The sequence below is a fragment of the Bos mutus genome, chromosome 9 (assembly GCF_027580195.1).
Source record: "Bos mutus isolate GX-2022 chromosome 9, NWIPB_WYAK_1.1, whole genome shotgun sequence".
In the NCBI taxonomy this organism is placed as follows: Eukaryota; Metazoa; Chordata; class Mammalia; order Artiodactyla; family Bovidae; genus Bos; species Bos mutus.
In genome coordinates this window covers 34,090,027-34,234,205 of record NC_091625.1, presented here as the reverse complement: position 1 = coordinate 34,234,205, position 144,179 = coordinate 34,090,027, and the positions used below count along the sequence as shown (strand labels likewise).

At 38.3% G+C, this 144,179-nt stretch overlaps 2 protein-coding genes and 1 pseudogene across 2 annotated transcripts; all 3 read left to right on the top strand.

Annotated features, from left to right (window-relative positions):
* Positions 1 to 20,641: 20,641 nt before the first annotated feature.
* On the top strand, positions 20,642 to 58,086 carry LOC102279569 (amine sulfotransferase). Its single transcript, XM_005896868.2, has 5 exons — positions 20,642 to 20,707; positions 24,062 to 24,212; positions 26,422 to 26,630; positions 41,445 to 41,642; positions 58,006 to 58,086. Exons 1-5 carry the CDS (start codon positions 20,642 to 20,644, stop codon positions 58,084 to 58,086), a joined length of 705 nt encoding a protein of 234 aa, XP_005896930.2.
* A 24,796-nt stretch (positions 58,087 to 82,882) lies between these two features.
* On the top strand, positions 82,883 to 119,714 carry LOC102279276 (amine sulfotransferase-like; annotated as a pseudogene).
* Positions 119,715 to 134,363: 14,649 nt separating this feature from the next.
* On the top strand, positions 134,364 to 135,709 carry LOC102278990 (transmembrane protein 230). Its single transcript, XM_070376443.1, has 3 exons — positions 134,364 to 134,368; positions 135,196 to 135,391; positions 135,452 to 135,709. Exons 1-3 carry the CDS (start codon positions 134,364 to 134,366, stop codon positions 135,707 to 135,709), a joined length of 459 nt encoding a protein of 152 aa, XP_070232544.1.
* Positions 135,710 to 144,179: the final 8,470 nt, after the last annotated feature.

Genomic DNA, 144,179 nt, shown 5'->3' with positions numbered 1-144,179 from the left:
TCAACAAACTCTTTGCTTCCCACTACTGCTCATCTCACTGCAAATCACAATGATGTCTTCATAATTTGGCTACTGTTAATAATGCCATGATTAGCATGGAGTGCACATATTTTCTTGAGTTATTTCTTGTATCCTTTGGATAAATACCCAGAAGTGGGATGGCTAGATCATATGGTGGTTCTATTCTTAAATTTTGAGCCGTGTCTATACTGTTCTCCAATAGGGCATGCATGCTCGGTCATTCTGTCGTTTCCTGCTCTTTGAGACCCCATGGAATGTTGCCCGTCAGGCTCCTTTGTCCATAGAATTTCCCAGGCAAGAATACTGGAGTGGGTTGCCATTTCCTACTGCAGGGGATCTTCCCAATCCAGGGTTCAAACCCACATCTCTTGCTTCTCCTGCATTGGCAAGTGGACTCTTTACCACTGAGCCACCTGGGAAGCTTGTTTTCCATAGTAACTACACCAATTTACGTTCCCTTCAACAGTGGGTCAGAGGTTAAAGTGTCTGCCTGCAAGGCGGAAGACCTGGGTTCAATCCCTGGGTCGGGAAGATCCCCCGGAGAAGGAAATGGCAACCCATTCCAGTATTCTTCCTGTAGAATCCCATGGATGGAGGAGCCTGGTAGGTTACAGTCCACGGGGTCACAAAGAGTCAGACACGACTGAGCGACTTCACTTCACTTTACTTCAACAGTGTATGAGGGTTCCCTTTTCTCCACATCCCTGCCAACGCTCCTTTTTTCTTGCCTTATTTGGTAAAGTCATTCTAACAGATGTGAGGTGATATCTCACTGGGGCTTTTATTTGTATTACCCTGATAATAGTTTTGTTGAACATCTTTTCACGTGCTTGCTTGTTGGCCATCTGTCTGTCTTCTATTCCACTCCTCTGCCCATCCTTTAATTAGGTTGTTTTTGTTGTTGTTGAGTCATATGCGTTGTTTGTGTTCATTATGGCATCATTTACAATAGCCAAAGTGAGGAAACAAACTTGGTATTCAACAACTGATGAATGAATAGAGATGTTTTACATGTATATGAAATGGAATATTTCTCAGCCATAAAAACATCTTGCCATTTATGACAACATGGATGGAACTTGAAAATACTATGTTAAGTGAAGTAAATCAGACAAAGAAAAACAAATACTGTATTATTTCACTCATAAGAGGAATATAATAAATAAACAAACAAAAAATCCAAAATAAATGAACAAACAAAACCAAGCACATAGGAACAGGGAACAGAATAGTGATTATCAGAGGGTAAGGGGCTGGGGTGGGTTGGGTGGCGGTGCGGTAGGAAATATGTAAAGGGGGAAGAACTGTATGGGAATAGATGGAATGAAAACTAAATTTTTCGAGTGAGCAGGCTGTAAGTTCTTCAGAAACAGAAATACAGTGTTGTTCATTTGAAACTTACATAATCTTATCAGATCAGATCAGATCAGTCGCTCAGTCGTGTCCGACTCTTTGCGACCCCATGAATCACAGCACGCCAGGCTTCCCTGTCCATCACCAACTCCTGGAGTTCACTCAGACTCACATCCATCAAGTCGGTGACGCCATCCAGCCATCTCATCCTCTGTCGTCCCCTTCTCCTCTTGCCCCCAATCCCTCCCAGCATCAGAGTCTTTTCCAATGAGTCAACTCTTCACATGAGGTGGCCAAAGTACTGGAGTTTCAGCTTTAGCATCATTCCTTCCAAAGAAATCCCAGGGCTGATCTCCTTCAGAATGGACTGGTTGGATCTCCTTGCAGTCCAAGGGACTCTCAAGAGTCTTCTCCAACACCACAGTTCAAAAGCATCAATTCTTCGGCGCTCAGCCTTCTTCACAGTCCAACTCTCACATCCATACGTGACCACAGGAAAAACCATAGCCTTGACTAGACGAACCTTTGTTGGCAAAGTAATGTCTCTGCTTTTGAACACACTATCTAGGTTGGTCATAACTTTTCTTCCAAGGAGTAAGCGTCTTTTAATTTCATGGCTGCAGCCACCATCTGCAGTGATTTTGGAGGCCAGAAAAATAAAGTCTGATACTGTTTCCACTGTTTCCCCATCTATTTCCCATGAAGTGGTGGGACCAGATGCCATGATCTTCGTTTTCTGAATGTTGAGCTTTAAGCCAACTTTTTCACTCTCCACTTATAAACTGCCTTAATAAAAAATTAAGAAAAATCACAGTGATGTCATTATTAGTAAATGGCACTTTGTGTGCCATTGTATGGCCATACTCTGATACTGTATTATTTTATTACCAATACATACTCATCAAGTAAAAGCAAGAAAAGTAGATTCAAGTGTATCGTTTTTAAAGTACAATGACGTATGGATTACTTTGATTTAAAAGTTGGTAAACAATAACACTTAAAGTTATGCTGAAAGAATACAGTATGCCTCAACATAACCAGACTAAGCAGTGATCACAACATTCCCAAATGACCGGAAAGAAATGAACAGAAAAATATAAAATTTTAAACAGAATACCTCATCACAGCAGAATTGTTTCAGAAAAATAAAAATAAAAGTGAAGCTACAATCAAATTTGAAGTGGCTCATTTGTTAGTCAAGGCAAGATAAGCTATTTATTAGTGCGGAGTTATCTAAAGTGAATTTGAGTAAAGCATCTCAACAAATGTGTGCAAAGAATCTAAACAAACTTGCCAAAGACTCTCAACTTCTCCCCCGGGTCCTCTTACTCTGGCCTCTGTGAGACAACACTTAGAAAACGAAGACTTCACTAAGCTTTGGAAAATCCCAAGAAACAAAAAGGTTGGTGTCATTTCTTAGTTGCTAGGTGTACCATATCACTTTTTTTGGCATGGATATGAGGAAACTAAAAGAATGCCTTTGGTCACAGACATGATACCTATTGTCTTTTTCACTCTGATATTATTACAGAGTTATCTAGAAAGAAAGAAGGGGGAGGAGATCATAAGTGTCTCAAAAAGTTCCTAAATGATTCAGATACATGAGAATTCATGATAGGAAATCAGAGATTCTTTGCTGAGCAGCTCATTTTAATACATGTTCTAATATCATTGATTCCTAATTTTCAAGTTATGCCACACTCACAAAATGAACTATTATCTTAATTAACAAATCATCAATTCTTCGGCACTCAGCTTTCTTCACAGTCCAACTCTCACTTCCATACATGACCACAGGAAAAACCATAGCCTTGACTAGATGGACCTTTGTTGGCAAAGTAATGTCTCTGCTTTTGAATATGCTATCTAGGTTGGTCATAACTTTCCTTCCAAGGAGTAAGTGGCTTTTAATCTCATGGCTGCAGTCACCATATGCAGTGATTTTGGAGCCCCAAAAAATAAAGTCTGCCACTGTTTCCACTGTTTCCCCATCTATTTCCCATGAAGTGATGGGATTGGATGCCATGATCTTTGTTTTCTTAATGTTGAGCTTTAAGCCAACATTTTCACTGTCCTCTTTCACTTTCATCAAGAGGCTTTTTAGTTCCTCTTCACTTTCTGCCATAAAGGTGGTGTCATCTGCATATCTGAGGTTATTGATATTTCTCCCGGCAATCTTGATTCCAGCTTGTGCTTCTTCCAGTCCAGCATTTCTCATGATGTACTCTGCATAGAAGTTAAATAAGCAGGGTGACAATATACAGCCTTGATGTACTCCTTTTCCTGTTTGGAACCAGTCTGTTGTTAAGCACTTACATTTTTCATCCCCATCATGATATTTAGCTGTGACATTTGTATAAGTCTCCTTTCTTATAATTTGCATAATTTTCATACCCTTAGGATCTCAGAAGTTCTGTGTTAAAATTCTGTGAATTTCTGGGGAAAGAACTGAATCAGGAACCTGTGGATGGTCATTTCCTTTGAAAAGGCGAAGTTTAGCCGTGAATGGCTGTCTTGGACTGTGGCACGAGTGAACCGCAGTGTAGTGTGTGGGCTTCCTTCCAGAGTTTCCAAAAATGGCGTCCCTTTGGCCTTCTTCTCTTACCTAGTTAGTTGCGTTTCCATGGCTTCTGCTTCTTGTCTTACAAGAAACTACATTATGTTTTCCTAGAAGGTATCTGATAAATATCCTAAAATTGTAAGTTCTTCCTACCTGACACTTGAGCATCCACCAACGCCTAGCACAGTGCCTGGCACAAAGCGGTTGTTCATTTAGTGTTCATTTAATGTTAAACTCTTTCGCCTCATTAACAAGACCACAGAACTGATGATGTATGATGACTGCACTGTTGTCCATCACAGGCTGCTTTTACATCTCCATAATGTATCCTGAACCTCCCCCTAGGGAGATGTAATAACACAAATGACTTTCTTTCACTATTGAGAGGGGCTATTAGATACCTTTTATTATACCAAAATCTCATATCATAAAATTGATAAAAACATCTCATTTATCTGACCTTTGGTGATTAGAGTTTGCAGAATAAATGAATTCGTCATATGACAAATAAATTGGAACACATGAAAGGTCATATGCGTCTACGTCCAGCAGCAATAAACATTGGCTTTGTATTTCTCTAAGTTAGTATTTCTTTCACTTAATCTGAGGTATAATTTTCCCCTTTCTCTTGAAAAAAAAAGAACTGGTAACTAAAGACTTTACCAGTCTTCACTAAGTTTTTGTTTGTGTTTTCAGTTTATTTGGAGTTTCATTTGTTTATATTTCCATGTATTTTAAAAATCATTTTCTTTTATTGCTACTCCTCCTATCAGCTGCTGTTTGTCATCAGAAATCAGTATCTCTGTAAGTTTAGTTTAAGGCTATCTCACATCTAAACTGGGTAAAGGTGTAATAATTTTAGCTTTGACATTATAAATGTATAACCTTGGACTACTTATGAAAATCTCTGTGTGAAAATTCATGTCCTCATTGCTAAATATTAGCTGACTGATCTTATGGAATTTTTAAGTACTTCTGTAATGTACAATAACCAGTGTTAGCCTGGAACAAAACAGTCATCAATTTATAGTAATTTTCTTTTTTTCCCAGGTAGTTGAAGGCACACTGTCTGTATGTAATTATAATATAAATACAATGGTAAGTGTGTTCACATGCTTCCGTACAGTGGGTGAGTCATGGCTTTGTGGAGGCATAACTGGGAACTTGGCAAAGAAAAAAGTAAAAGAGGAAAAATAATGTTTTTCCAACACTAGGTTAGCACGTTTCCCCAACACTAGGTTATCATGTTTCCCCATCCTTAAAATGTCACCAAAGCAATTTCTTTGCTGTCCATCCCAGGTACTGTTAGTGGCTGGAAAAATCATGTTGTCTATGGCTCAGACTGAAAGGTTTCACAAGATTTTCCAAAAGAAGATGAAAGATTTCCCCTTGAGGTTCATCTGGGATATAAATGAAGAATAAAATTCTCAGCCAAATACATATAATCCTAAAAGATCAAATTCCAAAGACAATTTTTTTAAATGTTGCAATCCTTGACTGCCTTTGGCTCATTATTGAAAAACCTCAGGGATTAATAAATATTAATGTAGTAGCTTTATATCATGTGCATTTGTGACCTGTTTTTTATTTCCAGGGATTCCTCAGTTTCTGATCAAAAAAAGATTCCCTTAATATTGTGGCAAACAATTACGGGGTATCTCTAAATTTTTCATTCAGTAATTCCTGAAGTTCTTGAGCAAAAGGGGTGGTCATAACATGTGATCAATCTGTGATCTTCAGGCACCGTCAATTTAAAATAAACTGCTTGTGGGCTATTTTCACTTTTAAGATTTTAATTTTTAAGTAATCAAATGACTCAACCGTGTTTTATGACTTATACATCCTGTGTTTTACTTATGAGCATTTGTATCTCACAGAGGCCCCTGGTGGGCTATAGTCCATGGGGTCGCAAAAGAGTGGGACGTAACTTAGAAACTAAACAACAATTACAACATCTGTATCTCAAGTATTACCATATATTCATAAATTATATCTTATTTCATCTGGATATTATTTTTATGTTTAAGAATACTCTGTAATGAGTATTCCCATAATCTAAAATATATATAATCTATGTATATGAATAACTGATTGACTGTGCTATACAGCAGAAACTAACACAACTTTGTAAATCAACTATTGTTGTTGTTGTTGTTGTTGCTTAGCTCCCAGTTGTATCTGACTCTTTGCGACCCCATGGACTGCAGCACGCTAGGCCTCCCTGTCCCTCACCATCTCCTGAAGTTTGCCCAAGCTCATGTCCGTGGCATTGGTGATGCCATCCAGCCACCTCATCCTCTGTTCCCTCTGCCCTCAATCTTTCCCAGCATCAGGGACTTTCCATTGAGTCGTCTGTTCACATCAAATGACCAAAATACTGGAGCTTCAGCTTCAGCATCAGTCCTTTCAATGAGTATTCAGGGTTGATTTCTCTTAAAATTAACTATATTCCATATAAATTTATTTTAAAAAATTTAAAAAAAGAAAATGTATTTTTCAAATAAAGCAAATTTACCCAGCATTATTTATTGAATATTGTATCATTTTCTTACAAACTATAATAGACTTCATTATCTTGTAAATAATTTTATGTATATGATTTGATTCTTGTATAATGACACATTGGCTGATAAACTTTTTACAGAAAATTGACATTTTAACTTATAAATTTATTGCTCTTATAAAGAATCCTATTGGAATTTTGTTATTGGTTTAAATTATAATCTAATAAGTGACACCTTTACAAATTGAGTATTTCCATTCAGAAATACTGTACTTACCATTTATTTCTGTTTTCTCTCAGGTAACTTGGTAAAGAACACTGCTCTTATAAAAGCCTTGCTCCTTTCTTGTTAAATTTATTCCTAAACCTATATTGATACTTTTTGTAGCTTCTGTGAGGAGAATACTGTTTTAGCTACATTCTCTAACTGCTTTCTGTTGCTCCTGATTTTTGCTGGCTCCTTGAGAATCTGGGTTCCTGGAAGTTAATCAGGCTGAGGGGGAAGCGACGCAGTTTGTGTGAGGTCCACAGTAGAGCAGGTGCTGCTCCACCCTCAGATTCTGCATCCACTGATGCCAGGCTGAGTCACTCAGTCATGTCCGACTCTTTGCGACTCCTTGGATTGTAGCCCACCAGACTCCTCTGTCCCTGGGGATTCTCCAGGCAAGAATACCGTGCCCTCCTCCAGGGGATCTTCCCAACTCAGGGATTGAACCCAGATCTCCTGCATTGCAGGTGGGTTCTTTACCATCTGAGCCACTAGGGAAGCCCGCTTCTACTGGTACTTCTCTGCTAATTTGTGCTCAACTTAGGGTTCCTGGCTGCTTCACTTGCTTTGATTTCAATTTGCTTATAACTCTGTGTATCTTTCCCAAGAAACATATATGATTTTCTTTCCTACGTTCTTACTTTGAACAAGGATGGAAGGAGTCCTGATTCTTGCATCAGAAGGTTTCTCATTTTCCAGGTCTCCTCCTGGTTTTACCTCCTGCCTTTCTGAACTTCTCTGTTGGAGGGACTCAGAGCTACCACACATGGACTGAGGAAGGGACATATGTCTCCAGAGAAACGTTGTATTTTTTCTCCTTTATTCTTTCCCAACAAAGGTTTGGGTTAGTAGTTACAAAGTTTATATAAAACAACCCATGTTACCTCAAAAAATGATCACAATAATGTCATAAATTAACTACCTTTCAGAGTACATATGACCATAACTTTAATAGTTTACTTGTTATTACCAGTACATTCTTACCATGGAAAAATAAGAAAAATAGATTCAATGTCATGCTTTGAAGGCAAAGTGGAGAATGGATTACTTTTATTGATGAACAGATAAAGCAGTGTTTTTATTACATGATGATGCTATATTGTTGTTTTAGCTGCTCAGTCATGCCCGACTCCTTTGCGACCCAATGGACTATAGCCCACCAGGCTCCTCTGTCCATGGGATTTTTCAGACAAGAATACTGGAGTGGGCAGCCATTTTCTTTGGGGCATCTTCCTGACCCAGAGATCAAACCCACGTCTCTCGCACTAGCAGGCAGATTTTTTACCATTGAGCCATCAGGGAAACCCTAATAATACTATAGCTAAGCTAAAAGGATACAACATGCATTCATCTAAGCAGACTAAGTAGTTGTCACAATATTCCTAAGTTACATGAAAGAAATGGACAGGAAAAATACAAAATTTTAAACAGAATTTCTCATCTCAACAAAATGGCTTCACAAAAATAAAAAATGATTCTGCAGTCAAAATAAATTTGCAGTTTCATTCGTTAACCAAGCAAGATAAGCTATTTATCTATTTTGGGTCTAAAACTTTGAGTAAAGTATCTATCACAGGGTCAGGAAGACTCCCTGGAAAAGGAAATGGCAACCCACTCCAGTATTCTTGCCTGGGAAATTCTGTGGACACAGGAGACTGACGGGCTACAGTCCATGGTGTTGAAAAGAGTTGGACACAGTTTAGTGACTAAACAATAAAAGTATCTAAAGAAACATATCCATAGAAAATATACAACTGTAAACTATCTCCTAACATCTGTGACTCTGGCTTTGTCTTTAGTAGATGTGTATTACAAAGAATTAAAGTATAAGCTTGAATGAATTCTTACAGAAAAATCTGTGGATTTTTGTTTCTTGTTATATAAATACTTACATAATAGTTGTGCTGTAAAACTAAAACCTTTACTGGCCTATTACCAAAAAGTTTGCCAATACTTCTCATTAGGCTCATATCTTCTTTCTTATTTAAAGAATATAATATTGTCATTATTTATTTTGGTGTTTCAGATGTCCCAGAACTTCTCAGATGCCTTGAGTCCAAGTTGGCTCATGTGCTTTTGAGGTCTCCAGTGTTCTTTGTGTTCTCTCTGGTGTAGGAGATGTTCTAGCCTCATTTGAACTTTCCTTGCACCACCACTGTAATCAGTCACTTACTATGAGTCCTCTAAATAGAGAACGGTATTTAGAAATCAGGAGCTAGGCTTTAGGTATGTTCATTGCTCTGACTTCTCATCGCTTCCAGGTCCCCCAGCAGACGGAACTAGGTAATATAAAATGGTATAATTTTATGTGATGATATGATGGGCTCCCAATTACTTCTACTTTTTGGGCTCCAAAATGACAACATGAAATGATTACTTGATTACTTAGAGTGAAGAAGAGAACAAACTGCAGCAGAACCTCAAAATTATATAGGCCTTTCAAAAACATTTTCTCCATTTCACCTTTAGTTAATATTTTGGGCAGACCTTTATTGGAATAGGGCATCCCCTCCAACATTTCAGAAAACTAAGACTTCAGTAATCATTAAAAAGTGCTGAGGAACCAAAAAGTTACTAACATTCCTAGTTGCAAGCTGTACTGTACCTTTTTTTGTTGTTGTTATGGAAATGACAAAATTACACCAATTTTTAAAATTGTAGATGTGGTACCGTCATTTTCACTCTTATGTTATTAATGACTTGTCTAAAGAGAGATGCCAAGCACCTGTAAAGGCCCCTAGAGAATTCAGTTCAATGAAAATTCCTGCCATAAAATCAGAAATTATTGGGGGAGCTATTCACCTTTGTAAGTGTTCTAATCTCTTTGATTCCTACTTTTCAGGTTCTCAAAATGTATTAGTGTCTTAATTCGTGAACATTAGGTGAAACAAGAGAGAAGATGAACATTTCCAAACATAAATTACCCTCAGATTAAACCCTATTTCCTTATCAGTGCCGATTTGGACATTGAAGGGATTAAAAATCTCCCCTGGAATCAAATTCTGTGTTTAGTGGAAAGCTGAGAATCACTATCAAAGAGAAGCTCATGCAAGCATGATGACTGCTGCCGCTGCTAAGTCGCTTCAGTCCTGTCTAACTCTGTGCAACCCCATAGACGGCAGTCTACCAGGCCCCTCTGTCCATGGGATTTTCCAGGCAAGAGTACTGGAGTGGGGTGCCATTGCCTTCTCCAATGCATGAAAGTGAAAAGTGAAAGTGAAGTCGCTCAGTTGTGTCCGACTCTAGTGACCCCATGGACTGCAGCCTACCAGGCTCCTCTGTCTATGGGATTTTCCAGGCAAGAGTACTGGAGTGGGGTGCCATTGCCTTCTCCCATGAGGAAATGTCCAAAAGATAAGTTAGGATAGATCTGAGACAAATTTCAATCATTGTTGAGTTCAGGAAAGGTAAGCTGGGATGTGATAATTCCTGGTGCTATTCCTGCTATTATGTTATAATTCTCAATATTGCTTTAGCTATTTGAGGACTTTTGCTGTTGCATGCAAATCTTAAGATTATCTGTTCTAGTTTTATGAAAAGTGCCATTGATTATTTGACAAGCATTGCATTGCATTTGTAGATTGCTTTATGTAGTATGGACATTTAAAAACTACTGATTCTTGTAATCCATGAGCATGGTATATTGCTCCCTTTTTTCAGTTGTCTTCAGTGTCTTCCTGAATGTCATGTAGTTTTCAGAGTACAGTTTTTTTACCTTATTGGTTAAATTTGTTCCTAGGTATTTTATTATTTTTGATGAAATTGCAAACAAGATTGCTTTTCTTCACTTCTCTCTTGGTTAGTCAATATTAGTATATAAAAATGCAATAGGTTTCTGTATTTTAATTTTGTATTATGCAGCATTACTGAATTTATTAGTCTAATAATTTTATATTCTCTGCAGCCAAAGATGGAGAAGCTCTATACAGTCAGCAAAACCAAGACTGGGAGCTGACTGTGGCTCAGATCACAAACTCTGTATTGCAAAATTCAGACTAAAATTGAAGAAAGTAGGGAAAACCACTAGACCATTCAGGTATGACCTAAATCAAGTCCCTTATGATTATACAGTGGAAGTGAGAAATAGATTCAAGGGATTAGATTTGATAGACAGAGTGCCTGAAGAACTATGGATGGAGGTTTGTGACACTGTATAGGAGGCAGTGATCAAGACCATTCCCAAGAAAAAGAAATGCAAAAAGGCAAAATGGTTGTCTGAGGAGGTCTTACAAATAGCTGAGAAAAGAAGAGAAGCAAAAGGCAAAGGAGAAAAGGAAAGATATACCCATCTGAATGCAGAGTTCCAAAGAATAGCAAGGGGAGATAAGAAAGCCTTCCTCAGTGATCAGTGCAAAGAAATAGAGTAAAGCAAAAGAATGGGAAAGACTAGAGATCTCTTCAAGAAAATTACAGATACCAAGGGAACATTTCATATAAAGATGGGCACAATAAAGGACAGAAATGATATGGACCTAACAGAAGCAGAAGATATTAAGAAGAGGTGGCAAGAATACACAGAAGAACTATACAAAAAAGATCTTCATGACCCAGATAACCACTCTCACTTAACTCTATTGAAATGATAATTTATGGCTTATCAGCCAGTCTATTCTAACTCAGTTCTCATGAGTAGAGATTCCCTGGATTTCAGCTTCAGTGAGGAAACCTCTAGCAGGTTCAGTTCAGTCAGTTCACTCACTCAGTCGTGTCCGACTCTTTGCGACCCCATGAACTGCAGCACGCCAGGCCTCCCTGTCCATTACCAACTCCTGGAGTTCACCCAAACTCATGTGCATCGGGTCGGTGATGCCATCCAGCCATCTCATCCTCTGTCGTCTCCTTCTCCTCCTGCCCCTAATCCCTCCCAGCATCAGGGTCTTTTCCAATGAGCCAACTCTTTGCATGAGTCCTAGCAGGTTAGTAAGTTCTTATCTTGAACTTTTAATTGGGTGTCAAATAACACCTCATATAGGCTTCTCTGGAGGTCAAGAGAAAACATTCATCAAAACCAAGGGAATGCTTTATCACTTATTATTTTGATTCTGAATTTTTAATGTGACCGTTTGGATTGCTAAAATGCAGATTTTTGATAACAATCTGCCGAAATTCTGATTCTTCCAGTCTGGTGTAGGACCTATAACCAGGACCATTTGTGCAGAAACCCAGGGACTCTCATGAAACTGGTTTTCTACTCTTATACTCTGTAAACTTCTAAACTTTGACTCTCTTTATTAATCAAGTGAGTTAGTGAGTTACATTGGATTTTTAAAAAATTACAGTTTTTTTTTCCTATGTAATTTAGACAAATCCATATTTGCAACTTTCTAACAAATTAATTTTCTTGGTGTGCATGTGAGTAATGAGTGAAGTCCCTCAGTCATGTCTGACTCTTTCCGACCCCATGGACTGTAGCCTGCCAGGCTCCTCCATCCCTGGAATTTCCTGACAAGGATACAGGAGTGGATTGCCATTTCCTTCTCCAGGGAATCTTTCCGATCAAGGAATTGAACCTGAATCTCCCGCATAGAAGGCAGACTCTACCATCTGAGCTACCAGGGAAACCTTGGTGTGCGCAGAAATTTCAACAATACAGAATGGAATTATGGGGCTTCCCAGGTGGCACAGTGGTAAAGAATATGCCTGCAAATGCAGGAGACACAAGAGACATGGGTTCGATGCCTGGATCAGGAAGATCCCCTGGAGGAGGAAATGGCACCCCACTCCAGTATTCTTGCCTGGGGAATCCCATGGACAGAGGAACCTGGAGGGCTATAGTCCATGGGGTCACAAAGAGTCAGACATGACTGAGTGACTGAGCACATACACACACAGTGGAACTATATGTTGGTTCTAACAATGTTATTACAACTTCTGGGATTTCCTCATCTGTTTAACACTCAAAAATAGATATTTTAGGTAGAGCTAATAAAGAAAAACTTGTCTAGTTTGTGTTTTGGACATATATATCAAAATGCTTGCTTTTCATTTTTATTTAGACTTTCTTATTTTGATTTCTTTAAGATTCCTGATTAAAAAAAAAAAAACAACTTATTTTCAAAAACACAATAATTACCATACTGTGTCTTGAAATTTCCTCAGTGGCTCAGCAGGTAAAGAACCTGTCTGCCAAGACAGGAGAAGTAAGAGATGGGGTTTGATCCCTGATTTGGAAGATCCCTGGAGGAGGAAAAGGCAACCTACTCCAGTATTCTTGGCAGGAGAATCCCATGGACAGAGGAGTTTGGTGAGCTATAGTCCATAGGGTCACAAAGAGTTGGACGCGACTGTGCATCTGAGCACACATGCACATCTTGAAACTGTATGAGGGCAACATTTCTATTTAGGTTTTGCTCTTATAAAGGAAAAGGCCATGAGTCTTTTCTCTAGTACATTTCACTGTATGAGTGGTTAGCGTGCCTCAAAGATACACTGGAATCTAAGTCAATAGGAAAAAAATATTCCTGAGTTTCATGAAAATATCCTAGTGTCTCTCTTTTGCTGCCAAATTTGAAATTTAATACTTTGTTTAATTTTAAAAAGGACCTTATTTGTACTACAGGGAATGGAGAAGGAGCTGAAGGATAAATCTGAATCACTGCTATCATGGAATCAAAACAATCATAGTGCTTCAGAGTGACGAAAGAACTAAGATTACAATATGCTTACTAATTTTATTGTAAAATACAACTAAACAGAAACATTTTGGACAAGTTCATGGAGGTCAATAGAAGGATTAAAAGAAAAAACTCCAAATAATTTTGAGACAGACAGATGGGATTCCTATTGAACTGTTATTAAAAATTAAGTCAGAATTAAAAAGAGGATTATTTATTTTTACAGGTACCATCTAGACCCAGCAGGTGCTAAGCTACATTTATTTTGAGGGGCATCGTAACAGAACTGAACATGTGTGAACACTTGGCAGTGTCCTTCCTGGAATACAATCTACACCAACTGGACCCTGCCAAGAGGCCACCATGCCAAGGAACCATCCTCCTGCCTCTTTGCTTCCTGCATGCTATATTATTTAGCACCAAAAGACCTCAAGAACAAAAAAACTAAAATACATCATATAAATAGCTAATAGTCCTTTTTATAAATAAAAATACTTCTTTCAAATATTGCTCCCTAGCACCAATCATCTGCATTTCTTCAGGATTATTATAGCTTTTATTATTCTATATATTTAAAATATATATGGAATTATAAACATACAAATAAATTAGGTTGCAATATACATTGTTTGCTGAATGGTTATACAAAATATTTGAAAAATTCTTTTATTTTAGGCCATAAAATTCTATCCTTTTTAATAGTTTAATAGAATTATATTGTATAGCCATGCAATATTGAATGTATATTGATGGATCAGTTCAGTTCAGTTCAGTCGCTCAGCCGTGTCCGACTCTTTGCGACCCCATGAATCGCAGCACGCCAGGTCTCCCTGTCCATCACCAACTCCCGGAGTTCACTCAGACTCACGTCCATCGAGTCAGTGATGCCATCCAGCCATCTCATCCTCTGTCATCCCCTTCTCCTCCTGCCCCCAATCCCTCCCAGCATCAGAGTCTTTTCCAATGACTCAACTGTTTGCATGAGGTGGCCAAAGTACTGGAGTTTCACATTAGCATCATTCCTTCCAAGGAAATCCCAGTGCTGATCTCCTTCAGAATGGACTGGTTGGATCTTCTTGCAGTCCAAGGGACTCTCAAGAGTCTTCTCCAACACCACAGTTCAAAAGCATCAATTCTTCAGTGCTCAGCCTTCTTCACAGTCCAACTCTCGCATCCATACATGACCACAGGAAAAACCATAGCCTTGACTAGACGGACCTTTTTTGGCAAAGTAATGTCTCTGCTTTTGAATATGCTATCTAGGTTGGTCATAACTTTTCTTCCAAAGAGTAAGCTGCAATCACCATCCGCAGTGACTTTAGAGCCCAGAAAAATAAAGTCAGCCACTGTTTCCACTGTTTCACCATCTATTTCCCATGAAGTGATAGGAACAGATGCCATGATATTCATTTTCTGAATGTTGAGCTTTAAGCCAACTTTTTCACTCTCCTCTTTCACTTTCATCAAGAGGCTTTTTAGTTCCTCTTCACTTTCTGCCATAAGAATGGTGTCATCTGCATATCTGAGGTTATTGATATTTCTCCCGGCAATCTTGATTCCAGCTTGTGCTTCTTCCAGCCCAGCGTTTCTCATGATGTACTCTGCATATAAGTTAAATAAGCAGGGTGACAATATACAGACTTGATGTACTCCTTTCCTGATTTGGAACCAGTCTGTTGTTCCATGTCTAGTTCTAACTGTTGCTTCTTGACCTGCATACAGATTTCTCAGGAGGCAGGTAAGGTGGTCTGGTTTTCCTATCTCTTTAAGAATAACGTTCATACTGGTCAACAATACAGAACATGCCAGCAAGAGAGAAGAATAATATGTGGTGAATTACATTAGCTTAATCATTTTCAGGAAAAGCACAGTGATGTACATATAGCACAGGGAACTCTACTCAATATTCTGTAATAACCTACATGGGAAAAGAATCCTACAAAAAATAGTGGATACATATATATGTATAACTGATTTCGCTTTGCTGTACGTGTGAAACTAACACAACATTGTAAATCAACTATATGCTAATAAAAAATTTTTTTAAAGGGCAGTGATATAGAATCTTTGTGGGTTTTATACATTTGCAATCCTGTGATCTTATTAGGAGGATATGATAAAGACAATCGAATTATTTATTTTCATTGAATAAGTATTTACTGGCTGCTCACTCTGTTCTAGACCCTGAGGTCACATGGGAACAAAAAACTGGCCCCTGTCTTCAAGGAAATTGAAACTTACACCTAAATTTATTATGCAGTCATTGAAATGACTATAGATAAATGAGAGAATATGAACAAGTTGATAAATAAGTGATAAATAAGGTATCAAATTATGACACCCCAAATTTTTTTGGTAATAAAACTTGGACACACAATTTTGCAGTTGTGCTTAGAACTGATTCCCAAGTATTCTTGCTTTAGAAAAGTGTGAAAGTGAAAGTCCTTCAATCATATCCGACTCTTTGCAACCCCATGAGCTGTAGCCTGCCAGGCTCCTCTGTCCATGGGATTTCCCAGACAAATTTACTGGAGTGAGTTGCCATTTCCTCCTCCAGGGGATCTTCCCAATCCAGCGATCGAACCCAGGTCTCCCACACTGCAGGAGGATGCTTTACCACCTGAGCCACCAGGGAAATCCTAGAATGCTGTACCTGGCCTTACAGTATATTTTAATTCCCAATGTTTTACAACTGTGGAAACTGAAACTTAGATAGATTAAATAACCTGCCATACAAGTAGTAATTCATAGAACTGCAATTAGACACCAGGGCTCCTCTTCACATGAACCGTAAGTAGTTCTTATTTATTAATTCTACATAATCCCAGGTCCTGAACATTCATAGCTCAGCCTTGTATCAGTTGTCTGACTGAGAGCTAGTCTCTGGACACTGCACTTTTAATGGTGACATTGACAATAACTAAATCACTGAAGTGTGTTGAACAGTAAATATAATGGGCTTTAGTTTTGTATTACTACATAACACATTATCACAAGCCTATGGTTTAAAATATCACCCATTTATTATCTCAGAGTTCTGTAGACAAAAGGTCCAGCATCATGGCTGGGTTCTTTGTTTAAAATCACCAAGGCTAAAATCAAAGAGTTGGCCAAATTTTATTTCTTTTTGAATACTCTGGGTGGTGGGGGGTACCCACTACCAAGTGCATTCAGGTTGTTAGAAGAATTTAGTTAGTTGTAGTTGCAAAACTGAGGACCCTGTTTACTTGACAGGTGGCCCCTTCATCTTCTAGCAAGCCATGGCCTCTTGAATCCCTCCTGTGCTTCAAATCTTGCTGACTTTCACCTTCCTCTTCTGCTCCACAGGTTCACTGGATCACATTGAGTCCAAACGGATAAGCCAGGATAGTCTCCCAATTTTAATCAATGTCAGCTAATTAGTAACCTTAATTATATCTGCAAAATCCTTTTTTGCCTTGGAAGGCAAACACATGCATAGTTGTGTAGAATGGGGGAACTTCTTGGGAGAAGATTCCTAACTCTGCCTACCCCAGAATGTTAATTTGATTTAAGCCCCATAGCAAGAGCTCATCAGTTTCTATGAGGATGATAGAAATGCTAAGCTACCCCTTTGTTCTCTTGTCCTCTGCCTTTTAATGGGATGGTTAGAGAAGGAAATGGGGGCAATCCCCTTCTTAAGCAAACTGTCTTTCTCTCCATTTAAAAACTTTGAACCTTGGAGTAATGGCATTTATGAAGGCAGTATATGCTGTGTGGAAAAAGTAGGGCCACCATAAGGACCACTTCCAGAAAGGGGGAACCTTGCAACTGAGAATGGCAGGTCCTCCTTTAAGATGGACCTTTAAGGTGGCATCATGCTGAATCTTAGTTCCCCAACCCGGGATCAAATCTGTGCCCCCTGAAGCAGAAGCACAGTCTTAACCACTGGATGGCCAGAGAAGTCCCCCTTAGGGATTCTTTACCATGGACTTCAGTGAAGGATTTCTTTGCAATAAAGAACACACAAAAAAGAAGAACTTAAATGAAAAGTGGGAAACTAGTCAGATATGTGCAGTCTGACCAATGGAAAACAACGGGCTTGTGTGCTCAGAGGACCAGTAACATTATCAATAATCAGGACTATCGCCCAAGTATTACACCTCATACATTACAGTCCACAGTCCCAAGTGAGAAACCAGACCTCTCACCTGCACCCTGAATTCGTATCAATGGGAAAGAACCCAGGAGTCTGGGGGCATGCCACGAAGTTGGGATAAAAATGGTAATATAGAACATTAGGTTGTCTTTTATTATTTTAGTATAAAATACAAAAAAATTGGTAATTCTATAATTATAAATAAGTCTATAAACATTTCCAGTTTTAGAAATAAGGTATTATCTTACCACTGTGACGTATGTGTCTGTTCAAAATGTTAACTAAAGGCAAAATGAAAGAAAGGGTTTAAGATTCAAATTGTTCCAGAATTGGTCAGATGCAATATTTCAAGGCTGGTTCTGGTGTCCTTTTGACATGTCTCCAAGATTGTTTGTATACCTCTTTTCTTTCTGGTATAGTAAGATGATCCAAACTCATTTGCATTTTCTTTGCCCCATCTCTGTAATCAGTCATTTCTCCTGATTTCTGTAACTAGAGATTGGTATTGAGAAACCAAGATCTTGGTTTTATTTGTGCTCACTGCTCTGACTTTTCATAGCTTTTATGTCCCCTAACAGACAGACATAGGAAATATAAAATGGTACAGTCTGAGATGATATGAAATAATGTGCTCCCACTTACCTCAAAGGACATAGAAAAAAAAGATGAAGTGATTATTTGAAGTGAGGAAGAGAAACCAGTTACTACGTCACAACTATATAGGACTTTCTAAATTCTTTATTCCATTTTACCTTTAGTTAATATTTTGAACAGACAATTATTGTACCATCCAAAACCTTAGAAAGCTAAGATTTCAGTAAGCCTTGGAAAGTTCCATGGGAAAAAAGATGACTAATATTCTTACTTGCTACATGAACCGTATCCTTGTTTGGTATAGAGACAAGACAACTAAAACAACGTTTTTGATCACTGACACAGCACTATTTTTTTTAAACTTGTGTTACTGCAGACTAACCAAAAATAATGGGCGAAAGATCTCAGAGCATCTCAAAAGACACGTAAAGTATTTCGTTTAATGAAAATACATGTTGTACATTCAGAAATTCTTGACTGAGATATTAATTTTAATAACAATTCTTTTATCCTTGATTTTTATCTTTAAGGCTATGCCACTCTCACAAAATGGATTAATGTTTAATTTACAAACATTGTAAGAAACCAGATAGATGGAACATTTAGAAGCTTATCTCACCCTCAAATTAAACACTAGCTCATACCAGTGGAGATTTGTACATTGAAAGGATTAAAAATGTCCTTTAGGATCAAATACTGGGTTTAGTGGAAACCTGAGAATCATTATTGAAGAGCAGCTTATGCAGGTTAGCTAACAGAATATTGAGTGAAAACTCCAAAGAGATGTTTGCACAGATCTGAGACAAATGTTAATTATGTAGAATACAGAAAAGATGGGCCGAATCTTCTGTAACATCTAATAAAAAAATAAAGAGCAATGAAAGGCATCATTTAAGTGATGGACAAGTCTGGCAATTTTGAAAAATTGATTTAAATATTCAGTGAGTTAAGAAGGCTTTTGGATATTTCCATAGCCAGTTTTACATGGGATGATATAAAGAAATGAAGAATGCACACCTGCCCTCTGAGATATATCTAAACGATTTTACTAACCTCCCTTCAGGCCCAGCAAAGTTGTTTCTATAACTTTCAAATATTATACATCCTTTTGTGTGTTGTACTGTCCTCAAAGTTAAGTAAATATGACTTACTGGCCACATACATTTCTCTTTAGTATCTCCAACAGTTTTGACTACTTTACTACCGGGGTCCGCTCTGGTTGGATCCAGGGATTCCCTCAGGAGGACGGCATTGGCGATTAGAATAGCAAAGCAGAGAGATTTTAGAGGCTCATTATAACTGATTTAGGCGAAAAATCAATAAAGTTTGTGACACCGAACTTGCTCTGACTACGGAAGCCGCAGGCGCCCTCTCGAATCGCTGAAGGTACCCCACCTTAGGCACCTTCTCCAGTGGGTCTTAGAAGCCCAGGCAAGTAAGTGGTCCCAGAGGACCTCCATGCTCCAATTATTTTGGCCTGAAGGAAGATCAGAAGAGAAAAAGAGGAAAAGGAAACAAGAAAGAACGACACGGGGAGACCAAGCTTTGAGCAAGGCCTGTAGCTTTATTTTCAAAGGGAGCTTATATACCTTAAGTTGTGCATAGAGGATAATAGGGGGTATGAAATCATGCAAAGTCAGCAGTCTATGATCCTTATTGAGACCAGGCTTTATTTTCTGCAAACTTATCGTATTCAAATGGTTTAGGTGATTTACATCATCTTCTGGCCAGAAGGCCTGTTAACATTTTATGACTCTGATAAAGGTTTGTCAACCATAAGACTTATTTTCTCTAAGAGTAATTATTTTAAAGTTTGGCGCCATCCTCCGAAGGTGTTAGATAAAGTTGCATTCCTATAGGGCAGAGGTGCAGTGGGTTTACAACAAGGAAAGAATTTATTACCTTAAGGGTCTAAAGTTGTTAGCACCAAGGCCACTACTTATTTTTTCTATGTACCAATTATATTAATTAATACACTTTTAAGGATACAATACAGGGGATGTGGAAACTTGGCAGCAAGCATTGGCTCAGCAATGAAATCTTCTACTAGTTCTAACAATTTCTAACTCTCCGAGAGGCTCTATACTATTTGAATATCTTAAGCTTCCCGTGCCTCTCGGGGTTGGGAGACTGTAAACAATCGTTTGCGCGGCTGTAGGAGTCCGGGTAAACCTGTCAGGCAAGTTAGAGAGCCCTCTGAGGGGTTTAGATTGAAACACTCCTATTATGCCCAGGAGGCTCATTAGCTAGAGCTCTAAATTGATTCCTTCAGAGAAAAGGTGGTCGGGGATAGCCCCATGACTGTCAGAGGAGTTGGTGAAAGTCATGAAGCAGTAAAACAGACAGACTCTGGTTTTGGGGTAGATGATCAGGCACGCCCAGAGGGGCACCCCTTGAGTTCTGGCTCGCCTTGCCCACCAGAACTCTCCCACATGACCCTGTCATGGGTGGGGACTCCCGGCACTTTATTGCTTCTGAGCAACCTGATATCCTTTCCCTAATGTCAACAGAATCTTATTCAATTGATCAACACTGGGCTACCAGCTGACATTCTAGAACACTACTCATTGGTCAAATCAAACTCTGCAAGGAGTATTTCTTCCTCAGCAACATGTCAATCCCTAACACCCTAAGGTTGTATCAGAGTGAATCCTGCTTCATCAGTTCACCTCTAACAGTGAGTAGTAATAGGGGCAGACTTAGCCTCTTTCAAGTCTTACCCTCTCTTCAGCATACAAACACATTTAATTTTTTCTCCTCGGATTGCTGGGTTTTTCCCCCCTCTCCCTTTATTTTAGACTTCAGTGCAAGAATAAGGAAAAACAAGATGTCCTTTCTCTCTACTGTCACTTTCTCCTATATTCATCATGAAGATACATACAAGTCTTGCCAATGCTGAGATCCTGTATGAATCCACCCCATAACCAACTCTTCTCTTGCATCTGTGACAAACAACTCATGATTTTATCTTAAAGCTGTGCAAGACAGACTGAACTATTAATAGCAAAGAAGTGGTATTCAGAATGTTTGTGTGGACTGCCTGATACGCTTTCAACTTTTCTTAACATTCAGTGTCTGGAATATGTGTTTTCCAGGCGGTTGTTTGGGGCATTGTGGGGTGTCAGGTGGTTTGTGATATTGACTCATTTTCATCTTTGCTTGCACTTCAACTATAGTTTCTATTTATGAACTTATGCATTTGTCCATGTTATACAGTAAAAATGCTGCCACACCACACTCCACAGTATGAATTCTCCAAGGTTTTTCATGGAAACGTTGTGATGCCATGTCAAAATAGCACTGCAGATATTGAACCCATTCTTTGCAGGTTATCAGTCTATTCTGTTCTCAGTCCTCAATAGTTGAGGTTCTGTGGACTGCAACTTGAGTGAGATAACTACAAGCAGGTTGGTAGAACTCTAACTGAATCTTCAATTGAGAGGTAAATTGTTGTTGTTTATTCACCAAGTCTTATCCCTCTCTTTTGTGACCTCATGGACTATAACGCATCAGGCTTCTCTATCTATGGGATTTCCCAGGCAAGAATGCTGGAGTGGATTGCCATTTCTTCTCCAGGTGATCTTTCCCACCCAGGGATCGAACCCACATCTCCTGTATTGCAAAGCAGCATGCCCCAAAGACTTCTCTGAAAGTTGAGATAAAACATCAATTGAAACAAAGATAGTGAATTAACATTATTTTGATTCTCATTTTTGGAAAGGCTAGGTTGTTAAAATGCAGATTTCCAAGTTACACTCCCCAGAAATTCTGATTCTGCCAGTCTGAAATAGGGCCTACAATATGAAAGCTTGTCCAGACTCCCGGGTGATTCTAATACAGGTGATTTTTTTTTTCTCTTCCTTAGCAAACTAAGCCCAACTTTTATTTCCCTTTAATGATAAGGTGGTCTTTCTCAGGTGGTTCAGTGTAAAGAATCTGTAGGCAATGCAGGTTCAATCCTTGTGATGGGAACATCTCTTGGAGAAGAAAATGACTACACGCTCCAGTTTCCTTGCCTGAAAAAACTCATAGACAGAGAAGCCTGGCAGGCTATCGTCCATTGGGTCAAAAAAGAATCAGATACCACTTAGTGACTAAACAACAACAGCAGTGATCAAATGAGTTAGATTGTTTGAAAGGATTAAATGTTGCTTTGTGATTAAGCTATATTTGCAAAATTTTTAACAAATTCATTTTCTTAGTATGCACAGAAATTTTTAAAAAGTACATACCTGAAATATATGCTGGCTCTAAATATAATATTATTAGAACTTCTTGGATTCCCTCATCTATTTAACAATTAGGAATAGATTTCTCCCTAATAAAGGGCCCCTGGACAAGGGCCCTGTCCTTTCCTCACTCAGACCCATCAGCAAATCTTACTTCCTGACAAAAAAAAATATTAATAGTAAAGTCTTAGATATGTATTTAAAAATAGAATAGATTTCTCTGCCAGAGCTAATGAAGAAATGTTTGGCAGGAATGATTTTCGAAGATGTATCTTTAGACTGCTTCCAATTTTTGCTTTCATTTTCTTTTTTAGACTTATTTCAGGATTCTGATTAAAAAAATACAAAACTTCTATTGGAAAATACAATAATTACCAAATAGTATCTTGCAACTATATGAAGGAATATTTCCAGTGTAAATCCAATTGGTATTTCTCCCACACAACATATACCACAGTTCATCTGATAGAGCATATTAAATCCAAGAACCTCAAAAGCTTCTTTCAGACACAGTAGATTCTTCATGTTCCAGAAGAAAAAGAGAAGTTAAAAGTACATTCATTAAAGAAATGTCTACTTCTAAAACAATGAAAAGCATGTAATGTGTAAACATATAAGATCATAGGAAACTGTATGATAAAATGTTTAAGACCATGGACTCTGTTGCCAAATTGTCTGGCATCAAATTGAAAGGTTGTTGCTGAGCCGTGAAAGACACTGGGATTCTTGGCCTCCAGAGGAGAACAATTCAATCTGAGGCCAGCAACAAAGTTTGATTGCTCAGAGATTTTGTGTAATAAAGTTTTATTAAAATATAAAAGAGATAGAGAAAGCTTCTGACGCAAACATCAGAAGGGGGCAGAAAGAGTGCCCCCTGCTAGTCTTTAGCAGGATGTTATATAGCTGCTAGCAGTCAGCTAATTAAAAAAGGAAATGTTTCAAAACTCATGAATGGCACCAGGCCCCTCACCCACAACATGCATTTTGAGATAACATTGGCACAGTGTGAGTTGTCCTGGACCATAAAAAGATTGACATGAATCTTGAAGAAACGCAGGTGTCCAAGCAAATACAGTCTCATTAACATAGCTTAAGAGAACATTTGGTTGAGTAAAACATACTGGTTTGTCAAAGTCAGTTCTGAGTCATAGGCAAGACCTGACTTGAAGACAGAGTCTAGGATAAATACATAGTTCATTAACATAGCTTAAGATAAACATTTCCATAAGAAAAATGCATTGGTTAGCTCGAGGTTTGAGAAAAGTTAAGTTCTGGTGGAACCAGGTGTTCTCCTTACGTCAACACAGAATTTTTAAAAGAAATCTCTTTTTAAAAGAAACCCCTTTTAAAATTTCTATAGAGAAGGGGGAAATATCTAACACTTGTAGTTTGTTTCCTCCTGCTGCTTAAGAGAGAGAGAAAAAACGTCTAACATTTGCAGCCTATTTCCTCCATTTCAAGACCCTGGCCTTTCTGCCTGTTGCCCTCTCAAAATCTTGCAGCTCTGGTAACTGGGCCACCTTAAGCAGTTTGCTGATTTACTCACCTGTATGTTTGAAATCATGATAATATTGCCTTCAAGGCAACCACTTTAACTTAGCATCTTCCTTTCCCCATCTTTAACACAGTGGTAATAACAACATCTCTAGCAACAAAGGGTTCCTGTGAAGATTAAATGATATACTATATGTAAGCTGGTTTCTCTAGTAAACGAGTTGATCCATATTGAAAATTCAGGAAGTCTTAGTCATCATTGTAAATACTAAGGATTCGAATTGTATTTTATCTGTTTTTACTTGTAGGTGATGATTATGGATGGTGACGACAAATATTTATTGAAATTTAAAGGCTATAATTTTGCACGTCTTTTTGTTGATATTAACTTTCTAAAAAATCTAGATGACTTTGAAACTAGAGATGATGATGTCTTCGTCATTACATACCCCAAATCTGGTAAGTCTGAGTAAGTCTGCCACCTGTTTCATTCTTTACTCTGGTTTGGTAATACATGTGGACAGATGTACTCTTATCCAGACTTTGACAGTAGCCCAGCCAACAATTAGGTAACCATTTAGGATCAGAAGAAGGGTTAAACAAACCTCATGTGTCTATCTTATAAGGTCATTTGAAATGCTTATACTGTCATCTCTGTTAGCACCTATGAAGAAACCAAATAGGAAGCCAATAGCTCACCAGGCTCCTCCGTCCATGGGATTCTCCAGGCAAGAATACTGGAGTGGGTTGCCATTTCCTTCTCCAGGGGATCTTCCCGACCCAGGGATTGAACCCAGGTCTCCTGCATTGCAGGCAGACGCTTTAACCTCTGAGCCACCAGGGAAGCCCTCAGGAAGCCAATAGGAGATACTTATTAAATGCTGCCCTTGGTCTGAGAATGAAGAAAATACATTTAAAAGAAAAAAACAAAACAAAACAGGATTTTTATTAGGAGCATATCTCAGCCAGAACTAATTCATGTTTCGTAGTTCTCTAATTGATTTGTACTTCCATATAATAAGAAACCCCAGTAGCTCAGACGGTAGAGAATCTGCTTGCAATGCAGGATACCTGGGTTCAGTCCCTGGGTTGGGAAGATTCCTTGGAGAAAGAAATGGCAACCTACTTCAGTATTCTTGCTTGGAGAATTCCATCAACAGAGGAGCCAGGCAGGCTACAGTCCAGAGGGTCACGAAGAGTTGGACACAGTTGAGCAAATAACACTTTCCATATAAGAAGAAAATAAATTTCTCTAGGACAAATTGTCCTCAACATGAAATTTTTACAACTTGTTTTTTTATATTGGGCTTCCCTGATGGCTTAGATGGTAATGAATCTGCCTGCAATGTAGGAGACCTGGGTTTGATTCCTGGGGTGGCAAGATCCCCTGGAGAAAGGAATGACTACCCACTCCAGTATTCTTGCCTGGAGAATTCCATAGACAGAGGAGCCTAGTGGGCTACAGTCCATGGGGTCCTAAAGAGTCAGACACAATTTTTCATATCAGGCAATTTTTTATATTACACTGTTTAGAACATAAGATGACTGGGGCCAGTGAAGCAATGTTGTATGAAGTGAATAATGGTCTCAAAGACACATTGGAATCTAAGTCAATGGAAATAAAAACATTCCTGATTTTTATGAAAATACTCCAACTCTTCCTTTTACCATCTACTTTGAAATTCATGACCTTGTTTACTTCCCTGAAATAGTAATACATCCCTTTACCCCTGGATTCTCCCACTCTGCACAACTTATTAACACCTCTGATTTGGTGATTATTTTTCCTCCCTTAGTTATCAGTGGCATCTCAGTCTGCCTAATTTTAGTTCAAACACTGAAGTCCATATCTAGTTTTTCCTTTATCCTTAATTTTGCCCAAGTATTTTGTCAAGAAATAATAAGTAAGCAAAAAAAGTGAAAGAGGTCTTGAGCTCTTAATTTGTCTATTCTTTTAAATGACAAAACTTCTATATGCAAGACAGCAAAAGAGACACAAATATAAAGAACAGACTCTTTGACTCTGTGGGAGAAGTCAAGGGTGGGATGACTTGAGAGAATAGCATTGAAACATGTGTATTACCATATGTGATATAGATTACCAGTCCAAGTTCAATGCATGAATCAGCACACTCAAATTGGGTGCACTGGGACAACCCTGAGGGATGGGATGGGGAGGGAGCTGGGAGAGGGGACTCAGGATGGGGGACACATGTACACCCATGGCTGACTCATGTCAATGTATGGCAAAACCCACTACAATATTGTAAAGTAATTAGCCTCCAATTAAAATAAATATATTAATTTTTTTTTTAAAGAAAGGAGACTAAGGAAATGGAAACAGAGTTAGTCAGAGAAAATTTTGGAAACAGACTTTACTTGAAGTAGAGGAAACCGAGCTGAAGGATGAATCTGATTCACTATTATTATGGAATCAGAACCCCCACAGCTCTTCAGAGTGAAAAAGGAAGTAAAACCCTTGATATCATCTCTAATAATTTTAATGTAAAACACAAACAAACAGAAAACTTGGACAAATTCACTGATGTCTTTAAGGTGGTAAAAAGAAAGAAACTGCTTCAGATAGTTTTGAGATGGATGGCATTATTATTGACATTTATTGTTAAAAATTAATTCAAGGTTGAAAACAAGATATATATTTTTACAGGTACCATTTGGACTCAGCAGACATTAAGCTTGATTTACTATGAGGGACATCGTAACAGAACTGAAATTGTGAACACAGCTGACAGAAGCCCCTTCCTGGAATACAATCTACACAAAATAGATTTTGAGAAGAGACCATCCCCTCGCCTCTTTGCTTCCCACGTCCCGTACTATTTAGCACCAAAAGGTCTCAAGAACAAAAAAGCTAAAGTATGTCGCACAAATAGCTCATGAACCTTTTGAACAAATAAAAATAGTTTCTTTACATAATGTCCTCCCAAACCCACTCATTCACATTCCTTCTAATGTGATTATTATAATCTTTGTGATATTGTTCTTAGTCTCCCAGTCCTGTCCGACTCTTCACAACCCCATGGATTGTAGCCCATCAGGCTCTTCTGTCCATGGGGATTCTTCAGGCAAGAATACTGGAGTGAGTGGGTTGCCATGCTCTCCTCCAGGGGATCTTCCCAACCCAGAGATTGAACCCAGGTCTCCCATGTTGCAGGTAGATTCTTTAGAGTCTAAACCAACAGGGAAGCCCATGACTGCTGGAGAAGCCTATCTCTTCTCCAGGGGACCTTTCTGACCCAGGAATCAAACCAGGGTCTCCTGCACTGCAGGTGGATTCTTTACCACCTGGGCTACCAGGGAAGCCCTGGTACCTCCTATACCCCACCAAATAAAAATATTACTTTACACATTAAAGCTATATATGAAATTTTGCAACAAGCAGTCTTATAGATCTTCACACTTTTTTTGTTCTGGTGAAGTGTTTCCCTAAAAGTGAAAATTTCAGCTTTAGATGACCAAATTTTTAAATGTTGGTAGGTATTATCTATTTGCCTTATAAAATCTATCACTGACACTTCATCAAATAGCATATAAGAATGTTTTTTTCCTTACTCACCAAAGAATGAAATTATAAATCTTTGCTAATGCGTTAGGTAAGAACTATCTTATTCTTGAGTAACTGTAGTCCTTTTGGTTTTAGTAAACTTGAGCCCCTTTCTGTTTATTTCCAGGCCTTGAAATATCCTTCATATCCTTTGCCTATCTTTCTTAAAATTTGTCTTTATTTACTGTTTGCTTGAAGCATTTGTATGGGGTAAAAATTGTTCCACTTAACAGTTACCTTTAAAACTTGTTGAATGCATTTAATTTCATGTAACCAACTTAACAATTTTTCCTTCATAGTATCTTGCTATCGAATTTTGTTAATAAACACTTCCCAGCTAGAAAGATTGTGCAAATACTTTCCAGTTTTCCTCTCTGTTTTTATTTTTTACATTTAATTATAAATTATATCAGATATCACAGGTGATTTGAAATATGACTATTGGGTAATAATTGCCAATGGGATTGGCCAATTGATCCAATATGATTTCAGCATTTAGTCTTTCCCTACGGTTTTCAAGTCTACATTTTGATATGCTATTTCCATATTTCCCTCCTCTGACTATTCATTCTGCATTCCCAAAATTAATAGATATATTTAATATGTGCCCATTCTTCACTGTTTTGAATGATGTAACTGATACAATCCCATGAAGTTTATTCTTTAATATGTTAATTTCCCAATAATATTAAATGCTGATTAACATTAATAAAATAAGATTAAGTCTGAGAAATCATTATCATAGCTCTTTTCCAACATTCCATCCAGCAATATTCTATGGCTCTTTATTTATCAGATATACATTCGTGTCTGGGCTTCCCAGGTGGCTCTTTGGTAGAGAATCTGCCTGTGAAGCAGCAGATGTGGGTTATATACCTGGGTTGGGAAGGTCCCCTGGAGAAGGAAATGACTAACCTCTCCAGCATTCTTGCCTGGAGAATCCCCATGGACAGAGAAGTCTGGCGGGTCACAGAAGTGCTGGACATGACTCAGCAACTAAACAAAAAGAACATTTGTGTCCACCACAAGTGTTATGATGCTCTTTGTATGCTTCCTACATTTTTTTTTCGTGGATTGCCAGATTTTGGTTTAAATTTTACACACGTAATTAATTGGTTTTCATTATTGCCTTCTCTATTTAGCTATTACTGTTATAAAGTAAATGATACTGATCTTGTTACACTATTATATTTGGCTCCACAAATCTCTTCATTTGTTTTATTAATTTTCCCTATATTCTCTGAAATACATTTTATTTTAAAATAATAATATATTCTATATTTCTCTGCTTTTCAATATTTGTACTTCTTTCTTTTCTGTTTCAGGACTTAAATATCTATAGAAAAGAAATAGAATATTGAGGTGATGAGAAATATTATGTCCTTGACTGACATTTTTTTGTACACTTTTCTTCATTTTGTTTTTTGTTTTATGTTGCAATGATTTTGAGGTACACAATGCTGAGAAATACTTTTTCCCCCTTTCTCAGTTCTCTTGAAATTTGAATTTTGTTCTTCAGAAAAGTTCTAATCACTTAAAAATCCTTTTTTGGCACCTGAGGTACAACGTTCCCTCTTTCCCACCTTTAAACTAAAGCAAAAAGAAATTGATTAGATATTTACTAATGCTTTATTTCTGAGATAAATCTTACATTTTTATATTATTGTACTTTATTAACATTCTGCTGGAAGAATTTTTTTTTTCAGGAAATTTTATCTGTAATTATTTTTTAAATAGACAGTTTTCTATGATATTGAAAGATATTTGATTTTAATATCATTGTAAGTCAATTTTGTAAGACAAATTTTGAAGCTTTTAAAATTTGTTTAGTTTTTCAAGTATTTTAAAATTACAAATAAGAATATTTTGAAGATTTAATTAAATTCCACTACAATATGTCTCATACTGATAGCTCTATAGTTCTAAAACATTTTCCCTTTTGCAGTTTACTTCATGTAGCTACCTTTCCCTAAATCATTAGTATAATTTTATTTTCAAAGTAAATTATCACCCTTTCATCTATATTTCAAAACTGTTGAAAAAAACTGCAATGTATACGTTCATGAACTGATGAATATTTATCTAATTCTATGATTACATTTTATCATTCATTAGTAACAGTGAAAATTTTTTCGTTGTACATTCTTTGTTCTTTTTTTTGTACATTTTTCAGACTATGGGCATTTTCTTATTATATTGTTATTTTTTTGCTGCAAAGAACTAAAATTTTTAAAATAATTAATATTTTCCACTTCATTGATTTCTGCTTTGATTTTAACTTTTTCTCATATTTTGTTTGAATATATTTTTGTCATGTGATATCCAATATTTATTTGTTAAATATTGATATTTTAAAATGATGAATATCCATTTCAGCATTGCTATGGATATAATGTTGTTAGCATCAAAGTAACCTATCTTTTCATTTTTAATTTTCTCATTGGTCCAAATTATTCTGAAGAATTTTTATTTTCAAATAAAATGTTTATAAATATTTATAAAACTAAAATTGTTTTTCAGTGTTGATAATTAATATTAAGGAATAGTAATTATGGAATCAGGTAATGGTATAGTAAGAATTCTAAGTTTTGAAATACATCAAGAAGTTTTATGGCCAATTACATGTAGATCAATTTTTCAATGCATTCCATGACTACCTGAGAAAATAATGTGAATTCTCTGCTTGGGGCACCAGAAATTGAAAGTGTTAGTTATTCAGTTGTGTCCAACTCTTTGTGACCTCATGAACTGTAGTCTGCCAGGCTCCTCTGTTCGTGGAATTCTCTAGGCTCGAATACTAGAATGGGTAGCCATTCTTTGTCCAGGGATCTTCCTGGTCTAGGGATCAAACCCAGGTCTCTTGACTTGCAGGCAGATTCTTTACCATCTGAGCCACCTTGGGACACTAACACAAACATATAAAATAAATTTTGCTAAATAATATTATAAATTTATTATGTTAATCCTTTTATGCTTATGTTTGAAGATAAGTGTGTAAATTTTCATGATTGTAACTAAACTGAAATCTTTCCAGAGTTTCTAGACATTGTGCTATTCACATTTTTCTATTAATGCAGTATACAGATTCCTATTCTGTTGGTCATTAACCAATTTTTTTATTGTCCTATTAAAATATTTGGCTTTAAATTCTGCTTAGCTATATATTATCAATTGTTTTCCCCTTCCCTGAGATTTTGACATGTGCCTTTTCTTGTTCTTTATTTTCAATGTTTGTTTTTGACTGCTGTATAATGTTATATATTATGTAAGTAATTCTATGAGACCCACACTTTTCCTTCATGGAATACTTACCTTCTTCCATTATTCTATTATTAGAATACACCCTATCACGTTACAGTCTTGAGCATGTCCCGTGGTGCACATCAGCATGAGCTTCCCTAAGCACCCAAGAATAGAACTGCAAAGCCACAAAGTACAAAAATATTCAACTTCATAAAATGATGCTGTTTTCTTCAAAGTTGTTGTAGCATAAACAGTGAAAACTACAAAATATGAGTTTTTATTTTTCTTTTAGTATTTCTTTTCTATCAGATTTCCTGATTTTATCAATTTGGTGATTATAAGATGCTATCTAAAACTGATCTTAATTTCCAGTTATTTAATCAATAATGAAATTAAGCAGGTTTTGAAAGCCTTATTGCCCACAGTTATTTCTTATTCAGTGAAATTATTAAAGCTTTTGTCAGTTTTTTTATGTTACCTATTTCATAGAGATTTGTACATGTATCTTCTGTTTTATTTTGTTGTTGTTGAGTCTCTAAATCATGTCTGACTTTGTGGGACCCCATGGACTGCTGCATGCCAGGCTTCTCTGTCCTGCACTATCTCTTGGAGGTTACTCAAACTCATATCCATTGAGTCGGTGATGCTGTCCAATCATCTCATCCTCTGTCGCCTCCTTCTCCTTTTGCCTTCAATCTTTCTCAGTATTAGGGTCTTTTACAATGAGTAGGATCTTTGCATCAGGTGGCCAACGTATTGGAGCTTCAGCTTCAGCATCAGTCCTTCTGATGAATTCCGAGTTGATTTCCTTTAGAATTGATTGGCTTGCTGTCCTTGCAGTCCAGTGGACTCTCAAGGGTCTTCTCCAGCACCACAACTGAAAGGCATCAATTCTTTGATGCTCAGCCTTCTTTATGGTCCAACTCTCGCATCCATACATGACTACTGGGAAAAACACAGCTTTGACTATATGGACCTTTGTCAGCAAAGCAAGCTCTCTGCTTTCTACAGTGTCTAGGTTTGTCATAGCTTTCCTTCCAAGGAGTAAGCATCTTTTAATTTCATAGCTGCTGTTGCAGTCTGCAGTGATTCTGGAGGCCAAGAAAATAAAATGTAACACTGTTTCCACTTATTCTCCTCTATTTGCTGTGAAGTGAGGGGACAAGATGTCATGATTTTAGTTTTTGAATGTTGAGTTTTAAGCTAGCATTTTCACTCTCCTCTTTCACCCTCATCAAGAAGTCTCTTTAGTTCCTCTGCTTTCTGCCATTAGAGTGGTATCATCTGCATATTTGAGGTTGTTGATATTTCTCCTAGCAATCTTGATTTCAGTTTGTGATTCATCCAGCCTAGCATTTTGTATGATGAACTCTGCATAGAGGACTTCCCAGGTGGTGCTAGTGGTAAAGCACCTGCATGCCAATGCAGGAGATGTAAGGGATGTGGATTCGATCCCGAGTTAGGAGGATCCCCTGGAGGAGGGCTCACAACCCACTTCAGTATTCTTGGCTGGAGAATCCCATGAACAGAGGAGTCTGGTGGGCTACAGTCCATGGGTTGCAGTGAGACAGACACGACTGAAATGACTTAGCACACAGGCACTCTGCATAGAGGTTAAATAAGCAGGGTGACAACACACAGCCTTGATGTACTCCTTTTCAATTTTGAGCAATCCATTGTTCCATGTTTGATTCTCTGCCTTTTCTAAATCCAGCTTGTACATCTGGAAGTTCTTGGTTCACATACTGCTGAAGCCTAATCGCATGGTTTTGAGCATTACCTTGGTGGCATGTGAAATGAATGCAATTGTATGGTAATTTGAACATAATTCTAGATACTAATCTATTATTAATATCTGTGCTGCCCTTGGAGAAGGAAATGGCAACCCACTCCAGTACTCTTGCCTGGAAAATCCCATCGATGGAGGAGCCTGGTAGGCTGCAGTCCATGGGGTCGCTGAGAGTCAGACATGACTGAGCAACTTCACTTTCATTTTTCACTTCCATGCATTGGAGAAGGAAATGGCAACCCACTCCAGTGTTCTTGCCTGGAGAATCCCAGGGACGGGGGAGCCTCGTGGGCTGCCGTCTATGGGGTCCCACAGAATCTGACACCACTGAAGTGACTTAGCAGCAGCGGCAACTACTTTTCAGGATTATTTTTTTCTTGGAGGGGAGGGGTTTAATTTTCTGCAGGTCATTTATTACTGGTCTTCAATGCTCTCTTCTCACTGTACCCACTCATCATTTTTGATTCCTCTTCATATAACCATCTGTCACAATAAAGGCATGTTCAACTGTGTAGAGCGCTCACATTTTAAAATAGAGAAAGAGCACTAGGCACCACGGAGGTGAAGAGCTACTAAACTATGGCTAATTAATTGAGGTGAATGTGTGCTCTGTGATGGAAGCTCTTCCTGTGTGTGTGTGTGTTTTTTTTTTTACAGAAACTGTTGAAACCAGCTTTCCTGCATAATCTCATAATGTTTATTCTTTGTCATTTAATTAAAGCTGTCTTAAAATATTGCTAAACCCAACAGAACTCTTTTAAGTTCACTATTTTGTAATCTGTGATTGATACGTTCATTCACTAAGACATCATTTCTTCACTCATTTCATCAAAAATTATTGAATGCCTAATATGTGACAGACAGTAAATTATGAGAAAATGAAAAGTGAACCTTTATTCACACAGCTTATCATCTAACAGGAAAGACAGGTATTCCCAAACAAATATAAATAATTAAAAACTATGATAAGTAATATTCAGAAAAACTGCAGATTTCATATAAGTATAGAGAAGAAGAGGATCTGGTATCATCAAAGGTGCTAGGCAGTGTTTTCTGAAAAGAAGTAACCTGAAAACTGCAAGCTAATAAATTGGTTCAGTTCCGTTGCTCAACTGTGTCCGAATCTTTGCCACCCAATGAATCGCAGCATGCCAGGCCTCCCTGTCCATCACCAACTCCCGGAGTACACTCAAACTCATGTCCATCGAGTTGGTGATGCCATCTAGCCATCTCATCCTCTGTCATCCCCTTCTCCTCCTGCCCCCAATCCCTCCCGGCATCAGAGACTTTTCCAATGAGTCAACAGTTCACGTGACGTGGCCAAAGTATTGGAGTTTCAACTTCAACATGAGTTCTTCCAATGAACACCCAGGACTGATCTCCTTTAGAATGGACTAGTTGGATCTCCTTGGAGTCCAAGCGACTTTCAAGAGTCTTCTCCAACACTACAGGTCAAAAGCATCAATTCTTCAGCGCTCAGTTTTCTTCACAGTCCAGCTCTCACATCCATACATGACCACAGGAAAAACCATAGCCTTGACTAGACGGACCTTTGTTGAAAAAGAAATGTCTCTGCTTTTAACTATGCTAACTAGGTTCATCATAACTTTTCTTCCAAGGAGTAAGCGTCTTTTAATTTCATGGCTGCAGTCACCATCTGCAGTGATTTTGGAGCCCCACAAAATAAAGTCTGACGTATTTCCACTGTTTCCCCATCTATTTGTCGTGAAGTGTTGGAACCAGATACCATGATCTTGGTTTTTTTGAATGCTGAGCTTTAACCCAACTTTTTCACTCTCCTCTTTCACTTTCATCAAGAGGCTTTTGAGTTCCTCTTCACTTTCTGCCATAAGGGTGGTGTCATCTGCATATCTGAGGTTATTGATATTTCTCCTGGCAATCTTGATTCCAGCTTGTGCTTCCTCCAGCCCAGCATTTTGCATGATGTACTCTGCATATAAGTTAAATAAGCAGAGTGACAATATACAGCCTTGATGTACTCCTTTTCCTATTTGGAATCAGTCTGTTGTTCCATGTCCAGTTCTAACTGTTGCTTCCTGACCCGCATACAAATTTCTCAAGAGGCAGATCAGGTGGTCTGGTATGCCCATCTCTTTCAGAATTTTCCACAGTTTATTGTGATCCACACAGTCAAAGGCTTTGGCATAGTCAATAAAGCAGAAACAGATGTTTTTCTGGAACTCTCTTGCTTTTTCCATGATCCAGCGAATATTGGCAATTTGATCTCTGGTTCCTCTTCCTTTTCTAAAACCAGCTTGAACATCTGGAAGTTCACAGTTCACATATTGCTGAAGCCTGGCTTGGAGAATTTTGAGCATCACTTTACTAGCGTGTGAGATGAGTGCAATTGTGTGGTAGTTTGAGCATTCTTTGGCATTACCTTTCTTTCAGATTGGAATGCAAACTGACCTTTTCCAGTCCTGTGGCCACTGCTGAGTTTTCCAAATTTGCTGGCATATTGAGTGCAGCACTTTCACAGCATCATCTTCCAGGATTTGAAATAGCTCAACTGAATTCCATCACCTCCACTAGCTTTGTTCATAGTGATGCTTTCTAAGGCCCACTTGACTTCACATTCCAGAATGTCTGGCTGTAGGTGAGTGATCACACCATTGTGATCATCTGGGTCGTGAAGATCTTTTTTGTACAGTTCGTCTGTGTATTCTTGCCACCTCTTCTTAATATCTTCTGCTTCCATACCATTTCTGTCCTTTATCGAGCCCATCTTTGCATGAAATGTTCCCTTGGTATCTGTAATTTTCTTGAAGAGATCTTTAGTCTTTCCTACCACATTGTTTTCCTCTATTTCTTTGCATTGATCGCTGAGGAAGGCTTTCTTATTTCCCCTTGCTATTCTTTGGAACTCTGCATTCAGATGCTGATATCTTTCCTTTTCTCCTTTGCTTTTCACTTCTCTTCTTTTCACAGCTATTTGTAAGGGCTCCCCAGACAGCAATTTTGCTTTTTGGCATTTCTTTTCCATGGGGATGCTCTTGATCCCTGTCTCCTGTTCAATGTCACGAACCTCTGTCTATAGTACATCAGGCACTCTATATATCAGATCTAGTCCCTTAAATCTATTTCTCACTTCCACTGTATAATGTAAGGGATTTGATTCAGTTCATACCTGAATGGTCTAGTGGTTTTCCCTACTTTTTTCAATTTAAGTCTGAATATGGCAATAAGGAGTTCATAATCTGAGCCACAGTCAGCTCCCGATCTTGCTTTTGCTGACTGTATAGAGCTTCTCCATCTTTGGCTGCAAAGAATATAATCAATCTGATTTTGGTGTTGACCATCTGGTGATGTCCATGTGTAGAGTCTTCTCTTGTGTTGTTGGAAGAGGGTGTTTGCTATGACCAGTGCGTTCTCTTGGGAAAACTCTATTAGCCTTTGCCCTGCTTCATTCCATACTCCAAGGCCAAATTTTCCTGTTACTCCAGGTGTTTCTTGACTTCCTACTTTTGCATTCCAGTCCCCTATCATGAAAAGGACATCTTTTTGGGGTGTTAGTTCTTAAAGGTCTTGTAGGTCTTCATAGAACCGTTCAACTTCAGCTTCTTCACTGTTCCTAGTTGGGGCATAGGCTTGTATTACCGTGATATTGAATGGTTTGCCTTTGGAACAGAGATCATTCTGTCATTTTTGAGATTGCATCCAAGTACTGCATTTCAGACTCTTTTGTTGACCATGATGGCTACTCCATTTCTTCCAAGGGATTCCTGCCCACAGTAGTAGATATAATGGTCATCTGAGTTAAATTCACCCATTCCAGTCCATTTTAGTTCCCTGATTCCTGGAATGTCGACGTTCACTCTTGCCATCTCCTGTTTGACCACTTCCAATTTGCCTTGATTCATGGACCTAACATTCCAGGTTCCTATGCAATATTGCTCTTTACAGCATCGGACCTTGCTTCTAATCACCAGTCACATCCACAACTGGGTGTTGTTTTTGCTTTGGCTCCATCCCTTCATTCTTTCTGGAGTTATTTCTCCACTGATCTCCAGTAGTATATTGGGCACCTACCGACCTGGGGAGTTCCTCTTTCAGTATCCTATCATTTTACCTTTCCATACTGTTTATGGGGTTCTCAAGGCAAGAATACTGAAGTAGTTTGCCATTCCCTTCTCCAGTGGACCACATTCTGTCAGCCAAGCTAATAAATAAGTATTAACAAAAAAGAGATGGGGGGAGAAGGAAGCCAGGGAAAGAGAATGTGCAAGTTTCCTGATACATTAATGTGGATGAAAAATGAAGGAAGAAGAACAGGCAAAGTGAAAGTATTAAAAGATTGAGAGGTCAATAAGAGTCAGGCTGCTCAAAGACTAGTAAATGATGGTGATTTCTTTCAGCTTAAAGGCAGTAAGAAGTCTTTTAAGAATCACCAGAAGGAGAGTTATGTAATGCAATTAATATTTTTAGAATATCATTCCTTTTTATGGATTGAAAATGATGGTAGTGAACACAGGCAAATTAGTTAGATACTAGTGTGATAACCCACTGAACACCAACGATGCTTTGGGTTAGAACGGTCACTCTGAGACTGGAGAAACTGCAGAGTTTTAACACATATGTTTAAGGTCAAAAGGAAAGGGATTATATACAGTAAAAATGAAAACGGGAGAAATAGTAAGATGCTTTCTATATTCTGGCTCATACACCTGTGTTGATAATGATGTCATTCATTTAGTGCTTAGGGAACACTGAAGCAGGGTAAAGCTGAAAAGAGAAGATTATGAGATTGATTTTGACATATGGAGTTTAAGATGATTTAGACGTATCCAAATGAAGATATTTGAAAATTTGGGGAACATACAGGCCTACATTTCAAAGAGGTTTGCTCTAAAATTATCGATGATATTAATTTGGACATCATCACTGTATAGACCATAGTTGAAACCATGATTATACTTAAAATTGAGAGTGAGGAGGAAAAGGACAGAAAAAGAGGAGGAAAAGAGAAACGAAGAAAGAGAGTGTACAGGAGGAAAAAAGGGAACTAGTACTATTACTGAGATAATTTAAAACATAATGTTTGGGTAGAGACAGTGAGCCCATGAAGGACACTGAAAAGGAGCTATCAGAGAGGTAGGGAGAAAAAAGTTGTGTGTGCTGACAAAAGCCAAGAAGGAGTGTCAAGAAACCTTTTTAATACTTTTTAACCTCTCAGGGCTGAGAAGTCAAGTGAAAATGAAAGTTTAAAATATCCATCAAATCTAATTACATGAAAAGTGCAGTAGAGTAAACCAGGTTGGATGGGTTGGGGTGAAATTGATGAATCCCAGATATATAACACTGGCACAGACACATGTATTAATATATTGCAACTGTCTTCTATATTTCTATTTTTATAGCTAATATTGGACTTCAAAAAAATCCTGCCCCCAGTAGAATTATCATCTCCCAACAAAAGCTGCCTGTTTTCCCATGAAACGTACTGTATCTCATGATCTAAGTCAGAAACTAGCCTTCATGCTTGATATCTCCTTCACCCTTGCCTCTTAATTTCGCTAGTTATTAAATGTCTGAATTCTGTCTCTGATTCCTTTGTGGAAGTTGCAAACATACCAATCTATATTGCCTCTTCCATGGTCCAGATCACCATTATCTTTTGCTTAGTTTCTATAACAACTTGTCTAACTGATTTGCCTACTTGGAATTCTTAGCCCATCTCCGTTTATTCTCTATTCTTCAACCCGTGCTATCATCTTAAAATGCAAATGTGTTCCCTTCCTTATTTTTATATTTGAGCTGTTCCATAAGAATGTGATCCCAAAAATATATTCATAAACAACAGATTTTGCTGGAATTGTGACTATAGGAGACACTGAGTAAACTATGCAAAATCCTGGAGAATTTGTCTGTTCCGTCATCAGTATACTATCACCAGGTATCAGTTTTAACTTACCTGCCATCAAGTTGCCCAATGTTGATATATTTTTTTGTTCTAGTTTTTTCATCAGTCTTTCAAGCAGATATTTTTTTCACCATATCTTGGAGAAAAACTCTTAACTTTCTCTTTCCAGGAAAATAGAATTTGGTCAACTCAAGTTTCTGCTTTAAAGCCCTTTCTAAAATGGGATCCATATTTAGCTCAAGCAATTATATACCATCAATACTGATGTAGATTTTGAGGTCTTCTTTGTCTACTACTTTCTTTGACTATTTCTTGGTAATTTGAGGTAATACAATTTATGTCTATTCTTTAATTGGAATTGACAAGCCCATATAGATTATCACAAAGCACTTTGAAGATTTCTCACAGAGCTGAAGGTGATATTCTTAACTATATAGTGTCTATGTTGAAACATTTTCTAGCTACTTGTGTCAACTGTATCAAAGTATGTAGTTTAAATGAAGGCAGAAGTAGCTATGTTGTTTGGAGATTCATAACTAAATGATAAGACTAAAAGTAAAATCAAAGAAGTAGGTATATATTTATAATGGTTAAGGATAATGGTTATTGGGGGCAGTAACTGCTATCCTTATTTATATAATCACTTCTTTTCTGCCCCTACTCCCATAACATTGTCACTCTATTCTTCTGACTCTAATATGTGAGTAAACCTATTCACCAAGGTCTTCATTTGTATTCATGAATTGGGATCCCTTGTAAACCTGCTCTACTAATTTATTCAGATTGTAAAATATATCAGAATTGCCTTTCTTTTGAAGGGTGAATGATATTTCATTGCATCTATAGATTTTGTTCATACATTCATCCATTGACAGACACATGGATGACTTTCACTTTGTGGCAATTGTAAATAATGCTGCTATTACCATGAGTGTACACATATCTGATCCTCATCTTCATTTCTTTTGCATGTATGCCCACAAGTGCACTTGTTGGATATGGACTTAATTCTTTGAGGACTTTGAAAGAGTAGTAAACTTTGAAAGAGGAGGTCTAATGCCTCTATATGAGATATTCTCATTCAAGAATCTATTGGATATCTAATGCCCCCTTGAGAGTCCATTTGAATTTTACAATGAATTTTTCAATGTGTAAAAATATCATTAGGATATTGATAGGGATTGCACTGAATCTGTGAATCACTTTGGGTGGTATTAACATCTTGACAATATTAAATTTTCCAGTTCATCACCATGGGATGTTGTTCTAGTCAACTTTCTAAAATATTTTCCAGAACACAAATATTTTACCACATTGATTAAGTTTATTCCTAAGTATTTCATCAGTTCTGAAACAATTGAAATTGGAATGATTTTGCTATAATTTAGCCTTTTGGAGAAGGAAATGGCAACCCACTCCAGTATTATTGCCTGGAAAATCCCATGGACGGAGGAGCCTGGTAGGCTACAGTCCATGGGGTCCCAAAGAGTTGGGCGACTGAGCGACTTCACTTTCACTTTCACTTTTAGCCTTTGGATTGTTCATTGTGAGTATATAGAAATATAAGAGTTTTGCATGTTGGCTTTGTATCAGGCAACTTTGCTCAAATTGTTTATTAGTTCTAACAAGATTGTGCATGTGTGTAGAATCTTTAGGATTTTTCTATGTCTGAAATCATGTTGCCTGTGAACAATTTTCCTTTCCAATTTAGATGCCTTTTATTAATATTGTTTATTTTTCCTTACTGTTCTGGCTAGGACTTCCAGTACTATGTTGAAAAGTGGGGAGAAGTGTTGAAGCGGACAGAACAAGCATCTTTAACTTGTTCCTGATTTTAGTAGAAAATCTTTGAGTCTTTCACCATTAAGTGTGATGTTAGCAGTAGGTACTTTATATAGAGCTTTTTCATGTTGAGATAGTTTCCTTTAATTCTTCATTTGTTGAGTGTTTTTGAATCATGAAAACGTGTTGGATATTGTCAAACGCTTTTTCTGCATTAAATGATGTGATCATGTGGTCTTTCCCTACATTCTGTTTATGTGATATTACACTAATTAATTTTCATAGTTTGAACCATCTTGCATGCCAGGGGTAAATCCAATTTTATTATGGTTTATAATCTTTTCAATATGTTGTTGAATTTGTTATTAATTTGTAGAGGAATTTTGCACCCTATGTTTCATAAGTGATATCGGTCTTTAGCTTTTTCTTACACCATCTTTCTGGCATTGGTACCAAAATAATTCTTGCTTAACTGAAAGATTTTGGAAATATTTCATACTCTTCAATTTTTTGGAAGAAAATGAAGAGAATTGGTGTTAATACTTCTTTAAATGTTTGGTAGAAGTTACCAGGAAAGCCATCTAGACTTGGGTTTTTCTTTGTATTTAGTTAGTTGCTTTATAATTCCCTTATGAATTATGGACTCCAGGGGGCTTCCCAAATGGTGATAGTGATAAAGAATCTGCCTGGCAATGCAAAAGATGCAAGATATGTGATTTTGATCCCTGCATCAGGAAGATCCCAAGAGTAGCAAATGGCAACCCACTCTGGTATTCTTGTCTGGAAAATCCCGTGAACAGAGGAACCTGGTGGGTAACAATCCACGGGGCTGCAAAAAGTTGGACATGACTGAGAGGCTGAGCACACACACAACAAACACAGAGAGAGTATTATTGACCGGTTAACATACTGAAGAACTTAGCAATTTCTGAAATGTATGCATGTGTGCATGCTGTTACTTCAGTCGTGTCTGACTCTTTGCAACCCTATGGACGATAGCCTACCAGGCTCCTCTGTCTATGGGATTCTCTAGACAAGAATGCCTGAGTGGGTTGCCATGCCCTCCTCCAGGGGATCTTCCTGACCCAGGGATCAAACCCATGTCTCACATGTCTCCTGCACCGGCAGGCAGGTTCTTTACCACTAGTGTGACCTGGGAGACCCTCTGAAATGTATATAATAAGTCTAAAAGCGTGGCTTGAATGAGTGACCGAAGTTGAGCTCTCCTTGTAAAATCAAATGATAGGAAACTCCAACAAAGCTGACAACCACAGCACTCAGTTTAATAGAATGAATGTTACAGATCTTAGCCAAACTTTAGACTTAGAAAAAGCCCAAGGCACTGTCAGTTTTCTAAAATGTGGTAAAGATGTTGGGCTATAACTCAGGTGTTTCTTATAGAATGAACAGTTTCTCATACAATTCTTTCAGGATCTCAGAAGTTCTGTGCTTAAAATCAGCAGTTTTCTTGAGAAAGAACTGAGTGAAGAGGATCTGGATGCTGTTGTGAATCAGGCTGTGTTTCAGAATATGAAGGTTGATCCTCAAGCTAATTATGATAGCATTCTGAAAAATGAAATCGGGCTGAGAACAAAGGGACACTTCCTGCGCAAAGGTGATGTTAAGTGGGTAATAGAAGCAAAAGTGTTGAGACTTGTCTTGAATCCTTGGCTGCTGCTGTGGCTGCTGCTGCTGCTAAGTCGCTTCAGTCGTGTCCGACCCTGTGCGACCCCATAGACGGCAGCCCACCAGGCTCCCCTGTCCCTGGGATTCTACAGGCAAGAGTACTGGAGTGGGGTGCCATTGCCTTCTCCGCCTTGGCTGCTAGATTAAGTTAAATGTGGCCTGCAACACGTCTCTCCAAGAATCGCCGTTTAAGCCAAACAGAGAATCATTGATCCTAAAATGAACCTGAAAATTATCCCAGGAAACAGAACAGAACTTCAGTGTCTGACTAATAAATACTAGGTTCCTTCTTTCTTCACCATGTGACCCTACTTTAAAATTTGTTAAAAAGTCTTACTGAAAGGCAAAAGATATGTGTCCAGGAGAGCTCCAATTCTTGGTTTACCTTATTGCTCTTTAGAACATTCTAGATGGAATGTTAATATGTATTTTGTTTTGAGAGGATTTTTATATCATTTCTTTCCCTTCAAGTTGATATTTCTTCATTGTAAAAACTAGATTGATACCTCATTAACCCAATCTGCTATGAATTCAGTCATCCAACAACATGAATAAATTTTTATTATGCTCCATTAAGTTGCCAGGGGTTGCTAAGAATAAATATATTTTCTCCTGATGCTCCTTAATTTCAATTTTTTCATTTAATCTTTTTAATGTACATTATTCTAAAACATAATTTGCACTTATCTACATCTCTAGACTCATGTTTTATCCTGGTATATTCATAACAGCACTATGACAATAGACACTGATTAAATTTTAATTATATAAAGATCTTATTAAAATTACTGTGGATACCAATATTTTAAAAAGTCGTTGCTTCCTCTTTGTCCCATTTATTATGAGTTTTCACTTCTCACTGCTCAACTAGATAAGATATAAAGCATTTCTCATGCCCAACTTACTTACTGGCAAATGACCATAATATAAACAAAATTCTGATAGCTAAAGATGCCAATTTATTCATCTTTATTGCATAATTGAATTAATGTTGGTTTCAAACTTCCATCAAGTGAAACTTTTGTATTAATGACAGCCTTTGGCACCCTCTGTTCCTTGAATTTATTACTTGAAAATCTATTTGTAATGGTTCCTCTTTCCATGGTATGCTCCAGGCAAGAATACTAGAGTGACTTGCCATGCCCTTCTCCAGGGGATCTTCCCAACCCAGAGATCGAACCCCAGTCTCTTGTGTCTCCTACACTGGCAGGCGGGATACAGTCTATTTACAATATTATATTAGTTTCAGTTGTACAGCATAGTTCAGTTCAGTTCACTTGCTCTGACTCTTTGCGACCCCATGGACTGCAGCATGCCAGACCTCCCTGTCCATCACCAAGCCCCGAAGTTTACTAAGACCCCATGTCCATTGAGTCGGTGATGCCATCCAACCATCTCATCCTCTGCCATCCCCTTCTCCTCCCACCTTCATCTTTCCCAGCATCTGGGTCTTTTCTAATGAGTCGGTTCTTCGCATCAGGTGGCCAAAGTATTGGAGTTTCAGCTTCAACATCAGTCCTTCCAATGAATATTCAGGACTGATTTCCTTTAGCATGGACTGGATAGATCTCTGTGCCATCCAAGGGACTCTCAAGAGTCTTCTCCAACACCACAGTTCAAAAGCATCAATGCTTTGGCTCTCAGCTTTCTTTATAGTCCAACTGGATAGACCTTTGTTGGCAAAGCAATGTCTCTGCTTTTTAATATGCTGTCTAGGCTGTTCATAACTTTTCTTCAAAGGAGCAAGCATCTTTTAATTTTATGGTTGCACTCACAACCTGCAGTGATTTTGGAGCCCAAGAAAATAAAGTCTGTCACTGTTTCCACTGTTTCCCCATCTATTTGCCATGAAGTGATGGGACCAGATGCCATGATCTTAGTTTTCCGAATGTTGAGTTTTAAGCCAATTTTTTCACTCTCCTCTTTCACTTTCATCAAGAGGCTTTCTAGTTCCTCTTCACTTTCTTCCATAAGGGTGGTGTCATCTGCATATCTAAGGTTATTGATATTTCTCCCAGCAATCTTGATTCCAGCTTGTGCTTCCTCCAGCCCAGCATTTTGCATGATGTACTCTGCATATAAGTTAAATAAGCAGAGTGACGATATACAGCCTTGACGTACACCTTTCCCGATTTGGAATCAGTCTGTTGTTCCATGTCCAGTTCTAACTGTTGCTTCCTGACCTGCATACAGATTTCTCAAGAGGCAGGTCAGTTGGTCTGGTATTCCCATCTCTTTAAGATTTTCCAGTTTGTTGTGATCCACACAGTCAAAGGCTATGGCATAGTCAATAAAATAGAAGTAGGTGTTTTTCTGGAACTCTTGCTTTTTCGATGATCCAGCAGGTGTTGGCAATTTGATCTCTGGTTCCTCTTCCTTTTCTAAATTCAGCTTGAACATTTGGAAGTTCATGGTTCATGTACTGTTGAAGCCTAGCTTGGAGAATTTTGAGCATTACTTTACTAGTGTGTGAGATGAGTGCAATTGTGTGGTCCTTTGAGCATTCTTTGGCATTGCCTTTCTTTGGGATTGGTATGAAAACTGACCTTTTCCAGTCCTGTGGCTACTGCTGAGTTTTCCAATTTGCTGGCATATTGAGTGCAGCATTTTCACAGTATCATCTTTTAGGCTTTGAAATAACTCAACTGGAATCCCATCACCTCCACTAGCTTTGTTCGTAGTGATGTTTCCTAAGGCCCACTTGATGTCACATTCCAGAATGTCTGGCTGTAGGTGAGTGATTACACCATCATGATTATCTGGGTTATGAGTATATTTTTTGTATAATTCTGTGCATTCTTGTCACCTCTTCTTAATATCTTCCACTTCTGTTAGGTCTATACCATTTCTGTCCTTTATTGTGCCTGTCTTTACATGAAATATTCCCTTGATATCTCTAATTTTCTTGGAGAGATCTTTAGTCTTTCCCATTCTATTGTTTTCCTCTATTTCTCTGTATTGATCACTGAGGGAGAAGGCTTTCTTATAGCTCCTTGCTATTCTTTGAAACTCTGCATTCAAATGGGCATATCTGTCCTTTTCTCCTTTGCCTTTCACGTCTCTTCTTTTCACAGCTATTTGTAAGGCCTCCTCAGACAACCATTTTGCCTTTTTGCGTTTCTTTTCTTGGAGATGGTCTTGATCACTGCCTCCTGTACAATGTCACGAATCTCCATCCATAGTTCTTCAGGCAATCTGCCTATCAGATCTAATCCCCTGAATCTATTTGTCCCTTCTACTGTATAATCATAAGAGATTTGATTTAAGTCATACCTGAATGGTCTAGTGGTTTTCCCTACTTTGTTCAATTTTAGTCTGAATTTGGCAATAAGGAGCTCATGATCTGATCCACAGTCAGCTCCTGGTCTTGTTTTTGCTGACTGTATAGAGCTTCTCCATCTTTGGCTGCAAAGAATGTAATCAATCTGATTTTGGTGTTGACCATCTGGTAATGTCCATGTGTAGAGTCTTCTCTTGTGTTGTTGGAAGAGGGTGTTTGCTATGACCAGTGTATTCTCTTGGCAAAACTTTATTAGCCTTTGCTCTACTTCGTCCTGTACTCCAAGGCCAAATTTTCCTGTTACTCCAGGTGTTTCTTGACTTCCTACTTTTGCATTCCAGTCCCCTATAATGCAAAGGACGTTTGTTTTTTTTTTACGGGAGGGGTGTTAGTTCTAGAAGGTCTTGTAGGTCTTCATAGAAGTGTTCAACTTCAGCTTCTTCAGAATTACTGGTCAAGGCATAGTCTTGGATTACCATGATATTGAATGGTTTGCCTTGGCAATAAACAGAGATCATTCTGCCGTATTTGAGATTGCATCCAAGTACTACATTTCAGACTCCTTTTTTGACTATAATGGCTACTCCATCATACATGTACAGCATAGCGATTCACTATTTTTGCATATTATACTCCATTATGAATTATTGCAAGGTAATTGCTATAATTCCCTGTGCTATACAATGTATCCTTGTTGTTTATATACTTTATACTGGAATCCTGGAGCAAAGGGTTCTCCAGCCTTTCTAAGTGTCCCAGTGGTTTCCCAATCAGCCAAAGTCTGAGATGCCCAGATCATGGCTCAATCTGTCCACTCCCCAGTGTCTTCTCACATGATCTCCCTTTTCCTCTGAGTCTCTCCCAAGGGTCAGAGGTCCTGGCATGATCGCCCTTCTTCCCTTCATACGTGTGCTACCTTGTAACTTTCTGATAGTCCTGGTTTTCCAGGAGTCTGACTGCCTGTTTCTAGATAGAGGTCTTTCAGTGAGAAAGAATCAGTTAGAAGCAAAGTTTCAATGAGAATTCTTCCACACGAAGGTGTATTTTTGATATATTCTTGGGGAGAGTTGAGGTTCAACTCCTTTTGCTCACCATCTTGATCTCTCTTCTACTTAAAAATCTTTGGGCCTCTCTCTCTCTCTTTTTTTTTCAATTTTAAAGTTGAAGAAAATACTTACTATGAAGGGTATCATTAAGAACTATATTATGTAATATAATAGATGTGGTTTACCAAGTATGGTGTGTGGAACTTTGTAAGATATACTCAAATATTCTAATCTCTTTGCATATTTAGCTTTATTTTTCCTTCTTAACAAAGTTCTATATTAATGGTAGTGGATAGTGAAGGTTTAAGATAAGGAAGTGGATTATAACTCTATTTTCTGTGTTATCATGTCCTAAGTGTGTTTTTAGCTCAGCCACGTATAAGAGAAAGTGAGGCATCAAATTCCATGGAAAACAAATAGATATTTGTCTGCTTGAGAAGATAATAAAGTGGATTGAAGGAAGCTTTTGCCCCAACAGTGCTACCTCCTAACCCAGGGCTGTCTGTGTTTGTCCCACCAGGTACCATTGGAGACTGGAAACATTACTTGACTGTGCAGCAAAATGAGCGATTTGACAGAGTATTCCAAAGGAAGATGAAAGATTTCCCCTTGAAGTTCATCTGGGAAATAGATGAGGAGTTGGATCAGTGAAAAATATAAAAATATTGTAAAAATCTAACAACTTGAAAGCGTATTTTAATATACACATTAATTTGTGTTTCTCATACAAATGTTAATTATAAAACTTTCTTAATGAACAAAATCAGTAAACTGTGCTTAGATTCATTTCCATGCCGTTAATGAAACTTTGACATTTCACCAATTATAATGATTTGGATAATCTGCACTGTTAGCCTTTATGATAAAGTGAAAGAAAGAAAGCATGCAACATGAATATTTTGAGAGTGTTTTCCATAGCAGGCATACATTATTTATCTATAATTTTCTAATTGAAATTTCATATTTTGGCTTAAAACCAATGTGACTATTGAGTAAATAGAGAAATCACATGCATCTGAGAAGCAGATTCATCTGCTTAATGATTTATCAGTTCACAAAATTTATACTAAGGAGTTAAGTTTCAAAGGTAGATTGATCACCTAATGGTCTAATTATTTAATTATTTGGATGGAAAGAAATATTTGTATCTATATCATTCACTAAAGTAATTCTATGTGTATTTAACAGTTGAATACTTAGAATAAAATTACTTTGAACAACAAGAAAAATATAGATAAATATGTCTTTTAATTCCTAAATGGAGAAAACCTTGTGAGCATAAAAGTGTTGTAAGAAAATGAATAAAATTTATAAATTCACAATCAAACACCTCAAGGCATCACGCTCCATCAGTTCAGTTCAGTTCAGTTCATTCGCTCAGTTGTGTCTGACTTTTGCGACCCCGTGAATCGCAGCACGCCAGGCCTCCCTGTCCATCACCAACTCCCGGAGTTCACTCAAACTCATGTCCATCGAGTCAGTGATGCCATCCAGCCATCTCATCCTCTGTCATCCCCTTCTCCCTCTGCCACCAATCCCTCCTAGCATCAGAGTCTTTTCCAATGATCAACTCTTCACATGAGGTGGTGAAAGTATTGGAGTTTCAGCTTCAACATCAGTCCTTCCAAAGAACACCCAGGACTGATTTCTTTTAGAATGGACTGGTTGGATCTCCTTGCAGTCCAAGGGACTCTCAAGAGTCTTCTCCAACACCACAGTTCAAAAGCATCAAGTCTTCAGCGCTCAGCTTTCTTCACAGTCCAACTCTTACATCCATACATGACCACTGGAAAAACAATAGCCTTGACTAGATGGACCTTTGCTGGCAAAGTAATGTCCCTGCTTTTCAATATGCTATCTAGGTTGGTCATAACTTTCCTTCCAAGGAATAACCGTCTTTTAATTTCATGGCTGCAATTACCATCTGCAGTGATTTTGGAGCCCCCAAAAATAAAGTCTGACACTGTTTCCACTGTTTCCCCATCTACTTGTCATGAAGTGAAGGGACCAGATGCCATGATCTTAGTTTTCTGAATGTTGAGTTTTAAGCCAACTTTTTCACTCTCCTCTTTCACTTTCGTCAAGAGGCTTTTGAGTTCCTTTTCACTTTCTGCCATAAGGGTGGTGTCATCTGCATATCTGAGGTTATCGGATAAGCTGGCAATCTTGATTCCAGCTTGTGCTTCTTCCAGCCCAACGTTTCTCATGATGTACTCTGCATATAAGTTAAATAAGCAGGGTGACAATATACAGCCTTGACGTACTCCTTTTCCTATTTGGGCCTAGTCTGTTGTTCCATGTCCAGTTCTAACTGTTGCTTCCTGACCTGCATATAGGTTTCTCAAGAGGCAGGTCAGGTGGTGTGGTATTCCCATCTCTTTCAGAAGTTTCCACAGTTGATTGTGATCCACACAGTCAAAGGCTTTGGCATAGTCAATAAAGCAGAAATACATGTTTTTCCAGAACTCTCTTGCTTTTTCCATGATCCAGCGGATATTGGCAATTTGATCTCTGGTTCCTCTGCCTTTTCTAAAACCAGCTTGAACATCTGGAAGTTCATGGTTCACGTATTGCTGAAGCCTGCCTTGGAGAATTTTGAGCATTACTTTACTAGCGTGTGAGATGAGTGCAATTGTGCAGTAGTTTGAGCGTTCTTTGGCATTGCCTTTCTTTGGGATTGGAATGAAAACTGACCTTTTCCAGTCCTGTGGCCACTACTGAGTTTTCCAAATTTGCTGGCATATTGAGTGCAGCTCTTTCACAGCATCATCTTCCAGGATTTGAAATAGCTCAACTGAATTCCATCACCTCCACTAGCTTTGTTCATAGTGATGCTTTCTAAGGCCCACTTGACTTCATATTCCAGGATGTCTGGCTCTAAGTGAGTGATCACACCATCGTGATTATCTTGGTCATGGAGATCTTTTTTGTACAGTTCTCCTGTGTATCCTTGCCACCTCTTCTTAATATCTTCTGCTTCTGTTAGATCCATACCATTTCTGTCCTTTATCGAGCCCATCTTTGTATGAAATATTCCCTTGGTATCTCTAATTTTCTTGAAGAGATCTCTAGTCTTTCCCATTCTGTTGTTTTCCTCTATTTCTTTGCATTGATCACTGAGGAAGGCTTTCTTATCTCTCCTTGCTATTCTTTGGAACTCTGCATTCAGATGCTGATATCTTTCCTTTTCTCTTTTGTTTTTCACTTCTCTTCTTTTCACAGCTATTTGTAAGGCCTCCCCAGACAGCCATTTTGCTTTTTGCATTTCTTTTCCATGGGGATGGTCTTGATCCCTGTCTCCTGTACAATGTCATGAACCTCTGTCCATAGTTCATCAGGCACTCTATCTATCAGATCTAGGCCCTTAAATCTATTTCTCATTTCCACTGTATAATGTAAAGGATTTGATTCAGTTCATACCTGGTCTAGTGGTTTTCCCTACTTTCTTCTATTTTAGTCTGAATTTGGCAATAAGGAGTTCATAATCTGAGCCACAGTCAGCTCCTGCTCTTTTTTTTGCTGACTGTATAGAGCTTCTCCATCTTTGGCTGCAAAGAATATAATCAATCTGATTTTGGTGTTGACCATCTGGTAATGTCCATGTGTAGAGTCTTCTCTTGTGTTGTTGGAAGAGGGTGTTTGCTATGACCAGTGTGTTCTCTTGGGAAAACTCTATTAGTCTTTGCCCTGCTTCATTCTGTACTCCAAGGCCAAATTTTCCTGTTACTCCAGGTGTTTCTTGACTTCCTACTTTTGCATTCCAGTCCCCTATCATGAAAAGGACATCTTTTTGGGGTGTTAGTTCTTAAAGGTCTTGTAGGTCTTCATAGAACCGTTCAACTTCAGCTTCTTCACTGTTCCTGGTTGGAGCTTGGATTACTATGATATTGAATGGTTTGCCTTCAACGAACAGGGATCATTCTGTCATTTTTGAGATTGCATCCAAGTACTGCATTTCAGACTCTTTTGTTGACCATGATGGCTACTCCATTTCTTCTAAGGGATTCCTGCCCACAGTAGTAGATATAATGGTCATCTGAGTTAAATTCACCCATTCCAGTCCATTTTAGTTCGCTGATTCCCAGAATGTCGACGTTCACTCTTGCCATCTCCTGTTTGACCCCTTCCAATTTGCCTTGATTCATGGACCTGACATTCCAGGTTCCTATTCAATATTGCTGTTTACAGCATCAGACCTTGCTTCTATCACCAGTCACATCCACAACAGGGTATTGTTTTTGCTTTGGCTCCATCCCTTCATTCTTTCTGGAGTTATTTCTCCACTGATCTCCAGTAGTATATTGGGCACCTACTGACCCAGGGAGTTCCTCTTTCAGTATCCTATCATTTTGCCTTTTCATATTGTTCATGGGGTTCTCAAGGCAAGAATACTGAAGTGGTTTGCCATTCCCTTTTCCAGTGGACCACATTCTTTCAGACCTCCCCACCATGACCCGCCCATCTTGGGTGGCCCCACAGGGCATGGCTTAGTTTCATTGAGTTAGACAAGACTGTGGTCCGTGTGATCAGATTGACTAGTTTTCTGTGATGATGGTTTCAGTGTGTCTCCCCTCTTGCAACACCTACTGTCTTACTCGGATTTCTCTTACATTGGACGTGGGGTATCTCTTCATGGCTGCTCCAGCAAAGTGCAGCTGCTGCTCCTTACCTTGGATGAGGGATATCTCCTCTCACCCTTCCTGCGTCGTTGCAGCCTGGCGCTCTTGGCCACCGCTCCTGTCCTCCGTCGTGGGGTAGTTCCTCTCGGCTGCCACCCCTGATGTGGATGAGAGGTAGCTCCCCTTGGCCACGCTTCTGCACGGTCCGTCACCCTCCATAACAGTCAATAAATAAAAACAACTCCATACTCAAGTACAGTAAAATAAGTAAGTAAATTGTAGTATTTCATATAAGTAAACTCTATACATCAGTAGGAGAAGGCAATGGCACCCCACTCCAGTACTCTTGCCTGGAAAATCCCATGGATGGAGGAGCCTGGTAGGCTAGAGTCCATGGGGTCTCGAAGAGTCAGACACGACTGAGCATCTTCACTTTCACTTTTCACTTTCATGCATTGGAGAAGGAAATGGCAACCCACTCCAGTGTTCTTGCCTGGAGAATCCCAGGGACGGGGGAGCCTGGTGGGCTGCCGTCAGTGGGGTCGCACAGAGTCGGACACGACTGAAGCAACTTGGCAGCAGCATACATCAGTAAGGATGCAAGAATTACCATTACATGGTAAACATATGTTAACCCCAGAAACATGGTATGCACTGGAAGAAAATCCATATGTTCGTTTCAGAATTCATTATACAAGACAGGAAAATTGATAAATTTAAACTATGGATTTAGAAGGGGTGTAGTTAGCTTTGCAGAGGGAGAAATATAGTAATTGGTCAGGAAAATGAGATCATTTCTGGGTGTTCAGTCAATTCAGTCACTCAGCCATGTCCAACTCTCTGTGACCTCCATGGACTGCAGCACGCCAGCTTTCCTGTCCATCACCAACTCCCAGAGCATGCTCAAACTCAAGTCCATCGAGTCAGTGATGCTTTCCAACCGTCTCATCTTCTGTCATCCCCTTCTCCTCCTGCCTTCAATCTTTCCCAGCATCAGGGCCTTTTGCAGTGAGTCAGTTCTTCGAATCCGGAGAAGGCGATGGCACCCCACTCCAGTACTCTTGCCTGGAAAATCCCATGGACGGAGGAGCCTGGTAGGCTGTAGTTAATGGGGTCGCTAAGAGTCGGGCACGACTGAGTGACTTTACTTTCACTTTTCACTTCCCTGCATTGGAGAAAGAAATGGCAACCCACTCTAGTGTTCTTGCCTGGAGAATCCCAGGGACGGGGGAGCCTGGTGGGCTGCCGTCTATGGGATCGCACAGAGTCGGACACCACTGAAGTGACTTAGCAGTTCTTCGCATCAGGTGCTCAAAGTATTGCATGTTGGTATTGGATCCTGGGTGTTGGTAATACTCTATTTTTTGATCTTAGTACTGGTTCCTTAGATGTGGTCCCTTTTTCAATATCATGAAGCTGTACTTGTATGATTTGTGAAATATTGTGCATCTTGTCAAATGTTAATGAAGTTTATGAAATAACTAATAAACATGAAATCATTCTGTTAGAGCAGATCTCTCCCCCCAAACTCTTGAAGTTTATAGAAATGACAAAATATTGATTCAAAAAAAGCAAAAGTTTAAAAACTAAGTAATGCTCAATGTTAAGAGAGACTAAGGTAAAATAAATGTTCTCTTAAATAAATTGTGGAAATGGAAATCAGTTCAAATATGCTTCATAACCATTTGAAACAAATTTTAAAAATCCTAAAAAATAGTCACATTCTATAATCTCGTAATTTTACTTTAAAACTTTCTGATTACTTCAGTGAACTCAATTTTCTGCAATTAAAATTTTACCTTTACTACATTTCTTTTTTCAGACAAGAAACATTTCCATTTCCATGAAATTGGTGTATTTTTACTGCACAGATATATACATATTCATCCCTTTGTGAAGAACAGGAATCTAGAGTTTTCTCTCATTTTTGAAACTCTTTCTCCTTGCATCTTGTTTAAGCACTTTGTTACATGTAAGAATAATCTACTTCTAACCAGATTATGCAAAACAGGGTGCATGTGTTCATGCTAAGTCACTTCAGTTATGGCGACCCTGTGGGCTGCAGCTCACCAGGCTCCTCTGTCCATGTGATTCTCCAAGCAAGAATACTGGAGTGGGTTGCCATGCCCTCCTTCAGGGGATCTTCCCAACCCAGGGAATGAACCCGTGTCTCTTATATCTCCTGCATTGGCAGGTGGCTTCTTTACCACTAGCACCATCTGGGAAGCAAAACAGGGTGGTTCATCAAGATGATTAATCCCCATTCTTATGCCCAAGACCCAGGCACATACTAAGAAAGTAAAGAGCATAATTTCTGTCTCTATAACTTGACTTTTCTGGACATTGAAGTTCATTCATGTTGTACCATTGTATTAACATTTTTTTCCAGTTTTATTCCTGAATAGTATGCTGTTTTATGGATATACAATATACATATTTTACAAAATTTACCAACTATATACATAACATACATTAATTTTGTACAATGTTAATTATAGTTCAGTTTTAGCTAAGAGCATTGTGGGAAAGAAAAGAAAGAAAAGAGGTGGGATATGGTAGGGTGCAGATTTGCTTTCCTAGAGCATAGAAAAGTCCCATCAAATTCTGTGAAGCATGAAGAAGTGATAATAGAACCTACATAAATAGTTATGAATTTTGTAGAATGTAAAAGAGGCAATCTATGGCATCAAAATACAAAAGGTGAGGAGTAAAAGGGTAAATCCATTAAAGGTAAATAAAGATAAGTTTTTATCAGCAGAAAAAAAGAATATTTTAAGCTATTTGATGTTTTATGTAAGCTTCTAGACTAAAGATATGAAACATAAAAGAAAGGGGGACCTAGCATGTTACTATGGAAAAACCACTAATTCACAAAGAAAGAAAGAGGAAAAATGGAGTTATAAAATATCTAGAAGTCAAAAAAGAAGGTGGGAGTAGTAATTCCTTCCATGTCAATAATCACTCTAAATCTAAAGGAAAAAGCAATAAAGATCAAAGTGGAACAAAATGAATCATAAACAAGAAAAACAAACAAACGAAAAAAGGGTCAATTAAAGACCTGGTTCTTTAAGATAAATAAAATTGACCAGCTGTTAACTAGATTGAGATAAAAAGAGAGAAGACTGAAATAAATACAATTAGAAATGGAAAAGGAGACATTGCAGGGGATACTACAGAAACACGTAGAATCATAGACATCATTACGAACAATGACATGCCATTGAATACATAACCCAGCAGAAACGTATATAGTTCTAGAAATACAATCTACCAAGACCAAATGAGAAAGAAGTAAATAATCTGAATAGAAAAACACTGAGATTAAATATGTAATCAAAAGCTTCCCAATAAAGAAAACACCAGGATATGAGGTTTTTACTACTGAAGTCTATCAGATATCTAAAAACTAACACAAATTCTCCTAAAATCTTCCAAAGTATCAAGGACAAGGGAATATTTGCAAACTTATAGTAAGAGGCCAGAAATACCCTGGCCAAAAACACATAAAAATACCACAAGCAATGAAAACCATTTATCAGTATCCCTGATGAATATAGATGCAAAAGTTCTCTACAAAATATTAGCAAGCTGAATTTAAGAACATATTAAAAAAAATTACACACTGTGGCCAGGTGAGCTTCATCCCTGGCATCAAAGATGGTTCACCAAAAGGAAACCAATAATTATAATATATCAAATCAATTATATGAAGGGTAATAAAAATAATATAATCTCAATAGATACAGGAAAAGAGTTTTTAAAAATAAATAATTTTGTAAAGAAATAAAGCATTACTAGATTGGGTATAGAAGGAAAATATTTCAACTTAATAAAAACCACATACAACAAACTCACAGCTAACATCATCCTCAGGAAGAAAAGTTTAAAACCTTTCCTCTAGAAACAGGAACAAGACAAGGATGCCTACTCTCCTGGCTCCCATTCAACATAATATTGTAAGTCCTACCAGAACAGTTAGGCAAGGCAAAGCAATACAAGTAATCCAAATCAGAAAGGAATGAGTAAACTTGTTGCAATTGACAGATGTTACAATTTTGTAAATAAGATCAGATCAGATCAGTCACTCAGTCACGTCCGACTCTTTGCGACCCCATGAGGCGCAGCACGCCAGGCCTCCCTGTCTATCACCAACTCCCATAGTTCACTCAGACTTAGTCCATCGAGTCAGTGATGCCATCCAGCCATCTCATCCTCTGTCGTCCCCTTCTCCTCTTGCCCCCAATCCCTCCCAGCATCAGAGTCTTTTCCAATGAGTCAACTCTTTGCATGAGGTGGCCAAAGTACTGGAGTTTCAGCTTTAGCATCATTCCTTCCAAAGAAATCCCAGGGCTGATCTCCTTAGAATGGACTGGTTGGATCTCCTTGCAGTCCAAGGGACTCTCAAGAGTCTTCTCCAACACCACAGTTCAAAAGCATCAATTCTTCGGTGCTCAGCCTTCTTCACAGTCCAACTCTCACATCCATACATGACCACAGGAAAAACCATAGCCTTGACTAGACGGACCTTTGTTGGCAAAGTAATGTCTCTGCTTTTCAATATGATATCTAGGTTGGTCATAACTTCCCTTCCAAGGAGTAAGTGTCTTTTAATTTCATGGCTGCAGTCACCATCTGCAGTGATTTTGGAGCCCAGAAAAATAAAGTCTGACACTGTTTCCACTGTTTCCCCATCTATTTCCCATGAAGTGATGGGATTGGATGCCATGATCTGTGTTTTCTGAATGTTGAGCTTTAAGCCAACTTTTTCACTCTCCTCTTTCACTTTCGTCAAGAGGCTTTTGAGTTCCTCTTCACTTTCTGCCATAAGGGTGGTGTCATCTGCATATCTGAGGTTATTGATATTTCTCCCGGCAATCTTGATTCCAGCTTGTGCTTCTTCCAGCCCAGCATTTTTCATGATGTACTCTGCATATAAGTTAAATAAACAGGGTGACAATATACATCCTTGACGTACTCCTTTTCCTATTTGGAATCAGTCTGTTGTTCCATGTCCAGTTCTAACTGTTGCTTCCTGACCTGCATATAGGTTTCTCAAGAGGCAGATCAGGTGGTCTGGTATTCCCATCTCTTTCAGAATTTTCCACAGTTTATTGTGATCCACACAGTCAAAGGCTTTGGCATAGTCAATAAAGCAGAAATAGATGTTTTTCTGGAACTCTCTTGCTTTTTTGATGATCCAGCAGATGTTGGCAATTTGATCTCTGGTTCCTCTTCCTTTTCTAAAACCAACTTGAACATCAGGAAGTTCACGGTTCACATATTGCTGAAGCCTGCCTTGGAGAATTTGGAGCATTACTTTACTAGCGTGTGAGATGACTGTAATTGTGCGGTAGTTTGAGCGTTCTTTGGCATTGCCTTTCTTTCGGATTGGAATGAAAACTGACCTTTTCCAGTCCTGTGGCCACTGCTGAGTTTTCCAAATTTGCTGGCATATTGAGTGCAGCACTTTCACAGCATCATCTTTCAGGATTTGAAATAGCTCCACTGGAATTCCATCACCTCCTCTAGCTTTGTTCGTAGTGATGCTTTCTAAGGCCCATTTGACTTCACATTCCAGGAAGTCTGGCTCTAGGTCAGTGATCACACCCTCGTGATTATCTGGGTCGTGAAGATCTTTTTTGTACAGTTTTTCTGTGTATTCTTGCCATCTCTTCTTAATATCTTCTGCTTCTGTTAGGTCCATACCATTTCTGTCCTTTATCGAGCTCGTCTTTGCATGAAATGTTCCTTTGGTATCTCTGATTTTCTTGAAGAGATCTCTAGTCTTTCCCATTCTGTTGTTTTCCTCTATTTCTTTGCATTGATCGCTGAAGAAGGCTTTCTTATCTCTCCTTGCTATTCTTTGGAACTCTGCATTCAGATGTTTATATCTTTCCTTTTCTCCTTTGCTTTTCGCTTCTCTTCTTTTCACAGCTATTTGTAAGGCCTCCCCAGACAGCCATTTTGCTTTTTGCATTTCTTTTCCATGGGGATGGTCTTGATCCCTGTCTCCTGTACAATGTCATGAACCTCATTCCATAGTTCATCAGGTACTCTATCTATCAGATCTAGGCCCTTAAATCTATTTCTCACTTCCACTGTATAATCATAAGGCATTTGATTTAGGTCATACCTGAATGGTCTGGTGGTTTTCCCTACTTTCTTCAATTTTAGTCTGAATTTGGCAATAAGGAGTTCATGATCTGAGCCACAGTCAGCTCCTGGTCTTGTTTTTGCTGACTGTACAGAGCTTCTCCATCTTTGGCTGCAAAGAATATAATCAATCTGATTTTGGTGTTGACCATCTGGTGATGTCCATGTATAGAGTCTTCTCTTGTGTTGTTGGAAGAGGGTGTTTGCTATGACCAGTGCATTTTCTTGGCAAAACTCTATTAGTCTTTGCCCTGCTTCATTCCGTTTTCCAAGGCCACATTTGCCTGTTACTCCAGGTGTTTCTTGACTTCCTACTTTTGCATTCATAGTAAATCCTAAATGTCAGCCAAAACCCTGTTGGAGTTAATCAATAATCTCAGTGAATTTGCAGGATACAAAATCAATACAGTCAGTTGTATTCCTTCACATTAGTGACAAAACACCTAAAAATAGAAGACAACTACCTCATTTACAATAACAACAGAAATAATAGAATACTTGGGAATAAATTTAATGAAGGAAATGAAAGATATGTACAATGGAAGCTACATGAATTTGCTGAAATCAAAAAAGACACAAACAAATGGAAAGATGCCTCATGTTTCTGGATGGAGAGAAACAGCATCATTGAAGTGTCCACAGTACCCAAAGTTATCTACAGATCCAATACACTTCCCATCAAAATACCAAAGGCATTTTGCACAGATACAAAAAGAATAATCCTAAAATTTGTGTTTCAATAGTTTGCAATGACATACCTTGCTGTAAGTCCATTCATGCTTTTATTTGTTGTTGGTTGAGCTGCATGTGTGCTTAGTCACTCAGTCATGTCTGAATCTCTGCGACCCTGTGGACTGCAGCCCGACAGGCTCCTCTGTCCCTGGGGATTCTCCAGCAAGAAAGTTGGAACGGGTTGCTATGCCCTCCTCCAGTGGCTCTTCCCAACTGCAGGATTGAACTCAGGTCTCCTGCATTGCAGGCGGACTCTTTACTGACTGAGCTACCAGGGAAGTCCATTGAGCCACATAAATGCATAAATTGTTTTTCATCAAGTTTGGGAATGTTTTGGCCACAGCTTCTTCAATTATCTTTTTCTACCCTTTTCTCTCCTCTCCTTCTTGTACATATGTTGATATAATCAAAGTTTTTCGTGGGTCTCTGAGAAGAATTTTTAATTTTCTTCATTATATTGTTTTTCTATTCTACAGATTGATGGTTTCTATGAATTTATCTTCCTGTTACCTGATTCTTTCTTTTGTAAAATGCCACTTGCTGTTGAACTCTCCTAGTGACTCATCATAAAGAATATATTTTCAACTGTTGCTTTGTTTGCTATGTCCAACACGTGGGTACATTCAGAAATTTTTGAAAATAAACTGCTTTTTTTTTTTTTTTTTCTGCATGTGTGGCACACTTCCCTGCTTCTTGGCATATTTAATTGACCATTTTATTAGAAACTGAACATTCAGGTAATACAGTTTCTCTAAATTCTGATCTCTTCCTGAAGGAGGTTTGTTTCTGCCTTTTTGCTTTGTTTTGTTTGTAATCATTTGTTTTAATGATTAACTGGGCTTCCCGGGTGGCACTAGTGGTAAAGAACCCACCTGCCAATGCAGAAGACATAAGAGAGATGCAGGTTCAATCTCTGGGTCGGGAAGATCCCCTGGAAGAGGGCATCGAAACCCACTCCAGTACTCTTGCCTGGAGAATCCCATGGACAGAGGAGCCTGGCAGGCTAAGGTCCATGGGTTCGCAAGAGATGGACACGACTGAGGTGACTTAGCACGCAGCACGGAATAGATTCTACAGCCACTTTCCTCAGCAGTGTGCTGATTTTGATGTCTCCACTCATTTCTTTTTTAAATTCTTGTTTATTTACATCTGAGCCAGCACAGCTTAGTGCTCAGTCAAAACTTGGTCAGAGCTTGTGCTTAAACATCTAAAGTTGGTAAGATTTTCATCTTACAACACAGGCGAAAGTTAAAATTTTCACTTTTATAAATTTCCATTTACTTTCTTCAATAACTTATTTTGGGAGAATTTCATAATTATTCTTTTCTAATTATTAATGTATTTTCTCCCTAGAAATAGATTATGTTTTAAAATTTAGAAATCCCAGTGGAAAAAGGCAGTCTGAATAATTACAGTACCAGATTTCTGTCACATCAAACCCTATTTTCTTAGCTGTCAATATTTCTCCAATAAAAGAAACTGAGGTTTTCACTTGAATCAAATTTTTATAAGGAAAGATAATAATAAGAAAAATGAACCCATGAACTCCTCAGCTACTAAGAGCAGTTATAAGTAAGGAATCTAATGTGACTTTCCCTGGTGTAGTGACTACAAGATAGGGATGAGGGAAATTGTGCTATGAATAGCTTGAGTTTTGTTCCAAATTCGATAATGTGCCCAGTGTAAAATCAACACGTGCAAAGTAGTCATGATTTTCCTTAGTTTATGGGAATAAATATCTGTGTGTCAAGAAACACTAGCAATAGAAGAGAGCCATCAGTTAATGTCAATAACCCAAATGAATACACAGGGAATTTGAATAGACTTTAGACTATCTATCCTTATGTCCATTCCATTTAGAAGACAAATTTACTTGCTAAATTGTAGAACCCATTAAAAAGATGATACGAAACAGTACCTGAAAGCTCAATCCCAGACCTATTTTTCCCTCTGTGATATAGTATTATAAAGGGCCTTCCCCGGTGACTCAGCAGTAAAGAATCCACCTGCAATGCAGGAGTTGAGGGGACACCGATTTGATCCCTGGGTCAGGAAGATGCCCGGAAGGCGGGTGTGACAACACACTCCAGTTATTCTTGCCTGGAGAACCCCATGGACAGAGGAGCATGGCAGGCTGCAGTCCATATGGTCACAAAGAGTTGGACAGGACTGAAGAAGCTTCGGAGAAGGTGATCGCTCCCCACTCCAGTACTCTTGCCTGGAAAATCCCATGGACGGAGGAGCCTGGTAAGCTGCAGTCCATGGGGTCGCTAAGAGTCGGAGACGACTGAGCGATTTCCCTTTCACTTTTCACTTTCATGCATTGGAGAAGGAAATGGCAACCCACTCCCGTGTTCTTGCCTGGAGAATCCCAGGGACAGGGGAGCCTGGTGGGCTGCCGTCTCTGGGGTCGCGCAGAGTCGGACACGACTGAAGCGACTTAGCAGCAGCAGCAGAAGCTTAGCACGCGCACACACACACGTCTGACTATTTCACTAAGCATAATATTCTCTAGGTCCATCCACATTGCTGCAAATGGCAATATTTCATTATTTTCATGGTTAAGTAATATTCCACTGTATGTGTCTTAATCCAATCATTTGTGAATGGGCACTTAAGTTGAAAACACCCTCTTCCAAAAACAAAGGAAGACTCTACACATGGACATCACCAGATGGTCAATACTGAAATCAGATTGACTATATTCTTTGCAGTCAATGATGGAGAAGCTCTATACAGGCAGCAAAAACAAGACCAGGAGCTGACTGTGGCTCAGATCATGAACTCCTTATTGCCAAATTCAGAATTAAATTGAAGAAAGTAAGGAAAAACACTAGACCATTCAGTTATGACCTAAATCAAATCCTTTATGATTATAGAGTGGAAGTGAGAAATTGATTCAAGGGATTAGACTGATAGACAACATGCCTGAAAATTATGGACAAAAGTTCAAAATGTTGTACAAGAGGCAGTGATCAAACCATCCCCAAGGAAAAGAAATGCAAAAAGGCAAAATGGTTGTTTGAGGAGGCCTTAAAAATAGCTGTGATTAGAAGAGAAGTAAAAGGCAAAAGAGAAAAGGACAGATATACCCATTTGAATAGACTTTGAATTTGGAATATTCAAATAGGGAATTTGAATAGACTTTAGAATATCTAGCCTTATATCCATTCCATTTAGAGGACAAATTTACTTGCTAAATTGTAGAACCCATTAAAAAGATGATACAAAACAGTACCTGAAAGCTCAATCCCAGACCTATTTTTCCCTCTGTGATATAGTATTATAAGGGCCTTCCTGGTGGCTCAGCAGGAAAGACTCCACCTTCAGTGCGGGAGTTGCAGGAGACACAGGTTCGGTCCCTGGGTCAGGAAGATGCCTGGAAGGAGGGCATGGCAACACACTCCAGTATTCTTGCCTGGAGAATCCCATGGACAGAGGAGCACAGCAGGATATGGTCCATGGCATCATAAAGAGTCAGATAGGACTGAAGCAATTTAGCACACATAGTTCTCTAAAGACCTTATCAACGTTTTCCCAATTCAGTGACAAAGAGCACACAAATGATGATTGACTGTTAGTTAGGTATTAAACTGTGACAAAAATACTGCAGAATTTGGGAATACTCTAATCTTTCAAAGTAAGTCTATTTACTACATGGAGATATCACATTCTTTCATCATCATCTCAGTTCTTCATACTACACCTATTCTCAATTCTGTTTCATCAGAAACAAGACAACCACAATGATTTAAAGGTGCCATTCTAGTGCTATTGAAGTAGAAGCAACCCAATCTATTGTATTTGTGATGTACAGACATAAGACAATGAATGGGACACCAAGAAACACATCCTTACTTTTCAGAATTATTCAAAAGTATGGACCTTGAACCTTACCCAGAAGAACTGAGTAGCACTGAGCTGGTTGAATCATTTGCTAGCATTATTTGTGGTAAATGGATTACACTTTGTCACCATTCTGCAGTAGATCATAAGAATATCTACATTTCAGCATCAGCCTATCACTCCTCTTGAGAGAATTATTGATTTTGGGAGCAGTACTATAATTGGTCATCCATAATATCTCTTTGTGGAATATTCAGTCTTCACATTCTCCTTTGGAGGCAAAATGGTTATTCTTTTCACTTGCATTTGTGTCAGAAGTTACCTCTCCATTTCAACTAATCTCTCCAGTGAGTAATTGCATACATATGTAGGGGTGGAAAATGTTTCCCTTCTTTTCCTCTGTGTCCTTTGGTCTAATAATTCAAGAACACAAACCAGATTAACAGAAGAAAAGCAAATTCAGTTTCATATTTGACAGTGCCCCACAAAGACGTGAAAACTCAAAGACACAGTGGCAATTGTGTTTATATTACATTCTTAGCTAAGGAGAAGGAGAAAAGGGTCTGGGATTGGAAGGAGAGGAAGAAAATTCACAGGAAGGTGAGGAGAACAAATGCCTGGCAAACAGATGGTGGCTTTGCCAAGCAGATGATACAATAAGTTATCTCTAGTGCTCAAACTACTGCCCAATTGCATTTATACCACACGCTAGTAATGTTCAAAATTCTCCAAGCCAGGCTTCAACAATATGTGAACTGTGAACATCCAAATGTTCAAGCTGGTTTTAGAAAAGGCAGAGGAACCAGAGATTAAATTGCCAACATCTGCTGGATCATCAAAAAAGCGAGAGAGTTCCAGAAAAACATCTATTTCTGCTTTATTGATTATGCCAAAGCCTTTGACTGTGTGGATCACAACAAACTGTGGAAACTTCTGAAAGAGATGGGAATACCAGACCACCTGACCTGCCTCTTGAGAAACCTATATGCAGGTCAGGAAGCAACAGTTAGAACTGGACGTGGAACAACCGACTGGTTCCAAATAGGAAAAGGAGTACGTCAAGGCTGTATATTGTCACCCTGCTTATTTAACTTATATGCAGAGTACATCATGAGAAACTCTGGACTGGAAGAAACACAAGCTGGAATCAAGATTGTCAGGAGAAATATCAATAACCTCTGATATGCAGATGACACCACTCTTATGGCAGAAAACGAAGAAGGACTAAAGAGCCTCTTGATGAAACTGAAAGTGGAGAGTGAAAAAGTTGGCTTAAAGCTCAACATTCAGAAAACGAAGATCGTGGCATCCAGTCCCATCACTTCATGGCAAATAGATGGGGAAACAGTGGAAACAGTGACAGAGTTTATTTTTCGGGGCTCCAAAATCACTGCAGATGGTGACTGCAGCCATGAAATTAAAGGACCCTTACTCCTTGGAATAAAAGTTACAACCAACCTAGATAGCATATTGAAAAGCAGAGACATTACTTTGTTAACAAAGGTCCATCTAGTCAAGGCTATGGTTTTACCAGTAGTCATGTATGGATGTGAAAGTTGGACTATAAAGAAAGCTGAGAGCTGAAGAATTGATGCTTTTGAAATGTGGTGTTGGAGAAGACTCTTGAGAGTCCCTTGGACTGCAAGGAGATCCAACCAGTCCATTCTAAAGGAAATCAGTCCTGAATATTGATGGAAAGGACTGATATTGAAGCTGAGCTTACAATACTTTGGCCACCTGTTGCAAAGAGCTGACTCGTTTGAAAAGACCCTGATGCTAGGAAAGATTGAAGGCAGGAGAAGGGTCGACAGAGGATGAGATGGTTGGATGGCATCACCAACTCAATAGAGATGAGTTTGAGTAGATTTCGGGAGTTGGTGATAGACAGGGAGGCCTGGTGTGCTGCAATACATGGGGTCTCAAAGAGTCAGACACGACTGAGCGACTGAACTGAATGAGCTGAGTAGCGTTTTTGGCCTCACCATGTCGCATGCAGGATCTTAATTCCCAGGCCAAGGAATGGATCCATGCCCCCTGCAGTGGAAGCACAGAGTCCTAACCACTGGACAGCCAGAGAAGTCCTTCTAGTAATATTTATTTTTCTGGTACTGGGCTTTTATCTAAATTCTTTCATACAGATAAACCAGAGATGAAAGAATTTCCAAGGCTGTTTAGTCTTAATTGCCTTCAACTCAAAACAATGCACATGCAAAGTAACAAATATATTCATCTTCCCCTCACTTGTTTGTACTGTACTAATCAAGACTCTTTAGTTATTTGATAATTTTTAGAGCCACCTAAATATATGAAAGCTATATGCTCATATAAGAGGGCAAAAATTCTATAACTGTTTTGCCTTGACTTCTGATAAACCTAGCCCTATATAATTCCAAAATATTTATTTAGAGATTTAGGAACATATCCTGGGTTAGGAGTATATCCTGCAGGAGGGCATGGCCACCCACACCAGCAGTATTCTTGCCTGGAGAATCATGGACAGAGAAGCCTGGTGGGCTACAGACCACACGGTTGCAAAGAGTCCGACATGATTGAAGAGACTTAGCAAACAAAACAAAACAAAACAAAACACTAACACAAAATTTTAATTCACCGTGATGGTGATATTTACCATGATTCTAATATAAGTAGACAATAAACAGTAAACTCTTACATGATTTGTGACAGTAGACTGAATTTTTTTGTCTTTTTTTTTTTTTTTTCTATTCTCTCCCCCTAGGATCACATTAAACGTTTCCATATCTTTCAAAAAATGTCTCTCTAGGAAAAAAATCCCATTCATTCATGATGGGTCCCTTTTTGTCTTCTCATTTTGTTTCATTATCCTCTTTCATTACAGTAATACATAAGAAGAAAATTGATGCTTCCTGTTATTAGGATGTTCACACAATTCTACACAAGCATCTGGCAGCACCAATTTCTTCTTCACTGGCTCTCCTCCTAAACTAGGCTTGATCGTTGTTCTCAGAAGCAGTATCTTTTGGCTACCTGTGTTCTTTTCGGAAGGCTCTGGGAAAGAATTCACTTCCAAGCTTAGTCAGGCTTTTGGGAGAATTTGGATCCTTGGGGAGGTAGGACTGGACTTATGTGAGGAGACATGTAAGGCCTTGGGGAATACACCGTGGAGATTTGGGGAGGGGATCATATATACGCCTACCCCAAAATGCATGGTCTAGGCCAGATGTTTAACACACGGTGAATGCTCATCACTTTCTGTGGGGCTTTGAGATATTCTACTGTTTACTCTCCACTGCCTTCTATGAGAATGGCTCGAGGAAGAAGTGGGAGGAAAGTCTTCTCCTTAACCAAACTGCCTTTTTCTCCAATCTGAAGGGTCGAACTCTTGGAGCAACCAAGTCCAGGATGGCAGTATGTGATGTGTGGAAACTTAATCCAGAAAGGAGGGAGGTCAAAAAATGCAGACACCTCATGGCTAAGAACGGCATGACCTCCTTTAATGATGGACATTTGTGACTCGCAATGAAGAATTTCTTTGCATCAAAAAACACAGAAAAGAAGTACTTACATGAAAAAAGGGAAGCTAGTCAGATAGGTGAGGTCTTCTCAGTGGAGCTCACTGGTCCTGTTCACTCACGTGGCCAATAACATGAATGGCCTGAACCACTGACACAGGTATTACACCTCTTAAGTAACATTCCATATTTCCAAATGAAAAATTGGTCTCTCACCTGCACTGTAAATTGGTACCAATGGGAAAGAACCCAGGAGTCTGGGGGCATAGGAGGAAGCTGGGACAACAAAATGGTGATTTTAGGTTGTGTTTTAGAGATCATAAAGAGATCATTAGGTTGTATTTTATTTCTTTTATTATGAAATACAAAAATTATAGGTAACACTAAAATGAACAATTTATCTACAAACCAGTTTTAGAAATAAGATATTACTCTACATTGATTCCCTTGTAGCTCAGTTGGTAAAGAATCTGCCTGCAATGCAGGAGACCTGAGTGTGATTCCTGGGTCGGGAAGATTCCCTGGAGAAGGATATGCCAACCACTCCAGTATTCTTGCCTGGAGAATCGCACGGACAGAGGAGCCTGGCGGGCTACAGTCCATGGGGTCCCAAGAGTTGGACATGACTTAGTGACTAAACCACCACTGTGCTGATTGTATTCCCCTTCCCACATCCCAACTACCTCCCACAGAGAGAAAGTAATCACTACTGTCACTGGTTCACAGACATGTTTCTTCCACTAGTCCAGATATTGTTAAACTGCTCTCTATATTGATTGTACTCAATTTAAAAAATTTATTTATGGCTGTGTTGAGTCTTAATTGGGCTTCCCAAGTAACCTTAGTGGTAAAGAACCCACCTGCCAATGCAAGAGAGAGAAGAGGTGCGGTTCCATCCCTGGGTCGGGAAGATCCCCTGGAGGAGCACATGCCAACACACTCCAGTGTTCTTACCTGGAGGATCGCATGGACAGAGGGGCCTGGCAGGCCACAGTCCATGGCATCGAAAAAAGTCGGACACACTGAAGCAACCTAGTATGCACGCATGCAGAGTCTTACCCATGCAGAGCGTGGGTAAAAATGCAGACTTGAGTAGCTGCAACTTATGGGCTCTCTAGATTTTGCATAGCCGGTTCAGTTGCTCCTTTGCTTGTGGGATCTTAGTTTCTTGACTAAGGATTGAACTTGCATCCCCAGCTTTGGAAGGCAGATTCTTAACCACTGGACCACCAGAGAAGTCCTATTATACTCTATTTTATTTCCATCAATTTATCAAAGAGTTTCTATTGCTCCACATTCTCCCCTACGCTTAATATCACTTTCCTTCCTACAATCTAATGGGTATGACGTAGTTTTAGTTTGTATTTCCATGATTAGTAGCAATTAAGTATATTAAAAAGTATTTAAATTCCTCATTTAATTCCTTTTATGTTTGCCTATTCATAATTTTTGTCATTTGTTCTTTTGTGTTATGTATATTTTTCTTACATATTTATTTGAAATTTTATAGATAATAAATGCTGCTGCTGCTGCTAAGTCGCTTCAGTCATGTCCGACTCTGTGTGACCCCATAGACGGCAGCCCACCAGGCTCCCCCGTCCCTGGGATTCTCCAGGCAAGAACACTGGAGTGGGTTGCCATTTCCTTCTCCAAATGCATGCAAGTGAAAAGTGAAAGTGAAGTCGCTCAGTCGTGTCCGACTCTTAGCAACCCCATGGACTGCAACCTACCAGGCTCCTCCATCCATGGGATTTTCCAGGCAAGAGTACTGGAGTGGGGTGCTATAATGCTACTCTTTGATAATTACATGCATTCCAAATAACTTCTAGGAAATTAGGGTAAATAAAATTTTTATGTAATTTCAAACATAAAAGTTATAAAAAAGGGACAAGGAATTCTCGTGTACCCTAAAGACATAAACCTCAAACGTTCATATTTTGCCCCAACTGCTTTGCCATTCTATCTCTCTTTTTCTCTCTGGACTGTTTGTGAATCATTTTCTCATTTTTCTCAATTACTTGTTTAATTATTTCCAAGAAATAAAGACATTCTCTTTCATATACACAGTAGCACTAACAAAAATCAGGAAAATCTGTTGAAAATTCTTTGACTGTTATAATGTCTTTTTTTGTTTGTTTTTTATTTTTTTCTGGGGCAGGATGAAATCCATACTAATGCATTACATTAATTGACAAGTATTTTTAGTATCCTAATTCTGAAGTAGTTTCTTTCCTGTCTCAGTGTTATTTGACCATAGTATTTCTGAATAGTACATATTAGAATGCTGCTCATTTTTAGTTTTTCTAATGTTTCCTCAGCATAGGTTAAGATTTTGACATAGGAAAAATTTTGACATAGGAACATTTTGACAAATTGTACTGAAATTTTGTGTCCTCGTCGATCATAATAAGTTCATTAGGTTGATATAATTCAATAACAGGGATGTTGGATTTGACAACTTGGTTGAAATTTTCTGTAAGGGTTTTTGCATTGTGAATTTATTTGCTTTTGTTATTAACAAATTAAGAACTTGTGAGGATTTATTTTGAGAATATATACAGCACTGACTTAAAGTTTTTACACATTTTTAAAACATAATAAATAATTTCCCCATTACTTATTCTATATGTATTACTTAGTACCATGAAAGTGAAAGTGAAGTTGCTCAGTCGTGTCCCGACTCTTTGTGACCCCGTGGACTGTAGCCTCCCAGGCTCCTCTGTCCATGGGATTCTCCAGGCAAGAATACTGGAGTGGGTTGCTATTTCCTTCTCCAGGGGATCTTCTCGACCCAGGGATTGAACCCTGGTCTCCCGCATTGCAGGCAGACGCTTTAACCTCTGAGCCACCAGGGAAGCCAAATTTCCCTTCTCTATTTTAATTTATTAATCTATTCATTCATATAGCATAGATGAGGAGTTGTCAACCTATAGCTGTTAACCAAACCCAACTCATTACCTGTTTTTGAATGAGTTAAGAGTTATTTTACAAGTTTTAAAGACTGAAAAATAATTAAAAGAGGAATAATATTTTGTGACACAAGCAAATTATATGAAATTAACTTTTAAGCTTACATGTGGAGAATTTTTTTAATACATACGCTTACAAATTTATGGATGTGTATGGCTGCTTTTGCACTCCAATGACTGAGTCGAGTAATTGTGATAAAATCAGTCCATCATACTATACATGCTTGTTGCTTCATTCTGCTACTTGTAGCCACTACTAATCACAATCATCATTATTATTGTTGTTATTATTATTGATTATTGGAATAGGGTCATTTACCTTTTTAACATAAGAATTTAGTATTTTCTTGTGTATCTTTCCAATATTTTTACATGTCATTATTAATCAATAGCATTTCATATGCCATTATATGGCCATGCTGAATATTTTATTTTTCTGTTATCAGTGCCTACTCATCACGTTAAAATAAATGAAGAAAAGTAATGTTTAAATGTCATGCTTTTAAGGCACAGTGCAGTATGGATTACTTTTATTGAAGACAGTAAATAAAGCATTGTGATAATATAACTGTGCTCAAGACTAAGTACTCATCACACTATTCCCAACTTAACGAGAAATAAATGACCAGAAAACATTTTAAATGTTAAAAGTATATCTTGTTACAAAATTGCTTTACCAAAATTATTTAAAGTGACTTTGAGAAAAGCATCTAAAGTGTGTTCAGAGAAAATAAACTTGCCCAAGACCGTAAATCACCACTCACCTGCCCATAAGTCTAATTTTGTCTTTAGTAGACCTGTATTACCGAAAAAAGTTGTCATTTATTATTATAGTATGAATTTTATTAAGAAAAAGCCCTGGTGACTTTTTCCGTCTTGTTTTATAAGTACTTTCATATCTTTGTTCTTGTCACTTGGCCAGTAAAGCTAAAATATTTACTCTCTGGCCCTTTTACCAACAAGTTTGCCTATTCTTTGATAAATATATGTTTTCTTATTTAGTTCAAAGGGTTATAATCCACACAATCATTATTAATTTAAAGACATATATTGTCCCAGAACTGGATGGGTACTATTCTGGTACTGGCATTCCAAGCTGGTTCTGATATGCTTTTGACATGTCTCCAGAGTATTTGTACTTCTTTACTTTCTGATATAATGAGACCTTCAGACTCACTTGTACTTTGTACTTTCCTTGCCCCATCTCTCCAAGAACTTCTGCTGAAATCTCGTAATAGAAAATGGTATTTAGAAACCAAGATCTGGGCTTCAGGTGTGTTCATTGCTCTGACTTCTCATTGCTTTTAGGTCACCGAGCAGACAGAGTCAGGAAATAAGGTACAATTAATGTATATGATATGAAGTACTCCCAATTACCTTAATTCTTTGAGCTCTTAAAAGATATAAAAGACAAGATAAGTTGATTATTTGGAATAAGAGGAGCTACTTATTACATCACAATTATGCCGGGCTTTCTAGATCCTTTATTCCATTTTGCCCTTAGATTATATTTTGGACACAGAATTACTGGACTAGGGCATGCTTAGAAAATTAAAATGTCACTAAATTTTGGAAGGTTCAAGGAAACAAAAAGGTTAAGTGATATTAATTGTTGCAGGATGCCTCGTATTATTGTCTTATATGGAAATGAGTAAACAGAAACCATGCCTTTGGTCACTGATGCCATACTGTCTCTTTCACTTGTGTTAATACAGACTGATCTAGAGAGAAAGAATAGGGAAAGTTGTCAAGCATCTCAAAAGACCCCTGAAGCATTTAGTTCACTGAAAATCTGTGTTATGTAAACAGCACCTCTTGGTAGACTTTTTCCCACTGCTTTCTGTCTTTCATACTATGACACAATCTCACAATAGATTTCTACCTTTAAGCTATGCCACGTCCACAAAATGGATTAGTGTCTAATTTAAAAACTTGTTGTGTAAAACAAAACAAGATTGAATATTTACAAGCTTAACTTCAGTTCAGTTCAGTTCAGTCGCTCAGTCCTGTCTGACTCTTTGCCACCCCATGGTCCTGGTGGACGCCAGGCTTCCCTGTCCTACACCAACTCTCAGAGCTTACTCAGACTTATGTCTATTGAGTCGGTGATGCCATCCAAAAATCTCATGCTCTGTCATCCCAATGTCCTTCCACCTTCAATGTTTCCCAACATCAAGGTCTTTGCAAATGAGTCAGTTCTTCACATCAGGTAGCCAAAGTATTGGAGTTTCAGCTTCAGCATCAGGCCTTCCAATGAATATTCAGGACTGATTTCCTTTAGGACGGACTGGTTGGTTGTCCTTGCAGTCCAAGGGACTCTCAAGAGTCTTCCCCAAAACCACAGTTCAAAAGCATTAATTCCTTGGCACTCAGCTTTCTTTACAGTCCAACTCTCACATTCATACATGACAACCGGAAAAACCAAAGCTTTGACTAGACGGACCTTTGTTGGCAAAGTAATGTCTTTGCTTTTTAATATGCTGTCTAAGTTGGTCATAACTTTTCTTCCAAGGAGCAAGTGTATTTTAATTTCATGGCTGCAGTCACCATCTGCAGTGATTTTGGAGCCCCTCCAAATAAACTCTGTCACTGTTTCCATTGCTTCCCCATCTATTTGCCATGAAGTGATGGGACCGGATGCCATGATCTTCGTTTTCTGAATATTGAGTTTTAAGCCAACTTCTTCACTCTCCTCTTTCACTTTCATGAAGAGGCTCTTTAGTTCTTCTTTGCTTTCTCCCACAAGTGTGGTTAAGCTTAACTTACCCTCACGTTAAACTTTATATCCTACCAGTGGAGATTTGTGTATTGAAAGAATTAAAAATCTCCTCAGGGATAAAATACTGGTTCTGGTAGAAATCTGAGAATCATTATCAGAGAGAAAGTTATGTAGGCAAGATAAAGGAAGAATTGGTGAAAAGTCCAAGAAGATGTTAGGATATGTCTGAGACAAGTGCCAGTTGTTGGAGGATACAGAAAAGATGACACGTCTCCTTAAAATTATAGCAATGCATCTAAGCACAGTGTACTCACTTTTGTATATATAATTTTATGATAATTTTATATGAGAAACACAAATTAATATGTATATTAAAGTATGTTCTCCATTTTAGACTTCTTTATATGATTTTTGCATTGACTCTACTCCTCATCTATATCCTAGATGAACTTCAAGTGAAAATCTTTCATCTTCTTTTAGAATATTCTGTCAAATCTTTTATCTTGCTCCACTGTGAAGTGATGTTTCCGGTCTCCAGTGGTACCTAGTGGGACAAGCACATGGACAGCCATGGGTGAGGAGGTAGCACTATTATGGAAACACTTCCTACAACCTACTCTAATCTCTTCTCACACAGCTAAATATTGAGAGTTCTCCATGGGGTTTGATACTTCAATTTTCCTTGCACAGGATTGAGCTAAGAAACAAATTTAGTGTGGAATAATTCTGAAAATGACTTATAGTCCACTTTCTTATCTGTTCAACTTCCATTACCATACCATTAAATAATAAACTTTCTTTAGAAGGAAAAACAAAACCAAAATTTATTTGTATGCTTGATTAATATTACAAATAATTTTGCAGAGAAGATGTTCAATTTACCCTCTCTAAGAATTAAGTGACATTTGATATACAGCCAAGGTAGCATTTGAGATGAGTGAAAAATAAAAAATCTACTTAACGAATGATGTTGGCTATATAATTATCCATCCAGAAAAAAAACGAAGGAAGATGGATTCTATTTTATATAATATATATAAAAACATGATTACAGATGAATTAACAATTTAAATTTGAAAGCAAAGCTTTGATGTTTAATAAATAAACAATATAATTCTGGTGTTGGTTAAGTGAAGGATTTCCCAAACAGGAAAATCTTCCCAAACAGGAACAAAAATTGAAATTGATCAACTGGACTACATTAAAATTGAGAATGCACTTATTAAAATATACCAAAGTGTTACAAAAAGCAAAATAATAAAAAAATCTGCAACACATTATCTGTAATAGATTAGTGCACAAATGCTCAGTCGTTCAGTTGTGTCTGACTCTTTTGTGATCCCGTAGACTGTGGCCCACCAGGCTCCTCTGTCCATGGGACTCCAGGCAAGAATACAGGAGAAGTTGCCATTTACTTCTCTAGAGGATCTTCCCAAGCTAGGGGTCGAACCTGAGTCTCCTATTTCTCCTGAATTGGTAAGTGTATCCTTTACCACTAGTGCCACCTGGGAAGCCCTTAGTAGATCAGTACCCAGATTCACATATATATTTATATTAGTTAAATATATATAGTTAATAGCATAAATATATACAATGGAAATACGTGTATAATAAATGAGAAAAAGCATAAAAACTAAGTAGTTGCGGGGAGCGAGCTCCGCCTCTGGCAAAGGTCATGAGGAAGGAGGCTTGGCATACGAAAAGGCGGGATCAAGCCTCAGGAGTCTCCCTGGAAATTCTCGAGCAATCTACCCCCAAAACCAGAGTCTGCCTACTTTCTGCTTTGTGCTTTCACCTACACCTCTGACTTTACGGGGGGCTGTCCCCCACTACCTCTCTCTGAAAAAAGAGTTAGCTTACAGCTCCAGTTAATAATTCCTGGGTGTGACAGTGTTTAACCTACAAACTCCTTTGGAAATCGTCTAGCCTGCCTGAATAGGTTTTTCCGGCCACATGTGATTGTTCAGAGCCTCCCAACTGTGAGAGGCAGGAGATGTTCTAAACTGTCTAAACACAGATTCTTTTGAGTAGTTAAAAGATTGATTAGAAATTGTATTGGTGAAGGGATTTTCACTTGTTGGGCCAATGTTTGCTGCTAAGTCTCCATATCCCTTACCTGCTGTGTCCCTGGCAGTGTATTGATTAATATAATTGGTGTAAGTAGTAGCTTTAATGTTTGTAACCTGGGACCCTTGAGTTAATTCTTTTTCTTGTTATAGCCCACCACACCTTTGCTCTGTAGGAATGCAACTTTATCTAACGCTTTTGGAGGGTGGCTCCTGACCAATCACCTTTAGAGAAAAATAAGTTTTCTGAAGAAAGGGTCTTAAATTGTTAACAGGCCTCCGGGCCAGAAGATGATGCAAATCACCTAACTTTTGCATATGCTAAGTTTGCAGGAAGAAAGCCTGGCTTGCTGCCTGACTCTACCCCTTCCCCCATTATCCTCTATGCATAACTTAAGGTATAAAAACTACTTTGGAAAATAAAGTACGGGCTTTGTTCACCGAAACTTGGTCTCACCATGTCGTTCTTTCTCTTACCTTCTGGCTGAATTATTCAGCCTCTTTTCTCCACTGAATTTCCTCACTGAGCTATCCTTATTTCAGCCTCTTTTCTCCACTGAATTTCCTCACTGAGCTATCCTCATTCTATTACTCTTTATATCCTTAATTAACGTTTAATTAAGCAATTGTTTCCTGATCCTCGCCGACACCGTCCCCGCTTCAAATTCCCTGGATCCACCGGGGCTGGACCCCGGCAAGTAGTGAATAAAAGTTATACTTGTTTAACAGAATAAGAAATACTTATGGCCAATAAACATATCATTAGTGCTTAGTCTTCATCATTTGCAACGATCTTCAGAAAAAAATGAGGGCTATATCATGTAAGAGTTATTTATGTACATATATATATTATTCAACCATATAAAAATCACTGACATTTTCAACAACGTGCATAAATCTGGAGGGCCTTATGTTTAAGTGAACTGAGCTAGAAAATGAAGGAAATATTGTCAAGTATCACTTATGTGTGGAATCTAAACTAAAGAAAGGTCTGGCTTGCAGAAAAAGAGAATAGAACGGTGCTTATGAGAAGCTGGGAGTCGGAAGAAACAGGAAGTTGTTGATCTAAGGGTAAAAAATCTAAGTGGTTTAATGCATAAGTTCTGAGGTTTTAAATTAAAAATATTAATTGATTAACTTAGGGCCTGGCAATGAAAATGAACAAGAATTTCCCTAAAATATTCTAGTATGTTTTCACTACAGAATTGAGGTCATGAGTAAACTTGAGTTTACCAGACGCTGTTCCGTAAAGTTCAGTCTTCCCTTCTTGTGATGAAACCATTGAGGAGCTGAAATAGTGTAGTTTTCTGTTTTCTATCTTGAGGAGATAATTTTGTTTTTTTTATTTTTTAACTTTACTTTTTCTTTTTTAGCATGTGATGATCTTCAGGAAACTGAAAACTATAGTAGTACTTTCAAAGATCCTGAGGATTTCCTTTGACTTAGTTAAGTAAGAATTATTCTGGAGATATTTATTGGGAAAAGTCTTTAAATCTGAGCCTAAGCTTAGAGTCAAGAGTAGCATTAAAACTTGTTACTTTCTACACATGAACATCACCAGATGATCAATACTGAAATCAGACTGATTATATTCTTTGCAGGCAGAGATGGAGTAGTTCTATGCAGTCAAAAAAAACAAAACAAAAAACAAGACAGGGAGCTGACTGTGGCACAGACCATGAACTCCTTATTGCCAAATTCAGAATTAAACTGAAGAAACGAGGGAAAACCACTAGACCATTCAGTTCAGTTCAGTTCAGTCGCTCAGTCATGTCCGACTCTTTGTGGCCCCATGAATTGAAGCACACCAGGCTTCCCTGTCCATCACCAACTCCAGGAGTCTACTCAAACTCATGTCCATCGAGCCTGTGATGCCATCCAGCCATCTCATCCTCTGGCGTCCCCTTCTCCTCCTGCCCCCAATCCCTCCCAGCATCAGGGTCTTTTCTAATAGTCAACTCTTCACATGAGGTGGCCAAAGTATTGGACCATTCAGGTATGACCTAAATCAATTTCCTTACAATTGTAAACTGGAAATGACAAATAGATTCAAGGGATTAGATTTGATAAAGTGCCTGAAGAACTAGGGAGGGAGGTTCATGACATCGTACAAGAGACAGAGATCAAGACCATCCCCAAGGAAAAGAAATACAAATAGGCAAAATGATTGTCTGAGGAACCCTTACAAATAGCTGTGAATAGAACAGAAGTGAAAGGCAAAGAGGAAAAGGAAAGATACACCCATTTGAATGTAGAGTTCCAAAGAATAACAAGGAGAGATAAGAAAGCTTTCTCCCTCAGTGACCAAAGCAAAGAAATAGAGGAAAAACAACAGAAGGGGAAAGACTAGAGATATCGTCAAGAAAATTAGAGATACCAAGGGAACATTTCATGCAAAGATGGGCTCAATAAAGGACAGAAATGGTATGACCCTAACAGAAGCAGAAGATATTAAGAAGAGGTAGCAAGAATACACAGAAGAACTACACAAAAAAGATCTTCATGAACCAGATAACCATGATGGTGTGATCACTCACCTAGAGCCAGACATCATGGAACACGAAGTCAGGTGGGCCTTAGAAAGTATCATTATGAACAAAGCTAGTGGAGGTCATGGAACTCCAGTTGAGCTATTTCAAATCCTAAAAGATGATGCTGTGAAAGTGCTTCACTCAGAATGCCAGCAAATTAGGAAAACTCACCAGTGGCCACAAGACTGGAAAAGGTCAGTTTTCATACCAATCCCAAAGAAAGGCAATGTCAAAGAATGCTCAAACTACCGCACAATTACAGTCATCTCACACATTAGTAAAGTAATGCTCCAAATTCTCCAAGCCAGGCTTCAACAGTATGTGAACCATGAACTTCCAGATGTGCAAGCTGGATTTAGAAAAGGCTTGATATTTGGCAAAACTAATACAATTATGTAAAGTTTAAAAATAAAATAAAATTAAAAAAATAAAATTAAATTAAAAAAAAAATAGAAAAGGCAAAGGAACCAGAGATCAAATTGCAAACATCCTTTGGATCATCGAAAAAGCAAGAGAGTTCCAGAAAAACATATATTTCTGCTTTATTGACTATAACAAAGCCTTTGACTGTGTGGATCACAGAACTCTGCAAAATTCTTAAAGAGATGGGAGTACCAGGCCAACCGACTTGCCTCTTGAGAATCTGTATGCAGGTCAGGAAGCAACAGTTAGAAATGGACATGAAACAACAGACTGGTTCCAAATCGGGAAAGGAGTACATCAAGGCTGTATATTGTCACCCTGCTTATTTAACTTATATGCAGAGTACATCATGAGAAAAGCTGGGCTGGATGAAGCACAAGCTGGAATCAAGGTTGCTGGGAGAAATATCAATAACCTCAGATATGCAGATGACACCACACTTATGGCCAAAAGCAAAGAAGAATTAAAGAGTCTATTGATGAAAGTGAAAGAGAGTGAAAAAGTTGGCTTAAAGCTCAACATTCAGAAAACTAAGATCATAGTATCCAATCCTATCACTTCATGGCAAATAGATGGGGGAACAGCAGAAACAGAGACAGAGTTTATTTGGGGGGCTCCAAAATCACTACAGATGGTGACTGTGGCCATGAAATTGAAAGACACTTTCTCCTTGGAAGAAAAGTTATGACCAACCTAGATAGCATATTAAAAAGAAGAGACATTACTTTGCCAACAAAAGTCTGTCTAGTCAAGGCTATGGCTTTTCCAGTGGTCATGTATGGATGTGAGAGTTGGACTGTGAAGAAAGCTGAGCCCTGAAGAATTGATGATTTTGAACTGTGGTGTTGGAGAAGACTCTTGAGAGTCCCTTGGACTGCAAGGATATCCAACCAATGCATCCTAAAGGAAATCATTCCTGAATATTCTTTGGAAAGACTGATGTTGAAGCTGAAACTTCAATACTTTGGCCACCTGATGGGAAGAGCTGACTCATTTGAAAAGACCTTGGTGCTGGGAAAGATTGAAGGCAGGACAAGAAGGAAACGACAGAGGATGAGATGGCTGGGTGGTATCACCAACTCAGTGGACATGAATTTGAGTAAAGGCCAGCAGTTGGTGATGGACAGGGAGGCCTGGCAAGCTGCAGTGCATGGGGTCACAAAGAGTCAGACACGACTGAGTGACTTAACTGAACTGAACTGAAAGGGGATCCTCCCCTGTGCATCTCGGTCCTCGGGAAGAACACAAAGAAAACTCTGAACTCTTACCTGTGGCCAAAACAAATATATTAAAGAAAGAACAGAAAGAACATGTGAAGGGAGAGGTGGATCAAGCCAAGAGAGGCACTGGCCCCGGATTTCCTGAAGAAAGAACAGAAAGAGCACCTGAAGGGAGAGTTGGGCCAAGCCAAGAGAAGCACTGTCCTCGCGTTTATTGAAGAAAGAACAGAAAGGACACCTCAAGGGAGAGGTGAGCCAAGCCAAGAGAGGCTTTGGCCCCAGGTTTACACAAAGAGAACAGGAAGATCTCAAGGGAGAGATGGGCCAAGCCAAGAGAGGCCCTGGCACTGGAATGATGAGGTATGGGTGTGTTCAAACAGGGCTTTTACATATATATCTAGGTGGTCGTGGACTGATAGATTTGATTGACGGTTGCAAGTTATGTAACAACAGGCTTGAATGCACATGCCTTTCCCATAATTCAGTCTGTTATAATCAGATGTGTGTATGTATAGAATATTTGTGAACCCTTAATGGGCTCCTGGCTACCCAAGGTCACCTGAAGACACAGCTGTGCGTCAAGGATGCATGTGCCTGAATTGGAGAAGCCACTGAGGTTAGTCTTATTCATTGTGTGGTGCCTAGGGTACGTAGGCAAAATTGGAACAGTCCTTTTGGTTATTTTGTAGCCTATCTGTGAGCTCTCTTATGCCACATTGGAGTGTGTGTGGGGTGGGTTTAGAGCAGCTTTAATCTCTTTCAGCTAGACCAACCCCTGTGGCTCCTGCCTAACTAACTACCTAACAAGTGACAGTGGTGTACCTTTCTTTATAAAAGAGGTATTTAAATTTATCATCATTTATATATTCACTAGAACAAGCAGTCTCAGGAATACACTCTGTGTTTTACAAAAGGAACTCTATTATGAACAAAAAGTTTCTTATGAAACAGTATAGATGTATTTGTATCATATGGCAGTTCCCAAGAAATTTCACATAAATTAGTAATAAAATTTACATGTCAGATAAGCTTGACACATGCTTCTTTTTTGCTTCTTTTTTCACTATAAAATGATAAACAATCAATAGAAAAGAAACTCACCTGCTCCAGAACAAGCCCTCCTGTATTTTGAAATAGCTGAGCCCAAATTCTTGAAGTGTAATTATAGGACCTCCATGATTTCATATTCATAGGGATCTTTAACAGATACTCTGCTTATTCACTGGCAAAGGGACTTGCTCCCTGGAAGTCAGCTCCTAGGACTCAATCAAATTCAAGACAAGGCTTTAATTGTATTTAATTAGAATACAATCAAGTAAGTGGATTACACTCTGTGACATGTGTGCAAAAATTAATTATTTTGTTTGTATTACCAATTCATCTTATTCTCAAATTTCCCCTCCCGCTCATAAATAAATAAGTAAATTAACAAATGAAAAAGTGAAATTTTGAGATTAAAGATCACCTTCCTTTTCATAGTTCTACTATTGATTCACATGCAGTTTCAATTGTTTTTTGAAGATGCACTTGCTTCTGGCTGTGCTGGGGCCTGGGTGCTTTCTCCAGTTGTGGTACACAGGCTTCTCACTGGGGTGGCTTCTCTTGTTTCGGAGCACAGGCTGTAGGCTTCAGGAGCTGCTGCACGTGGGCTCAGAAGTTGCAGCTTGCAGGCTCCAGAGCACTAGCTCAGTGGTTGCGGTGAAGGGACTTATTTGCTCTGAGGCATGTGGGATGCTGGTCCAGGGATTGAACTGGTGTCCCTTGCGTTGCAAGGTGGACTCTTAACCACTGGACCACCAGAGAACTCCCTCATGCCATTTTAATTTACACTGTAAGATAGGCAGTTAGAGAGCTTTTTCACAGCCATGACGGTCCAGTGCAGTGTGAGGAACTTGTGCAGGATTCAAAACCAGTTTTTCATGTTGTGACATTGTTCTTCTATCAGAAAATAGTTAGTGTCTCTGATTGCTAGCCACCCTGACAGCCACAATACCCCACCTGCACTTTATCAACCCCCACCCAGAACCACTTCCGAGCACCACTTAGAGTCTATGGGCAACCAAGGGCAATGTCTCAAGATGTGTCCCACCAAAATGCCCTCATAGGTTCTGCTCTGTTGTTGTCCTGTCATTGGTTCACCCCAATGCTTTAAATTATGTTGTAAGACTTTTTAGGCTGGGTTCCCCAGGAAACAGACTGAGACGTGCATGCAGCCTGGAAAATGCTCTCAGGGACAATACCTCTGAGGAAGTGAAGGAAGCAAGAAAGGGCGCAGGGAGAAGTTAAACTGCAATGTGGTGCAACAAAATCCACAGAGGACCGTAAACAGGGGGCTCAGGAGCTGGGATGCCCTTCAGAGCTGTTTTTCACTTGAGGCAGTTTTGCTGCTACAGATGCAAATGCAGAGCAACACTTCTGCATCTGTAACTGAAGGAGGTGCCATCTAGGCTGCAAGTGAATCTTTTGTTTTTTTCTGAGTTTGATTTTTTGATGAAAACACCAGCAAAGGAATATGGAGGAGTATTTGTTTTTTTTTTTTTTTCTTTCAAAAATTTTATTTAAAAAAAAATCACATGCTCCCCATCCTGAACCCTCCTCCCTCCCAACCTCCCCATACCATCCCCCTGGGCCTTCCCAGCGCACCAGCCCCAAGCATCCAGCATCGTGCACTGAACCTGGACTGGCATCTCGTTTCATACATGACATTTCACATGTTTCAATGACATTCTCCCAAATCTTCCCACCCTCTCCCACAGAGTCCATAAGACTGCTCTATACATCAGTGTCTCTTTTGCAGTCTCGTACACAGGGTTATCGTTACCATCTTTCTAAATTCCATATACATGCGTTAGTATACTGTATTTATGTTTTTCCTTCTGGCTTACTTCACTCTGTATAATAGTCTCCAGTTTCATCCACCTCATTAGAACTGATTCAAATGTATTCTTTTTAATGGCTGAGTAATACTCCATTGTGTATATGTACCACAGCTTTCTTATCCATTCATCTGCTGATGGACATCTAGGTTGCTTCCATGTCCTGGCTATTATAAACAGTGCTGCGATGAACATTGGGGTACACGTGTCTCTTTCCTTCTGGTTTCCTCAGTGTGTATGCCCAGCAGTGGGATTGCTGGATCATAAGGCAGTTCTATTTCCAGTTTTTAAGGAATCTCCACACTGTTCTCCATAGTGGCTGTACTAATTTGCATTCCCACCAACAGTGTAAGAGGGTTCCCTTTTCCACACCCTCTCCAGCATTTATTATTTGTAGACTTTTGGATCGCAGCCATTCTGACTGGTGTGAAATGGTACCTCATAGTGGTTTTGATTTGCATTTCTCTGATAAAGAGTGATGTTGAACATCTTTTCAAGTGTTTGTTAGCCATCTGTATGTCTTCTTTGGAGAAATGTCTATTTAGATCTTTGGCCCATTTTTTGATTGGGTCATTTATTTTTCTGGAGTTGAGCTGTAGGAGTTGCTTGTATATTTTTGAGATTAGTTGTTTGTCGGTTGCTTCATTTGCTATTATTTTCTCCCATTCTGAAGGCTGTCTTTTCACCTTGCTAATAGTTTCCTTTGATGTGCAGAAGCTTTTAAGTTTAATTAGGTCCCATTTGTTTATTTTTGCTTATTTCCAATATTCTGTGAGGTGGGTCATAGAGGATCCTGCTGTGATGTATGTCAGAGAGTGTTTTGCCTATGTTCTCCTCTAGGAGTTTTATAGTTTCTGGTCTTATGTTGAGATCTTTAATCCATTTTGAGTTTATTTTTGTATATGGTGTTAGAAAGTGTTCTAGTTTCATTCTTTTTACAAGTGGTTGACCAGATTTCCCAGCACCACTTGTTAAAGAGATTGTCTTTAATCCACTGTATATTCTTGCCTCCTTTGTCAAAGATAAGGTGTCCATATGTGCGTGGATTTATCTCTGGGCTTTCTATTTTGTTCCATTGATCTATATTTCTGTCTTTGTGCCAGTACCATACTGTCTTGATAACTGTGGCTTTGTAGTAGAGCCTGAAGTCAGGTAGGTTGATTCCTCCAGTTCCATTTTTCTTTCTCAAGATCGCTTTGGCTATTCGAGGTTTTTTTGTATTTCCATACAAATTGTGAAATTATTTGTTCTAGCTCTGTGAAGAATACTGTTGGTAGCTTGATAGGGATTGCATTGAATCTATAAATTGCTTTGGGTAGTATACTCATTTTCACTATATTGATTCTTCCAATCCATGAACATGGTATATTTCTCCATCTATTAGTGTCCTCTTTGATTTCTTTCACCAGTGTTTTATAGTTTTCTATATATAGGTCTTTAGTTTCTTTAGGTAGATATATTCCTAAATATTTTATTCTCTTCGTTGCAATGGTGAATGGAATTGTTTCCTTAATTTCTCTTTCTGTTTTCTCATTATTAGTGTATAGGAATGCAAGGGATTTCTGTGTGTTGATTTTATATCCTGCAACTTTACTATAATCATTGATTAGTTCTAGTAATTTTCTGGTGGAGTCTTTAGGGTTTTCTATGTAGAGGATCATGTCATCTGCAAATAGTGAGAGTTTTACTTCTTCTTTTCCAATTTGGATTCCTTTTATTTCTTTTTCTGCTCTGATTGCTATGGCCAAAACTTCCAAAACTATGTTGAATAGTAATGGTGAAAGTGGGCACCCTTGTTTTGTTCCTGACTTTAGAGGAAATGCTTTCAATTTTTCACCATTGAGGATAATGTTTGCTGTGGGTTTGTCATATATAGCTTTTATTATGTTGAGGTATGTTCCTTCTATTCCTGCTTTCTGGAGAGTTTTTATCATAAATGGGTGTTGAATTTTGTCAAAGGCTTTCTCTGCATCTATTGAGATAATCATATGGTTTTTGTTTTCAATTTGTTAATGTGGTGTATTACATTGATTGATTTGCAGATATTGAAGAATCCTTGCATCCCTGGGATAAAGCCCACTTGGTCATGGTGTATGATCTTTTAATGTGTTGTTGGATTCTGATTGCTAGAATTTTGTTTAGGATTTTTGCATCTATGTTCATCAGTGATATTGGCCTATAGTTTTTTTTTTGTGGCATCTTTGTCAGGTTTTTGGTATTAGGGTGATGGTGGCCTCATAGAATGAGTTTGGAAGTTTACCTTCCTCTGCAATTTTCTGGAAGAGTTTGAGCAGGATAGGTGTTAGCTCTTCTCTAAATTTTTGGTAGAATTCAGCTGTGAAGCCGTCTGGACCTGGGCTTTTGTTTGCTGGAAGATTTTTGATTACAGTTTCAATTTCCATGCTTGTGATGGGTCTGTTAAGGTTTTCTATTTCTTCCTGGTCGAGTTTTGGAAAGTTGTACTTTTCTAAGAATTTGTCCATTTCTTCCTCGTTGTCCATTTTATTGGCATATAATTGTTGATAATAGTCTCTTATGATCCTTTGTATTTCTATATTGTCTGTTGTGATCTCTCCACTGTCATTTCTAATTTTATTGATTTGATTTTTCTCCCTTTGTTTCTTGATGAGTCTGGCTAATGGTTTGTCAATTTTATTTATCCTTTCATATGACATCTGATCTTCCATTTTCTCTTCTGTACAGTGAGATTTATAATGAATAAGTGAGGAAATTTGCTCAGTCTTGGCAGACTCTTTTTGACACTAGGAACTGTAGCCTGCCAGGCTCCATTTTCCATGGAATTGTCTAGGCAAGAATACTGGAGTTGGTAGCCCTTTCCTTCTCCATGGGATCTTCTCAATCCAGGGATCCAACGTACGTCTCCTGCATTGCAGGCAGATTCTTTACCATCTGAGCTACCAGGGAAGCCCAAGAGTACTGGAATAGATGGCCTCCCCCTTCCCCACGGGATCTCCCTGATCCAGGAATTGAACTGAGGTCTCCTGCATTGCAGGCAGATTCTTTACCAGCTGAGCTACCACTCTTCCTTAATTTATATATTAAAAATTAATTTAAAAGGGAAAATAAATAAACATTAAAAATGGCCCCAAGAGTCCATTTACCAATGAATTTCTACACCTGGTTTTGTCTACAAATCTCCACGTTGCCCAGTTCATCTTATTCTAACCGTACTACACAAAAGGAATACCAAAATGAAGTCTATGGCTATGAACGGAATACTTGTGTCCCTCCAAAATTCATATGTTATTATTATAACCCCCAAGGTGATGATGTTGGGAGGTGAGTTCTTTAGGAAGTCTGAATGGGGTTAGTGCCCTTGTGCAAGAGGCCCTTGAAAGCTGCCTGCTCCTTCTGCCATGTGAGGTTGCAGTGAGAGGACAGCTTAGGAAGCAGATTCTCACTGAACATGAAAATGTAGGTGTCACAACCATGACCTCCCAGCCTCCAGAACTGTAAGAAATAAATTCAAATACTTAGAGTCTGCTGTTTTGTCATGTCAGCCCAAATGGACTAAAACAAATACTCCTCCATATTCCTTTGCTGGTGTTTTCATCAAAAAATCAAACTCAGAAAAAAACAAAAGATTCACTTGCAGCCTAGATGGCACCTCCTTCAGTTACAGATGCAGAAGTGTTGCTCTGCATTTGCATCTGTAGCAGCAAAACTGCCTTAAGTGAAAAACAGCTCTGAAGGACATCCCAGCTCCTGAGCCCCCTGTTTACGGTCCTCTGTGGATTTTGTTGCACCACATTGCAGTTTAACTTCTCCCTGCGCCCTTTCTTGCTTCCTTCACTTCCTCAGAGGTATTGTCCCTGAGAGCATTTTCCAGGCTGCATGCACGTCTCAGTCTGTTTCCTGGGGAACCCAGCCTAAAAAGTCTTACAACATAATTTAAAGCATTGGGGTGAACCAATGACAGGACAACAACAGAGCAGAACCTATGAGGGCATTTTGGTGGGACACATCTTGAGACATTGCCCTTGGTTGCCCATAGACTCTAAGTGGTGCTCGGAAGTGGTTCTGGGTGGGGGTTGATAAAGTGCAGGTGGGGTATTGTGGCTGTCAGGGTGGCTAGCAATCAGAGACACTAACTATTTTCTGATAGAAGAACAATGTCACAACATGAAAAACTGGTTTTGAATCCTGCACAAGTTCCTCACACTGCACTGGACCGTCATGGCTGTGAAAAAGCTCTCTAACTACCTATCTTACAGTGTAAATTAAAATGGCATGAGGGAGTTCCCTGGTGGTCCAGTGGTTAAGAGTCCACCTTGCAACGCAAGGGACACCAGTTCAATCCCTGGACCAGCATCCCACATGCCTCAGAGCAAGTAAGCCCCTTCACCGCAACCACTGAGCTAGTGCTCTGGAGCCTGCAAGCTGCAACTTCTGAGCCCACGTGCAGCAGCTCCTGAAGCCTACAGCCTGTGCTCCGAAACAAGAGAAGCCACCCCAGTGAGAAGCCTGTGTACCACAACTGGAGAAAGCACCCAGGCCCCAGCACAGCCAGAAGCAAGTGCATCTTCAAAAAACAATTGAAACTGCATGTGAATCAATAGTAGAACTATGAAAAGGAAGGTGATCTTTAATCTCAAAGTTTCACTTTTTCATTTGTTAATTTACTGATTTATTTATGAGTGGGAGGGGGAATTTGAGAATAAGATGAATTGGTAATAGAAACAAAATAATTTATTTTTGCACACATGTTGCAGAGTGTAATCCACTGACTTGATTGTGGGAGAATTAAATACAATTAAAGCCTTTTCTTGAATTTGATTCAGTCTTAGGAGCTGGCTGGAGAAGGCAATGGCACCCCACTCCAGTACTCTTGCCTGGAAAATCCCATGGACGGAGGAGCCTGGTAGGCTGCAGTCCATGGGGTCGCTACAAGTCAGACATGACTGAGCAACTTCACTTTCACTTTTCACTTTCATGCATTGGAGAAAGAGATGGCAACCCACTCCAGTGTTCTTGCCTGGAGGGTCCCAGGGATGGGGGAGCCTGGTAGGCTGCTGTCTATGGGGTCACACAGAGTTGGACACGACTGAAGTGACTTAGCAGTTAGGAGCTGGCTTCCAGGGAGCAAGTCCATTTGCCAGTGAATAAGCAGCTGCTAAGTCACTTCTGTACAATGTCATGAACCTCCATCCATAGTTCATCAGGCACTCTATCTATCAGATCTAGGCTCTTAAATCTATTTCTCACTTCCACTGTATAATCATAAGGGATTTGATTTAGGTCATACCTGAATGATCTAGTGGTTTTCCCTACTTTCTTCAATTTAAGTCTGAATTTGGCAATAAGGAGTTCATGATCTGAGCCACAGTCAGCTCCTGGTCTTGTTTTTGCTGACTGTATAGAGCTTCTCCATCTTTGGCTGCAAAGAATATAATCAATCTGATTTCAGTGTTGACCATCTGGTGATGTCCATGTATAGAGTCTTCTCTTGTGTTGTTGGAAGAGGGTGTTTGCTATGACCAGCGTGTTTTCTTGGCAAAACTCTATTAGTCTTTGCCCTGATTCATTCCGTATTCCAAGGCCAAATTTGCCTGTTACTTCAGGTGTTTCTTGACTTCCTACTTTTGCATTCCAGTCCTCTATAATGAAAAGGACATCTTTTTTGGGTCTTAGTTCTAAAAGGTCTTGTAGGTCTTCATAGAACCATTCAACTTCAGCTTCTTCAGCATTACTGGTTGGGGCATAGACTTGGATTACTATGATATTGAATGGTTTGCCTTGAAAATGAACATTCCTGACATTGTACAGGAGACAGGGATCAAGACAATCCCCATGAAAAAGAAATGCAAAAAAGCAAAATGGCTATCTGGGCAGGCCTTAGAAATAGCTGTGAAAAGAAGAGAAGCGAAAAGCAAAGGAGAAAAGGAAAGATATAAACATCTGAATGCAGAGTTTCAAAGAATAGCAAGGAGAGATAAGAAAGCTTTCTTCAGCGATCAGTGCAAAGAAATAGAGGAAAACAACAGAATGGGAAAGACTAGAGATCTCTTCAAGAAAATTAGAGATACCAAGGGAACATTTCATGCAAAGATGGGCTCAATAAAGGACAGAAATGGTATGGACCTAACAGAAGCAGAAGATATTAAGAAGAGATGGCAAGAATACACAGAAGAACTGTACAAAAAAGATGTTCACAACCCAGATAATCACGATGGTGTGATCACTTACCTAGAGCCAGACATCCTGGAATGTGAATTCAAGTGGGCCTTAGAAAGCATCACTACGAACAAAGCTAGAGGAGGTGATGGAATTCCAGTGGAGTTATTCCAAATCCTGAAAGATGATGCTGTGAAAGTGCTGCACTCAATATGCCAGCAAATTTGGAAAACTCAGCAGTGGCCACAGGACTGGAAAAGGTCAGTTTTCATTCCAATCCCAAAGAAAGGCAATGCCAAAGAATGCTCAAACTACTGCACAGTTGCACTCATCTCACACGCTAGTAAAGTAATGCTCAAAATTCTCCAAGCCAGGCTTCAGCAATATGTGAAGCGTGAACTTCCTGATGTTCAAGCTGGTTTTAGAAAAGGCAGAGGAACCAGAGATCAAATTGTCAACATCTGCTGGATCATGGAAAAAGCAGGAGAGTTCTGGAAAAAGCAGGAGATTTCCAGAAAAACATGTATTTCTGCTTTATTGACTATGCCAAAGCCTTTGACTGTGTGGATCACAATAAACTGTGGAAAATTCTGAAAGAGATGGGAATACCAGACTACCTGATCTGCTTCTTGAAAAATCTGTATGCAGATAGGAAGCAACAGTTAGAACTGGACATGGAACAACAGACTGGTTCCAAATAGGAAAAGGAGTACGTCACCCTGCTTATTTAATTTATATGCAGAGTACATCATGAGAAACACTGGACTGGAAGAAGCACAAGCTGGAATCAAGATTGCCAGGAGAAATATCAATAACCTCAGATATGCAATGACACCACCCTTATGGCAGAAAGTGAAGAGGAACTCAAAAGGCTCTTGATGAAAGTGAAAGTGGAGAGTGAAAAAGTTGGCTTAAAACTCAACATTCAGAAAACAAAGATCATGGCATCTGGTCCCATCACTTCATGGGAAATAGATGGGGAAACAGTGGAAACAGTGTCAGACTTTATTTTTTTGGGCTCCAAAATCACTGCAGATGGTGACTGCAGCCATGAAATTAAAAAATGCTTACTCCTTGGAAGGAAAGTTATGACCAAAGTAGACAGCATATTGAAAAGCAGAGACATTACTTTGCAAACAAAGGTCCAGCTAGTCAAGGCTATGGTTTTTCCTGTGGTCATGTATGATTGTGAGAGTTGGACTGTGAAGAAGGCTGAGTGCCAAAGAATTGATGCTTTTGAACTGTGGTGTTGGACAAGACTCTTGAGAGTCCCTTGGACTGCAAAGAGATCCAACCAGTCCATTCTGAAGGAGATCAGCCCTGGGATTTCTTTGGAAGGAATGATGCTAAAGCTGAAACTCCAGTACTTTGGCCACCTCATGCGAAGAGTTGACTCATTGGAAAAGACTCTGATGCTGGGAGGGATTGGGGGCAGGAGGAAAAGGGGACGACAGAGGATGAGATGGCTGGATGGCATCACTGACTCAATGGATGTGAGTCTGGGTGAACTCTGGGAGTTGGTGATGGACAGGGAAGCCTGGCGTGCTGCTATTCATGGGGTCACAAAGAGTCAGACATGACTGAGCGACTGAACTGAACTGAACTGAACTGAAGTCACTTCAGTCGTGTCCGACTCTTTGCGACCCCATAGACGGCAGCCCACCAGGCTCCTCCATCCCTGGGATTCTCCAGGCAAGAACACTGGAGTGGGTTGCCATCTCCTTCTCCAATGCATGAAAGTGAAAAGTGAAAGTGCAATTGCTCAGTCGTTTCTGACTCCTAGCGACCCCATGGACTGCAGCCCACCAGGCTCCTCCATCCATGGGGTTTTCCAGGCAAGAGTACTGGAGTGGGGTGCCATTGCCTTCTCCAGTGAATAAGCAGAGTATCTGTTAAAGATCCCTGTGAATATGAAATCATGGAGGTCCTATAATTACACTTCAAGAATTTGGGCTCAGCTATTTCAAAATACAGGAGGGCTTGTTCTGGAGCAGGTGAGTTTCTTTTCTATTGATTGTTTATCATTTTATAGTGAAAAAAGAAGCAAAAAAGAAGCATGTGTCAAGCCTATCTGACATGTAAATTTTATTACTAATTTATGTGAAATTTCTTGGGAACTGCCATATGATACAAATACATCTATACTGTTTCATAAGAAACTTTTTGTTCATAATAGAGTTCCTTTTGTAAAACACAGAGTGTATTCCTGAGACTGCTTGTTCTAGTGAATATATAAGTGATGATAAATTTAAATACCTCTTTTATAAAGAAAGGTACACCACTGTCACTTGTTAGGTAGTTAGTTAGGCAGGAGCCACAGGGGTTGGTCTAGCTGAAAGAGATTAAAGCTGCTCTAAACCCACCCCACACACACTCCAATGTGGCATAAGAGAGCTCACAGATAGGCTACAAAATAACCAAAAGGACTGTTCCAATTTTGCCTACGTACCCTAGGCACCACACAATGGATAAGACTAACCTCAGTGGCTTCTCCAATTCAGGCACATGCATCCTTGACGCACAGCTGTGTCTTCAGGTGACCTTAGGTAGCCAGGAGCCCATTAAGGGTTCACAAATATTCTATACATACACACATCTGATTATAACAGACTGAATTATGGGAAAGGCATGTGCATTCAAGCCTGTTGTTACATAACTTGCAACCATCAATCAAATCTATCAGTCCACGACCACCTAGATATATATGTAAAAGCCCTGTTTGAACACACCCATACCTCATCATTCCAGTGCCAGGGCCTCTCTTGGCTTGGCCCATCTCTCCCTTGAGATCTTCCTGTTCTCTGTTGTGTAAACCTGGGGCCAAAGCCTCTCGTGGCTTGGCTCACCTCTCCCTTGAAGTGTCCTTTCTGTTCTTTCTTCAATAAACGCGAGGACAGTGCTTCTCTTGGCTTGGCCCAACTCTCCCTTCAGGTGCTCTTTCTGTTCTTTCTTCAGGAAATCCGGGCCAGTGCCTCTCTTGGCTTGATCCACCTCTCCCTTCACATGTTCTTTCTGTTCTTTCTTTAATATATTTGTTTTGGCCACAGGTAAGAGTTCAGAGTTTTCTTTGTGTTCTTCCCGAGGACCGAGATGCACAGGGGAGGATCCCCTTTCAGTTCAGTTCAGTTAAGTCACTCAGTCATGTCTGACTCTTTGTGACACCATGCACTGCAGCTTGCCAGGCCTCCTTGTCCATCACCAACTGCTGGCCTTTACTCAAACTCCTGTCCATCGAGTTGGTGATGCCATCCAGCCATTTCATCCTCTGTCGTCTCCTTCTCCTTCTGCCTTCGATCTTTCCCAGAAACAGGGTCTTTTCAAATGAGTCAGCTCTTCCCATCAGGTGGCCAAAGTATTGAAGTTTCAGCTTCAACATCAGTGCTTCCAAAGAATATTCAGGACTAATTTCCTTTAGGATGGACTAGTTGGATATTCTTGCAGTCCAAGGGACTCTCAAGAGTCTTTTCCAACACCACAGTTCAAAACCATCAATTCTTTGGTGCTCAGCTTTCTTCACAGTCCAACTCTCACATCTATACATGACTACTGGAAAAACCAAAGCCTTGACTAGACAGACATTTGTTGGCTAAGTAATATCTCTACTTTTTAATATGCTATCTAGGTTGGTCATAACTTTTCTTCCAAGGAGGAAGTGTCTTTTAATTTCATTGCCGCAGTCACCATCTGCAGTGATTTTGGAGCCCCCAAAATAAAGTGTACCACTGTTTCTGCTGTTCCTCATCTATTTGCCATGAAGTGATGGGACTGGATACTATGATCTTAGTTTTCTGAATGTTGAGTTTTAAGCCAACTTTTTCACTTTCCTCTTTCACTTTCATCAACAGGCTCTTTAATTCTTCTTTGCTTTAGGCCATAAGGGTGGTATGATCTGCCTATCTGAGGTTATTGATATTTCTCCCAGCAACCTTGTGCTTCATCCAGCCCAGCGTTTCTCATGATGTATCCTGCATATAAGTTAAATAAGCAGGGTGACAATATACAGACTTGATGAACTCCTTTTCCTATTTGGAACCAGTTTGTTGTTCCATGTCCAGTTCTAACTGTTGCCTCCTGACCTGCATACAGATTTCTCAAGAGGCAGGTCAGGTGGTCTGGTATTCCCATCTCTTTCAGAATTTTCCACAGTCTATTGTGATTTACCACTGTGTTAAAGATGGGGAAAGGAAGATACTAAGTTAAAGAGCTTGCCTTGAGGGCAATATTATCATGATTCCAAACATACAGGTCAGTAAATGAGCAAACTGCTCAAGGTGGCCCAGATAGAAGAACTACAAGATTTTGAGAGGATGACCAGCAGGAAGGCCAGGGTCTCCAAACAGAGGAAATAGGCTGTAAGTGTCAGAAATTTTTTATCTCTCCTAAGCAGCAGGAGGAAGCAAACTACAAGTGTTAGATTTTTTCCCCTTCTCCATACAGATTTAAAAAGAGGTTTCTTTTAAAATTCTGTGTTGTCATAAGGACACCTGGTTCCACCTTAACTTGACTTTTCTCAAACCTTGAGCTTAGCAATGCGCTTTTCTTATGAAAATGTTCGTCTTCAGCTATGTTAAGGAACTATGTATTTACCTTAGACTCTGTTTCAAGTCAGTTCCTTCTAAGACTCAGAATCAACATGACAAACCAGTATGATTTACTCATTCAGGTGTTTTCTTTCTTTTTTTTTTTTTTTTATGCTGAATTTATTTTTTTTTAATTTTATTTTATTTTTAAACTTTACATAATTGTATTAGTTTTGCCAAATATCAAAATGAATCCACCACAGGTATACATGTGCTCCCCAAAAAAACCCTCCTCCCTCCTCCCTCCCCATACCATCCCTCTGGGTCGTCCCAGTGCACTAGCCCCAAGCATCCAGTATCGTACATTGAACCTGGACTGGCATCTCGTTTCATACATGATATTTTACATATTTCAATGCCACTCTCCCAAATCTTCCCACCCTCTCCCTCTCCCACAGAGTCCATAAGACTGTTCCATACATCAGCGTCACTTTTGCTGTCTCATACACAGGGTTATTGTTATCATCTTTCTAAATTCCATATATATGCGTTAGTATACTGTATTGGTGTTTTTCCTTCTGGCTTACTTCACTCTGTATAATAGGCTCCAGTTTCATCCACCTCATTAGAACTGATTCAAATGTATTCTTTTTAATGGCTGAGTAACACTCCATTGTGTATATGTACAGGTGTTTTCTTAAGCTACGTTAATGAGACTGTATTTGCTTGGAAACCTGCCTTTCTTCAAGATTCATGTCAATCATTTTATGGTCCAGGACAACTGACATTGTGCCAATGTTTTCTCAAAATGCATGTTGTGAGTGAGGGGCCTGGTGCCAGTCTCTGAGTTTTGAGACATTTCCTTTCTCTAATTAGTAGACTGCTAGTAGCTATATAACATTCAGCTCAGGACTGCAGGGGCGGGGGGAGGGCGCACTCTTTCTGCTCCCTTCAGATGTCTATATCAGAAGCTTTCTCTATCTCTTTTATACTTTTATAAAACTTTATTACACAAAAGCTCTGAGTGATCAAGCCTCATCACTGACCCCAGATTGAATTCTTCTCCTCTGGAGGCCAAGAATCCTGGTGTCTTTCAAGGCTCAGCAACAATCTTTTAATTTGATGCCAGACAATTTGGCAACAGAGTCCATGCTCTTAAACATTTTATCAAACAGTTTCTTAGGATTTCTATGTTTACACTTTACATGTTTTTCATTGTTATAGAAGTAGACATTTCTTTAATGAATGTACTTTTAATTTTTTTTCTGGAACATGAAGAATCTGCTACCTCTTAAAGAAGCTTTTGAGGTTCTTGGATCTGATATGCTCTTTCACATTAATTGTGGAACACGTTCTGTGGGAGAAATACTAATTGGATTTACATTGGAAATATTCCTTCATATAGTTGCAAGATACTATTTGGTAATTATTGTATTTTCCAATAGAAGGTTTTTTTTGTTTGTTTGTTTGTTTGTTTTTAAATCAGAATTCTGAAATAAGTCTGAAAAAGAAAGTAAAAGTTGGAGGCAGTCTAAAGATGCATCTTCAAAAATCATACCTGCCAAACATTTCTTCATTAGCTCTGGCAGAGAAATCTATTCCTTTTTAAAATCCATATCTAAGACTTGAATTTTAGTAATTACTTTTTTGTCAGGAAGTAAGATTTACTGATGGGTCTGAGTGAGGAAAGGACAGGGCCCTTGTCCAGGGGCCCTTTATTAGGGAGAAATATATTCCTAATTGTTAAATAGATGAGGGAATCCAAGAAGTTCTAATAATATTATATTTAGAGCCATCATGTATTTCAGTTATATACTCTTTAAAAATTTCTGTGCACACTAAGAAAATGAATTTGTTAAAAAATTTTCAAATATAGCTTTATCACAAAGCAGCATTTAATCCTTTCAGACAATCTAACTCATTTGATCACTGCTGTTGTTGTTTAGTCACTAAGTGGTATCTGATTCTTTTGTGACCCAGTGGACGATAGCCTGCCAGGCTTCTCTATGAAGTTTTTCAGGCAAGGATACTGGAGTGTGTAGCCATTTTCTTCTCTGACAGATATTCCCAACCCAGGGATTGAACCTGCATCTCCTGGATTGCATGCAGATTCTTTACACTCAACCACCTGGGAAAGACCACCTTATCATTAAAGGGATAAAAGTTGGGCTTAGTTTGCTAAGGAAGAGAAAAAAATCACCTGTATTAGAATCACCTGGGAGTCTGGACAAGCTTTCATATTGTAGGCCCTATTTCAGACTGGCAGAATCAGAATTTCTGGGAAATGTGACTTGGAAATCTGCATTTTAACAACCTAGCCTTTCCAAAAATGAGGATCAAAATAATGTTAATTCACTATATTTGTTTCAATTGATGTTTTATCTCAACTTTCAGAGAAGTCTTTGGGGTATGTTATTTTGCAATGCAGGAGATGTGGGTTCGATCCCTGGGTGGGAAGGATCACCTGGAGAAGAAATGGCAATCCACTCCAGCATTCTTGCCTGGGAAATCACATCTCACATGCTAGTAAAGTAATGCTCAAAGTTCTCCAAGCCAGGCTTCAGCAATATGTGAACCGTGAACTTCCAGATGTTCAAGATGGTTTTAGAAAAGGTAGAGGAACCAGAGATCAAATTGCCAACATCTGCTGGATCATTGAAAAAGCAAGAGAATTCCAGAAAAACATGTATTTCTGCTTTATTGACTATGCCAAAGCCTTTGATTGTGTGGATCACAATAAACTGTGGAAACTTCTGAAAGAGATGGGAATACCAGACCACCTGACCTGCCTTTTGAGAAATCTGTATGCAGGTCAGGAAGCAACAGTTAGAACTGGACATGGAACAACAGACTGGTTCCAAATAGGAAAAGGAGTACGTCAAGGTTGTATATTGTCACCCTGCTTATTTAACTTCTATGCAGAGTACATCATGAGAAATGCTGGGCGGGAAGAAGCACAAGCTGGAATCAAGATTGCCGGGAGAAATATCAATAACCTCAGATATGCAGATGAAGGTGAAAGAAGAGAGTGAAAAAGTTGGCTTAAAGCTCAACATTCAGAAAACAAAAATCATGGCATCTGGTCCCATCACTTCATGGGAAATAGATGGGGAAACAGTGGAAACAGTGTCAGACTTTATTTTTGGGGGCTCCAAAATCACTGCAGATGGTGACTGCAGCCATGAAGTTAAAAGACGCTTACTCCTTGGAAGAAAAGTTATGACCAACCTAGATAGCATATTGAAAAGCAGAGACATTACTTTGCCAACAAAGGTCCATCTAGTCAAGGCTATGGTTTTTCCTGTGGTCATGTATGGATGTAAGAGTTGGACTATGAAAAAAGCTGAGCACTGAGCAATTGATGCTTTTGAACTGTGGTGTTGGAGAAAGAAGACTCTTGAGAGTCCCTTGGACTGCAAGGAGATTCAACCAGTCCATTCTAAAGGAGATCAGCCCTGGGATTTCTTTGGAAGGAATGATGCTAAAGCTGAAACTCCAGTACTTTGGCCACCTCATGAGAAGAGTTCTCATTGGAAAAGACTCTGATGCTTGGAGGGATTGGGGGCAGGAGGAGAAGGGGACGACAGAGGATGAGATGGCTGGATGGCATCACTGACTCGATGGACATGAGTCTGAGTGAACTCCGGAAGTTGGTGATGGACAGGGAAGCCTGGCGTGCTGCGATTCATGGGGTCGCAAAGAGTCGGACACGACTGAACTGAACTGATGTGTTATAGTCCATGGGGTCACAAAAGAGTCGGACAAGACTTGGCAAATTAACAGTAACAACAAAAACAATTTGCCTCTCAATTGAAGATTCAATTAGGGTTCTCCCAACCTGCTTGTAGTTATCTCACTCAAGTTGCAGTCCACAGAACCTCAACTATTGAGGACTGAGAACAGAATAGACTGATAAACTGCAAAGAATGGTTTCAATATACATAGCACTATTTTGACACTGGCATCACAACGTTTCCGTGAAAAACCTTGGAGAATTCATACTGTGGAGTGAGGTAAGGCAGAATTGTTTCTGTATAACACGGACAAATGCATAAGTTCATAAATAGAAAGTGTAGTTGAAATGCAAGCAAAGATGAAAATGAGTCACTATGACAAACCACCTGACACCCCACAATGCCCAAAGCAATCGCTTAGAAAACACAAATTCCAGACCCTGAATGTCAAGAAAAGTTGAAAGCATATCAGGCAGTCGACACAAACATTCTGAATACCACTTCTTTGCTATTAATAGTTCAGTATGTCTTGCACAGCCTTGGGAGAAAATCATAAGAGTTGTTTGTCACAGATGCAAGAGCAGAAGAGTTGGTTATGGGGTGGATTCATACAGGATCTCAGCATTGGCAAGACTTGTATGTATCTTCATGATGAATATAGGAGAAAGTGACAGTAGAGAGAAAGGACATCTTGTTTCTCCTTATTCTTGCACTGAAGTCTAAAATAAAAGGAGGGGGAAAAAAACAGAAAACTGAGGAGAAAAAACTAAATGTGTTTGTGTGCTGAAGAGAGGGTAAGGCTTGAAAGAGGCTAAGTCTACCCTATTACTACACACTGTTAGAGGTGAACTGATGAAGCAGGATTCACTCTGATACAACCTTAGGGTGTTAGGGATTGACATGTTGCTGAGGAAGAAATACTCCTTGCAGAGTTTGATTTGATCAATGAGTAGTGTTCTAGAATGCCAGCTGGTAGCCCAGTGTGGATAAACAAATTGAATAAGATTCTGTTGACATTAGGGAAAGGATATCAGGTTGCTCAGAAACAATAAAGTAGTCAAAACTGTCGGAGATACTAAAGAGAAATTTATGTGGCCAGTAAGTCATATTTACTTAACTTTGAGAACTGTACAACACACAAAAGGATGTATAATATTTGAAAGTTATAGAAACAACTTTGCTGGGCCTGAAGGGAGGTTAGTAAAATCGTTTAGATATATCTCAGAGGGCAGGTGTGCATTCTTCATTTCTTTATATCATCCCATGTAAAACTGGCTATGGAAATATCCAAAAGCCTTCTTAACTCACTGAATATTTAAATCAATTTTTCAAAATGCCCAGACTTGTCCATCACTTAAATGATGCCTTTCATTGCTCTTTATTTTTTTATTAGATGTTACAGAAGATTCAGCCCATCTTTTCTGTATTCTACATAATTAACATTTGTCTCAGATCTGTGCAAACATCTCTTTGGAGTTTTCACTCAATATTCTGTTAGCTAACCTGCATAAGTTGCTCTTCAGTAATAATTCTGAGGTTTCCACTAAACCCATTGTTTGATCCTAGAGGAGATTTTTAATCCTTTCAATGTACAAATCTTCACTAGTATGAGCTAGTGTTTAATTTGAGGGTAAATTAAGCTTCTAAATATTCCATCCATCTGATTTCTTACAATGATCGTAAATTAAACATTAATCCATTTTGTGAGAGTGGCATAGACTTAAAGATAAAAATCAATAGTAATAGAGTTGTTATTTAAATTAATAGCTCAGTCAAGAATTTCTGTATGTATAACACGAGTTTTCATTAAACTAAATACTTAAGGAGTCTTTTGAGAAGCTCCGAGATCTTTCCCCTATTCTTTCTAGATCAATCTGCAGTAACACAAGTTTAAAAAAAAAAGTGCTGCATCAGTGATCAAAAGCGTTGTTTCAGTTGTCTCAGTTCTCTACCAAACAAGGATACAGTTCATGAGCGAGTAAGAATGTTAGTAATCTTTCCGTGGAACTTTCCAAGGCTTACTGAAATCTTAGCTTTCTAAGGTTTTGGATGGTACAATAATTGTTCAAAATATTAACTAAAGGCAAAATGGAAGAAAGGATTTAGAAAGTCCTATATAGTTGTGATGTAGTAACTGGCTTTTCTTCCTCACTCCAAATAATCAATTCATCTTTTCTTTTTATGTCTTTTGAGAGCTCAAAAAATTGAGGTAACTTGGGGCATATTATTTCATATCATTTCAGACTGCACCATTTTATATTTCCTATGTCTGTCTGCTAGGGGACATAAAAGCTATGAAAAGTCAGAGCAGTGAGCACAAATAAAACCAAGATCTTGGTTTCTTAATACCAACCTCTGTTTACACTTATCAGGAGAAATGACTGATAACAGAGATGGGGCAAAGAAAATGCAAATGAGTTTGGATCATCTTATTATACCAGAAAGAAAAGAGGTATACAAACAATCTTGGAGACATGTCAAAAGGACCCCAGAACCAGCCTTGAAATATTGCATCTGACCAATTCTGGAACAATTTGAATCTTAAATCCTTTCTTCCATTTTGCTTTTAGTTAATATTTTGAACCGACACATACGTCACAGTGGTAAGATAATACCTTATTTTTAAAACTGGAAATAAGTTTACAGACTGATTTATAATTATAGCATTACCAATTTTTTTGTATTTTATACTAAAATAATAAAAGACAACCTAATGTTCTATATTACCATTTTTATCTCAACTTTGTGGCATGCCCCCAGACTCCTGGGTTCTTTCCCATTGATACGAATTCAGGGTGCAGGTGAGAGGTCTGGTTTCTCACTTGGGAGTGTGGACTGTAATGTATGAGGTGTAATACTTGGGCGATAGTCCTGATTATTGATAATGTTACTGGTCCTCTGAGCACACAAGCCCGTTGTTTTCCATTGGTCAGCCTGCACGTATCTGACTAGTTTCCCACTTTTCATTTAAGTTCTTCTTTTTTGTGTGTTCTTTATTGCAAAGAAATCCTTCACTGAAGTCCATGGTAAAGAATCCCTAAGGGGGACTTCTCTGGCCATCCAGTGGTTAAGACTGTGCTTCTGCTTCAGGGGGCACAGATTTGATCCCGGGTTGGGGAACTAAGATTCAGCATGATGACACCTTAAAGGTCCATCTTAAAGGAGGACCTGCCATTCTCAGTTGCAAGATTCCCCCTTTCTGGAAGTGGTCCTTATGGTGGCCCTACTTTTTCCACACAGCATATACTGCCTTCATAAATGCCATTACTCCAAGGTTCAAAGTTTTTAAATGGAGAGAAAGACAGTTTGCTTAAGAAGGAGATTGCCCCCATTTCCTTCTCTAACCATCCCATTAAAAGGCAGAGGACAAGAGAACAAAGGGGTAGCTTAGCATGTCTATCATCCTCATAGAAACTGATGAGCTCTTGCTATGGGGCTTAAATCAAATTAACATTCTGGGGTAGGCAGAGTTAGGAATCTTCTCCCAAGAAGTTCCCCCATTCTACACAACTATGCATGTGTTTGCCTTCCAAGGCAAAAAAGGACTTTGCAGATGTAATTAAGGTTACTAATTAGCTGACATTAATTAAAATTGGGAGACTATCCTGGTTTATCCATTTGGGCTCAATGTGATTCAGTGAACCTGTGGGGCAGAAGAGGAAGGTGAAAGGAAAGTCAGCAAGATTTGAAGCACAGGAGGGATTCAAGAGGCCACGGCTTGCTAGAAGATGAAGGGGCTACCTGTCAAGTAAACAGTTTTGCAACCACAACTAACTAAATTCTTCTAACAACCTGAATGCACTTAGTAGTGGGTACCCCCCAGAGTATTCAAAAAGAAATAAAATTTGGCCAACTCTTTGATTTCAGCCTTGCCGATTTTAAGCAAAGAACCCAGCCATCATGCTGGACCTTTTGTCTACAGAACTCTGAGATAATAAATGGGTGATATTTTAAACCATAGGCTTGTGATAATGTGTTATGTAGTAATACAAAACTGCTGCTGCTGCTAAGTCGCTTCAGTCGTTTCCGACTCTGTGCGACCCCATAGACGGCAGCCCACCAGGCTCCCCGTCCCTGGGATTCTCCAGGCAAGAACACTGGAGTGGGTTGCCATTTCCTTCTCCAATGCATGAAAGTGAAAAGTGAAAGTGAAGTCACTTATCAGTGTCCGACTCTCCGACGACCCCAACTAAAGCTCACTATATTTATTATTCAACACACTTCAGTGATTTAGCTATTGTCAATGTCACCATTAAAAGTGCAGTGTCCAGAAACTATCAGTCAAACAACTGATATGAGGCTGAGCTGTGAACGTTCAGGACCTGGGATTATGTAGAATTAATAGATAAGAACTACTTACGGTTCATGTGAAGAGGAACCCTGGTGTCTAATTGCATTTCTATGAATTACTAATTGTATGGCAGGTTATTTAATCTAAGTTTCAGTTTCCACAGTTGTAAAACATTGGGAATTAAAATATACTGTAAGGCCAGGTGCAGCATTCTAGGATTTCCCTGGTGGCTCAGATGGTAAAGCATCCTCCTGCAGTGTGGGAGATCTGGGTTCGATCGTAGGGTTGGGAAGATCCCCTGGAGGAGGAAATGGCAACTTACTCCAGTAGATTTGCCTGTGAAATCCCATGGACAGAGGAGCCTGGCAGGCTCCTGTTCACGAGGTTGCAAAGAGCTGGATACAATTGAAGGACTTTCACTTTCACACTATTCTAAAGCAAGCATACTTGGGAATTAGTTCAAACCAAAACTGCAAAATTGTGTGTCCAAATTTTATTACCCCTCAAAATTTGGGATGTTATAATTTGACACCTTGTTTATCACTTAACTTTCCCACTTGTTCACATTCTTTCATTTATCTATAGTCAATTTAGTGACTGCATAATACTTTTAGGTGTAGGTTTCAATTTCCTTGAAGACAGAGACCAGTTTTTTGTTTCCATGTGACCTCAGGGTCTAGAGCAGAGTGAGCAGCCAGTAAATACTTATTCAATGGAAATAAATAGTTCAATTGTTCTTATCATATCCTAATAAGATCACAGGATTGCCAATGCATAAAACAGTTACCCACAAAGATTCTATACACTGTACTTAAAATTATTTTTTATTAGCATATAGTTGATTTACAATGTTGTGTTAGTTTCACATGTACAGCAAAGTGAAATCAGTTATACATATACATTGGATTGGGTTAAGTCACTCAGTCATGTCTGACTCTTTGCAACCCCAGGGACTGTAACTACCAGGCTCCTCTGTCTATGGGATTTTCCAGGCAAGAGTAGTGGAGTGGGGTGCCATTTCCTTCTGCAGGGGATCTCCCCAACTCAGGGATCAAACCCGGGTCTCCCGCATTGCAGGCAGACACTTTACCATCTGAACCACTAGGGAGGCTTTACATGTACATGTATCCACTCTTTTTTGTAGGATTCTTTTCCCATGTAGGTTATTACAGAATATTGAGTAGAGTTCCCTGTGCTATACATCATCACTGCACTTTTCCTGAAAATGATTACAGCTAATGTAATTCACCACATATTATTCTTCTCTCTTGCTGGCATGTTCTGTATTGTTGACCAGTATGAACGTTATTCTTAAAGAGATAGGAAAACCAGACCACCTTACCTGCCTCCTGAGAAATCTGTATGCAGGTCAAGAAGCAACAGTTAGAACTAGACATGGAACAACAGACTGGTTCCAAATCAGGAAAGGAGTACATCAAGTCTGTATATTGTCACCCTGCTTATTTAACTTATATGCAGAGTACATCATGAGAAACGCTGGGCTGAATAAAGCACAAGCTGGAATCAAGTTTGTGGAGAGAAATATCAATAACCTCAGATATGCAGATGACACCATTCTTATGGCAGAAAGTGAAGAAGAACTAAAGAGCCTCTTGATGAAAGTGAAAGAGGAGAGGGGAAAAAGTTTGCTTAAAACTCAACATTCAGAAAACTAAGATCATGGCATCTGGTATCATCTAGAAATTTACATTTTAACAACCAAGCTATTCATCCTAAAACATGAGAATCAAAATAATGCCAAAGCACTGTCTTGATTTCATTGAATGCTTATCTCAACCTACAGAGAAGCCTTTGTGGAATGTTATTTGGCACCCAGGTTAGATCCTACTAAACTTTTGGAGGGTTCCTCATTCCTGTTGAACTTCAGTCAACATCTATTGAGAACTAAGGACTGAGTAGATAGGCTGATAAACCACACAAAGAATGGTTTCAATAGAGGTAGATGGAGAGCATTCTTTTGACATAAGCATCACAAATTCTCCAGTAAAAAACATAGAATACTCAGAGCCTAAGGAGAAGGAAATGGCAACCCACTCCAGTGTTCTTGCCTGGAGAATCCCAGGGACGGGGGGAGCCTGATGGGCTGCCATCTGTGGGGTCGCACAGAGTCAGACACGACTGAAGCGACTTAGCAGCAGCAGCAAGGAGTATAGTAAGGGAGAATCCATATTGTATAATATGCACAAATGTAGAAGTTCGTAAGTAGAAAATGTGATTGAAGTGAAAAGCCAAAATGGCAGTATGAGTAACTATCACACACTTTCTGACACCCCACATTGTCACCCCAAACAGTCATTAAAAGGCACTAATTTCAGAGACTCTGGATGCTGTGAAAAGAGGAAAGTGGCAGGCAGCCACACAAACATTCTAAACATCACTCTATTTTTTGCTAATTTAGTTCATTCTGTCTTGCACAGTCTCAGGAGACAGAATTATAAGAGCTCTCAGAGGCAATGCAAAAAGAGCAGGGAATAGGATAGATACATGTAGGAACTCAGGATTGGTGAGACATAAATAGTTTGTCTTTCCATGATGAATATAATAAAAAACAATAACTATATAAAGAGAAAGGAGATTTTGTGTCTCCTTCTTACTTTTGTATGGAAGCTCAAAAGAAAAGGAGGAAAATTTGAAAACTGAGGAGAAAAAGTACATTTTTACATTGAAATTAGGGTGAGACTTGAAAGAGATCGAGTCTACCCTATTACTACTCACTATTACAGATGAACTGATGAAACAAGATCCCTTCTGATGTGATTTCAGGGATGTGAGAGACTGATGTGTTGCTGAGAGAAATATATTCTGTGCAGGTTGTCTTGGTCAATAGGTAGCTTTCTAGGGTGTCAACCAGTAGCTCAGTTTGGATAAATAAATTGGGCAAAATTTTGTTGACTTTAGGAACATATCAGGTTCCTCCAGAAACAAACAAAAAAGTGGTCATAAGTGTTGGAGATATTAAAGAGGTCTACATGTAACCAGGAGTCATATTTACTTAACTTTGACAAACTGAACTGCACACAAAAGGATGCATTTGAAAGCTATAGCAACAGTTTTGTTGGTCATGGAATGCTTAGTAAAATCTTTTAGACCATTCTCAGAAGACTGATGCTCAATCTCCAGGCTTTTATTTGCACTATCCCATGGGCGCCCCTTGTGGCTCAGCTGGTAAAGAATCTGCCTGCAATGCGGGAGACCTGGGTTCAGTCCCTGGGTTGGGAAGGTCCCCTGGAGAAGGGAAAGGCTACTCACTCCAGTATTCTGGCCTGGAGAATTCCATGGACTGTATAGTCCATGGGGTCGCAAAGAATCAGACACAACTGAGTGACTTTCAATTCACTTCACCTCATAAGGGCTTCCTAGGTAGCACTAAGTGGTAAAGAACCTGCCTGCCAGTGCAGGAGACATGACATGCAGGTTCGATCCCTGGATTCGAAAGATCCCCTGAGGAGGAAATGGCAAACCACCCCAGTATTCTTGCCTGGAGAATCCCCATGGACAGAGGAGCCTGGTGGGCCAAGGTCCATAGGGTCACAAGGAGTCAAACAGGACTGAAGTGACATAATATGCAGTTCTCAGTCCAGCTTACTGAGTTTCATTCATCTTTAGAGAGAAGCTTACAGAGTCTCCAGGATTCACTATAAACTGTATCAAATCAATCATCTATATAAATCAGTAGAGTAGTGACACTATAAGACTGTTAACAGCTCACATCCTTTTAGATTACTGATGCTATTTTTGTGAAAATAGATGCAAAAATCCTAAAACCATTGTAAGCAAAACCAAGGTAGCAATGTTAAAAAAAAATACACCATGACAAAGGTGGGCTTAGTTCAATAGTCAAGGTTGGTTTGAAAAGTTTCATTCACATTGCTAGAGTATAAGAGAAAGCCTGTATTATCAATGCAATAATTGCAGAACCAGCGTTCAATAAAATTCAGCAGCCATTCATGCAGGAAACTGTTAGCAAACTAGGGAGAAAAGGGAACACTTTTAACCTGAAAAAGAGAATCTACAAAAACTGCCACAAACATCACACACCAGTGCAACATTTAGTGAAAAATGTTTTCAAAAATGTTTCTTCACAAAAAATCAAGAACAAGATAAGACTGCCTGCTGTCCTTAGTTTTATTCAACACTGTGTAAGAAGACATGTTACATGATAATAAAACAGAAAAAGAAGTGAAAGCTCTTCTTAGTCTTAAGCTCTTAATTAGTCTATACTTTAAAAGATAAAGCTGTAAGAGAGGAGACTAAGGAAGAAGAAACAGGGAGCCTCAGAAAACTGTATTAAGGGAGTTTACTTGAAGTACAGGAAACAGAAAAGCTGAAGGATTAATCTGAATCACTGTCTTGGAATCAGAATCACTACAGCTCTTCAGGTTGAAAAGGAAGTAAGAGGCCATGATACCACCTTTATTAATGTTAATGTAAAAATAAAAATAAAACAAAAAACTTGGGCAAATTCATTGGCACATTTAGAGTGGTTAACAGGAATTAAAAGCTCCAAATGATTTTGAAATGGATGGCTTTGACTATTGATATTTACTATGAAAAATTTATTCAAGGTTGAAAACAATATTATTTATTTTTACAGGCACCATCTGGTCTCAGCAGATATGAAGCTTGATTTATTTTGAGGGACATTGTAACAGAACTGAAATTGTGGAAACGGTTGATAGCATCCCCTTCCTGGAATACAAACTACGCACAATAAACCATGACAAGAGACCATCCCCTCTCATCTTCTCTTCCCACAACCCATATTATTTGGCACCGAAAGATCTCAACAACAAAAAAGCTAAAGTATGTCATAGAAATAACTTATGAATACTTTGCATAAACAAAAATATTTTCTTCAAATATTGTTCTCCATCCCTACTCATCTACATTCTTTCAAATGTGATTATCATAATTTTTCTGATCTTGTCTTATACATTAAACCAATATATACGTAAATTAGATCATCACAAACATTGTTTGCAGTGTTATTATATGTGTTGTGCTTAGTCACTCAATCATGTCCAGCTTTTTGAGACCCTATGGACTGCTGCCAGCCAGGCTCCTCTGTCCATGGAATTCTCCAGGCAAGAATACTGGAGTGGGTTTCCATGCCCTCCTCCAGGGGACCTTCCCAACCCAGGGATCAAACCCACATCTCCCACATAGCAGGTGGATACTTCACAGTCTGAGCCACCAAGGAAGCCCAATATAACATATAGCAAAAACTCTTTTATGTCAGCACACAAAATTCTATTCTTTTGTAATTTCAGGATGGCAGTAGAATATATAGCATGTACTGGTGGACAGGTAGCAGCAAATAAACACACCAAATTGCAAATTGCAATAAACATTCTTATAGATCCTTGTACTTTTTAGGTCTCTGGTGAAATGTTTCTCTGAAAGTGGAGTTTTCAGATTAAAGGATCCAAATATTTTATATGTTGGTAGGTATTATCTATTTGCATTCTAAAATCTATTAATTTGCATTTCATGAAGTACTTTTTTCACATCTTGCCAAAGACTGACATTATCAGTTTATGCTAATGTGCTAGATAAATACAACGCTATTCTTGAGTAATCTGAAGCCCTTTTTTCTTGTTAAAGTTTGAGCATCTTTTTTTTACATTTTTGGGCCTTCATATGTCCTTTATATCCTTTATTCATTTTTCTTTAGCCTGTCCTTTATTTGCTTTTTTATTGAAGTATTTATATAGGGGCAAATATTGTTCTAATTAACAGTTTACCTTTAAAAATTGTTCACTGCTTTTAATTTTATAGAACCAGTCTTTTAATCTCTCCTTCATAACTTCTGGCTCTTAAGACACCCAAAAATACACCTCCTCCACAAAAATGCAAATTCTCTCCAGAGTTTCTAATGAACTTTTATATTTAATTATAAGTTATATATGATACTACATGTGACTTGAACTAGGACTGTTGCATGATATTTGTCAAACTGGCTGGCCAATGGACCCAATATATTTTAAGCATTTGCTTTTTACATATTATTTTGAACTCTACATTTTGACGTACTAACGTTCCTTAGTTCCTGCTTCTGAGGTTGCATTTTTATTCCTAAAATTGGTAAATCTGTTTAATATGTGGCAGTTCTTCACTGTTTTAAATATTATACCTGGTAAGGCAAATTCCCATCAATTTAGATTCTGATTAGATTTTATTAAAAGTATATATTAATTCTGGAACATTCATTGCATTGCAATATTCCACCATTCCTTCCAGCATCATTGTATCACTCTTTATCAAGTCCATTTTCATGCCCGTTGTATGTGATATATTTTATATGCTTCTACACATCTTTTCCTGAATCTTCAGTTGATAATTTTTTTATTGATAGTAAAAACTGGAAAATGTTCACCGTCATATTTCTATTTAGTTACTACTGTTTTAAAATAGCGACATTGATTTTGTTACATTATTTTAGTTGGCTCCATTAATCTCTTTTTTAGTTTTATTAATTTGAATATATTTCATTTAAGAAAATACAATTTTTGCTTTCCTTTCCAATCTTTGCACTTCTTTTCCTTCTCTTTCAGTGGTTAAAATCTGCAGGAAAAAATACAATAACACAGATTATGACAAATGTCCTGGACTCTAGTACTCTTAGTATCTTTGCTTGGTTTTGTTTTGTGTTGTTTTGCAATTGGTTTTTGAGGGACATAATGCTGAGAAATACATTTTTGTTATCTTAGTTTACTTAGAGTTTTACTTGTAGTTTTGTTTTACTATTCAGTAGAGGTCTAATTACATAAAATGCCTTTTTAGGCAACTCAGTGTACCGTGTTCTTCCTGCCATGCTTTAATCTAGAGTGAAATGAAATCCACTAATAATTTACTAATGTTCTATTCCTGGGATAAATCCTACTTGTTTATAGTAGAGTTCTTGTGTTAACAAACAGCTGGAATAGTTTTGTTAATTTTAACTCAAGAATTGTTGCTGCTGCTGCTGCTAAGTCGCTTAAGTCGTATCCGACTCTGTGCGACCCCATAGACTGCAGCCCACCAGGCTCCCCCGTCCCTGGGATTCTCCAGGCAAGAATACTGGAGTGGGTTGCCATTTCCTTCTCCAATGCATGAAAGTGAAAAGTCAAAGTGAAGTTGCTCAGTCGTGTCCCACTCTTAGCAACCTCATGGACTGCAGCCTACCAGGCTCCTCCATCCATGGGATTTTCCAGGCAAGAGTACTGGAGTGGGGTGCCATTACCTTCCGCTATTTAAAAAACACACTTTAATATTCCATAATTGTTCTATTATTTGACTGTAGAATCACTAGAAATCTGATGTTGCAGATTTTTTTGAATCTTTGTGTATTTTTTCTAAGTCATCATGTGATTTTCAAATATAAGACAACATAATTTTTTGAAGATTTGAGTATAGTCCATTATAAATATGTCTGATCCTGTTAAATTTATAATCTACAACATCTGTCTTTTTCTCCTGAGTTTAACTTACCTGCCTTTCTTAATCCAACAATATAATTTTATTTTCAGAGTAAATTATCCTCATTTCATCTAGATTGCAAAACCCTGAAAAAAATCACAATGTATTCTGTTATGACTTGATCATTTTGTCTTGTTTGCACATCTTTTTCAATCATTTGTAATTTTGAAAACTTTTACATTTTTTGAACACTTTTCAGGATATCACAGTTTTCTATTACACGGTTTTCTTTCAAAAATCTGGCTTCTTTTTTAAAGATAATTTAAAGTTTTCTATTTCATCAATTTCTGAATTTATTTTAATAAATTATTTCTAATTTTTTTTCTGCAAATATTTTTCTGTGTTTAATTAAATACTAATTTTATCTTTTTTTCCAAAATTGACATTTTAAGATGATAAAATTCTTTTTTAGTATAGCTATGGATGTAATTTTGTTATTTTATAAATAATCTATCATTTTAGTTTTGATTTTATAATAAAATTATATATAATATATAAATTTATACATTATATATAATTATAATATATTATAAAATATAATTATAATTTTATAATAAAAATTATTTTGAAGGTGTTTTCAAGGTTTTTTCTACAATTTTCTTTTTAAAATGTTTTCATCACTGATTATAGTACTATGATATTGTCATGAGGTAATGGTACTAAAGAGTTCCAACTTTTAAGATTTAATAATAAGTTTTATTGCCAAATGCATGATCAATTTTTCAATATGATCTATGATTTATCCATGTATCAGGCATAATATACACACATATATATATTTTGTTAAATAACATTGTAAATTTATTATGTTAATCTTTTTATTCTCAAGTCTAAAGATAAATGTGCCTACAACTCCCGGTATGATTGTTGCTAAGCCAGAATCTTCAGTGACTTACTAGAAACTGTAGTGTTTATACGTTGATGTTATTTATTACACAAAATTTCCTGTCTTTTGCTCATTGCAAACAAATTACATGTTGTTTTGTTAAACTATTTGACTTTAAATTTTACTAAACTTTATTTTGACACTGTTTCCCGCCCCCACCGGGGTTTTCCCATATGACATTTTTTGTTCTTGACTTATAGTATTATTTTCCATTGTTCTATAATTTAAGAAGTTGTGTATATTATCCTATCTGAACTGTATTTTCTCTAACTGAATAATGAGATTCTTTGAATATTTTGTTATCATAACACATGCTGCTATAAACATTCTTGAGCACATACCCTGGTGCACTTCTGAATGAGCTGCCCTAGAATAAACACCCTAGAATAGACATGCAAAGGAACAAAATAAAAAAACATTCATCTTTATAAGAAGATGCTGTTTTATTTTCAACAAAGCAGTTGTGCTAACTCAAGCTGAAATCAATATATGAGCTCTTTTTCTCATCTAGTAATTTTCCTATCAAACTTCTTAACTTTTTATAAATTATAATTACAAAAAGTATCTCAAATGTCAATTTGCATTTCTTAATCTTTGAAATTAACCACATTTTAATATATTATTGGCCATAATTATTTCTTTCTCTGTGAAATTATTACAACTTTTGCTCAATATTTTATGATGTTGTTTATCTTTTTCTTTTTGATTTGTTATTTGCATATATATATATACAAATATATACACTCTGAGTACAGATCTATTATTGGTTATATACACTGGTCCTCATATTTTCTTGCATTTTGTAACACTATGCTATATTTTGACTAATAGCATTCTTAATGTTAATGTAGTCCAATTCATCAGTTTTTATTTTAAATAATTTTTCCTGTTTAGGAAATCCTTTACTTATCCAAGACTAGAAATACATTCTTAATTGTTTTAGATGTTGAGGTTTTGCTTCCATATTCAAATCCTTAATTCACTCATAAATGTGTTTGAATGCATGCTGTGAGGTTGAAATTTATTTTCTTTGGTTTTTTTTTCCTATATGGAAATTTATTTGCTCCACCGTCATCAGTTACGCAGTTTTTCCTTGTTTCAGCAATGTCCAATGTTACCTTAATATCACTTAATATTTATGGAGAGTAAATTGACACAAATTCAATGCAAGGTAATTTCCAGTACTAATTAAACTTATAAATAAATAATTTCATTTTTAGGAATTAGTCCTGTATGCTTGCACAGTATGAAATATCTTATGAACAAAGTTATTTATTACAACAGTCTTTGAAATAGCAAAAAATTGGGAAAAATAAATTTCCATGTATAATATACTGCATGAAATATTAAGAAATTGTTATTCATTGATGTAACAATGCTATGTTGGAGAAGGCAATGGCAACCCACTCCAGTACTTTTGCCTGGAAAATCCCAGGGACAGAGGAGCCTAGTGGGCTGCCACCTATGGAGTCACACAGAGTCAGACACGACTGAAGCGACTTAGCAGTAGCAGCAACAATGTTATGTAGGCATTAAAAACCCTGTAAAGATAACCAAGAATTATTAAAATTATTTCATTATTCCTCCTGCAGATTTTTCACATCTACAGAAACCCCAAGGATGTTTTGATCTCTTTCATTTTCCAAATTTGGTGGCTACATTAGAAGGTCCAGACAACATGGGGGATTTCATGGAGCAGTTTCTAGATGTAAAAGGTAACTGTAAATTTAATTATCAAGCAACATGTTTATGAAGCAATGTTGGCGTATAGCCAAATTCTCAAAACTGGGGAACATATTTTAGGAAGATGGAAAAGTGGTAATCATAAAGATAGAACGCACATAGAAGATAGAATGTCACTATAGTTAGAACTGGACATGTAACAATGGCCTGGTTCAAAACTGGGAAAGGTGTACGACAGGTCTGTATATTGTCACCCTGCTTATTTAACATTTATGCAGAGTATATCAGAGGAAATGCCAGGCTGGATGAATCACAAGCTGGAATCAAGATTGCTTGGAGAAATATGAACAACCTCAGATATGCAGATGATACCACTCTAATGGCAGAAAGGAAAGAGGAACTAAAGAACCTCTTGATAAAGGTGATAGAAGAAAGTGGAAAAGCTGGCTTAAAGCTCAACATTTAAAAAACTAAGATCATGGCATCTGATCCCACCACTTCGTGGCAAATAGATGGGGAAAAAGTGGAACGGTAACATATTTCATTTTCTTGGTCTCCAAAATCACTGTGGACAGTGACTGCAGCCATAAAATTAAAAGACGTTTGCTCCTTGGAAGAAAAGCTGTGGCAAACCTAGATACCATATTAAAACCAGAGACATCACTTTGCCAACAAAGGTCTATATAGTCAAAGCTATGGTTTTTCCAGTAGTCATGTATGGATGTGAGAGCTGGACCGTAAAGAAGGCAGAACACCAAAGAATTGATATTTTTGAATTGTGGTGCTAGAGAAGACTTTTGAGAGTCCCTTTGTCTGCAAGGAGATCAAACCAGTCAAGCTTAAAGGAAATCAACCCTGAATATTCACTTGAAGGACTGATGCTGAAGCTGAAGCTCCAATACTTTGGTCACTTGATGCGAAAAAAGCCAACTCACTGGAAGAGTTCCTGATGCTGGGAAAGACTGAGGGGAGGAGGAGAAGAGGGTGACAGAAGGTGAGCTGGTTGGATGGTGTCACTGACTCAGTGGACATGAATCTGAGCAAACTCTGGGAGATAGTGAAGAATAGGGAAGCCTGACATACTGCAGTCCATTGGGTCGCAAAGAGTTGGACACAACTTAGAGACTGAACAACAATTGTCTGTCTACTTAGTCTGCCATCCAGTGGCTTTTCTGTCCTCATGAGGAACACTCTGGGGATTGTCAAGGTTGCAGAAGCAATTGTACAGGAAATATTTTTACTAGAGTATTAGATAATCACTAACAGTCTAACAACTCAAACTAGCCAGATTCAAAGCTAGATCCTCCAAGTGTTTCAGAATAGTTAATGCTCAGGATGGGTGAAGGTTTTGGACTCTGTCATGGACTTAGGGTAGGTCTTATATGACAGCTGTGGAATGATCATTCCAGCACTGAGGAGAATAGAGTGATGCAAGAGGCTTGTGCAATGTTGGATCAGGGCTGTCACTCATTTAAAAGATTATATTCAGGTGCTGTCCTGTTGTAGATAGTTAAAATTGCTATCCACAGACCTTAAAATAGACAATAAGATGTATGTTTTCAGATGAAAGAAGTAGGAAAAGAAAGGGGCTTACCTTAACAAAGTTTTCAAAATTAGATCTTTGGGATTCTTTTGTCTACATTGCTGTTTTCCTGTAGACACAGACAGTAGGTTGCAAAGGTAGGTTTGGTATTTAAATGAGGTAATAGCTCCCCTGAACACCATTTTTAAAAGATAGTAAAGATGTCCAATGGTGGAATCTTGTCTATGTAGGAAATTCAGAACAAAAAAGAAACTATAGTTACTGTTCAGTAAGTATAAGAACTTTATCTTGTTCTTTATTAATTTTCCCACAGTCTTAGGAAGGCTTTGGTCTGATCACATCAGAGGCTGGTATGAACACAGACATGACTTCAATATACTGTTCCTGATGTATGAAGAGATGAAGACGGTAAGAGGTGTGTTTTTCTTATTTTAATTATTTCTTTGAAATCCTTTCTTATCTTGGTTCCAATGAACCATATTCTCCTATAGTTATCTTTATATCTAACTATTCAGGCTTCTTTTGATGTTTCTAATTTCCTGCCCCTTCATTTGTCAGAGCTCTCCTCTCACTGTGTACAAGTCATCTCTTGTGATTAATTCCTTTTCATGTAACAATTTATAACAATAAAGGCAAACTCAAATGTGCAGAGCAACCATAACTTTGAAAAATTGAAAAGGGATCGTGGGAGCACTAGGGGAGGAGCCACTAAGCTATGACCCATTACAAGTGAATGTGTGCTATTGATGCAAATTCTTCCCAATTTTAAGGAGAATTTTCAAAGGTAGCTTTCTTGTGAAATCACAAAATGTTTCCATGCAGGCATCTGATCAAAACTATCTTAAAATATTGCATAAACCAAACAACCTTTGTGAAAGACAAACTTCTTTCAATCCATGTTACCCTTTCCCTAGTCCAGATCAGCCTTCCTAATTGGTCTATCTATCTGCAATCTCAGCTTATCAACATTTATTCTCATATTTTTCAACCAGAGTTATCAACTCAAAAAGCAAAATCTGATTTTTTCCCTATTTTTATATTTGATTTTCTCCATATAAATGTGCTCATGATAAAACTATCTATAAATACAGAATTTATTGAAAATTTGGACATAAAGACTACAGAGGAACTGGGCAAGATCTCTTGAATATTAATATTTCTCTGTCTGTCATCAATACACTATCACCAGGTGTCACTTTTAAATTACCTTCCATCAAGTAGCAATTATTTATGTATTTTTGATCTAGGTTTTTGCCAGTCTTTCAAATAATAATTTTTTAGTTCTGTAATATGGAGAGAATCTTCTTTCAACTTCCCCTATCAAAGAAAAATAGATCTTAGTCAAATTATGTTTTCTGTTTTAAAGCTCTGTCTAGATAAAGATCTCAATTTTCTCAAGCTATTGAGTATACATTATGTTGTGGATTTTTAGGTCTTTCTGTGTCTACTACCTCCCATGGAAAATTTTTGGTAATTTTACCTAAAACTCTTGATGCTTGGCTTGCTAATTAGTTGCATTGGAAATACCCAAACTCCATATAAAACTTATCTCGGAGGATTTTGCACGTTTCCCACAGATTTGGGGGTATTATCTCCAGGATCGTAGTGACCATGAAGAGTCATTTCAATCTCCTCTGTCTCAAGTATCAAGCAGTATGTATTTGGAATGAAGGCAAGGGTAGCCATACTGTTTGGAGATTCATATTTAAATGAGTAAAATAAAAATAAAATCAAAGAAGTAATACTTATAAAAATAAGGTAGTAGTTATTTAGTGGGTGGAGGGCAAGGTTTATGATTAGAAAAGGGATGTATTTTGTGGGGTCTGAGACACCGGCAGAGTTTAACTTGATGAGCAGGTTGTAATCATGAATATTCACTTTATAATAATTCATTATGCTTCATGCTTATTTTATGCCTTTTCTACATGTGTGTTTTGTTAAATGTAAAAAACACCTCATGAAGATTTTAATTTATCTTAAGTGAAATGGGAAGCTCCTGAGTGACATATCCTAGAGAAAGCCTAAAGCCTAATTTGGGGAGAGAATGAATCTTTCATCTTTTGTGATCTTTCATTTATATATTGATGTTGGTTGAAACCTTCATAAAGAAACTCATACACACCTTTATGTGTATATGTGTGTGTATGTATGGGTGAAGTAGTCTCTGGAGGCTGAAGTCATAGCGTGATAAAGGAGAAGGGTGCTCACTGTCTTGTTTGGAGTACAGTTCACAAGTTCATGTATTGAAATCCCCTCTGTTATTATTTTTTTAATCATTTTCAGTTTTCTGTCAAATTTTTATTTTTGTCTCTTATACCTTGAGTATCATAAGTATAGTGACTTAAACTGTCAGATAATTGCAGCATCTGTAAAATGTATCATTCTATTATTCCTATATTTTTGCTGATCATTGACTGCATTGTCTTTTGCTTAATGTTCTTGCATATTCTGATTTACATAAGTTATTCTATATAAAAATTATTTGTAGAAATAATATAGTAAAGACGGTCCTGTTATTTTACTCACCAATGAACACTCAAACTATCCCACTGACAGTTGTCACCTACAAGGTAAATATTAAGATGTTCATTAACCTACAATGGAAAAGAATCTGAAAACGGAGAGATACACATGTATATGTATAACGGAATCGCTGTTGTAAACCTTAAACATTGTAAATCAACTATACTTGAAAGAATTTTTTTGCTGTTTGCTCTTTGTACTGCGCATTCTTATTACATAAGAATGCGACTCATTTTTGTGGTTTTGCATTGTGCAACTCTGTTCAATATGTTTATTAGTTCTAAAAGATTTTGTGGCATCTTTAGGATTTTCTATGTATAAAATCATCTTGTCTACAAAGAGAAGTAATTTTATTTCTTACATCCAATTTGAATGCCTTTCACTGATTGATTGCTTAGTTACTCTAGCTAAGATATTTAGTACTATGTTGAATAAGTGATGAGAATGGGTATCCTTGCCTTCTTCCTGATTTTGGCAGAAATAGTTTCAGTCTTCCACCATTGAGTATGATGCTGGCAGTAGTATTTCATATATCTCCTTGTAATGTTGAAGTATTTTCCTTCTATTCTTCGTTCATTGAGTTATTTTATTATGAAAATGTGTTGTATATGAAATGCTTTTTTTCTATATCAGTTGAGATGCTCATGTGGTTTATTGCCCTTCACTCTGTACATGTGGTATTACAAAATTTAATTTTCATATTTTGAACCATCTTTGCTTCCCAGGAGTATATCCCACTTGATCATGATGTACATAACCCTTTTAATATGTTGGTGAGTTTATTTTGCCACTAATTTTTGAGGAGTTTTGCATCTTACATTTTACAAGTTATATGGATCTTTAGTTCTCTTTCTTCTAGTGCTTTTCTCTGACTTTGGTATCAGGGAAATGCTGGCCTTATAAAATAATCTTGTGAATGCTTCCTCCTCTTCAATTTTTTGGAAGAGTTTGAGAAGGACTAATGTTAGTTCTATAAATATTTGATAGAAGTCACCAGTGAAGCCACATAACCTTGGGTTTTCTTATTCATGTGCCCACTATATTTAATTACTTGAATTTAATTACTCTTTAATTACTTTTTCCTCTTGAAATTCTGACTCTTAACAAGCACAGACAGCATATTATTGTTCTCAATCTTTGCGAGCAATTATCACAATTTCTGGACCTCTCTTGCTTTTTCCATGATCCAGCGGATGTTGGCAATTTGATCTCTGGTTCCTCTGCCTTTTCTAAAACCAGCTTGAACATCAGGAAGTTCACGGTTCACATATTGCTGAAGCCTGGCTTGAGAATTTTGAGCATTACTTTACTAGCGTGTGAGATGAGTGCAATTGTGCGGTAGTTTGAGCATTCTTTGGCATTGCCTTTCTTTGGGATTGGAATGAAAACTGACCTTTTCCAGTCCTGTGGCCACTACTGAGTTTTCCAAATTTGCTGGCATAGTGAGTGCAGCACTTTCACAGCATCATCTTTCAGGATTTGGAATAGTTCAACTGGAATTCCATCACCTCCACTAGCTTTGTTCGTAGTGATGCTTTCTAAGGCCCACTTGAATTCACATTCCAGGATGTCTGGCTCTAGGTCAGTGATCACACCATTGTGATTATCTGGGTCGTGAAGATCTTTTTTGTACAGTTCTCCTGTGTATTCTTGCCACCTCTTCTTAATATCTTCTGCTTCTGTTAGGTCCATACCATTTCTGTCCTTTATTGTGCCCATCTTTGCATGAAATGTTCCTTTGGTATCTCTGATTTTCTTGAAGAGATCCCTAGTCTTTCCCATTCTGTTGTTTTCCTCTATTTTTTTGCATTGATCGCTGAAGAAGGCTTTCTTATCTCTTCTTGCTATTCTTTGGAACTCTGCACTCAGATGTTTATATCTTTCCTTTTCTCCTTTGCTTTTCGCTTCTCTTCTTTTCACAGCTATTTGTAAGGCCCAGACAGCCATTTTGCTTTTTTCCATTTCTTTTCCATGGGGATGGTCTTGATCCCTGTCTCCTGTACAATGTATAATCATAAGGGATTTGATTTAGGTCATACCTGAATGGTCTAGTGGTTTTCCCTACTTTCTTCAATTTAAGTCTGAGTTTGGCAATAAGGAGTTCCAGAAAAACATCTATTTCTGCTTTATTGACTATGCCAAAGCCTTTGACTGTGTGGATCACAATAAACTGTGGAAAATTCTGAAAGAGATGGGAATACCAGACCACCTGACCTGCCTCTTGAGAAATGTGTATGCAGGTCAGGAAGCAACAGTTAGAACTAGACATGGAACAACAGACTGGTTCCAAATAGGAAAAGGAGTACATCAAGTCTGTATATTGTCACCCTGCTTATTTAACTTATATGCAGAGTACATCATGAGAAATGCTGGACTGGAGGAAACACAAGCTGGAATCAAGATTGCTGGGAGAAATATCAATAACCTCAGATACACAGATGACACCACCCTTATGGCAGAAAGTGAAGAGGAACTTAAAAGCCTCTTGATGAAAATGAAAGTGGAGAGTGAAAAAGTTGGCTTAAAGCTCAACATTCAGAAAATGAAGATCATGGCATCCGGTCCCATCACTTCATGGGAAATAGATGGGGAAACAGTGGAGACAGTGTCAGACTTTATTTTGGGGGGGCTCCAAAATCACTGCAGATGGTGACTGCAGCCATGAAGTTAAAAGATGCCTACTCCTTGGAAGGAAAGCTATGACCAACCTAGATAGCATATTCAAAAGCAGAGACATTACTTTGCCAACAAAGGTCCATCTAGTCAAGGCTATGGTTTTTCCTGTGGTCATGTATGGATGTGAGAGTTGGACTGTGAAGAAGGCTGAGCACCGAAGAATTGATGCTTTTGAAGTGTGGTGTTGGAGAAGACTCTTGAGAGTCCCTTGGACTGCAAGGAGATCCAACCAGTCCATTCTGAAGGATATCAGCCCTAGGATTTCTTTGGAAGGAATGATGCTAAAGCTGAAACTCCTGTACTTTGGCCACCTAATACGAAGAGTTGACTCATTGGAAAAGACTCTGATGCTGGGAGGCATTGGGGGTAGGAGGAGAAGGGGATGACAAAGGATGAGATGGCTGGATGGCATCACTGACTCGACGGACATGAGTCTGAGTGAACTCCGGAAGTTGATGATGGACAGGGAGGCCTGGCGTGCTGCGATTCATGGGGTCGCAAAGAGTCGGACACGACTGAGCGACTGAACTGAACTGAACTGATCACAGTTTCTGAAATATATAATATATTCTAAAAGTGCTGGATGAATGAATGATGAGCAGTCCTTATAAAATCAATCAGTAGGAAGCTCTAACACAGCTGACAATCAGAACACTCCTTTTCATGTGTGCTCTGTGATACATCCTTGAAAAGCTCTAGATGTAAAATAAACCCAAGGACTTCCAGTTTTCCAAAACATAGTAAAGATGTTGGGCTGTAACTCATGTATTCTTTATAGACTGAATAGTTTCTCATACAATTCTTTCAGGATCTCAGAAGGTCTGTGACTAAAATCAGCAATTTTCCTGAGAAGGAACTGAATGAAGAGGATGTGGATTCTATAGTGAAGCAGGCTTCATTTGAGAATTGAAGGATGATCCACGAGCTAATTACAATAATATTCTGACATCTGAAGTTGGGACAAGAACAAGCCAAGGACGTTTCCTGTGCAAAGGTGATATTCAAAGGTTTATAGAAGCAAAACTGCTGAGAGTTTCCTTGAGTACTTGGCTACTACACTAATTAAGTAGTGCTTCCAAAATGTGTCTCCCAGTACTGCCATTTGGTCCCTGGAGAGAAACAAAATCCTAACTGAAAATGTCCCTAAAAAGTATTCCAGGAAACAGAACAGTACAGAGCCGGACACTTTAACCTGACTAATGAATATTAGGATCTTCCTTTCAGATCACAATGACCCTACTCTAACATCTGTAAGCAAGTCTTACCTGGAGGCAAAAGAGAGCTCCAACTTCAATTTCCTTTATTTCTCCTAGAACATACTAGAGATTTAGTTAATATGTATTTTTCTCTGAGGGAGGGTGTTCGGATTACTGTTATTTTCTCACGTGTCAGATTTCTTCTTGTAAAAAGTAGCCTGATACCTCATCAAACCAATCTGCTATAAATTCAATTATTCAATAATAGGTAGTAAATTTCTATTGTATTTTTGTAACATGCCAAGAGTCATTAATAATAAATATATTTCCCTCCCAATACTTTTAAACTTTATTTTAAATTCAATTTTTTAATGCACATTATTCTAAAACATAATTTGTACTTCTCCATTATATTAAGATTTTATTCCCTAATGTATACATAACTTATATTATGCTGATGAACATATATTCTTAATTATGTAAAGTTATTTTACTGAAAATGCTATGCTGTGCTGCTGCTGCTAAGTCGCTTCAGTCGTGTCCGACTCTGTGCGACCCCATAGACGGCAGCCCACCAGGCTCCCCTGTCCCTGGGATTCTCCAGGCAAGAACCCTGATTTTAAAAAATCATTGCTGCTTCTTTTGTCCCATTTATTATTTTTTTAATTTATTTATTTTAATTGGAGGCTAATTACTTTACAATATTGTATTGGTTTTGCCATACATCTACATGAATCCACCATGGGTGTACACGTTTTCCCAATCCTGAACCCCCCTCCCACCTCCCTTCCCATACCATCCCTCTGGGTCATCCCAGTGCACCAGCCCCAAGCATCCAGTTTCATGCATCGAACCTGGACTGGTGATTTGTTTCTTATATGATACTATACATGTTTCAATGCCATTCTCCCAAATCATCCCACCCTCTCCCTCTCCCACAGAGTCTAAAAGACTGTTCTATACATCTGTGTCTTTTTTGCTGTCTCGCATACAGGGTTATCGTTACCATCTTTCTAAATTCCATATATATGCGTTAGTATACTGTATTGGTGTTTTTCTTTCTGGCTTGTTGGGGGCCAGAGTGAGGTACTCCGCCCATGACAAAGGTCATGAGGAAGGAGGCTCGACATACGCAAAGGCGGGATCGAGCCTCAGGAGTCCCCCTGGAACTCCTTGAGCATCTACCCCCATTACCAGAGCCTGCCTACTTTACTACTTTGTGCTCTCACCTACATCTCTGACTTTACGGGGGGCTGTCCCCACCACCTCTTTCGGAGAAGGAGTTAACCTAGAGCTCCAGTTAATAATAATTCCTGGGCGTGATAAGAGTGTTTTAACCTACAAACTCCTCTGAAGGTTCTCTAGCCTGCCTGACAGGCTTGTCCGGCCACATGTGATTGCTCACAGCCTCCCAACCGTGAGAGGCACGAGACGCTTTAAACCTTCTAAAAACAGGTTCCTTAGAAAAGTTAGAAAACTATTAGTATAAGTATAATGGGCTGATTAGAAATTGTATTGGTGAAGGGTTTTTCATTTGTTGAGCTAATGTTTGTTGCTAAGTCTCCACATCCCCTGCCCTTACGCACATTAATGAATATATAGAAGAAATAAGTATTAACCTTTGATATTAATCACGTTAGACCTTAGGCTAAGTAAATTCTTTCCTTAACTAAAACCCACTACACCCTCACCCTGTAGGAATGTAACTTTATTTGGGTGGTGTCTGTTTTAAGAATAATCACCCCTGGAGAAATAAGTGTCCTGGTTGACTGACCGCTGTCACAAGGAGAGGGTCATAAATTGTCAGCAGGCCCCCCTGGCCAGAAGATGATGTAACACCCCTAAGACCTCTGTATACATTTGTATGAAGCACCTGACTTTGATAAAAGTCAGGACTGCTGACCCCGCGTGACTTTTGCATAACATCTCAGTGTATAAAAGTAGACCATGGAAAATAAAGAATTGGGATCAGTTTCTCGAAATACTGGTCTCCCCGTGTCGCTCTCTCTCTCACTCTGGTTGAGTCTCCATCTGGAGTGCGGACCCCGCCATGCTTACTAATTATGCCTGGGCTTCTAAGATCCGACCAGGGAGGCCTCAGTGTCTCCTCTCCTTCGGGAGAACGGAAGGACGCCTGTGGCCTACGTAAGTGGTGCAAACTTCTTGTCTTGAAGTTTTATTGGTCTCCCGCATAAACCAAGCTACTCAGCCTCTTTTCTCCACTGAATTTTCCTACTGAGCTATCCTCATCCTATTACTCTGTATATCTTTGATAAAATATTTAAATAAATAGGTCGCCGACGCTGTCCCCGCTTCAAATACCCTGGATCAGCCGGGGCAGGACCCTGGCACTGGCTTACTTCACTCTGTATAGTAGGCTCCAGTTTCATCCACCTCATTAGAACTGACTCAAATGTATTCTTTTTAATGGCTGAGTAATACTCCATTGTGTATTTGTACCACAGCTTTCTTATCCATTCCTCTGCTGATGGACATCTACGTTGTTTCAATGTCCTGGCTATTATAAACAGTGCTGCGATGAACATTGGGGTACACGTGTCTCTTTCAATTCTGATTTCCTCCATGTGTATGCCCCATTTATTATTGATTTTCACTTCTTGTTGCTCAACTGTGTAAAGCATTTCTCATGCCATAAGAGCTTGTTTACTCTTACAAATGCCAACAATAATATTTACAGTAGAAAATCTGATAGCTAAAGGTACCAAATGTTAATCTTAATTAAAAAATAATTTAATAATGGTTTCAATCTTCCATCAAGTAAAACTGCAGAAATAACAGCTCAGGATACACTCTGTGATATTGATTTCATCATTTAAAATTTTTGGGTATCATTTTTCTCTATTTTACAAATGGAAAAATACTTAACTTGAAGAGTTTTGCTAAGAATTATATTACATGATATGTGTAGTTTGCTTAGCATGGTGTGTGGAATTTAGTAAAACATACTTAGATGTTTTAATATTTTAGGGTTTTCTAAAGAAAGGTTATAATTTAATGGTAATAGTTGGTGGAAGTCAAGCAGATAAGGAAGTGAACTATAACTCTATTCTCAGTGTTTACTGCATGCAAAGTTTTCTTAGCTCAAAATTGTGAAAGGGAAATAAGATAAAATCCCGTGGAAATCTAATAAATATTTAGCTTGGCTTGAAGAAGAGATTAAGTGGACTGTAGAAAATGTTGGTCCTGACTGTGCTACCTTCCTACTCAGGTGCTTTTCATGTGCTTGTCCCACTAGGTACCATTGGAGACCGGAAACGTCACTTGACTGTGGAGCAAAATGAGAAATTTGACAGAGCATTTCAAAGGAAAATGAAAGATTTTCCCTCGAAGTTCATCTGGGATATAAATGAGGAGTAGAATCACTGTGAAAGAATCATATAAAAATCTACTAGTGACAGCATATTTTAACATACACGTTAATTTGTGATTCTCCACAAATTATAAGTTAATTACATAACTTTTATTCTTGTTCAGTGGCTAAGTCATGTCAGCTCTGTGACCCCATGAACTGCAGCATTCCAGGCTACCCTGTGCTTCACTATCTCTCGAAGTTTGCTCAAACTCATGTCCATTGAGTTGGTGATGTCATCCAACCGTCTCATCCTCTGTCGCCCTCTTATTCTCCTGCCCTCAATCTTTAGATAACTTCATTTATAAACAAAATAAGGAAACTCTGCTTAGATTTGTTGTCTTGAATTTTATGACCACTTTGAAATTTCAAGAGTAAAATGATTTGGGGGATAGTCTGCGTTGGTATTATGTATGATAAAAGGAAAGGAAATAAGCATGGAACATGCATTTAAAAATTTTGAGACCATTTTCTATAGTGTGTATTTTTCCTTTATTTATAGTTAAATTTAGGATCAGACATTAAAAATCCTTTCATCTTTCTAAGAAATTTTACTTGTTGATTTAAAGTCAATGTGAATGTTGAAATAAAGAACTCACAATAAAACATGCATCATTTTAATAGTTTCTGTCAGTCAGTTCATTCACTCAGTCATGAACAACTCTTTGCAACCCCATGGACTGAGCACATCAGGCTCCCCTGTCCATCACCAACTCCTGGAGTTTACTCAAACTCATGTCCATTGAGTCCGTGATGGCATCCAACCATCTCACCGTTTGAGGTGGTTGTTGTCCCCTTCTCCTCCTGCCTTCAACCTTTCCCAGCATCAGGTTCTTTGCTTATGAATCAGTTCTTCGCATCAGGTGGCAAACATATTGGAGCTTCAGCTTCAGCTTCAGCATCAGTCCTTCCAGTGAATATTCAGGATTGATTTCCTTTAGGATTGACTGGTTTAATCCTCTGGCAGTCTAAGGGACTCTCAAGCTTCTTTTCCAACACCACAGTTCAAAAGCATCAATACTTTGGTGTGCCCAGCCTTCTTTATGGTTCAACTCTCACATCCATACATGACTACTGGAAAAACCACAGCTTTGATTAGACGGAACTTTGCTGGCAAAGTAATGTCTCTGCTTTTTAATATGCTGTCTAGGTTGCTCATAGCTTTTCTTCCAAGAGCAAGCGTCTTTTAATTTCATGGCTGCAGTCACCATCTGCAGTGATTTTGGAGCCAAAGAAAATAAAGTCGTCAGGGTTTCCATTGTTTCCCCATCTATTTGCCATGAGGTGATGGTATCAGATGCCATGAGCTTCCTTTTTTTAATGTTGAGGTTTATATAACCCAGCTTTTTCACTTTCCTCTATCACTTTCATCAAGAGGCTCTTTAGTTCTTCACTTTCTGCCATAAGGGTGGTGTCATCTGCGTATCTGAGGTTATTGATATTTCTCCAAGCAATCTTGATTCCAGCTTGTGCTTCATTCAGCCTGGCATCTCACATGATGTACTCTGCATATAAGTTAAATAAACAGGGTGACAATATACAGCCTTCAAGCACGCCAACAGAAAATCCCAGTCCATTGTTCCATGTCTGGTTCTAACTGTTGCTTCTTGACCTGCTTACAAATTTCTCAGGAGGCAGGTAAGGAGGTCTGGTAGTCCCATCTCTTGAAGAATTTTCCATAGTTGGCTGTGATCCACACAAAGACTTTAGCATAGTCAATGAAGCAGAAGTAGATGTTTTACTGGAATACTCTTGCGTTTTCTATGATCCAACAGATGTTGGCAATTTGATCTCTGGTTCCTCTGCCTTTTCTAAATCCAGCTTGAACATCTGGAAGCTCTCGGTTCATGTACTGTTGAAGCCTAGCTTGGAGAATTTTGTGCATTATTTTGGTGGCGTGTGAAATGAGTGCAACTGTGTGGTACTTTGAACGTTCTTTGACATTGCCTTTCTTTGGGATTGGAATGAAAACTGACCTTTTCCAGTCTTGTGGCCACTGCTGAGTTTCCCAAATTTGCTGGCATATCAAGTGCAGCACTTTCACAACATCATCTTTTAGGATTTGAAATAGCTCAACTGGAATACCATCACCTGCACTAGCTTTGTTTGTAGTAATGCTTCCTAAGGCCCACTTGACTTCACATTCCAGGATGTCTGGCTCTAGGTCAGTGATCACACCATCATGGTTATCTGGGTCATTAAAATCTTTTTTGTATAGTTCTTTGTATTCTTGCCACCTTTTCTTAATATCTTCTGCTTCTTTTAGGCCTATACCATTTCTGTCCTTTACTTTCCCCATCTTTGCATAAAATATTCCATTGATATCTCTGATTTTCTTGAAAAGATCTCTAGACTTTCCCATTCTATTGCTTTACTCTATTTCTTTGCACTGATCACTGAGGAAGGCTTTCTTATTTCCCCTTGCTAGTCTTTGGAACTCTGTATTCGGATGGATATATCTTCCCTTTTCTCCTTTGCCTTTAGCTTCTCTTCTTTTCTCAGCTATTTTTAAGGCTTCCTCAGACAATCATTTTGCTGTTTTGCATTTCTTCTTCTTGGGAATGGTTTTGATCACTGCCTCCTATACAATGTTATGAACCTCCATCCATAGTTCTTCAGGCACTCTACAAGATCAAATCCTTTGAGTCTAATCATCCCTTCCACTGTATAATAATAAGGGATTTGATTTAGGTCATACCTGAATGGTCTAGTGGTTTTCCCTACTTTCTTCAACTTAAGTCTGAATTTGGCAATAAGGAATTCATAATCTGAGCCACAGTCAACTCCCGGACTTGTTTCTGCTGATTGTGTCAAGCTTCTCCATCTTTGACTGCAAAGAATATAATCAATCTAATTTCAGTATTGACCATCTGGTGATGTCCATGTGTAGAGTTGTCTCTTGTGATGTTTGAAGAGGGTGCTTGCTATGATCAGTGTGTTCACTATGATCAGTGTGTTTTCTTGGCAAAACTCTGTTAGCCTTTTCCCTGTTTCATTTTGTACACCAAGACCAAACTTGCCTGTTATTCCAGGTATCTCTTGGCTTCCAACTTTTGCATTCCAGTCCGCCGTGATGAAAAGCACATCATTTTTTGGTATTAGTTCTAGAAGGTCTTGTACATCATCATAGAACAATTCAACTTTTAGCTTCTTTGGCATTAGTGGTTGGGGCATAGACTTGGATTACTGTGACATTGAATGGTTTGCCTTGGAAATGAACAGAGATCATTCTGTCATTTTTGAGATTGCATCCAAATATGGAAATCTTTTGTATTCTTTTGTTGACTACGGAACTACTTCATTTCTTCTAAGGGATTCTTGCCCACAGTAGTAGATATAATAGTCATCTCAGTTAAATTCACCCATTTAGGTTCATTTTAGTTCACTGATTCCTAAAATGTTGATGTTCACTCTTGCTATCTCCTGTTTGATCACTTTCAATTTGCCTTGATTCACGGACCTAACATTCCCAGTTCCTATGCAATATTGTTCGTTACAGCATTGGACTTTACTTTCATCACCAGTCACATCTACAACTGCACGTTGTTTTCGCTTTGGCTCAGCCTCTTCATTCTATCTGGAGTTATTTCTCCACTCTTCTCCAGTAGCATACTGGGCACTTAATGACCTGGGGTTTTCATCTTTCAGTGTCATAGCTTTTTGCCTTTTCATATTATTCATGGGGTTCTCAATGCAAGAATACTGAAGTGGTTACCAGATCACAAAGTCTACACCAATGATCAAAGGCTCAGAAGTGAAGTAATCATCTAATGGTTCAAACATTTAACTATTTGCATGAACAAAATAATTGTATCTGTAATATATATCACTCGCTGAACTAATTCCACATGTATTTAATAAGCTAAATAGTTTAAGATAAAATCATTTCAAATAACTAGAGAAATATAGGTGAATCTGACCACAAATCTCAAATGGGGGAAAAATTGTGAAGCATAAGAGCAGTGAAGAAACCTTTAAAAATGTCCTATAAAAGTAAATGGATTAAAAAATTTCTAGTGTATTCATACAATGGAATGTATGGATGGATGTGAACAGGCATGAACAAAGCAGAATAACTTCAATGGATTGCAAGGGCATTATGTTAAGTGAAGAAAGCCAAACACAAAAGGTTACATAGTTCATTATCTTCTAGTTATGACATTCTCAAAGCAACAAAGGTATAGTGAGGGAGAACAGATCAGTGATCTCCAGGTGTTAAATTTGGGGAGTGGTTGTGAATACTAATGGGTGACACAAGAAGTGTTTCTTCCTGTTGAGCAATCAGTTTGTATCCTGATTGTGCTGATGGCTACATGAAACTACACACATATGCTTGTCTTACTAGGTATGTTGGAAACTGGAAGCATCACTTGACAATGCAGCAAAATGAAAGATCTGACAGAGTATTCCAAAGGGAGATGAGATATTTTCCTTTAAGTTCATCAGGGATATAAATGAGGAGTACAATTTACAAAAGAATCAGATAAAAACTCTACTAACTAGAGAGCATATTTTAATATATATATTCATTTGTATTTCTAATACAAATGTTAACTATAACATTAACAAAATCAGTAAACTGTGCTTGGGTTAGTTGTCATGAATTTGATGAACACTTTGAAATTTCAAAAAATAAAATGATGGTCTGCATTGTTAGCCTGAATGATAAAGGAAAGACAAAAAGCATACAACATAAATTGTAAATGTCTTGAGTTTTCTGTAGTGTATACTTTTTATTTATCTCAATTAAATTTAGGATCAATCACATGTTAAACAGTCTTTTCATCCTTCTAATTAAACTGTAATGCTTTGGCTTACAATCAATGTATCTATTGAAATTGAGAAATCACATGTAAATACACACATCTATTAATAATTTACCAGATCACAGTTTTCACAAAAGATCAAAAGTTCAAAGTAGATTAATCATTTAACTATTTGGATGAAAAACATAGTTATGTCCATAACACATCACTAACAACTAACTCTGGCTATATTTAATACTTAAATATTTAAGATAAAACCATTTTGAACAGCTAGAAAAGTATAGGTGAATCTGATCATAATTTTCAAATTGCAAAAAACTTGTGAAACATAAAGCAGTGGAAGAAACTTTAAAATATTAGTAAATTTACAGTCAAAAACATTTTGAAGACTACTATCCAGTCAACTTCCCTGGTGGCTCAGATGGTAAAGTGTCTGCCTACAATGCGGGAGACCCGGTTTCAATCCCTGGGTCGGGAAGATCCCCTGGAGAAGGAAATGGCAACCCACTCCAGTGTTCAGGCCTGGAAAATCCCATGGACGGAAGAGCCTGGTAGGCTACAGTCCATGGGGTCGCAAAGAGTTGGACATGACTGAGCGACTTTCTTTCTTTCTTATCCAGTCAACGAATAGAAATAACCCAATACTCGTGTACAGCAATAGAAATAAAGAAATTGTGTGGCTTTGCATAAAGAAACACTATAAGAATGCATGAATTAGAACTACATGGAAAACATGTATGAATCTCAGAAATATAATATTCACTGGAAAAAATAGACACATCACACAATTCTTTATAAAAGATTAAAAAACAGTAAAATTAATCTATGGCTTGAAAAGGAGAGTAATCACCTTTTGAGGATGGTATAGTAACTGATTAGGTAAATGAGAAAAGCCTTAGGGTCTTAGTAATATTTTTAATTGAGTTATAGTTGCTGTACAATATTATATAAGTTATAGATATATAATATAATGATTCACAATTTTTAAAGATTATACTCCATTTATAGTTATTATGAAATATTGGCCATATTCCCTGTATTGTATAATATATCCATGTAGCTTATTTTATACATAATAGCTGTACCTTTTATTCCTCTACTACTATATTGCCCTTCCTCCCTTCCCTCTCCCCACTGGTAACCACTAGTTTGTCCTAGTAATAGTTTATTTCTTGATCTTAGTGCTAGTTCCATAGGTTTAGTCATTTTGCAAACATTATTATTTGCAATAATTTTTTAATTTTCCTGTATTTGTGTCATTTTAATAAATATGTGAAATAAATAACAAATATGAAAACATTTTGTATACTAAACACAAAGCTTACCATTTATAGAAAAGACAAAACATTAATTCATAACTGCATACAAGCATGCTAAGTCGCTTCAGTCATGTTGAATGCTTTGTGACCTCATGGACTGTAGCCCACCAGGTTCCTCTATCCATGGAATTCTCCAGGCAAGAATACTGCAGTGGGTTGCCATGCCCTCCTCCAGGGAATCTTCCTGGCCCAGGGATTGAACCCACAACTGTTATGTTTCCTGCTTTGGCAGGCAGGTTCTTTACCATTAACGCCACCTGGGAAGCCCAATTCATAATTAGCAAAATTTTAAAAACTGAGTAATGCTCAATGTTTAAAAGAGTAGAGTGAAATAAACATTCTCATACATTTTTGTGAAAATGGTAATCAGTTCAAATGTTCTTTACAGAAATTATGACACAAAATTTAATTTTAAGAGACCATAGAGGAGCCATTAATCAATACAGCATCGTATGGACAGAAGACACACAGACCAATGGAACAGAATAAATGTCCCACATATAAAATTACAGAAGTACAGCTGAATTTTGACAAAATTGCAAAGGCCATTACATCAAGAAAAATAGATTATTCAGCAAATGATGTTGTAATAATTGGACATTCATAAACAAAAACAATGACATTTGATTTAAATATTACATCTAATAGAAATTAACTCAAAGTTCATTGTGGATATAAATATAAAAGACAAATCTATAACACTTTTAGAAGAAAACATAGGATAAAATATTCATGACTTAGGCACAAAGTTCTTAGCCATGAAATCAAGACATCATCCATTCAAAAGATAAATGAACTTGTTTAAAATTAAGAAAAAAACTCACACTGCAAATTATTTTCTTAGGAGATGCAGAAAGCTTTTTAATTAATGTAGTATTCCTGAATATTCCTATTTTAATAAAGCTGTTTATTTTCAAAAAAGAAAGAAAGAAAAGCCATAGACTGGAAGGAAATATTTTCAAATCACATACAGTATCTCCTGAAGGACTTATATCCAGAGAAAATGAATTCTCTAAAATTCAACAGTCAGGGAACAATTGGTCCAATCAGAAAATCAGCAAAAGACTTGAAAAACACTTTATCATAAAGGACAAAGGAACGGTGAACATTTCCAACTATATGTGCCACCATTAGTCACCAGAGAAACAGAAAATAAAGCAATTGTGAGATATCACTGCTTACTTATTTGAATCGATTTTATGAACTATTGGCAACATCAGATGCTGCCAATGATATGGAGCAAATAGATCTCTCTTACATTGCTGAGTAATACACAAAATGTCACAGCCACTTGGAAGACAGTTTGGAAATTTCTAATAAAATTAAACATATACTCAACATATGATTGGGCTTTCCTGCTGGCTCAATGGTAAAGAATCTGCCTGCCAATACAAGAGATGTCAGTTAGATCCCTGGATCAGGAAGATCTCCTAAAGAAGAAAATGGCAACCCACTCAAGTATTCTTGCCTGGGAAATCCCATGGACAGAGGAGTCTGGCAGGCTATAGTCCATGGGGGTTACAAACGAGTTGGACATGACTTAGGGACTAAACAACAGCAACAACACCATGTAATTATGTCAGGAGCCATGTTAGGCATTACTGACAAAATGGAGGCATGGCCCCAAACCCCTCTCCTCATTCCGCAGGCACGGTCCTGGGATGAAGGAGTTAGCTCTTGTGATTCTGACTTGTTTCTTCCTTTCTTTGGTTGAGTTGGCTGGAAAGAATGTTAAGGTGCTTATTGTTCTTGAGAGGAGCATGAGAAAGCACAAAGCCTTGTGCAGCTGTGCCCAGAAAATAATCTATAAAGTAACCATTGACATTTGTTCAAGGATCTTTACAAAGAATGTCCCAGGATGAGCATGTAGTCCGCAGCTTGAGGTCATGGGAAGGATTGTTATCTGAGACCTGTTTGTGAGGGAAATGTTTATTGGCAAAGGAAGTTTGCTGAGTTTAGGGTTTAGGAATAATCAAGAATAATTAGAAGCCTTTTTAGGAGTTAGTGATCTTAAGATGCTAGGGGCAAACAGGATTTAGAAAGATAAGATACAAATTGAGGAATGTGGCTGGAGACAGTAAATCTGGGTGGGGGAAACTGAAAATGTCAAACCTCTGACCTAATGGTTTGGTCAAAGTATAAAAGAGAAACTGAAGCTTGAAATAAACATGTAGTTCTGTACTATGAGTCAGAGACTACATCATTCGTCCTCCGACACTGCTAACCCCTTCAGGCTGATTCCCTGGCTGCTGGAGCTGGTCTCCGGCATAATTAAGCAATCCCACTGTTGTGGATTTATCCTAGAGAATGAAACTTTTATTCACACACAAAGTTGTTCATGAATTTATTACACCTGTTTGTAATAACCTAAACTAGATGGTATCTCAAATGTCCCTTCAGTAGGTGAACAGATAAAGACACCATAGTATAGCCATACAATGGCATTTCACTCAGGAATAAAAAGAAATGTACAAAACACAATAACTTAAACAAATTCAAGGGCATTTCCCTAACTGAAGAAAGATTAACTCAAAAGGTAACATAGTTTATAATTTTGTTTTCATGACATTCTCAACCTGACAAAATTATAGTGATGCAAAGCAGCTAAGAAAAATCCAGGTGCTTAAGTAGGTGGGTGGGTATAACCACTAATGGGCAATGACAGGAGCTTTCTTCGTGGTGATGGGGCACTTTGTATCTCCTGACTGTGCTGAAGTTTACATGAATCTACATGAGATAATGTTTCATAGGAGTATAATTACCTCAACCCCCAAAACAAGTACATGTAAACACTGGTGAAATCTTAACAATGTCTGTTTTTGAATTAATATTTTACTAAAATCAACTTCATGCTTTTGATAATGTATTATGGTTATGTAGGATATTATTATTGGAGGAAACATGGAGAAGGGAACTTCTCCATGAGTTTCTATATTATTTTTATATGTTCTTATGGAGCAAACTCTTTCCAAATAAAAATTATAAAATAGAACATCAGTTTAACAGTCCTTAAATAAGAACAAAGCTGAAGAATTCATCCTAGACAGTTATCAAGATCTATTTTCAAACCTCTTTTTTTTAAATAAGTAGATCTATAAAAGTTTTTCAAAGACAGTCTATAGTCCCAATGTTCCCTCTTTCTCTTAGACTGAAAAAGTGATCTCTACAATCCACTTGCTTATATATTCAACACTAGTACACATGTAAGTAGTATAACAATTGCTAAGTTATATTTCTGTGAAAAGAAATTTACCAACTGGATTACAGTATTGGTATTCAGTTCTTTTTTATTTTTAGCCTTGCAGTGTATGGACAAAATTTGATTTCTACAATTTATTTTTTTATTATATAGTTTTAATTGGAATATAATTGATTTACAATATGCTTGCTCCTTGGAAGAAAAGTTATGACCAAACTAGACAGTATATTAAAAAGCAGAGACATTACTTTGCCAACAAAGGTCCGTCTAGTCAAGGCTATGGTTTTTCCAGTTAGTCATGTACAGATTTGAGAGTTGGACTATAAAGAAAGCTGAGTGCCAAAGAACTGATGCTTTTGAACTGTGTTGTTGAAGACTCTTGAGAGTCCCTTGGACTGCAAGGAGATCCAACCAGTCCATCCTAAAGGAAATCAGTCCTGAATATTCGTTGGGAGGACTGATGCTGAAGCTGAAACTCCAATACTTTGGCCACCTGATGCGAAGAGCTGACTCATTTGAAAAGACCCTGATGCTGGGAAAAATTGAAGGCGGGAGGAGAAGGGGATGACAGAGGATGAGATGGTTGGGTGGCATCACCAACTCAATGGACATGCTGCTGCTGTTGCTGCTGCTAAGTCGCTTCAGTCATGTCCGGACTCTGTGTGACCCCAGAGACAGCAGCCCATCAGGCTCCCCATCCCTGGGATTCTCCAGGCAAGAACACTGGAGTGGGTTGCCATTTCCTTCTCCAATGCATGAAAGTGAAAAGTGAAAGTGAAGTCGCTCAGTCTTGTCCAACTCTTAGTGACCCCATGGACTGCAGCCTACCAGGCTCCTCCATCCATGGGATTTTCCAGGCAAGAGTACTGGAGTGGGCTGCCATTGCCTTCTCTGTCGATGGACATGAGTTTGAGTAAACTCAGGGAATTGGTGATGGACAGGGAGGCCTGGGATGTTGCAGTCCATGGGGTCGCAAAGAGTTGTACACGACTGAGAGACTGAACTGAACTGATTTACAATGCTTTTTACATATATGTATGTACATACGTATGTACATATGTGTGTATATATATACGTATATATATACGTATATATGTATATCGCTTCCCTGGTGGCTCAGTGGTAAAGACCAGCCTGCCAATGCAGGAGATGTGGGTTTGATCCCTGGGTCAGGAAGATCCTGTGGAAAAGGAAATGGCAACCCACTCCAGTATTCTTGCCTGGACAGAGGAGCCTGCTGGGCTATAGTCCATGGGGTCACAAAGAGTCAGACACAACTTAGTGACTAATCGAGCATGCATCCTTCACCTCAGTACCTTTATAGCCTTAAAAATCTAGTGTGGCTAGTCCAGGTCCAACTGCAGTCTCAGCCTACACTGCTGAGATTTTCATTTGCTATTCTACAGCCTCTTTGTCTCTTATCAGTTTCTACAGAGCCACAGCCTCTTTGACCAATAGTTCTTTCACCCACATCTGTATTCTCTCTAAGATTTCCCTGATTTCTTAATGTGGTGTAGATCACACAATTAGTATTATTGATTCATTTACTTTTTCATATTACATTTATTGCAGTCTACAGTTCTATATTTGTGTATTTTATTTAACACTTCTTCTCTCTCCATTCTTCTTCCTCTTTTTTTTTTTTAATTTATTTTTGACCACACTGCCTGCAGCATGTGAGATCTTAGCTTCCTGACCAGGGATTGAATTCATGCCCCATGAAGTGAAAGTGCAGAGTCCTAACCCCTGGGTCAGGGAAGTCTCACTTCACTCTCCACTCTTATGCTGGGAGAAATAAATACACTGTGAGAAAAGGGACTGACTATTTTCTATTATTTCACAGGGCTTGGTACATAGTAATCACACACACACAAAAAGTGTTTAATGATTTAACTCTCAAAGGAGTATAAAAGTAACTAGGCAGACAAAAGAGGGAAATTATTCCTGGGAAAACAAGTAGGAAGTATGAAAACTCACAAGATGAGAAGTATTGATGCTTTTGTGAATCGCCAAATAGTTTGATGTGGCCAGAGGTCAGTACGCACACAGTAAAGGACAGACAATATACAGAAAAGGTGTATTTGAGGACAAATTCCCAGAAAATCACCTAAGGATTACAGGATAAAAGGAAAGGGATAAGAAAAGTTAGTAAACACATAAGCATGTCCAGTAATGCATCTAATTCTTTTAAAAAGAAGGAAATACTAATATTTCCACTATTGTTTTCTAAATTATGAATGGATCTTCAAGTGAACAACAGACCATGAAAAGTACATGTGTATATGAATGGAGAGTACTGTTAAATGTTTTTAATCAAAATAAATCAAAATCAAAATTGCTGATGTGTAAAATCACTTGTGATCTTCATAACAATTATTTCTAAACAGGAATCATTTAACTAAATAGACAATTTCTTCAAAACCTTGGACAAAGGAGAATCTATTGTCTCTCTCTGATCTTGCCCCCGACAGAACAGCTTCTGCTGTAGCCCATAGAAGGTTCACTAATGTGTGTGTGGCAGGGGGTGGGGGTGGGGAGTGAGGAGTGGGGGAGGGGTAGGTAACTATTGTAAACAATCTAATTCCATTAAACCAGATGTACATAGAGGAATAACCAGACCAAGTCCAAGTCTAATGATTCAGTAATACAACCATTTAATTGAAGCTTTTCCACAAGAAGAAAATAGGTATTGTATAGCAAAGTTCAGTTCAGTAACTCAGTTGTGTCCGATTCTTTGCAACCCCATGAATCGCAGCACGCCAAGCCTCCCTGTCCATCACCAACTCCCAGAGTTCACTCAAACTCACGTCCATTGAGTTGGTGATACCATCCAGCCATCTCATCCTCTGTCGTCCCCTTCTCCTCCTGCCCCCAATCTTTCCCAGCATCAGAGTCTTTTCCAATGAGTCAACTCTTCGCATGAGGTGGCCAAAGTACTGGAGTTTCAGCTTTAGCATCATTCATTCCAGACAACACCCAGGACTGATCTCCTTTAGGATGGACTGGTTGGATCTCCTTGCAGTCCAAGGGACTCTCAAGAGTCTTTTCCAACACCACAGTTCAAAAGCATCAATTCTTTGGCACTTAGCCTTCTTCACAGTCCAACTCTCACATTCATACATGACCACAGGAAAAACCATAGCCTTGACTAGACGGACCTTTGTTTGGCAAAGTAATGTCTCTGCTTTTCAATATGCTATCTAGGTTGGTCATACTTTTCTTCCAAGGAGTAAGCGTCTTTTAATTTCATGGCTGCAGTCACCATCTGCAGTGATTTTGGAGCCCACAAAAATAAAGTCTGACACTGTTTCCACTGTTTCCCCATCTATTTCCCATAAAGTGATGGGACCAGCTTAGAATGATGGTAAACATGAGTGGCTGCTCATCCTGGAGTTATTTCACTGTGACAATCTTTTCTTTCTCATCAAAGGAGAAAAGAATCATTGGGAAGCATACTACCAGAGAGAAGACTGAATTGTAACTGAGGGACCGTATTCATGAAAGGATCCTATGGAAATATTCTTTCCACCAGTCCCATTTTTCTCTCCTGGTAAACAGAGGTATGGGAGTTTAAAATAGTCTGTAAGTTAAGCAGTAGGAAACGTGTCTCCTCTAAGTAGTCAAGGTCAAAATTTACCCCATCTAGTCAAGGGAAAAAACTAGGCCCAAAATTAAATTCAAAGCTTAAAAGAAGCAATGTAGAGCAAAATATTTAAAAAATCAAGAAAGTACCTGCATTGTTTTATATATCTGTGTCATTCTAATGCACAAATATCATAGGTGATTTTCTGTTGCCTTGAATTTAAAGCTCATTATTACCCCCAGATAAACTCAATAGGAATATTTTTCATCTTTTCCTGAAAAAAAAAGTCATGATTTTGTTGCTGTCAGTTGCCAATAACCACATGTAACAGAGGAGCAAATAGTAAAAAAGTCAGCTGCAAGTGAGTTTTGCACAAATAACACATATTTTGTTGAAAGCTTCAAATCTCTGAATAATTTACTGCATCCTGACCACTTTTAATTTAGAGACATGTGAGGTAGGTGGCTCAGATGGTAAAGATTCTGCCTGCAATGTGAGAGACCTGGGTTCATCAATCCCTGGGCCAGGAAGATCCCCTGGAGAAGGGAATGGCTACCCACTCCAGTATTCTTGCCTGGAGAATTCCATTGTCAGAGGAGCCTGGAGGGCTACAGTCCATGGGATTGCAGAGTTGAATACGACTAAGCGACTAACACATACACACATGAGGTGATACCTGGGTCAAGTCTATAAAGCTACCACTTCATTTTAATTATCCCAAGTTAACAACTGGCCAAATTGTCACATAATGTCAGCGAAGTCTGGACCCTAAATTATTTTAAATGAGTACTGAGATTTATATCTACTATATTCTTAAATTTCAAAATTGTTCATATACCTACATATGCACAAAATAAACTTTACGGCCTTATTTAAGCAAACAAAACATAATTTGGATCATCTTAGTTGATAAAATCAATTTAATAAAATAATAATGTTAAAATATTTGAAATACATTTCTACAATGAATTACCAAACTCCTCTGTATTCTGCTATGTCAGCGTTGCCCTACAGTTTATGCTCTCTGATTTATACCTTTTCTTCTTGTTTCCCAGAAGCACAATTTCAACATCAGACAGGGATCTCCTTTGTGCCAGCAGGATCTCACTGAAGGTGGTTAGCCTCTCTGAGACTGGCCTGTTTGAAATAAGAATGTCCTCCCAGGACTCAGTTCAACTCTTTTTTCTCAAAGATATCTCTTCTGAATGCTCTGTTCTTTCATAATGCACAGATTTCCTCTCAACAGCCCATAACATACAGGTCTGAAACATTATCTTTCTCATTTGGCTCATACCAAATGTGATCATATGCATATAACACAATAAACTAGAATGAAATTAAGCTTTATCTCCATTACAAATGACTCACCTCTAGCTCTTACTAGTTGGGTGATGTTCTTCATATCATTAATTACCAGCTGTGTGACCTTGGGGTCAAATGTACCACTCCAACTTTACATTTCTGAGATATGTTAGGAAGAAGAGATGTACATTATAAAATGCATGTAAATAAAAGTAAGATTATAATTTAACTTTAAATAGCTATAGGGAAAATTATCAGCATCACCGACTCAATGGATATGAGTTTAAGCATGCATTTAAGGGGCCACAAAGAAGATAGGACTTAACAACTGAACAACAACAACAATATTTGCATTTTGTAGCAAATTTAACCCAGCAAACACTAGGTTTGCAGAAGGTCAAGGGCCCACTGCTAGGATCTCTGTGGTTAAAAGAATGGGGAAGTCATACTATTACTTCCATAAACAAATTTATACTCTAGTTAGGATAATGAGGTAATCCCAAATATAAAAGAATATGTTTTAAAAAAGCAGAACTTTGTGATTGAATTTAGAATGCACATTCCAAATGAGGTCAAATTGAATTAAATAGGATGATGAATGTAGTAGGTAATAAATTTTAAGATGAATTATAAACTTATAAGACACACAGGTCAGTAAGAATTAGATATAGAACACAGAAAAGGAGGAGTCAAACGTTTGGTTAGTAAGAACCTTGACCAGAGGCTGCAGCTCTGGACCAAGCTCTCTAGATATTCTAGATATTGAGAGAGAACTTAGAGGTTTCCAGTTTGAACTCTCATAAAGTAGAAACTGCCCCCCTCTGCAATCTCCTAAAACATCACACTGCTTCTCATTAAACTCTAACATTCCAAAGAGCTTATCACTCCCAAAATCACTGAATCAGTGTTGAGACAACGCAACCTACAAGAGAGCTGTCCCCTGTAAAATGAGCCAAAATTTAGGAGTGAAATGCCTTGACGTCTTTGAACATATTTTGCCCTTGATCATCATGTCAGGATTTGAGCTTTATTGAGGGCACCTGCTATAAGCAAGTATAAATGGAAATTCTATGAAATTGACTAAATGAAAACAAAGAATGTAATCTAATCTGCTCAATCTAAATAGTTTTAATGGTAAAGGATTTGGGAGTTTACTAGAACTGGCTTAAGAAAATAACAAATACAGCCAATAATCTGGTGATTATCAAAACAATGGCAAACGCACATGTTAAAAGAGAGATTCCATCAAAAACAGGGCAGTCTCCCAGAAGGGGAAGGCAGATGAAGGAGAGGTGCCGGGGCAGCCCACCGCGTGGTCAGGCGGCCGTTGGGTGGACGCCCTGGCCTTGGCGCCTCCGCCCGCTGTGTGGCCACGGCAAGCTCCGCACCCACTCAGCGGGTTATCGTGCCCACTCGCACCAACGTGGTTGCTAGCATGCCCAGCGGCAAAGTGAGATACGCAAAGCTCTCCAGCCCCGGCGGCGGACATATTAACCGTCAGAAGGAAACTTCACCTGCCAAAGAGAGCTTAAAGCCGAAAAGATGCCCAGGTGTCGTAAGACCTCATGTATTGGAGAAAAGCCGTACTGACATTCCTTTTAAGGCCATTGCCTGCGCCTTCTCACAGTTTTTGGTTGGTACTTTTCTCATTATTACGGGCTGCCTCCTGCTGGCAGGCTATATCAGCAAAGTGGGCGCCAATCGAGCCTTCCCAGTCCTGACTGTCGGCATCCTGGTGTTCCTCCCGGGGTTTTACTACCTGATCGTCGCCTACAGAGCCTACCGAGGCTGCCCGGGCTGCTCCTTCCGTGACCTTCCGGACTTTGATCACTAGCCCCCACCCCAGCCAGAGGAGTCACAGGTAGGGGTGAGCAGAGTTGGAGGCATTGGACAGAGTTGTGGAAATCTATGCTTAAGAATTAAGGAAATCTACCGTTTTGCAAATAAATATTTGGCACAACTATGGCCAGATTTTATAAATCCATCCTCCAAATGTTGAGTTTACAGTTAGCCAACTAGAAAGTTAAGAGAGGACGTGTTCTTTTTTTCTTTTCCTGGCCCTTGCAGAATCCCATGACAATTTTTTCCACTTGGATATGTATGGAGGAGGAATAGCAATGTTAATTGTGTGAGGAAGTGAAAAGTTGTTCTGTGAAAGCAAAATGTTGCCACCGCCACCTATTTAGAGCTGAATGTTTCTTTTAAATAGTCCTCATGGACAATTTTATTATAGCTTGTGGCAAATAGAAAAATGCAATACATTATATTAAATTTATTACCAAGTGATTTATTTGAAAAGTTTTTATTTTATCCCTCATATTAATCTCTAACTTTGTATTCTATGGATGATCTTGATAAAACCAAATATCAATTGAGGAGAAATTAAAAGACCACTACAGCTGTGTTGTATGGAGGCCCTACAAGTTTTAGGGTCACACAAAGCTCCGTTTAAATCCCAGAGGCAAACTTGCCAGCTGTATATAAGCTTGGACAAATTAATACTCTGAGGCACAGTTGGGGACCATAATTCCTACAGTTTTAGGTTCTTAGTTCAGTTCAGTTCAGTTGCTCAGTTGTATCCAACTCTTTGCAACTTCATGAACCACAGCACGCCAGGCATCCCTGTCCATCACCAACTCCCAGAGTCTACCCAAACTCATGTCCATTGAGTCGGTGATGCCACCCAACCATCTCATCCTCTGTCATCCCCTTCTCCTCCTGCCCCCAATCTTTCCCAGCATCAGGGTCTTTTCAAATGAGTCAGCTCTTCACATCAGGTGGCCAAAGTTTTGGAGTTTCAGCTTCAACATCAGTCCTTCCAATGAACACCCAGGACTGATCTCCTTTAGAATGGACTGGTTGGATCTCCTTGCAGTCCAAGGGACTCTCAAGAGTCTTCTCCAACACCACTGTGCAAAAGCATCAATTCTTCAGTGCTCAGCTTTCTTTATAGTCCAACTCTCACATCCATACATGACCACTGGAAAAACCATAGCTTTGACTAGACAGACCTTTGTTGGCAAAGTAATGTCTCTGCTTTTTAATATGCTGTCTAGGTTGGTCATAACTTTCCTTCCAAGGAGTAAGCATCTTTTAATTTCATAGCTGCAGTCACCATCTGCAGTGATTTTGGAGCCCAGAAAAATAGTCAGCCACTGTTTCCCCATCTATTTCCCATGAAGTGATGGGACTGGATGCCATGATCTTAAGTTTTGGGTTCTAGTGGGGGTTAAATAAAAAATTCCATATCAACAACATAGCACATACGTGTTTTCAAAAGTATTAATTTCTCACTGTAAAATAGGGTTCTATAGAAGAATGCACTAAGCCATAAATGAATTACATCTATTCACCTCAAACAACATAGAAGAGCTGGCCACCAGAGAGAATTAGACTGCTAATCTGCAAAGTTACAAGTTTAAATCCAGACACAGCGTTACTTTTTATTTGCATGAACCTTCTCTTGATTCCTATAAAGGAATAGGGCAGATCAAGGCTTTGTGGTGCCTAAATTTTCTATAATTTGGATGAAGGGGGGGGGTCCTCTTTAGAAATAGAATGCAAATTTGTGAATTCAGAATTAAATAGAGGGCTTATCAAGGGGCATATACAAAGGTGGGGCCCTGATGGGTAAGTCTCATTAGCTTCCTGATAAATTTGGCTGTTAGAGAAAGTGAAGAAAGGATCTAGAGAAGAGGACTGAATATGGAATCAAGGCTGTGGCTCCAGAATAAAGGTAATATTGAACAAACTAGTAATATTTTCTAGAGAAAAGTATATCATCATATTAAAAACAAATACTTTTTGAAGTGTTATAATAAAGAATATAGATTTGTGAAAGATAAGGAAAGGAGTATATTTTCTGGACAAAGAATATTGTCAATTCATAAAAGAGAAGGAAGATACTCTCAGATGTGTTACTGTTAGAATAAACAGGATGTAGTCAAGTTTAAAAAAAGAATTTGGTGATCTTCCATGAGTATTATATTATTGTTCATACCTAGACATATACATAATGAATGTGAAAAACAAATAAAGCTCCAAATATTAGTTTGATATTTATCAAATTGTGCTAAATAAACAGAGATAAGATGAAATGTAATTTGTTTGGGCCGGATAGCATCATCATAATCCACTCTCTTATTAGAAACCACAGAATATACAGAAGAGTATATTGGGAAAGTAACTGGTAAAAAGTTCACCACAGCTTCAATATAAGTAATTAATATCAAAGAACAATAAATCTGTGCAACGTTAGTTAAGGAATGCCAATTCATGAAATCAAAGATCCAAATAAAGTCAGTAGTGGTAAACCTTTGTTTAGAGATGAACCTTATCCCAAAGAACACAGTTAGGCCAGTGAAGACACGCTATGAGAGCATGATCATACCCCAGAAGATGATACTAGAAATCCAAACATTGTCTTAACTCCACATGGTATGGATAGTATATGTGGTAACTTTATCATTTTAGTTCACCAAGTCACATATATAACAACTCTTCTTGAATTGTACTTATATTTATGTGTCGTTTCTTTTGTTATACAGAGTTGAGACAAATTTCCTAGAACAACATCCTTTTGAAACGACTAGATTTCCAAGCAGTGCCTGACAGCCATCTGATAACAGTTAATTGGCTCACCAAGCTGAGTCATTGGACACAAGAGATGGTGAGAGAGTGTAAGAAGTACAACCCATCTCCAGACAGAAGGATATTTCTAACAACATTCTGAGAGTAGGAGCTTATCTTTGATTTTGAAACAGAGCACAGTACTTCATTAATTTTTGGAAGAAAGTCTTATTTCTCTGTCCTCCCAAGAGTGTGGGCCACAAACTCATAATTTACTCTGAGGTCGTCTTCTGTGGTTTTGAAAGTAGCCTGTTTCACGGTGGATTCCACAAGCTCATTCATCAGCTGCTTTTCAAGAAATTTGTGGAACATGTCAAGTCTTAAAACCCGTACTGAATTGAGAATATTACCTGTCAAAATTTTAAACAGACTAGATGCACCTGCCCAGTAAACTTGGGTCCCATCATCAAGATTTGTGTGGGAGACACAAAAACAAACACCTATCCTGTGACAGCACGTTCAGCTTCAAATATATCATTTAAATGAATGTGGGGAAAAACAAGACACTGGTCCTGCTGAACAGGTGCTAGTGCAGCAGTCAAATGAGCTTTTTTTCTATGCCTTCTCCTTTCTGCCTTTCCCTCCTCAAAATACGTTATGAAAGGCTCTATTTGACAAAGTCGTCAAGTAAAAGTATTGGCAAAACAAGAACAGAACAAAACAAAAAAGCAGAAAACAGGATCATATAGAGCTATACCTGGAAAAAGGAAGTGGGAAGTAGAAGAAAATGTTTCTAGACTTGAGTAGATCCAGCTCACACTCTAAGATCTTTCAAGTTAGTCATCAGTGATTGGGAATTTTGGGGCTCCCTCAAGTTAAGAAAGAATGGTTTGTGCATTTAACAATGAAGTGATATATTCCATTAAAACTGATCAGGATACACATACTTTCTTACACCTTTCCTCTCTTGGGACACGTTTGGGAAAAAATTATTCCTAAAAAGTGATAATAAATACTTATAACAATATTTTCTAGTGATTATTGATGTATACACTGCTGCTGCTGCTGCTATGTCACTTCAGTTGTGTCCAACTCTGTGTGACCCCATAGACGGCAGCCTACCAGGCTCCTCCATCCCTGGGATTCTCCAGGCAAGAACACTGGAGTGGGTTGCCATTTCCTTCTCCAGTGCATGAAAGTGAAAAGTGAAAGTGAAGTCGCTCAGTCGTGTCTGACTGTTCGCGACCCCGTGGACTGCAGCTCACCAGGCACCTCCGTCCCTGGGATTTTCCAGGCAAGAGTACTGGAGTGGGTTCCCATTGCCTTCTCCCGATATATACACTAAAATGTTTTTAAAATAAAAATAATTATATGACTTACTATATTTCAGATAAGAATCAGTAAAGATAAATGGCGTGGATTTCAAAGTCTTCCAGCACATTTAGAAAATTTGGGTTCAAAAGTGGGCATGAAAAGTTAGAGCTTTGAAAGTCTACCACTGATTATCAACTGCCTTTGTTTTGGTCTGCCATTGTTCAGTGAAATGCTACTAAAGCAGAGTAGCAGCTTAGAAAAAGTGAGCTTAATTTCTTTACTATTCACTGTGTAACTGGGCACTACATGGGGAATAAAAACAAGACAGTCTGGACTCTTGGCACTACTACCAGCCAATAAGGTGCTTTAAAGCCCGATATTCTTACACAGATACATTTAGCTTCTAATTTTAAATGGTTCGTTAGATGTTTAAGTGCATTACCTGAGTGCTAAGTTATAAAGAGTATATCACATAGCATGTACATAAGTACAAACTTGTTTTGAATAGCCAAAATACTAGATCATGGTATTTATTTGTATTTGCATCACACTTTCTGTGATATATCAATGTAATTGATATATTGACATTTTAAGATGGTTGTATTGCTGCTTCTCCATATAAAAATTTAACTGGAAAATGAAGCATTTATAAATACAATTTAATAGAAAATTCTTTATACAGAATCAGAATATTTCAGGTAAGATATTATTTAACCAACTGACTTGTTTAGTTGCTCAGTTGTATCTGACTCTTTGTGACCTCATGGACTGTGGCACCAGGCTTCCCTGTCCTTCACTATCTCCCAGAGCTTGCCTTATTGAGGTTAATTTATAAATATGAGCACAAGCCATTCATATCTACACAACTCAAATAATTTGTCAATTAATATATTGCCCCAGATTTTTCAGACATCTTAAAAATGTAACAATTATAGTAGATTATCAATCTTTGTTGTTGTTATTTAGTCACTAAGTCGTGTCTGACTCTTTTGAGACTCCATGGACTGTAGCCCTTCAGGCTGCTCTGTCCATGGGATTTCTCAGGACAGAATACTGGAGTGGGTTGCCATTTTCTTCTCCAGGGGATCTTCCAAACCCAGGGATTGAAACCTTGTCTTCTGCATCGGCAGGCAGATTCATCAGGAAAGTCATTATGAATCTTGTTAGCTATCATTTGACAATGTAAATAAAAATTTTAAATGTACATAACTTCTGATCCAGAAATTTCACATTTAGAATTTATCACATATATATAAATACATATACACACTTATAATATATACTTTATGATCTGAACAAACATAATTGTGGTAAGACGTTTAGTGTTAAACTGTTTCAAATATTAAAATCAAATATTAAAATCAAACAACTAAGTCTCCATCAATAGCCATTAGGGTTAAATAAATTATAGAACATATTTAATATCAAATATGTTATACAAACATATATGTACAACTTTTAGAATGTGTTGAATAATTATTGAATGTAATAAACATTTCTAGAATAGTGCCTAGCATTATCCCATTTGTTTCCTTACAAAGTAAATTCACAAATACATATATTCCCTCCCAGTTTAACAAAAAAGATAAACTAAACAGTGGGAAAATATTTTTTCTAAGTTCATTCATTTTTATCAATTGGCTTAGAAATGTATACTATTACAACATTCATATTTGATTAATGGATTCAAAATTGTATGTGCATAAACTTTCTTACATTATACTAATACTTTTTAAATGTTTATTATGAGCACATATTATTTCTGTGTTTGAGAACTACTTTTAAGTACCCTGAATAATGAAATTTTATCCTATCAAAAATAAACTACGTGTCAAATCCTGGAAGATGATGCAGTGAAAGTGCTTCACTCAATATGCCAGCAAATTTGGAAAACTCAGCAGTGGCCACAGGACTGGAAAAGGTAGTTTTCATTCCAATCCCAAAGAAAGGCAATGCCAAAGAATGCTCAAACTACCGCACAATTGCACACATCTCACATGCTAGTAAAGTAATGCTCAAAATTCTCCAAGCCAGGCTTCAGCAATACGTGAACCATGAACTTCCAGATGTTCAAGCTGGTTTTAGAAAAGGCAGAGGAACCAGAGATCAAATTGCCAACATCCTCTGGATCGTCGAAAAAGCAAGAGAGTTCCAGAAAAACATTTATTTCTGCTTTATTGACTATGCCAAAGCCTTTGACTGTGTGGATCACAAGAAACTGTGGAAAATTCTGAAAGAGATGGGAATACCAGACCACCTGACCTGCCTCTTGAGAAACTTATATGCAGCTCAGGAAGCAACAGTTAGAACTGAACGTGGAACAACAGACTGGTTCCAAATAGAAACAGGAGTACGTCAAGGTTGTATATTGTCACCCTGCTTATTTAACTTATATGCAGAGTACATCATGAGAAACACTGGGCTGGAAGAAGCACAAGCTGGAATCAAGATTGCGGGAGAAATATCAATAACCTCAGGTATGCAGATGACACCGCCCTTATGGCAGAAAGTGAAGAGGAACTAAAAAGCCTCTTGATGAAAGTGAAAGAGGAGAGTGAAAAAGTTGGCTTAAAGCTCAATATTCAGAAAACGAAGATCATGGCATCCGGTCCCATCACTTCATGGGAAATAGATGGGGAAACAGTGGAAACAGTGTCAGACTTTATTTTGGGGGGGCTCCAAAATCACTGCAGATGGTGACTGCAGCCATGAAATTAAAAGACGCTTACTCCTTGGAAGGGAAGGTATGACCAACCTAGATAGCATATTGAAAAGCAGAGACATTACTTTGCCAACAAAGGTCCAGCTAGTCAAGGCTATGGTTTTTCCAGTAGTCGTGTACGGATGTGAGAGTTGGACTGTGAAGAAGGCTGAGTGCAGAAGAATGATGCTTTTGAACTGTGGTGTTGGAGAAGACTCTTGAGAGTCCCTTGGACTGCAAGGAGATGCAACCAGTCCATCCTAAAGGAGATCAGTCCTGGGTGTTCTTTGGAAGGAATGATGCTAAAGCTGAAACTCCAGTACTTTGGCCACCTCATGCGAAGAGTTGACTCATTGGAAAAGTCTCTGAGGCTGGGAGGGATTGAGGGGCAGAAGAAGGGGACGACAGAGGATGAGATGGCTGGATGGCATCACTGACTTGATGGATGTGAGTTTGAGTGAACTCTGGGAGTTGGTGATGGACAGGGAGGCCTGGAGTGCTGCAATTCATGGGGTCACAAAGAGTCGAACACGACTGAGCAACTGAACTGAATTGAACTGAACTAGATCTATAACGATGTGAGAATGCTGAAATAATAGTAATTTGTGTCATTAAAGCAATCAGGTGAAAGTACTTTACAGAATGTCTCCAAATACTAAACTCAATATAAGATTAATATCTAACTGCATTAAAAATAATGTTAATCATAATACCACTATTTGACCACACGTCCTAAAATTCTTACCACAACCCTTTATAGATATTAGTCCAACATTTTTATGGATAAAATCTGAGGCAAGAAGTCTTCAAAAAACTTACCTATGTTTAGCACGTAACTAGTAAGTAGAGAGCCAGGACTGGAATTCACAATTCTATGTGTTTAAGTCCTGGCAAAAAGAAAAAAAGGAATACCAAAGATGGCAGTGGAATCACAACCAAAATCACCAGGTCTGTGCCAGAAAATTAAACAGAAAACTGGACAGCTTTCTAAGTTTAGAGGGCTAACAACATTTTCCAGGTAATAGATTCAATTCATCCTGTTTTTACATAAATACCCGATAGATTTTTATCTTGTGAACAAACCCAAATGTCTCTGCCACACTTCATCTTGAGAATTGCTAGCATTGTCTAAAATGATAGTAATGACATGGTAGAGAAGGACAGTGGGCAGAATGAAAAAGCATATCTTTAAAATGGAAATAGTTTGTGACTATATTGTATAAACTATATCCCACATTAGCAAGAGCTATTTCAGGGAGTTATTAATTGTAAAAGTGTAAAGTGGCTCTCAATAAAAAGTTTGAGAGCCAGGAACCTATTTCTATAAGAAGGTCCCCAAAATAACCTGGTATCAAGTTGTATATTCATTGCAAAGGTGTTTCTTTCAGAGTAATTTGAGAATTACAAAAGAATTAGAAGCCTCCCTTCAAGAGTTAAACAGTAATCTGGCCCTAATTTGAGAGTCTGTAACTCACGAGCATTTCTCATAGAAAGACATATCACTATCAGGGAGCAATTGGTTTGTTTCTAAAGTCTGAGATAACAGTGAAGTCTGAGTGAGCTAATGTGATAGACTATTATATATGTCAGAGGTTACTGAGATGCTATATTAGTTCTTTTTGTCTTTTTTGCATTCTTCCAGTATTTTTTATTCTGCAATGAAATTGGTCTACTAAATTGGCAGTTAGCGGAAACAGGAAAGCAAGAGGATAATGATATG

Coding starts and splice junctions, on each gene's coding strand:
- LOC102279569 (XM_005896868.2), top strand. CDS start 20,642: ATGTCAATCCCTAACACCCTAAGGTTGTATCAGAGTGAATCCTGCTTC. Junction 26,631..41,444: donor TCAAGAACAAAAAAGCTAAA/GTATGTCGCACA, acceptor CAATTCTTTCAG/GATCTCAGAAGTTCTGTGCT. Junction 41,643..58,005: donor GCAAAGGTGATGTTAAGTGG/GTAATAGAAGCA, acceptor TCTATTCTACAG/ATTGATGGTTTCTATGAATT.
- LOC102278990 (XM_070376443.1), top strand. Junction 135,392..135,451: donor GTCAGAAGGAAACTTCACCT/GCCAAAGAGAGC, acceptor CATGTATTGGAG/AAAAGCCGTACTGACATTCC.